This window comes from Heterodontus francisci, chromosome 6 (genome assembly GCF_036365525.1).
Source record: "Heterodontus francisci isolate sHetFra1 chromosome 6, sHetFra1.hap1, whole genome shotgun sequence".
NCBI lineage: Eukaryota > Metazoa > Chordata > Chondrichthyes > Heterodontiformes > Heterodontidae > Heterodontus > Heterodontus francisci.
Window position 1 is genome coordinate 34,078,798 of NC_090376.1, and position 144,179 is coordinate 34,222,976.

Sequence of the window (144,179 nt, forward strand, 5' to 3'; positions counted from 1 at the left end):
TAGCACTTGTCTGTGTTTGGTCATTATTTATCCAGCCACTTACATCTGTCAATAATTAACTGTAATACCGTGACTGGCTTTTTCCGAGTGTACTTCATGCACTGCCAAAAGAACAGAAGCCGTTTTCCCAGCATGCAGTTGCAAAAACCTTTTTAAGTTTGATATCTTTCTCAAAAGAATCTATATTAAGTTAAAACATACAGTATAGAGTGAAAGGCATAAATCACGGATAAATGACTCCTTTTTTGTCACAGGGTGTATCTATAATCCTTAGTCTAGAGGGATTGGTGTTGGAATTAGTGTTGGATTTTTGGATTGAAGATCATGAATACCAAAACTTTCCTCTCTACTCAAACTAAAGAGGATTCGTGGGAAAAAAGAGAATTTTCACTCCTATTAAAAACATATGTGATTTTGCAGCCGCTGCAGGAAATATTTTCCAAAGAATGTGTGAACATGTTTTTATTTTTCACATAAAGTACAAAGAAATGAAGACATGTCTCATAAAATACAATTATGTAACCACTAAAGAAACTAAGAAAGCTACTACTCTTTCCTTTAATGTTGAATTATATAATTATGCACCAGACTATGTATTGCTAATAAACAAGGAATGTAGGGGTAATTTTCTGACTAGAAAAATTTCTACACCAATTTACCACTGGTGGAAAATTGTATGATATCTGATTAGCATTACTGCCAGTTTGCAAATTCTGACATTGGTTTAAAATATTAATAAACATCAACTTAGCCAATTAGTGAACATGTATACAATTAATTTTAGTCACGTTATAAATACTGAACAGTTACTTGGTGTATCCTACTGAATTTTGGGCCAGGTCTTAATAGAAGCATAGAAAATAGGAGCAGGAGTAGCGCATTTGGCCCTTCGAGCCTGCTCCTCCATTCATTATTGATTATTTTTCTAGGGCGGCACAGTGGCACAGTGGTTAGCACCGCAGCCTCACAGCTCCAGCAACCCGGGTTCAATTCTGGGTACTGCCTGTGTGGAGTTTGCAAGTTCTCCCTGTGTCTGCGTGGGTTTCCTCCGGGTGCTCCGGTTTCCTCCCACATGCCAAAGACTTGCAGGTTGATAGGTTAATTGGCCATTATAAATTGCCCCTAGTATAGGTAGGTGGTAGGGAAATATAGGGACAGGTGGGGATGTGGTAGGGATATGGGATTAGCGTAGGATTACTATAAATGGGTGGTTGATGGTCGGCACAGACTCGGTGGGCCGAAGGGCCTGTTTCAGTGCTGTATCTCTAAACTAATTATGATCATGGCTGATCATCCAACTCAGTAGTCTGTTCCGGCTTTTGCCCCATACCCTTTGATCCCTTTAGACCCAAGAGCTATGTCTAACTCCTTTTTGAAAACATTCAATGTTTTAGCATCAACTGCTTTCTGCGGGAACGAATTCCACAGACTCACCACTCTCTGGGTGAAAAAATTTCTCCTCATCTCAGTCCTGAAAGGTTTACCCTGCATCCTTAGACTATGACCCCTGGTTCTGGACTCCCCCACCATCGGGAATATCCTTCCTGCATCTACGCTGTCAAGTCCCCCCTGTTAGAATTTTATAGGTTTCTATAAGATCCCCCCTCACTCTTTTGAACTCCAGCGAATATAATCCTAACCGACTCAATCTCTCCTCATATGTCAGTCCCGCCATCCCAGGAATCAGTCTGGTAAACCTTCGCTGTACTCCCTCCATAGCAAGAACATCCTTCCTCAGATAAGGAGACAAAAACGGCACACAATATTCCAGGTGTGGCCTCACCAAGGCTCTGTATAATTGCAGCAAGACATCCCTGCTTTTGTCCTCGAATCATCTCGCTATGAAGGCCAATATACCATTTGCCTTTTTTACCACCTGTTGCACCTGCATGCTTACCTTCAGTGACTGGTGTACAAGAACATCCAGGTCTCACTGCATATTCCCCTCTCTCAGTTTATAGCCATTCAGATAATAATCTGTCTTCCTGTTTTTGCTACCAAAGTGGATAACCTCACATTTATCCACACTATACTGCATCTGCCATGCATTAGCCCACTCACTCAACTTGTCCAAATCATCCTGAAGTCTCTCTGCATCCTCCTCACAACTCACCCTCCCACCCAGTTTTGTGTCATCTGCAAATTTGGAGATGTTACATTTATTTCCTTCATCTAAATCATAAATGTATATTGTGAATAGCTGGGGTCCTAGCACAGATCCCTGTGGTACCCCACTTGTCACTGCCTGCCATTTGGAAAAAGACCCATTTATCCCTGCTCTTTGTTTCCTGTCTGCCAACCAATTTTCTATCCATCGCAATACACTACCCCCAATCCCATGCGCTTTAATTTTACATGCTAATCTCTAATGTGGGACTTTGTCAAAAGCCTTCTGATAGTCTAAATAAACCACATCCACTGGCTCCCCATCATCAACTCTACTAGTTACATCCTGGAAGAATTCTAGTAGATTTGTCGAGCATGATTTCCCTTTCGTAAATCCATGCTAACTCTGTACGATTCTAACACTGTTCTCCAAGTGCTCTGCTATAAAATCTTTAATAATGGACTCTAGAATTTTCCCCACTACCAGGCTGACTGGTCTATAATCCCCTACTTTCTCTCTACCTCCCTTTTTAAATAGTGAGGTTACATTAGCTACCCTCCAATCTGTAGGAACTGTTCCAGAGTCTGCAGAATCTTGGAAGATGACCACCAATGCATCCACTATTTCTCGGGCCACTTCCTTAACTACTCTGGGATGCACACCATCAGGCCCTGGGGATTTCTCGGCTTTCAATCCCATCAATTTCCCCAACACCATTTCTCTACTAATACTGATTTCTTTCAGTTCCTCTCTCTCACTAAGCCTTGTGTTCCCCAACATCTCAGGTATGATATTAGTGTCCTCCTTTGTGAAGACAGAACCAAAGTATGCATTTAGTTGGTCAGCCTTTTCTTTATTCCCCATAATAAATTCCCCTGTTGCTGACTGTAAGGGACCTACATTTGTCTTCACCAATCTTTTTCTATTCACATACCTATAGAAACTTTTACAGTCAGTTTTTATGTTCGCCGCAAGCTTGCTCTCATACTCTATTTTCCCCTTCTTAATCAATCGCTTGGTCCTCCTTTGGTGAATTCTAAACTGCTCCCAATCCTCAGGTCTGTCGTTTTCCTGGCAAATTTATATGCCTCTTCCTTGGATCTAATAATCCACGTAAGAGATCAAAGTCAACACAATGCAGGGCTTTTTATTTAACAATGAGTCAGTTAAAATGTGCACGCGTGCAATATAAATGGGTCTAGAGATATGTAATAAAACTGATGAATTACATACAAGTTAATGTGAATTGCAATGAAAGTCATCATCTTTCTGCATCACATTTTATGTCAGTGCACTATTAGGAATACAAATAATGCAAGTCCATTTTCACAGAGGAAATCATTTTTCTGTGTTGTTGAAAACGTGGTCCTGATTTCCCACTTATGTGGCATCCTAGCAGGTCTTTGAAAGGGTAAGCATTCTGCCCACCGCAACAAGGCGCTCTTCATGACAACTGATTTTCAGGGTTCAGGCCCCTGAATATTTTAATTCAGGTCTCTGGTTGAGCCTTCAGCAAACCTTGGAGGACCCAACAGTGTAAGTATGGTTTGGCAGCCTCATTGTTATTTCAACAAAAATGCCATCATGTAAGCAACTGATCACCCTGCAATCAATTGCTTAGTCCTTATGGGCATTTAGCTTTTAAATTCCTCCTTCCACCACAAAGAAGCTAACAAGCGACAAGCAACAAATATATTTTTGGCATTATTGGCTGATATGACTTTTCCACCTGCATCAAGGAACGTTTGCAGCCTGATTTGAAAACCCACCATTGTGAGCTTATTTGCACTGTTTGTGTTGTCGATATTCATACAATGAAGATGTATTTGTTTTCTTTTAATTTAATTTTAAAAATTTGTTCTTGGGTTGTGGGTCTCATGGGAAAAGCTGCAGTTACTGCCCATTCCTAGAGCACTGAAAGGTCAATGCCTTTCCATGATGATGTTAGGTGATGAATTCCAGGATCTCGATCCCGTGACAATGAAGGAAGGATTACGTAAGTCCAAGTCAGAATGATGTGTAACTTGGAGATGAACTAGACTCATGCAGTCTCCAGGATCGACCATATCCTCCATCCCGGATAGACTTGGAGTGTAACTGAATGCAACAACAACCTGGATTTATATAACACTTTTAACAAAATAAAACATCTAGGGCACTTCACGGGAGTGTTACAAAGCAAAATTTGACACTGAGCCACATAAGGCAATATTAGGGCAGATGGCCAAAAACTTGGTGAAAGACTTAGGTTTTATGGAGTGTCTTAAAGGAGGAAAGAGGTAGAGAGGCGCAGAGGTTTAAGGGGGAGAATTCCAGAGCTTAAAACCCAGACAGCTGAAGGCACGACCACCTATGGTGGAGCAAATAAAATCAGGGACTCTCAAAGAGGCCAAAATTAGATGAACACAGATATTTCAGAGGGTTGTAGGACTGGAGGAGCTTACAGAGTTGGGAGGGGAGAGGCCATGGAGGGTCCTAAATACAAGAATGAGAATTTTAAAATCGAGGCATTGGTTGATATGGAGCCAATGTAGGCCAGCGAGCACAGAGGTGATAGGGGAACGGAGCTTGGTGCAAGTTACGACATGGGCAGCAAAGCTTTGAATGACCTGAAGTTTAGAAGGGTAAAATGTGGGAGGATGGCCAGGAAGGTGTTGGAATAGTGAAGTCTAGAGGTAACAGAGGCATGGATGAGGGTTTCAGCAGCAGATGATGCAAGGGAGGGGCACAGTTGAATGATTGTATGGAGGTGGAAAATTGACAGTTTTAGTGATGACACGGCTATGTGGTTGGAAGCTCATCTCAGGGTCATATATGACACCAAGGCTAGAATTCTATCAAAAGGAGGTAATCCCGCCACCAGGACCTAAAGCAGGACCCGGGGTAAGGTATGGCAGAGCAACTCAGCCGCCTGGAATGTGCCTCCATGGTATGTGGGAAGTCATGGACGCACAATGTGTCCTAGACAAACACATCTGCAGGAAGTGTCACCGACTGCAGAAGCTTGAGCTCCGGATTTCGGAACTCGAGAGGCAGCTGGAGTCATTGTGGTGTATCCACGAGGCAGAGAATTATGTTGATAGCATGTTTAGGGAGGTGGTCACACCTCAAGTTAGGAGCATGCAGGCAGATAGGGAATGGGTGACTGTCAGGCAGTCTAAGAGAAACAGGCACAGTGCAGGAGTCCTCTGAGTTGATCTTGCTTGCTAAGTGGTTTTCCATTTTGGATATTGGTGAGAGTGAAGGTTCCTCAGAGGAGTGCAGCAAGACCCAAGTCCTTGGCTCCACGGGTGGCTCAGCTGCACAGTAAGGAAGGAAGAAAAGTGCAGGGGCAATAGTTATAGGGGATTCATTATTTAGAGGAACAGATAGGTGTTTCTGTGGCCACCGGTGTGACACCAGGATGGTATGTTGCCTTCACGATGCCAGGGTCAAGGATGTTACAGAGCGGCTGCAGGACATTCTGCTGGGGGAGGGTAAACAGCCAGAGGCCATGGTCCAAATGATCCATGGTGCCAATTACATAGGTAAGAAGAGGGACAAGGTCCTGAAAGCAGAGCTTAAGGAGTTAGGAAAGAAATTAAAAAGCAGGACCTCAAAAGCAATAATCTTGGGATTACTCCCAGTGCAACATGCCAGTGAGCATAGGAATAGGAGAATTAAGCAATTTAACATGTGGCTGTAGAATTGGTGCAGGAGGGAGGGATTCAGATTTCTGAGGCTTTGGGATCTGTTCTGCGGTAGGTGAGACTTGTACAAGATGGACATGTTGTGCCTTAGCAGGACCGAACTAACATCCTCACAGGGAGATTTGCTCCTGCTGTTGGGGAGGGTGTAAACTAAATTGGCAGGGGGTTGGGAATCTCAGAGGGAGCTCAGATTGGAGGGAAGCAAAACTGGTAACAGGAAGTAGAGAAGTAGTAAGTGAAACTGGAAGGCAGATGAGGCAACGGCAAACATCAAATTGGATTAGAATACGGAATAATGTTAAGACAAAGTTAAGGGCACTCTATCTGAATGCATGCAGCATTTGCAACAAGGTAGATGATTTGAAGGCACAAATAGAAGTAAATGGGTATGACTTAATTGCCAATATGGAAATGTGGTTACAGGGTGACCAGGACTGGGAACTGAATATTCAGGGATATTCGTCATTTAGGAGGGATAGGCGGAGAGGAAAAGGAGGTGGGGTAGCACTGTTTATAAAGGAATGAGATCAGTACATTAATGAAATAGGATCTTAGGTCGAAGGAGTAAGATGTAGAATCAGGTTGGGTGGAGCTAAGGAACAGCAAGAGGCAGCAAACATTGAGCCACCAAACTGTAGTGGTAATGTTGGGCATGGTATAAATAAGGAAATTAGAGCTGCATGTAGCATGAACAATACAGTAATAATGGGCAACTTTAATTTACATATAGATTGGGCAAACCTAATTAGCACTAATGTTGTGGAGGATTAATTCCTGGAGTGTGTACCAGATGGGTTTCTGGAGCAGTACATTGAAGAACCAACTAGGGATCGGGCTATTATAGATTTAGTATTATGCAATGAGAAAGGGCAAATTAACAACCTTGCTGTAAAGGAGCATTAGGAAACAGTGACCACAAAATGATAGAATTCTACTTTAAGTTTGAAAGATATGTAGTTTATTTTGAAACCAGGGTTTTAAATCTGAACAAAGGAAACTATGAGGGTATGAGGGCAAGTTGGCTATGGTGGATTGGGAAAACTCATTAAAAGATTTGACAGTAGACAGGCAACGGCTAGTATTTAAAGAAGTATTACCTGGTTTACAACAAATATACATTCCTCTAAGACACAAAAACCCAGCAGGAAAGGTGAATCAATGTGGCTAATAAAAGAAGTTTAAGAATTGCAGTAGGTTAAAGGAAGTGGCTTACAAGGTCGCTGGAAAAAGTGGTATGTGGGAGCAATTTAGAGTCCAACAAAAGAAGACCAAGAAACTAATAAAGAAAGGTAAAGAGATTATGAATGTAAGCTAGCTAGAAACATAAAGGCAGACTGTAAAAGCTTCTTTAGGTACGTGAAAAGGAAACGATTAGAAAGGACAAATGTGGGTCCATTGCAGGTGGAGACAGGAGAGTTTGTGGTGGATAATGAGGAAATGGTGGAGAGACTAAACAATTATTTTGGGCTGCAGTTTAAAAGCCCGCCACCGAAATAGGTGGCTGGCAAAAAACATGGCAGCCCGCACACACAGGGCGCTCGTCATAGAGCCGCCACAATTTCAAACGCAGCAGTTCATTAGCATGGCCAGGGCGATTGCCCCACGACTAATGACATGGAGAGGACGGGCGAGCCGTCCCCAGCAATGGCGTCCAGTGCCACTGCGCAGGCGCCGGCGCCAGTTTTAAAGCGCTTAGAGCCTTAAATGACAGGTTGAATTTTTAATCAATTAAAAAATATTGAAAATAATTTAAAAACTCTTTCCATCCCCTCTCCCATTCCCTCTCAATGCCTTACATTTAATGCCTTGCCTACTCCCCCTCCCAAAATACTTACCTTGTCTACATGCCCTGCACCCCCTCCAAAGTTTATGAACTCTAACCCTCAACCTCTTCCCATCATCCCCCAACCAATCCAAAGCATTTGATCCCGCTCCCCCCCCCCCACCCCCACACTGAGAAAATCACCTCCTCCCCCCTCCCCACAGGTCGTGTCTCATTTCCCCGAACGGCGATTCATAGGCACGACAGTGCTGGCCGCCAGAAGGAAAATCGGTGCGGCAAATCAGGAGGCGAAGGGACCTTCATTAATTCGGGTAGATTAATTTATTTACATATGGAAATCATGGTCCCGTTGCTGAATGGCTGGGGTGGCCACCAAGAGGCCTCTCTGCCTCCGTTGAGATCGGGCCGGGCCCTGCTGGCGTCAGGGTCAGTGGCGGGCCTCATCCGCAATGATCTTCATGCGCCACCCCCGCCACCGTTCCCGACATCGAGAGCTCTATAAAATTCTGCCCTTTGTGTCTGTCTTCACAGAGGAAGACACAAAATATCTCTTAGAACACAAGTGAACCAAAAGACTTGTAATCATGAGGAACTGAAAGTAATTTGCATCAATAAAGAGGTAGTACTCGAACAATTAATTAGATTGAAAGTTGATAAATCCCCTGGACCAAATGAGCTACATCCCAGAGTAGTGCAGGAGGTGGCTATAGAGATAGTGGATGCATTGGTGGTTATCTTTCAAAATTCTATAGATTCTGGAAGGGTTCCTGCAGACTGGAAAGTAGCAAATATAACCCCACTATTTAAGAAGGGAGCGAGAGAGAAAACGGAGAACTACGGACCTGTTAGTTTGATGTCATTAGTAGGGAAAATGTTTGAATTTATTATAAAGGATGAGATAACTTGACACTTGGAAAATAATATGATTGGGCAGAGTCAACATGGATTTGTGAAAGAGAAATTATGTTTCACAAACCTGTTGGAGTTTTTTTGAGGATGTTATTTGTAGCATAGATAAAGGAGAACCAGTGGATGTAACGTATTTGGATTTTATTTAATTTTTAATTTTTATTTAGAGATACAGCACTGAAACAGGCCCTTCGGCCCACCGAGTCTATGCCAACCATCAACCACTAATCCTACATTAGTCCCATTACCCTCTCACATCCCCACCTTCCCTCAATTCCCCTACCACCTACTATACTAGGGGCAATTTATAATGGCCAATTTACCTATCAACCTGCAAGTCTTTGGCTGTGGGAGGAAACCGGAGCACCCGGACGAAACCCACACAGACACAGGGAGAACTTGCAAACTCAGCACAGGCAGTACCCAGAATCGAACCCGGGTCGCTGGAGCTGTAAGACTTTTGACAAGCTCCCAGACAGGAGGTTAGTAAACAAAATTAGAGCACATGAGATTGGGGGTAATATACTGCAACGGATTGAGAATTGGTCAACAGACAGAAAGCCGAGAGTAGGAACAATTGGGTCATTCTCAGGATGGCAGGCTGTTACTAGTGGGGTACCATAAGGATCAGCTTGGGCCACAGCTGTTTACAATCTATATAAAGGATTTGGATATGGGGACCAATTGTAATATTTCCAAATTTGCGAATGACACAAAACTAGAAGGGAATGTAAGTTGTGAGGTTGCAAGGAGGTTTCAAGAGGACTTGGACAGGCTAAGTGAGTGGGCAAGAACATGGCAGATGGAATATAATGTGAGTAAATGCGAAGTGATTCACTTTGGTAGAAAACACAAAAAGGCAGAGTATTTCTTAAATGATGAGAGGTTGGGAAGTGTTGATGTCCAAAAAGGCCAGGGTGTCCTTTTTCATGAGTCACTAAAAGCTAGTATACAGGTGCAGCAAGCAATTAAGAAGGCAAATGGTATGTTGGCCTTCATTGCAAGGGGATTTGAGTACAGGAGTAAAGATGTATTGCTTCATTTGTATAAAGCATTGGTGAGACCTGGAGTATTGTGTACAGTTTTGCTCTCCTTATTTAAGGAAGGATAACCTTGCCATAGAGGGAGTGCAACAGAAGTTCACCAGACTAATCCCTGAGATGATGGGATTGTTTTATGAAGAGAGATTGCAGAAACTGGGCCTGTATTATCTAGAGTTTTGAAAAATGAGAAGTGATCCAATTGAAGCTTAGAAAATTTATAGAGGTCGTGACAGGGTGGATGTGGATAGGATGTTTCTTCTGGCTGGTGAGTCTAGAACGAGGGGACACAGTCTCAGAATAAGGGGTAGGCCATTTAAGACTGAGATGAGAAGGTATTTCTTTAGTCCGAGGGTGGTGAGTCTGTGGAATTCTCTACCCCAGAGGACTGTGGAAGCTCAATCATTGAGCATGTTCAAGACAGAAATTGATGGATTTCTGAATACTAATGACATCAAGGGATATGGAGATAGTGGGACAAATTGCCTAGCGGTAGATGATCAGCCATGATCTGTTTGAATAGCAGAGTAGGTTCGACAGGCTGAATGGCCGACTTCTGCTCCTATTTCCTATTTTTAGACTTACAAGAATGTTGCCAGGGCTTGAAAGTTGCAGCTATGAGGAAAGATTGGATAGGCTAGGGTTGGTTTCCTTCAAACAGAGAAGGCTGAGGGGTGACTTAATAGAGGTATACAAAACTATGAGGGGCCTAGATAGAGTGGACAGGAAGGAACTGTTTCCCCTAGCAGAGAGTTCAATTACCAGGGGACACAGATTTAAGGTGATTGGTAGAAGGATTAGAGGAGACATGAGGAAAAGCGTTTTCACCCAGAGGGTGGTGGGTGTCTGGAATTCACTGCTAGGAACAGTGATGGAGGCAGAAACCCTCAATTCTTTAAAATGTACCTGGACATGCAACTAAAGTGCTGTAACTGACAAAGCTATTGACCAGGTGCTAGAAGGTGGGATTAGATTGGGCGGCTAGTTTTTTTGGCCGGCATGGACACAATGGGCTGCATGGGCTCCTTCTGTGACATAATTTTTCTTTGGTTCTATGGTTCAATTTCCTTTGAACCTTTACCCAATAACAAGATCAAGTTGCATACACCTGCGAAGCCCCAAGGTATGTCTAGGTGCTCTTCTTCATGTGCTTCTGTGAGCTTCTACAAAGTGCTCCCCCTGCGCTGGCCTGGAATGACTTTGGCAGGCATCCTCTGGCTGCCTGAGGCCTGGAGGGCCCTGGGTGGCTGAGGGGTTCCTGGACAGGTGCAGAAGCGTCCTCAGTCGTCACAACTACTGGAGCTGGGGTCATTGGCAAAGGGGCTGAGGAGCCACGGTCCACACTCAGAGTGCCCTGAGGGGAGCACCCAGATGTGGAGGTCTGCCTCTCCTCCACGCTTTCAAGGCTCACTTAAACCTCCCTGCTGACCAGAGAAGGACAAGCATTGGAGAAGAGACTTCAGTCCTCCTCTCACCTTGCCACTGCTATGTTGAGCTCATGGCCAATGCAAAGGTATGCAGGTCTTCTGCATCTCCAGGATCTGCTGCACGGATCTGCCCATGCTAACCATGCATGATGTGGTTCTCTAGAAGGGCGTTGGTTGGCATATGAACACAATGCCTCCTCACTGTCTTAGATGGACACTCCAATCTCTCCTTCTGCTATGGAATGGCCGCCCTGGGAGCCCGCTAGTTCCAGGGCCTCAGTCTCTCGACACCCCCTTTGCAACCACTCCCTCCCTCATGTCACACTCCCTCCCTCCTGGCCACATGCAAGCCCCAAAGATGGGATGCATATGAAGGACTCACCTTGGCGGAGCGAAGGAGGTTATTGACCGTTTTGTGGCACTGGACCCAGTTTTAGAGGGTGACCCCACAGCTGCTGACCTCCTCTGCAATCTCTGTCCAGGCTAGCTTGATCAGGTGGGAGGGTCTTCTCCTGTTGTCCCTTGGGAAGAGGACCTTCCGCCCTTCCTTTACAACCTGGAGGAGAATCTGCAGGGAGACATCACTAAACCATGGGGTTACCCGGTGTCTTCCGCCTGACATGGATCCTCCTGGCTCCTGGTCAGCTCCTGACCTTATGAGGCCCTGGTCAGCAACACAGGGTCTCCAGTCACCAACACAAGCAGCAATTCAAACTGGACTGGCAGTGTTTGAAATATGACACCAGCACCTGCATTCGTCTCAGCTGACAATGCATCGGCACCTTGTTGCCCATCCTCCCCGCCTCCTCCATTCAAATGGACTGGCCACTGTGTGATCGCAGTCAGCTAGCTGCACACGTGACGTGCAGCGATGCCACCCTCATCCAGTGCCAGCACCAGGACCCATGAAAGGCTGATAAAATTCAGCCCATTTTCCACATGCTGTCAGAGGTTTTAATTTAAATTAAGAAGACATCAATATCTTTTAAAATGTGATATTAATTGGAGAGAGGAAAACATTTCTGGTAAACTAGATTTAAAACTACAGTGTGAAATGTAATTCTTGCCTGGGAGGCAGTTTTAGCATAGATTTCAGCCAGTAGAGGGAGGCAGATTCAAACTTTAGAGATGGCTGTATCTTAATGTCAGGGAGTGAAGATAAAAGGTCCGTCCAAGATTGGACTGTGAAATTCCAGTAAACATACTTCAATGATTATTTAAATGAATATCTAAACTTACACTTATTTAGCATCTTTTATGTAATAACACTTGGCTTGGGCTGATAAGTGGCAAGTAACATTCGCGCCACACAAGTTCCAGGCAATGACCATCTCCAACAAGAGAGAATCTAACCATCTCCCCTTAATGTTCAATGGCATTACCATCACTGAATCCCCCACTATCAACATCCTAGGGGCTACCATTGACCAGAAACTGAACGGGAGTAGCCATATAAATACCGTGGCTACAAGAGCAGGTCAGAGGCTAGGAATCCTGCGGCGAGTAACTCACCTCCTGACTCCCCAAAGCCTCTCCACCATCTACAAGGCACAAGTCAGGAGTGTGATGGAATACTCTCCACTTGCCTGGTGGGTGCAGCTCCAACAACACTCAAGAAGCTCGACACCATCCAGGACAAAGCAGCCAGCTTGATTGGCACACCATTCACAAACACTCACTCCCTTCACAACCAATGCACAGTGGCAGCAGTATGTACCATCTACATGATGCACTGCAGCAACGCACCAAGGCTCTTTAGACAACACCTTCCAAACCCGCGACCTCTAACAACTAGAAGGACAAGGGCAGCAAATGCATGGGAACACCGCCACCTGCAAGTTCCCCTCCAAGTCACACACCATCCTGACTTCGAACTATATCGCCGTTCCTTCACTGTTGCTGGGTCAAAATCCTGGAACTCCCTTCCTAACAGCACTGTGGGTGTACTTACCCCAGATAGACTGCAGCGGCTCAAGAAGGCAGCTCACCACCACCTTCTCAAGGGAAATTAGGGATGGGCAATAAATGCTGGCCTGGCCAGTGATGCCCACATCCCATGAATGAATAAAAAGAATGCTTCACAAAGGCAATAATTCCTTTGGAAAATTCAGAATAAAATGTAATATTTGTGTAAGGAACAAAAGCATGCAGAGGAGTGCACATTTTTACTGCAATATGTGTTACTTTTGCATTCATAACACTTCTTACCCCGGGGATGCTGGATGTCGAGTCCAAAAATTGGAATTTATAGAATCATAAAATGGGTACAGAACAGAAGGAGGCCATTCGGGCCGTCGTGTCTGTGCCGGAATTATCCAAAGCTCTTACAAACTTCGCTTTTGGATTTATATTCAATTCCTTCGGTTACAAAGGGCACAAACACTTTCACACATGCCCCCCGTAATAAAGTGACTAGTTCCTGAACTTAATCAACATTCGTTAATGAAATAATATAGACGTGAAATCGGGTTTGATGCTTAAACAAGGCGTTCGTCTGCTGAAGAAAATGAGCTGGCTTCAAATTTAATAAATGGCTGTCACAGTGAACAACGGTTAGACTCAGCAGGTTAGCATTAACACACAGAAGAAACTTCAATCCTTGTAACCTGTTTCAGCCTCTCAGAAGGCAACACGTTTATGTAATTGTAGATTTGCTGAAATGCACAACTGACGAATCAATTTACACTTGGATTATGATTTATTTAAAAGAAGGCTGGGTGTGCATTCCGTGCCTGGGTTTGTTTGATTAGAATGTTTGTATTTATTTTAGTGGAAGTAGGACTTCTCCGGTAACTTTCATGATTCAGTTAAACGGCAGGAAGTTTGGTATTGTAGTCTGCATTTTATTGCTTTGAATGTGATTGACAGTCAGTTTGGCTCCGTTGTCTCGCTGTTCTCAGGGTGGGTGTAGTGGTTATGTCTGTCTGTCTGTCTGGGCAGGTCCTCCTCCGGGCTCAGCTGCTCTATAAAAGCTGCTTACTGCCTACTTCTCCTGCCCAGTCCAATTTTATTGCTAAAAAGGTGGCACAACAGCCAAGATGAAGCTCTTATTTTTAAGCACCTTCAGCCTCTTTGTTTTAACATCCTTTGACCAAGCCGAGTCATCTTACTATGACAAAATATTGTCTCACAGTCGAATTAGAGCTAAGGATAAGGGGTAAGTAAAAATTTTCATCTAAAAGTTAAAAAAAAATCCATAAAACCATGAAAATATATATTCAGAATGTTATGTACAATAAACATCTGCTTGTAGCAAGCAGAACTTCCAAACTTTAAAATGAACTTTAGAGACAATTTTAATGCCCTTTGAGGCTGATTTAGTTAGTGACAGAACAAGCCTTCTGCATACCGTCCTATTCATTCCCCAATGGTAACATTATTATACTGTTTGAATCGCTCCGTTCACTTTTGTCTCTTTTCTATTTGCAGACCTAATGTGTGCGCTCTTCAGCAAGTGGCCGGAACTAAAAAGAAATACTTCAGTACTTGCAGGAACTGGTATCGAAAATCCGTCTGCGGCAAAAAAACGTAAGTTGAAAGCAGCCTTTCAGTCGAGTAATTCAGAAGCAGGGCAAAAAAAATGATTGACTTTGCAATCCGCTATTTGAAACTTTGTAGCCAACTGCAAACTGAGTCACAGAATCCGCTGTTCCGGTTCCAAAGTGGGGAGACAGATGGGATTGATATTAATTGAATGTATTCGATCTAAATCTATTACATGAAATTTCGATTATTAGGAAGTTTATTTTCTTGATTTCAGAACAGATCGATTTCACTTTCTTAATCAAGGGGACGACAGGATTTTGGAAATTTGGAAATCTAGATGATTTCTAGGTGATGAAATCTAAATCTGTTACAGATTCGGAAACATGCGAACTGAATTTAAATGAGTCGAACTTTTCTTTCATCCAGATATGCAAATAACTTTGACATTTTGTACATTTAAATACCTCATTATCCTATAAAATGTCTTTCTTCAAATGTGGTTACAATGTCTTATTTGGTGATAGTTGCAGGAGCCCGTTTATGCTGGGAAACGAGATTTACACAGCAATTCCAGCAAAGTTACAGCGGTGAAGTGGAGCAACTCGAAAGAAATTTCCAGACTCTAGTGCCTGGTATTAAAGCATAACAAGTATCTTGCATTTACATAACACCTATAATACTGAAAAAAAAAACATTCGCACCACAGATGCTTGAGCCAAAGAAGGATATTAGGAGGGGTGACCAGGAACTTGGTAAAAGAGAGCTTCAAAGACATCCTTAAAGGAGGAGATAGGGCTGAGGGAGGGAATTCCAAAACACAGTCTAGTTGGCTGAAGGTACAGCTGCCACCCAATGGATTAAAAGGAGATGTATAAGAGGAAAGGAGAGTTTGGAAAAGGGGTGGTAAAGTTGGGGGAGGTTACAGGGATAGAGAGGGACAAAGCCATGGAACAATTTAAGAACAAGGATGAACATACGAACATATGAATTAGGAGCAGGAGTAGACCACTCAGCCTCTCAAGCCTGCTCTGTCATTCAATAAGATCATGGCTGATCTGATTGTAACTTCAACTCCACATTACCGCCTACCCCCAATAACCTGTCACCCTCCCCTTGCTTATCAAGAATCTAACTACCTCTGCTTTGAAAATATTCAAAGACTCTGCTTCCACTGCCTTTTGAGGAAGAGAGTTCCAAAGACTCACAACACTCTGAGAGATTTTTTTTTAATTCATTCATGGGATATGGGTATTGCTGGCTAGGACAGCATTTATTGACCATCCCTAATTGCCCTTGAGAAGGTGGTGGTGAGCCGCCTTCCTGAACTGCTGCAGTCCATGTGGGGTAGGTATACCCACAGTGCTGTCAGGAAGAGAGTTCCAGGATTTTCACTCAGCGACAGTGAAGCAAGGCGATATAGTTCCAAGTCAGGATGGTGTGTGACTTGGAGGGGAACTTGCAGGTGGTCATGTTCCCTTCCAACTGCTGCCCTTGTCCTTCTAGTTGAGAGAAGCCGTAGGTTTGGAAGGTGCTGCCTAAGGAGCCTAGGTGCATTGCTGCAGTGCATCTTGTAGATGGTACACACTGCTGCCACTGTGTCTCAGTGGTGGAGGGAGTGAATGTTTGTAGATGGGGTGCCAATCAAATGGGCTGCTTTGTCCTGGATGGTGTCGAGCTTCTTGAGTGTTGTTGGAGCTGTACCCATCCAGGCAAGTGAAGGGTATTGCATCACACTCCTGACTTGTGCCTTGCAGATGGTGGACAGCCTTTGGGGAGTCAGGAGGTGAGTTACTCACCACAGGATTCCTAGCCTCTGACCTGCCCTTGTAGCCACGGTATTTATATTATATGGTAATCCCTGGGATGTTGATAGTGGGGGATTCAGTGATCGTAATGCCATTGAATATCAAGGGGAGATGGTTAGATTCTGCCTTGTTGGAGATGGTCATTGCCTGGCACTTTTGTGATGAGAATGTTACTTGCCACTTATCAGCCCACGCCTGGATATTGTCCAGGTCTTGCTGTATTTCTACATGGGCTGCTTCAGTAAATGTGCAATCATCAGCCAACATCCCCACTTCGGACCTTATGATTGAAGGAAGGTCATTGATGAAACAGCTGAAGATGGTTGGGCCTAGGACACTACCCCAAGGAACTCCGCAGTGATGTCCTGGAGCTGAGATGTTTGACCTCCAACAACTACAACCATCTTCCTTTGTGCTAGGTATGACTCCGACCAGTGGAAAGTTTTCCCCCTGATTCCCATTGACTCCAGTTTTGCTAAGGCTCCTTGATGCCATACTCAGTCAAATGCTGCCTTGATGTCAAGGGCAGTCACTCCCACCTCACCTCATCTCCGTCTTAAATGTGCAACCCCTTATTTTTAAACAGTGACCCCTATTTCTAGATTCTCCCACAAGAGGAAACATCCTTTTCATATCCACCCTGTCAAGACCCCTCAGGATCCTATTTGTTTCAGGATCCTATTCTTTTCAATCAAGTCACCTCTTACTCTTCTAAACTCCAGTGGATACAAGTTGGGGGACCAAGAGAGTTGCTGACCCTCTTGGATTGCCCAGGAGTCTCCCGGAATTGACAGTCCATCTCCTGGATGCTGCTGCTGGCAAACCCGGAGAAATGTACAACTATGCTCTGGTTTATACCTGGGCACCGGTTGCATACCGGTCAGTACCAATGCTCATCCCAAGTAAGGTTTACCAAACTCATCAGACATCATTGCATATAGACAATTGTTTTTTGTGTTTTCTAACACTAGTGGATACACTACTCAACCTCTGATGTGGTTTGAAAGAAGTCCACAGCACATATCAAAGGCTTATTTTCTCATTTTACATCAGTCTATCAGATTGAACCAAAACAATTATGACCAGAAAAGCATAGTAATTTTCAATAGCATCATGCGTTATGCAACTGATTTCTAGTCCCGAAAAAGGTACAGATTATAAAATAAAAACTTTGCAAAGGAAGATGAAACTATCATAAGCTGGCAAATTATGAGAGCCGACACATATAATATTAACCTTTTTGTTATGAACTTTGAACAGTGTGAGAGTTGGTTGTGCTAAGGAAAAAAATATTTTCTCTCTTAGGCACCCAGTCAGCCTCACTCAGGTGAGGTATGAAAGTTTCAGCAACTTCTAATGATCAACACCCAAATGAGGAAAGAAATATAATGGTCATTTAAAGGTGGACCATTCATTTCTGCTGTACATTGTTCAAGTAATTAACGTCATGTGACTGGATGTCATGTGATCGAAACTCCAATAAAGATCCAACCAGAGTTGGCATCTCTAGGCATCAGTAACCAGTGTAGGTCAGCAACTAATGGACAAGCAGGATCTCATGTGGGATAAGATATGGGCAACAGAGTTTTGGATGAACTGAAGTTTACTGAGGGTACAGGATGGAAGGTTGGCAAGAAGAGTGTTGAAACAGGCGAGTATGGAAATGACAAAGGCATGGATGAGCTTTCAGTGGCAGATGGGCTAAGGTAGTAGGAGAAGTGTCCACTGTTACAGAGGTGGAATTAGCAGGCCTATGTTCTCTTTCTTTGGCCTCCTTGTCTCGAGAGACAATGGGTAAGAGCCTAGAGGTGGTCAGTGGTTCGTGGAGCAGCACCTGGAGTGGCTATAAAGACCAATTCTAAAGTGACAGACTCTTCCAGAGGCGCTGCAGACAAAATTGGTTGTTGTGGCTGTTACACAGTTGGCTCTCTCCTTACAATTCTGTCTCTTTTCCTGCCAACTGCTAAGTCTCTTTTACTCGCCTCTCTTTAGCCCCACCTTTACAGCTTTCTGCCAGCTCTGGCGATCGCTGGCAACTGACTCCCATGACTTGTGGTCAATGTCGCAGGACTTCATGTCGTGTTTGCAGACATGTTTAAAGCGGAGACATGGACAGCCGGTGGGTCTGATACCAGTGATGAGCTCGCTATAAAATGCGTCCTTGGGGATCCTGCCATCTTCCATGCGGCTTACATGGTCAAGCCATCTCAAGCGTCACTGGCTCAGTAGGGCGTATATGCTGGGATGTTGGCCGCCTCGAGGACTTCTGCATTGGAGATATGGTCCTGCTACCTGATGCCAAGGATTCTCCGGAGACAGCAAAGATGGAATGCGTTGAGACGTCGCTCTTGGCTGACATGTGTTGTCCAGGCATCGCTGCCGTAGAGCAAGGTACTGAGGACGCAGGCTTGAAACACTCGGACTTTTGTGTTCCGTGTCAGTGCGCCATTTTCCCACACCTTCTTGGCCAGTCTGGACATAGCAGCAGACGCCTTTCCCATGCACTTGTTGATTTCTGCATTGAGAGACAGGTTACTGGTGATAGTTGAGCCTAGGTAGGTGAACTCTTGAACCACTTCCAGAGCGTGGTTCCCGATATTGATGGATGGAGCATTTCTGACGTCCTGCCCCATGATGTTCATTTTCTTGAGGCTGATGGTTAGACCAAATTCATTGCAGGCAGCCACAAATCTGTCGATGAGTCTCTGCAGACACTGTTCGATGTGTTACAGAGGTGGAAGTAGCAGGGCTATGTAATGTAATGTAATATATATACAGAATCATTAAGGCTGAAAAATTACTGTTGTCAGTATTAGTGGAAGTTTACATGGCATTTCTCTGCTATTTTACACTACATTAATAGATTTCAAATGAACAGGTTACTATTATTACCAACAATACTTTCTAGACTTAATCATTCAGTGCTAATAGTAAAATTGTTGCATTAGGTCCTTGTCTTTATTATTAAGGATGTGTTAACACTTCCAGGCTAGTATCTTTGTGAAGTAATTTGGGCTTCACACCAACACTGAACTGGGAGTGCAAATCTGCTTCAGGGTCAAACCTGACTCCGGGAAGAAGTGGAATGACATTCCTCAAAGCAGATAATTTCAATTTCCTTTGGTTGAACACCACATGGAGTATAAATCCATTGCCATATCAAACCTGGTTTACAAAGGAAATGTGCAAACTCACTTAATTAGTTAAATGTTTATGGAGTGGAAATCTCCCTGTACCATTTTCTAAGTACTTAAATCTTAAAATATTAGAGTGCTCTGCCTGTGCCTGTATCCAGATATGTACACAGTTCCCTCCTGGAAAGATGGTTCCAGTTCCTGCTATGAATGCAGCTCTCTCTAGCTGGAACCCAAATATTGTGAATGGACTCTAAGAATGCCATGATAACACCAAATCTTTATTGAAGTAAAGCAGGGCTAGCTTATTGACATTAAAGTGGAAATATAACTTGGGTCAGTTGATCATCTTGATCCCTAGATGTGAACCCCATCTTCAGGAGGTAGTCTTAATGCCTGTGATTTTGCAATATTTCAGTCTATGAGAGAGGTACCTCACCTGTATCATATAGTCACAGAATTGACCCCAATAAACCCAGACTAGTGCAAAACCAAATATTAAAAGTGCCCTGAAAAGTTCTGGAAACTTACTATTGAATAATTTGCACTGTTAGGTAGCAGGCAGTGCACCCATCTGTTCCCTCATAGCTATAATTTGCGAGGATGTAAAGGCCGATTCAAGTGTCTAAGCACACGTAGGGCTGAATTTTATTAGTGCGCCGCACTTCGCGATATGGAAGCGTCACTGCTGAGCCCCCACGATATTTCATGCAGGGGCTCATTTAAATGGAGGGGGTGGAGCGGCCGCCTCGATGGCATAAAGGGGCGGCTGCTGTGTCTCCAGCATATATAAGATAGTCAGAGAGCGAGCATGGGAAAAGATTAGCCAGTAAAATAAAAAACAATCCAAAAATATTTTATAAACACATAAAAGTAAAAGGTTAAGGGAATTGTGTGGTTGATTAGGGACAAAAAAGGAAATTTTTTTGTGGACACAGACTCAGAGGGCATGAATGACTACTTTGCATATGCCTTCATAAAAGGAGAGGATGAGGTTAATGTCACAGTAAAGGACATCGGGGGGTGGGGGCGGGGGAGGGGGCGAAGTTGCAATATTCAGTGGTTCAAAATAGATAGAAAGAAGGTGTTAAATAGGTTGGCATCACTCAAAGTTAACAAATCATTCAGTCCAGATAGGATGCTGAGAGAAGATATGGTGAAGATAGCAAAAGCATTGATCACAGTATTCAATCCTCCTTGGATATGGGAGTGGTGCCAGAGGACTGGAGGATTGCAAATATTACACCCCAATTCAAAAACGGAAAGGGAGATAAACATGGTAACTATGGGCCAATCAGCCTAATGTCAGTGTGAGGAAAACTGCTCAAGACCATTTTCAAGGACGAAATTAATCCTCCCTGGGAGAAATATGGGTGAATAAAGGACAATCAGCATGGATTTGTTAAAGGTAAATTGTGTCTGAGTAACCTCATTGAGATCTTTGATGAATTAACAGAGAGTGTTGATGAAGTTGACATTAACCTCATCCTCTCCTTTTATGAAGGCAGATGCAGTAGTTTTGTTCTCTTCCAGAAAGCCAGTTGGTGAAGTATAGAACTGGACCCAATCTATATACACTTTCATAAGCATTTATTTCCAGAGTTACACATTGTAAGCATACACCTTCTAACCCCAACAGTTTTAGTTTTGTCTGTTTATAGGGGCTCAAGTGGATCCCCAGTTAATGGTCACCACATGCGTACAATTAAACACAATTAATATACAATTAACAGATGTTATGCATATGGAATTTCAAGAGGCATTTGATAAAGTATCGCAAAACAGACTTATTGGGAAAATATAGCCACATGGTTTTAAAGGGACAGTGGTAATGTGGGTACGTAATTGACTAAGGGATAGGAGGCAGACTCATAGCATCATTTACAGCATAGAAGGAGGTCATTCGGCCCATCGAGCCCATGCCAGCTCTCCACAGAGCAATCCAGACAGTCCCACTCCCCTGCTCAATTCCTGTAGCCATGCACATTTATTTCCTTCAAGTGCCTACCCAGTTTCCTTTTGAAATCATTGATTGTCTCTGCTTCCATCACCTTGTGGGCAGCAAGTTCTAGGTCATTACCACTTTCTGCATAGAAAAGTTCTTCCTCACATTCCCCCTGCATCTCTTGTCCAAAACCTTCAATCTGTGTCACCTAGTCCTTGTACCATCACTTAATGGGAACAGTTTTTCCATGTTTAACTTATCTAAACCTGTCATAATCTTGTACACCTCCCCTCGTGGTCCTAGCACACTGACCCTTAGGGAACACGACTGTCTACCATCCTCCAGTCTGAAAAACAACCAATTACCAAGCTCGCTGTTTTCTGTTCTTAAGTCAATTTTTTAATCTAATTGGACACTAACCCTCCTATTCTATGAGCCTCAATTTTGTTAATTAGCCTTTTATGTGGTATTTTATCGAATACTTTCTTGTCCATATAGACAACATCCACCGCATTCCCTTCATCAACCTTTTTTGTTACTTCATCAAAAAATTCAATTAGATTAGTCAAGCATGATCTGCCTTTTACAAATTCGTGCTGGCTCTGGAGAATGGTGGTGAATAGATGTTTTTCTGACTGAAGAGAAGTATGCAGTGGTGCTGCCCAGAGATCTGTTGTTGGACCATTGCTTTTCTTGTTTGATATATATGAGGACAATTTCAAAGTTTGCGGAGGATGCAAAACTTGGCACTGTGGTAAATAATGAGTAGTGTCATAATTTACTTCAGGAAGCCATAGACTGGTGAAAATAACAAGTACATTGCAGATGTAACTTAAGGTAGGTAAGTGTGAAGTGATGCACTTTGAGTGAAATAAGATTGAGAGGCAGTATTATTTGTAATATAAAGTGGTATTATTTTGAGGCAGGTGCAAGAGCAGAAGGACAGCGAGGGGTGACAAGGCAAGTTGATAAGGTAGTTAAGGAAGTGAATAGGACACTTGACTTTGTAAATCAGGGCACTGAATGTAAAAACAATGAAGTCATGCCATATCTTTACAAATCACTGGTTAGGCCTCAGTTCGGGCGCCGCACTTTAGCAAGGATATCAAGGCCTTGGAGTAGTTATAGATGAAATTTACCAGGATCATACCAAGGACGAGAGACCTCAGTAATGTGGAGAGATTAGAGAAGGTGGTATTGTTCTACTCAGCAGAGATGTTGAGGGGAGAGCTAATAGAGGTATTTAAAATTGTGAGGGGTTTTGGTAGAGCAAGTAGTGAGAAACTGTTTCCTCTGGCAAGTGGGTTGGTAACCAGAGGTCACAGGTTCAAAATAATTGGCAAAGGTATGAGAGGGGATATGAGGAGACATCCTTTCACACGGGGGGTTGCTAAGATCTGGAACACACTACCTGAAAGAATGGTGGAATCATTTTCCATAGCAACTTTCAAAAGGCAATTGGACATGAACTTGAAGAGGACTAATTTGCAGTGTTATGGGGAAAAACTGGAGTGTGGGACTAAATTGGATTGCTCCTTCAAAGAGTCGGCATTGACACGATGGGCTATATGACCTTCTTCTGTGCTATAAGATTCTGTGATTCTATTGAGCAATATTAGAGATGCATTAGACAACCTTTTGTCCCTAAGGCCTGCATTTTCTTCTTTATTTTTGAAAAACATTTAATTGCCCTTATTGTGATTGGGTTTGCCGTGAACAATTTCATTAAATAAAATGTTAACAACCAAGAATCAGCTATTTACGTGTATTTATAATAATGATCCTTTAACACTTCTCAAACAACAAAGTAGTCATTTAACTAGTATAAATAATGAAAATTTTGGTAATCCAGATGTAGAGTGTATATATGTAATGGCTCGATTAGATTGTTGAAAAAGCTGATTTATCCAGTCTTACAATAATTAGATAAACATCAGTGAAATAAAAAATGTAATGTGATCTTAAGGGGAATGTGTGTTCCAGCAAGCTGGAATCTAGTTCAGACATGTGGGATGACGATTTCCTCTCTTCGATGTTTACAGTGAAAAAGGTTCTGGTAATCTTAATTCTATTCCCAATGGAAGGAGCAAAAAGCACACAATTCAGCAATAATTGCCATTTTAACCAAAAGGATAGGAAATCTGGGGATATGAAATGTCTCAATGGTGTAGTAAAGTGTTCTTTTCTAAGCTTGTGGAAGAGGAAGGGGCTCAGACAAATATAGATAAACCATAGCCTTGCTTGTCATTTGATCTAAAACATCCCAGATCGTAGTGTTGGATCCAGTCACTCCTTGAAGAGCTGAAAGTTTTCCATGACTCTGAGCTATCATCTTTTTCAGAATGAACATTTAAAAAAAACTAAGAAAATAAAAAGGTAGCACATTCCCATAACATGGCTTGGAGTCACAATGTGCTGTGCCATATGTGAGTAAGATAGGGATTCACATATGTAATCTTGCTCAAAATGAGTTCTCAATCACAGCCATATGGTTGTTTCCTTTACAAGAACAGGGAAGGAGGAATAAACTAGAGGAATTTCCATCTTAAGTTACATTCCTGGATCTCCTTGCAGCAATGATAGAGGCCAGGAAGAAGCAAGGAAGGGGGAATTCCAAAAAAAGCCTAAAAATATAGAGGCTCATTCTTAAAAAGAAAAATGGGTTATATCGGTGCACTGGATTGAGGAAAGGCAAGATACAAGTTTGTATCCACATTTACAAAAACATTGCAGTCCCAATGTTGACCAGGTCAGGAAGGAGCCACAAAGATGGGGCAAAATATTTCTTCACTGAGTTGAACAATCAGCAGCCAAGTATTCCTGAGGGCAGTCTATTCATCTCAGTAGTTTCTGATTGCAAGGCAGTGTTACAGAGATTGAGGGATAGATATTAGACCTGTCTATCCTTTAGCAGTAAAATAGTGCCCATCACGAGCATAACTAAAAATGAATACAGCCAACATAAACCATTTCAAGGATTCTGAGTAGACAGCAGTGTCATTCCTTAGCACTACATATATTTAGAAAAATACCTTTTAAATTTACTTTGTGTGGAGCTTGCTATTGGGTCTCAAGATAAACAATTGCCTTTACAGGATAATGTGTCAATGAGTTATAGCTTTTGAGGAATCTGCGTTACCTTTGATGTGGTAGTGTATATTTATCTAATAAATAACATTGAAGAGATGTGTTCACTTTAAAGCTGGACTTTGTTATGCCTTTGACATTTGAATACTGCCATGACAGGAAATCAACTTCCACCAGATCCTGTTTGTGTACAAATTATCTGTAGTTAAAAAGTAAAATCACAGATCATGGAAATCTGAAACAAAAACAGATAATGCTGCAAGCAGTCAACAGGTCAAATGCTGTCTGTGGAGAAAACAGACAAGTTAACATTTCAGGTGTAACTAACTGTTCAGCAGTTCTCTCCATATTATCAGTAATGTTAGTTTCTTTGAAAACCATGGAAGTATTTTTACTGCAGGCTGCAGGCTAATCAGGGAGATAAGCTGCTTAGAAAGCAATCTTTGAAAGTCCTTTATTATTAAGCTGGCTCCCTACTTTCCGGTCTCCTGGAAATGTTGACTTGTGGTTGATAAGAAAATTTTAGCCTCGAGAGAGATACTGTGCCTACATCACAAAGATAAGATACTAATTCAGACTGGTGCATTATATTACACATTTACACTTAAGTTTCTGTAATCACTGACATTGGTTGTTATGCAATGATTCCTTCAGGAGCAGGTCTGGGCTCTTTTCTGCAATAACCTCTGCTAAGATAATGGTACGCGACCACTGCTGGAACGTATGGAACTGGCCACTCAGGCTGCAGTCTGTCGATACTTTTTCCTTTAAAAGTGGAAATGTGCTGCTTATTGAACTTGTTATATCCCAAAGGCACTGCTGTCTTGTAAACCCGGCTGGAAAGAATGTTTGCTTTTCCAGATGGCTTCCTTCCAAAATTGCAAGTGCTATTTCCAAAAGTCCCAATGTAGGAGAAGACCGTTCATGCTGGGAACAGGTACTGCAGACAATCGTTACCCGTATCGTTTTATTATTTTTTGCAGCCACGTCTGCATTAGTATTTATTACATTGACTGGTCTAGCACAAGTGAAGCTGACTAAATAATACCACCTCAATCATGTCAGCCAGGTTATACTCCTACAAACAATGTTGTTCCACTTTCCTCCAAAACTCAGAATGCTACAATGCATTCACAAGTTCTATTTCTGATGCAGTGTGTGCATGCACAGGGACACTCAAAATGTGAAGGCTGCAAATTACTCTTACCAAGCCATTGCTCAGCAATTCGAAGTCCGATATAATATGTATATAAAATGTCACTTCAGTCAGTAATTGTATTTGTTTCTTTTCTAATAACTTTCATATAGTGAGAAGAGGATTGTTTTGACCCAAGTAAGCGTGCCAATTGTTTTGCGGTTTGGTGGATGGAATTCCTGTACAGAGAGTTATTCTCTCTGGTACCAAGTACACTGAGCATAGTGGCCTAGCAGCTATGGCACTGAACTGGCAACCCAGAGGTCATAAATTGTGAAATTGAACTCAATAATTGACAATTTGCTGTTGAATTGTCATAAAAGTCCAACTAGTTTACTGTTGTCTTTCAGGGTAGGGAACCTGCTACCCTGTCAGGTTGACCAGTGACTCTTGTCTCTTTTCTCTTAAATAGCCTCTAAACTGGCACCCTTCACCTATTCAAGGTAAATAGGGATGGTTAATAATTTGTGGCCTTGTCAGCATGCTCCATCCTGGGAACATTTGTTTTGAAGCCTGCAGTTTCATGAATAGCATGGCATGTATTTCTTGGCCTACAGCTACACAAATGTATGGACCTGGTTTGAAGTAGAATCATATACATTCAGAATCAGGAGGCAAAAGGCCTTAGCTTGGGATTTTGGGGGCTTTCCAGGGTAAACAGCAGTAGGCAGATGTCAAGTGGAGCAGTGGTAATGAGGCAGGAAGAGGTATTCCTGGCTTCCAGCCTCTTGCCTTGGTCCACTTCTTGTGGGGCTCCTCGGTGCAACCACAGAAGTTGGCACCACACCCTGCCCATAGACCCAAAACAACCAGAATGTCTGTGGGGTACCAGGGTAGTCAGAAGAATCAAGGCAAGGACTCATTTGACATTGAGGGTAACTTGAAACTTGTGGGGTGCAAAACTAGCACTATCTGATCAGCCTCCTGTAATATAGCCTGTCCAATTTTCCATTCTCTTCCATTGAAACCAGTTTTACACCCTCATCAAGGATAAAAGTTACTCCCATTGTTTACTCTTCCATCTCTCCCACCTCAGCCCCATCATTTTTGTTCTGTCCATCTGGTTGCCATTAGGTTCCAATGCCTGAGACCTGAGACACAGCCATGGGCCTGAGAAGTGTGCAGTTGCATCTCATGTTTATCTGTCCCATATTCCATTCATGACCACAACTCACTTGTGAGATTGCCACTTTCAAATTACGCATTGTGCTCACAAGGCATAACTCATATCACACTGCTGGTCATCATAAAACCTCTCACCAACTTTTATTTTTAATGTAAAACATTTTTATATTAGCTGTATAAAAGTACACCATCTTCAATATCATTATATCTTGATATGAACTTCCATAAATTGTAATCCTTGGCTCAGTTGCTGGCATGCTTGCCTCTGAATTAGAAGATTGTGGTTCATCCCCACTCCGAAGCCTTGAACACAGAATATAGACAGACATTTCATTGTAGTACTGAGGGAGTGCTGCACTGTCATGCACTGTCAAGAGGTGCTGTCCTTTGGATGAGAGCACATCTATAGACTGAAAAACAAATCAACCCATCTAATAGAATTTAGGCTTAGAATGTTACATCTGTGCTTATGGATCCAATATGGCAGGTGGCATGTGTATGCTCATTCCACATTGGAAGTGTGCCACTCACCATATTGGTAAAGGCGCTTCCATAGGCATTCGGGATGAATGCTTGAAATGGGTGTTAGAAATATGCATATGTAAATATGAGGCCTAATGCCTTGTTGATACCCATTTTGCAAAATTTGATTGCAGCTGTTTGCAGAATGCTGTTGTGGTCAATTTCCTCAAGTACTTGGCAACCAAGTAAGTGATCCTGAAAGGGACTGTTGGAGACTGCCACCAAAAAGATGAGTTTGATTTTTTTTTAGCTTGCCTTATTGTTGAGACAGAAGGAAAAGGAGTGCTCCTCCTAGCTTCATGTAAAATCTGTAAGCCCTTGCTGGCCACCGCTCAACCCCTCTTCTTCCAGAATGTTTGTCTGGATTTTGGTTAGCGTAAGCTGGATGAATTTACATCTCCTCTATGACTGCGAACTCTGGGTCCACGACTGTCTCCCGCAGCTCACTAGAAATAAACAAATGAGGCCAGGGGTATCTATTTGCAACTACAAGACACATGCCGCATGTGCTGCTCGAATTCCTAGGCCCTAATATTCTTCACACAAATGGCAGATGTGGCACATTTATTTTCCTCATCTTCTAAAGCAAACACCAGTTGAAAAATAAAGCATTGAGGCACCACATTACCTCGATCTTCCCACAATAACATTCAGTTCTCTGGAATGTGACATGTTAGTGAACCTAATCAATTACTGTTAAATGGTTCCAAAGAGGTCCACTTGTTTGCACTCTTTAGCATTGATCTTTCTTTGCGTCACTTGGCTCCATAGTAAAGTTATTTGTCTCCTACCCTGGTTACCTAGCAGCTGCCTTTCTTTCTTCAGCAGGTTAGCAGCTGTTCCGCATTAGACATGTGCTCATGCATATAACAATTAAAAGTGGTCTGATTTGGCTTTGTTGTGCAGCACAAGCTCCCACCTGCAGGGTATGGGTTTCATTTTGCTTTGCAGCAATGTAACATGATTCACGGGCATGTGCAAACAGTCCAGGTGGAGCTAAAATGGACCTGTGGTCCCTGAGCTGACTTAAGTTTTTTATTGTTAATTCTGAACATGTCCAATCTGTAGACGTGCTATTTTATATCTGCTCAATGAAATCCTGTCTGGCTTTTTGCTGTAGACATAACATACAGTTCTATTTGCTGTATGACTTAAGTGGTTCAATAGAATGACTCAATTGCTCTTTCTTTGGCAGTCACTAATGCATTGGATGCTTTACTGCTAACATATGTATTGATTCTAAAAGAAACAAATCATATTGTCTAAAATTTGCACATGGATTATCAACGATGGTGAATGTTATCTCCTCACGTTCGTGGGATCATAAATGCGGTGTGAAGGTTTCCTCTATTTGCTGTTTCTAGTGAAATCCTAAACTTGTTCTTTGTTGAATGATTTTATTAGAGAGAGTAAACATGGGAAATCTTCCTGCTTTGTTTATGATTTAAGTTGCATGTGGAAACCAAGTGAAATCTTTCCTCTGTATGTATTGCTGCAGCATTAATTATTAATTTTTGGTTGAGGGCTATAATCTCAGGCAGCATCTTTTGTGAGGACTACTTCAGCAATGGTCTGGCACACTGTAGTACCTTGAGATGGAACACTGGTCCATATCCGTGATTTCTTACACAGTAATTTCCAGATTTCAAATCTACCTTGCTCAACAGTTCCAAACTGGAAACCAGGCACTTTCCTGCATAGGACTGACATAGTTCCATTAAAACTAGCCAAGTAGAGAGAGAATAATGCTGAATTCAGCTATAGAAATATCCTACAGCTCAACAGCTGTGAGCAGGAACTGACTGACTAAATCCTGACTGTGAATTTAGGAGAACTGCATGGTCTTGAGGGGCACTTTTTGTCTGCTAAGAGTCTATACTGAGAAATCGCGAGCACGTTCCAGACAATTAAGATGAATGGACAGAAAATCTTAGAAAACAATCAAAGCCAGAGCCCCCTGCATGACAAGAGAGGTATAGAGATGAAGCAGGAAAAGGATGCATATGACAGATGTGAGGTTGATAATACAAGTGAGAACCAGGCTGAATATAGAAAGTTCAGAGGAGAAGTGAAAAAAGTAATGAGACGTAAAGAGAGAGTTTGAGAAGAGACTGACAGTCAACATAAAAGGGAATTCAAAAGTCCTCTACAGGCATATAAATAGTAAAAGGGTCAGAAAAGGAGGAGAGGGGCAGATTAGGATCAAAAAGGGAATTGACACATGGAGGCAGAAGTACTAAATGATTAATTTGCCTCTGTCTTTACCAAAGAAGTAGATGCTTCCAAAGTCATAGTGTCAGAGGAGGTAGTTGAGATACCAGATGGGCTAAAAATTGATAAAAAGGAAGTATTAGAAACACTGGCTGCACTTAAAGTTGATAAGTCACGAGGATCAGTTGAGACACATCTGAGGATACTGAGGGAAGTAATGATAGAAATTGCAGAGGTACTGACCATAATCTTCCAATCGTCCTTAGATACAGGGGTGGTGCCAGAGAACTGGAGAATTGCAAATGTTACACTCTTGTTCAAAATCAGGGTTAAGGATAAGTCCGGCAATGACAGGCCAGTCAGTTTAACCTTGGTGCTGGGAAAGCTTTTAGAAATGATAATCTGGGAGAAAAATTAACAGTCACTTGGACAAATGTGGATTAATTGAGGAAAGCCAGCACAGAATGTGAAGGGAAAATCATGTTTAACTAACTTGATTGGGTTTTTTGATGAGCTAACAGAGAAGGTTGATGAGGGTAATGTGGTTGATGAGAGTAATGCAGTTGATGTGGTGTACATGGACTTCCAAAAGGTGTTTAGTAAAGCCACATAACAGGCTTGTAAGCAAAGTTAAAGCCCGTGGAATTAAAGGGACAGTGGCAGCATGGATACAAAGTTGGCTGAGTGACAAGAAACAGTAGTCATAGAGTCATAGAGTCGTACAGCATAGAAACAGGCCCTTTGGCCCACCGCGTCCATGCCGACCATAATGCCTATCTATACTAATCCCACCTGCCTGCATTAATTCCATATCCCTCTATGCCTTGCTCATTCAAGTACCTATCTAGATGCCTCTTAAATGCCGCTACTTTTCCTGCCTCCGCTCATTCCAGATACCCACTATTCTTCGTGTGAAAAATTTACCCCTTTGATCCGCTTTAAACCTCCTCCCTCTCACCTTAAATCTATGCCCTCTAGTTTTAGTCACCCCTACCATGGGAAACAGACTCTGGCTATCTACCTTATCATTGCCTCTCATAATTTTATATACCTCTATCATGTCCCCTCTCAGCCCCCTTCGCTCCAGGGAAAACAGACCCAGCCTATCCAATCTCTCTTTATAACTCAAGTCCTCCAAACCAGGCAACATCTGTGTGAATCTTTTCTGCACCCTCTATAGCTTAATCACATCTTTCCTGTAGTGCGGCGACCAGAACTGCACACAATACTCCAAATGCGGCCTAACTAACGTTATGTACAACTGTAACATGACGTCCCAACTCTTGTACTCAATGCCTCGGCCAATGAAGGCAAGCATGCCATACGCCTTCTTCACCACCCTGTCTACCTGTGTTGCCACTTTTAGGGAACTATGTACTTGCACCCCAAGGTCGCTCTGCTCTACAACATTCCCCAGGGCCCTGCCATTCACTGTATATGTCTTGCCCTGGTTTAACTTCTCAAAATGCATTGCTTCACACTTGTCTGCGTTAAATTCTATTTGCCATTCCCTTGCCCACTTTCCCAGTTGATCGATATCCTGTTGTAACCTTAGACAACCTTCTTCACTGTCCACTATACCACCATTTTGGTGTCATCTGCAAACTTACTAATCATGCCCTTCACATTCACATCCAAGTCATTAATATATATGACAAACAACAGAGGGCCCAGCACCGATCCCTGCAGCACACCACTGGTCACTGGCCTCCAATCTGAGAAACAAACCTCCACTACCACCCTCTGCCTATCACCAAGCCAATTTTGTATCCAATTTGCTAGCTCACCCTGGATCCCATGTGTTCGAACCTTCCGGACCAGCCGACCATGCGGGACCTTGTCAAAGGCCTTGCTAAAGTCCATGTAGACAACGTCCATTGCCCTGCCCTCATCAATCCTCTTGGTCACCTCTTCGAAAAACTCAAATCAAATTCGTGAGACATGATTTCCCACGCACAAAGCCATGCTGACTATCCGTAATCAGACCATGCCTTTCCAGATGCATATAAATCCTGTCTCTCAGAATCCTTCCAATAACTTTCCCACCACTGATGTAAGGCTCACCGGCCTATAGTTCCCTGGTTTATCCCTGCTGCCCTTCTTAAATAAAGGCACAACATTAGCTATCCTCCAGTCTTCCGGTACCTCACCCGTGGTTAACGATGATACAAAGATCTCTGCCAGGGCTCCAGCAATCTCCTCCCTTGCTTCCCATAGCATCCTAGGATACACCTGGTCAGGCCCTGGGGATTTATTCACCTTACTGTGCTTCAAACCTTCAACACCTCCTCCAGTCCTGCCCATCCCTCAACCATGTTTCCGTAATAGCTATAATATCACAATCCCATGTACCGATCCATGCTCTGAGTTCATCTGCCTTACCTGTAAGGCTTCTTGCATTAAAGTAAATGCAGTTTAGCCTACCAGACCTTCCACGCTCCCTGTCCCGCCCCTGCCCGGCCTGCCTACTGGACTTGCTTGCTTTAACCTCTAAATTTGCCTCAACTATCTCATCTGAGAGACTATTACTTTGGGTCCCACCCCGCTGCAAGACTAGTTTAAACCCTCCCGAGTAGTGCTAGGATATTGGTCCCCCTCCAGTTTAGATGCAACCTGTCCTTCTTGTACAGGTCACCTCTGCACCAGAAGAGATCCCAATGATCCAAGTAGTGGTGAACAGTTTTTTTTTCAGACTGGAGGAAGGTATATAGTGGGGTTCCCTAGGGGTCAGTACTAGGGCCACGGCTTTTCTTGATCTATATTAATGACCTAGACTTGATTATACAGGGCACAATTTCAAAATTTGCAGATCATGCAAAACTTGGAAGTATTGTGAACTGTGAGGAGGATAAGAATAGACTTCAAGAGAACAAAGCTAGGCTGGTGGAATGGGCAGATAAATGGAAGATGAAATTTAATGCAGAGAAGTGTGAAGTGATATATTTTTGTAGGAAGAACAAGGAGAGGCAATGAAAAAAAAAGAAACAATTCTAAAAGGGGGTGCAGCAGCAGTGAGACCTGGGAGTGTATGTGCGCAAATCGTTGAAGGTGACAGGGCAGGTTGAGAAAGTGGTTAAAAGGTATACAGGGTCCTGGGCTTTATAAATAGAAGCATAGAGTACAAAAGCAAGGAAGTTATGATGAACTTTGTAAAACACTGGTTAGGCCTTAATTGGAGTATTGTGTCAAATTCTGGGCACCACACTTTAGAAAAAATGTGACGGCATTAGAGAGGTGTAGAAAAGTTTTATGAAAATGGTTCCAGGGATGAGGGACTTCAGTTATGTGGATAGATTGGCAAAGCTGGAGTTGTTCTGCTTAGAGAAGAGAAGGTTGAGAGGAGATTTGATAGAGGTGTTCAATATCATGAGGATTCTGGACAGAGTAGATAAGGAGAAACTGTTCCCATTGCTGGAAGGGTCAAAAATCAGTGGACACCGATTTAAGGTGAATGGCAAATGAACCAAAGGTGACATGAGGAAAAACGTTTCTCTGCAGTGAGTGGCTTGGATCTGGAATGCACTGCCTGAGAGTGTGTTAGAGGCAGATTCAGCCATTGCTATCAAAAGTAAATTGGATAATTATCTAAAAAGAGAAAATTTGCAGGGTGATGGGGAAAAGACAGGGGAGTGGGACTTGCTGAGTTACTCTTGCAGAGACCCAGCATGGACACAAAGGGTCAAATGGCCTCCTTCTGTGCTGTAACGATTCTATAATTTTGTGATTCGATAATAGGCCTTCGATTTTAGGATATGCCCTATCAGTGGGCGAAGCTTTATGCTTAGAATGCACATTTGTAAAATTGGTCCCAAAAGTGACTGTGCATCTTCGCAAACATAGGATCTGCTGCGGGCCAATAGCAAAGGGAAATTGGGGCACACATGGCCACTAGATTATGTTGAGTACCATTAATCTTGGACTTGTCATATTCTGTGTTGATTCCTAAATCAATTTTGGTGTTGTTATACCTGGCGAGACTGGTAAATATTTAGTTGAATGTCAGTAGCATTTAAAGCCTGCTCTATCCAATAGATGTAGAGTTCCGAGAATTTCTTACCAGTTTATACTATGCCATGTACACCACATTCTTTCTGCATAACACTTAAACAATATATATGTGTACGATTATGGGAGTAAAATTCAACTAGCAGGAGCAGAACTGCCCAACTGTTATACAGCTCACACAATTTTTCTTCCCAATGACTTGAAAGGAATGGAAAATAAGGTGGGGTGTATAACACACAACCGATTCACTGTCAGCCATTTTGTGCCCCACCAAAGTTGAATTTTAATCCCTATATATTGATTGAGAAGAATTCCACGAACAAAAAGACACATTTTCTGCTACACACTTGCAGGCTCATTTCGTTCAAAGAAAATGGGCTGAATTTTCCCAGCCCTGTGGCAATGGGTTGGGAGGTGGGAGGTGTGGTAATAGCATGACGAAAGGTGTTGGAACAGAAGCCCGACATCTTTATGTTGCAACTAGATATTAAGAAGGGCGGCCAGCATGGCGAGAGGACCTCGGCTCAAACCCGGTGGGAAGATAATTAAGCCTGTCAAACAGATAATTAATTGCAGTTTTACTGGGGTTTTCAAATATTACAAACAGTACACAGGAACCACGTGGCTTCAGAGTCTCACCAGGTATAACAAGGCAGTGAATGAGCAGGAGGGTATTGCTGGCTCCAGATGGCAGTCTTCGTGAATGCCAGCATGGCTTGGTAGGGAGGGTGGAACAGCGTGGGCATTGGCAATGTAATTCGGGAGCAAGGACAAAGTTGTCAGCACATTGGTGGCATACTATAAAGTGCCATCTGGGAAGTGCAATTAAACCAGAGGTTTTTGTGGTGGGGGAGGGGGTTGGAGGTGGATGAGACTCTGGAAACTGAGTGCAACTGCCTTCCATTGATCTCATTCACTCAGGGTTTGGGACCTCCAGTGAGGAGGAGCTTCAGAGAGGGAGAGAGCTGCAGCCACAGGCAATATTACAGCAGCAATGTGAGGGCCAACAGCAGCACCAGCCTGGGTGGTGAGGGGGAGATCTCAGGAGGAAGGCATAGAGGAATACCCATACAGCCTCCAGTGTGTAGAAGAGCTTACCCTCCAGAAAGGGTCTACTGTCTGAGGCTCAGCTACCTTCAAATGTCCAGGCAGCAGTGTTGCCGATGACTACACCTCACTAGGGAGGCTGTCACAGAGCTGTGTGCCATGATAGAGGACGAGCGGAGACCTATGGAAAGTGATGGCCACCTAATGCCAGTGGTGCTGAAGGTCACCATAGCATTGAATTTTTACTCCTCAGGATCATTCCAGGGATCCACTGGAGATACGTGTGGAATCTCGTCGCTACATCAAGGAGGCCACAAATGCCATCTTCAAGAGGGCCAGTCAATATGTGCACTTTTGTACCGACTTGGACAGTCAAGCTGAGAAGGCCGTCGGGTTGGGGGCTATTGTTGGATTTCCCCCAGGTGCAGGGTGTCATCGACTGCACGCATGTGGCCATCAACGCTCCCACAGACCAAGCTGCAGTCTTCATCAGCAGGAAGGGCTTCCACTTGATCAATGTGCATGGCAAGTGCTTTCTGTATGCACAGTTCCTGGGAAACAGCCACACTGCCTACATACCACAGCAATCCCAGGTGCCAGAGCTTTTCAGGACTCTACATGCCTTCAAGGATGGATACTAGGTGACAAGGGCTACCTATTGAAGACATGGCTACTGATGCCTGTGAGGAACCCAAGCAGTGATGCAGAGGAGAGTTACAACACCTGCCAGGGGACAACTCAAGAGACCATCGCACAGGCCATATGGCTTCTAATCGATCAATCCGGTGGAGCCCTTCAGTAGGCCCCAACAAGGGGTCTCCAATTCTGGTGGTGTGCTGTGTTCTGCACAACCAGGCACTACAGGGTGGAGAGGCTTCGACCAATGACGATATCGTCGACCATGATACTCCTCTAACGATAAGAATGTGGTGGAAGATGATGACCAGTCATTGCATGCTGACAAACCCTAAGGACCACAGGCAAGAAGCTATAAGATACCCACAAGGGAGGCTCGGGACGTGCTAATAAGGCACGGTTCAGATGACCCTTACAAACAGATCCATCAAATCCAACAAAGCTACAGAATTCTGCAGCCCTGTTGCCATTTCCTCATTGCCCTTACTATTTAATAGCACCCAATAAGACATTAGACTGCAGTGTTATGGACAGAATTGAGAACTGAAACCTAGTTCCCTTCCCTTTACTGTCCGTAATCAGTGCTATTTTTGCAAGGAAGATGTGTGTGTTTCTTAACCCCTGAGTGTATGGCCAATTTGAATAACCAGCAGCATGCTTTTCGTGGGTTGAAATAAAGAGGATTATTTTTATTCACACGTTCGATTCAAAAATCTAACTCTACGTCACTCACTCACCGCTCACACATGCGCGCGCGCACATGCACACTCGGAGGAAAGCCATTCAAAGGGATAGTACACTTTTACCAATTACAAACAAAAGAATAGTTTGTAAGTCACGCGATTTGGCTTGCCCTGGGGAAAAGGCATGCATTGCATCCACAGTGAAGAAGGCGTTTTCACTCTTGACGTGTAGTTAGGTGGATTTGATAGCTGGAGTTGTATATCGAAATCGTTGCGGGATCCTCTTGAAGAGGTGGATTTTCAGCAGGTCACAAAGTTAGTTGCATGCAGTCTCATTACAAGGGGTCGGTTTTCTGGAGGAAGAGGCTTGGAGACCTGAGGATGTTATACTATCTGGTTATAAGGCATAGGGTGTTCTGCCTTTGTTGCTGTCGCTCCAGCAGTTGTTTTCAGACCAACAAGTTTCTCCCTGGTGCTTGGAGTAATAAGATTCATTATTTGTGAAGAGTTTCAGTCAGGTGGCCACCTGATTATTCTATTGTCTGTCCAGAAAGATTTGAAGTTCGAGGCCATTGATACACAGTGGGGATGGATCGTGGCCATTCATGCCTACTGATGCCTTAACTGTTTTCTTACAGCTGTCTTTGTTAAGTTTCGAGGTCGGAGACAGTGGCCAGAATTTTATGTTGGGTGGGAGGCTCAGGGGCAAGCCTGCCTCTGCCGGGCCTGGGGAGCAATGCTGGGATTTTATGCTCCTCAGGCCCTTATTTAGCCTTGGGTGGGACTGCCACCTCTCTGAGGCAGGAAGTCCCACTTAATGGAGCTGTTGGCCAATCAGCTGGCCGGCAGCTCTCAGTCCCAGCAGCGCCACTGGGAGTGGTGGCCACTGCTAAGACTGCACCCAGCGCAGCAACAAGAGGGACAACAGCCCCGGAAACAAGGTAAGTTTTTGGGGCCTCACCGGGGACAATCAGCAAGGCCCCAGCAAGGCAAGGGGGGGGCCCGTTGGTGGGGGGAAGACTTTACTTCAGTGGGGGAAATTGGAGCTTTGTGGGGGGGAACCCTCTGTGGGAAACAGGGTGCTGGATCAGGAGGGCCTCCCGCAGCCCGCACGTAGGCCACCAGGTTTTTACCTTGCGGCCTTCTGGGGGCCTGAGCCATCTGTCACCACTGGTACAATATCCGTGGCGGCGGGAAGAGGCCAGTTAATTGGCCACTTAAGGACCTTGATTGGCCAGGGTGGGCGGGCTGTTACTTGCCGCCGCCACCCCTCATAAAATTGCAGCGGGGACAGGAAAGGGTCGAGAACAGCACCTCGGCCTCCGCCTTCCACTCAATTTTACAGCACCCCCACTGCCACCAGCCCGCTCCTGCAGGGGAAGACTGGGGGGGGCATCAAATTCCGGCCTGTGAGTCTAGGAGTCCTTAGATAGTGAGTTTTGGGTCAGACCACAAACAATAGGAGGGGTGAATTCCACAAATGGTTTTGTCTTGGTATGAGCATTCAAGGGAGGCACTCCACCCATGTCATTCAATTAGCAACTTTCCGAAGACTTAATTGCAAAAGTCACCTGACCCTCAGAAGCCATCTTATTTCAGCATTTTAATGTTCATTGTGGCTCATTTAAAAAGAAAATTTAGTTCCAGAAGATTCTATGCTGAATACAGTCCATGTTTGAAGTTATGAATAGGACGTGCATTTACAGGGTATGACAGCAGCATGGGGAAAGCATTGAGCTCACATGGCGTGGTCCCTCCCATCATATCCTTTGAGGGAGCCACCGCTAAAGGCCCAGTAGGCCACTGAAATGGGAGGATTACTGTTGCTTTGTCAAATTCTATATTTATTGAAGATCAAATAGATAGCAAGGCAAATTGCTTTAACAAAATATTAACCTGTGAACCCCAAATGCAGCCAAAGGATGGGATGGGCAATAAATGATGGCCTAGCCAGCGATGCCCACATCCCATAAATGAATTAAAAAAAAGAGATCTTCTTAAGCGTCTTGTGTGTGCTTCTACGTGTTGCTTCCTCTGTCCTGCCAGCTGAGGTAGAGGCAAGGTGCTGAACTTGGCAGTCATCCTCTGACTACCTGAGGCCTGGAGGGCCCCGGCATATTGAGGGCCTCCTGCACTAGTGCAGAAGCCTCCTCTGTCATTGCAGCTAAATGAGGTATTTGACAGAGGGGCTGAGGAGCCACTATCTATGCCAGGAGTGCCCTGAGAGGCTGTAGACAGCTGCTCCTCTTTCCTTTCTGGGCACATTTATACCCCCCTGCTCACCAGAGGTGTCCGAGGACCTGGCAGCTTGCGCCCCCCTTGCCCAGCTATTGCTGTACAAAGCTCATGGAGGTGGCGATGGCATGTAGGTCCCTGCATAACTCTGGTATCCACTGTGTGGTCTGCTGGATATGGCTGTCCATCTCTTGATGGAGGAAACCAAGTACACACATAGCAGATACATGGTGGCACTCATGGCCTGGATGGACTCCTCCATTGGCCAGGGTGCGCACAGCCTCAGGAAGTTCTGCCAGATGCTTCTGCAGCTCACACTGCAGGTCCTGCATCTGCTGCCCTGCTGATGACTCCAGAGGCATGTCATTGGCCAGAGACTCAGCAATGTCGCGCCCTCCTCTGTGGCTTCGGCTGTCCCAGCCTCTCTCTGCTGCTCGGGTGCATCGGTACTATGCTCACCTGGTTGTGACCCCAAATTTACTCATGAACAGATACCCACCAGTGTGAGAGTATCTGCGCTGGTGGATAGTGTGGGAGAATATGTGACAGTGCACCCCATGAGTTCCCCTCCTCCTCATCAGAGGTGGACGGCTGTCCCCCAGTCACTGGAGCTGTCTGGTCTTGTCTTTGACCTGCGTGAGAAAGAAGATTACTTTGATACATATGCGCATCCATCACAACTTTCAGACTACTCCTACTGTGGAGCTCCATGTGACCAGTGGTGGACCCATGAGCTCTATGCCTCTTGTTTGCCAGAGGGTCTCTTGTGCCCAACTATAAGGCCACCCAAGCTCGTGTCTCCACTCCTGTCTCACCATTTGCTATGGAATGGCCCCTATGGTGGCCTCCAAGCACCAGAGCCTCCTCCTCCATTAGCATCAGGATGGCCAGATAAGGGACACTGCCATCAGTCTTGCCCCTTTCTTTAGCATTGTGCGCAGTCTTCTGCTGCAAGCACATGAATGTCCATTTTGCATCACCTGCCAAAGACAAACACAACACTTATGCTGGTGGCAGCCTGACTGACCATGATGGTGCCACAGGAATGCCTCCTGTATGCGGCCACTCAGTAGTGGCGGTGCAGGGGTCATCTCTCACTGACCAGGCACCCTCGCAAAGAGCTGCCGTGCCTCTGGCAGGCAATGCTGCCACCTGGCCATTGCCAATGACTAGGTGGGCATTCCATTTCTACCAGTCTTACCTGTGAGGCTGTAAGGTAAGCAATGAGTGGTACACTCACCTTGGCATATCGCATGAGCTCATTAACTCACTTGCGGCACTGCAGCCAGATTTGAGGGACAACTCCACAACTTCTGATCTCTGCGATCTCTTTTCAGTCTTGCTTGGTCTGGCAGGCTAGTCTCCTCCTCTCATCCTAGGAGAAGAAGATCTCCCTTCTTGCCCTAGCAGCCTGGAGGAGAACCTGCAAGGAGGCATCACTGAAATGTGGGGCCACCTGGGATCTTCCCTCTGCCATTTCTCCAAGAATATTCTTCCTCCGGGCAGCACCAGTTGCTTTAAATATGGCGTCAGCGCTTCCAGCGGCATGACCTCACGCCACCACCACCGCCTGAGTGGACAGCTCCTCCGCCTCCCAGGTGTTTACTGGCCGGCCGCCACTGAATCACATTCTCCAACATGTCCCACCCCCGCCTGAGTGGCAGCGGCTCCCGCTTCTGTCCCTGTGGTGATTTCCAGCAGGATTCAGTTGACGTCAGTGAGTTGTGAATAGGACTCCTGGCTGGAGGATTTAGACAACAGCAACAACAACTTATATTTATATAGCACCTTTAACATTACAAAATGTCCCATGGCACTTTACAGAAGCATTATAAAACAAAACATAACACTGTGCTACGCCAGGAGACATTTTAATAAAAGCAAAATACTGCAGATGCTGGAAATCTGAAATGAAAAGAAGAAATGCTGGAAATATTCCGCAGGCCTGGCAGCATCTGTGGAGAGAAAAGCAGAGTTAACATTTCAGGTCAGTGACCCTTCATCAGAACTGGCAAAGGTTAGAAATATAATAGGTAGCAGAAGGTCATGGAGCAAAGACAAACAGTATGTTAATGGTGTGGTGAAAGACAAAGCGTTAGTGCAGAGAGGGTGTTAATGGACAGAAAAATGAACAGCTCTGGCCCAAAGCACAAACATGAAAAAAACAGTGGGCAGGCACATGGTAAGAAAAATAAATGATGAAACAAACTAAAATAAAAAGAAAAAAGAAAAAAAAAACTGAAAATAAAAAGGGGGGGCCCGTCATGCTCTGAAATGATTGAACTCAATGTTCAGTCCAGCAGGCTGTAGTGTGCCTAATCGGTAAATGAGATGTTTATCCTCGAGCTTGTGTTGATGTTCACTAGAACACTGTAGCAAGCCCAGGACAGATATGTGGGGATGAGAGCACGGGGGTGTGTTGAAATGGCAAACAACTGGAAGCTCGGGGTCATGCTTTCGGACTGAGTGGAGGTGTTCCGCAAAGCGGTCACTCAATCTGCATTTGGTCACCCAAGGTAGAGGAGACCACATTGTGAGCAGCGAATACAGTATACTATATTGAAAGAAGTACAAGTAAATCACTGCTTCACATGAATGGAGTGTTTGCGGCCTTGGATAGTGAGGAGAGAGGAGGTAAATGTGCAGGTATTACACCTCTTGCGATTGCACGGGAAGGTGCCATGGGAAGGGGACGAGGTGTTGGGGGTCATGGAGGAGTGGACCAGGGTGGCACGGAGGGAACGATCTCTTTGGAATGCTGACAGGGGAGGGGAGGGGAAGATGCGTTTGGTAGTGGCATCACGCTGGATGTGGCGGAAATGGCAGAGGATGATCCTTCAGATGTGGAGGCTGGTGGGGTGGAAAGTGAGGACGAGGGGAACCCTGTCGTGGTTCTGGGAGGGAGGGGAAGAGGTGAGAGTAGAGGTCCGGGAAATGGTCCGAACACGATTGAGGTCCTTGTCAACCACAGTGGGGGGGAAAAAGGAAGACATTTCAAAAGTGCTGTTGTGGAAGGTTGCGTCATCAGAGCAGATGCATCGGAGATGTAGAGTCCTTACAGGAAACAAGGCATGAGGAAGTGTCGTCGAGGTAGCCGTGGGAGTCAGTAGACTTATAATGAATATTAGTGGACAGCCATCCCCAGAGATGGAGACAGAGAAGTGTTGGAGATAGACCATGTAAAGGTGAGAGAAGGGTGAAAATTGGAAGCAAAGTTGATGAAGTTTTCCAATTCGGGGCGAGAGCAGGAAGTGGCACAGATACAGTCATCAATGTACCAGAAAAGGAGGTGAGGGAAGGGACCTGAGTAGGACTGGAACAAGGAATGTTCGACCTATCCCACAAAAAGACAGTCATAATTAACTAGGATCCATGCGGGTCCATGCGGGTGATTAAAATTAAGGATGCTGAAGAGACCAGAATTAGATGAGCGCAGATATCTCAGACGATTTTGTGGCTGGAGGAGATTACAGAGTTAGGGAAGGGCGAGGCCATGGAGGGATTTGAAAACAGGAATGAGAATTTTAAAATCAAGATGTTGCTTGACCGGGAGCAAAGGTAGGTCAGCGAGCACAGGGGTAATAGGGGAACTGGACTTGATGCGAGTTAAGACACGGGCAGCAGAGCTTTGTATCGCCTCAAGTTTACAGAGGGTAGTAAGTGGGAGACTAGCCAGGATTGCATGGGAGTAGTCAAGTCTAGAGGTAACAAAGGTGCGAATGAGGGTTTCAGCAGCAGATGACCCGAGACAGGAGTGAAGTTAGGCAAAGTTATGGAGATGGAAATAGCGGTCTTAGAGATGGCACAAATATGTGGTCGGAAACTCATTTGGGGTCAAATATGACACCATATTTATTTGAATGTGCAACATTCCTGCATTTATCAACCAAGCTGGGAACAGAATTACCAGCCACAAAGAGGAGTATCAAGAGACGTGTGTGCTCTCAATTCATGTATCCAATTTCTCGGTTATTTTGTGGCATGTTTATATGTTTATTTTTATTTTTTTAACTACAGGCTGGTCCTATATGAATGCTGCCCAGGTTACATGAGGCTTGATGGAGGGCGGGGGTGCCCAGCAGGTAATTAAAATGTCCTGATTTAATAACCCTAACACTAGATTATGCTATCTTAAATTTTCAGTTTACCAAAATTGCTGAGAAATAGAGAATTGATTTTATTATAATATGTGCCAATTATATTCTCCCTTCATACAAGGGTATCTTTATCATCTGCTACCATGCAGGGGCTTGCCTGTGGATAATGGAAATTAATATGTAAACTAGAGTCCCTAAATGTTGGTTTTGTAATATATGTTACGCCAATACCCTCGGCACAGCAATGAGCACAGATGCAGTGCAAATAACATAAATTGAGTTTAATCTTCTTTGTTTTAAATATTTGATTTATTTCAGACAAGAAGAGATTGATGTTAGCAATCTGTGCAATGTGGTGACATTTTGCACAAAGCTTATACCTGCAAAAATCCTGGCAGAATATTAGGAAGGCAATTTAAATAAGACAATGGAGGTTGATTTTCAGTTGATGTACCTGTGTTGATTACCTAGTAACTAACACTCCATCATACATCAGTAACACAGACCATAGAAGAATCAGCTTTGTCTGCAATTCAAGATTACCCTCATGAACTGCATAGCCTATATAACGTGGAATGATTCCAAGGCTGGATTCTGAAGATAGTCAATATACCATACAAACCTTTTTTCCAGATCAGCCCCTTGATGAAATTATCACCTTGTAATCAATCACTCGTATTTGACTAATCTTCCTCTCTCCACCCAGAGACACTGAGGGTAATTGTAGTTCCCTTAATACTATTCCCTCTCTCCACCTCAAGATGCTGAGGGTAATTATAGAGCTGCTCACCCTCTATCCACACAGAGATGCTGAGGATAATTGCAGTACTTCTGCTGGCTGTTCTGTTCACCCAGAGGTGCTGAAAGTAATTTTAATACTCAGTTACTATTCTACTTGGGATCAGCATATTCAGCATTGGCAGCCTTCCTACTCTGCATGGTGCAGTTAATCCCTGGATAAACATGATGAGCCATTGGGGAAGCTGTGTCACGCTGTTAATCATTTAAAGAGAGCTTAGAAGTCTTGAATTGTCATGTAACTCATTGAGCATTTGTTTGCTATAGTATAGCAGTAGTTAGAGAACATATTACTCTTTATTTAATAATGTTTAACCAATCTATCAATCATAATCTAAAGATTTTGAACCAATTGGTCAGATAGCAATCTTGTTAATTCGTACATCAGTAGTAAAAGCAAAATCCTTCGTCGTAAGCTTTTACCTTCACTCTCAATGAGTGAATGTTTTGGTTCCATTTGACTTATTATATTACATCATAATTATACTTGAAATTATACCAATTGAAGGCAATTTGAAACCATGTTAATTAAGTGAGATGAAAATCAAGTTGAGAATTGCTTCCTGAATCATTTTTCTCAGATATAATTCCATACTAAAACGCTAGCTTTAATAGATGTAAATGTCTCAGTGGAAGAAGAGTCAGCTGTATTCAAAACAGCTTACTCCCAGAATAAATACCCTTGATCCAAAGAAGCAACTAATTAATCATCTGCACTTCAGTGGGTAACATTGACTCACTATAGAACTTCACATTTGGAATGGTACTTTGCAACATCACTAAGTGATGAGATTTAACTGAAGCCAATGAAAGTTTCCAGCCAATGAAATTTTGAGAGACCTTTGAAAAAGCGATCAGGTGGCCCACTTTACCATACTGATATAGTGCACTGCACGTCATACCCTGTCTCAAAAAATATATAAATGCCACGTAGTTCCAAATGAATCTTATATTATCCCATAATGGAAATGGTGATAGGATGACACTTTATATCATTAGTATAATTTAGTGCAAGCCAGCAGCCTGTTGCTAAGATTGGTTATCAGTTTCTTAACTTACAAAACTTCAAAAGCTTACATTGTGTTTGCTGGGGTACATTCCTGTGAAGATCAGTTTTGACTAAAACTCTTTCCTTGTTTATTTTTCTTTTTAGTTGCCCCAATTGATCATGTCTATGGTACTTTGGGTATTGTGGGTGCTAGAAGTACACAGAATTATGCAGACAGATCTAATCTAAGAAAAGAGATTGAAGGAGTCGGATCTTTCACCTTCTTTGCACCAAGTGATGAAGCTTGGCTGCTGCTGGATGCCGTAAGTTGCCTATAAAATATTTGCAAGAGAAAACACCCCTCTTCCATAGGCAGTAAGACCAAGAAAGTTGTGCAAAGATGGCAAATTACAAGCTAGCTGAGGAAAGTTAATTTGAAAAGCTGTTGCTATAGTTTGAATTTCACTGCTGGCTGATGGAAGTAATCAATAGGCCTGATGAGTTGTCAGCCACACTGCAATGTGCGTGCCCTACCTCAGAAAATCTCCCCTCAAATCAAAAATAGTTAGTTTTAAAAGAAAACATGAAACGTACAGCATTTTTTAAAAAGCCTGATCAGGTTGTGATTCAATCAGCTGCCAGCTCAGCTGGAGAAAAGATATGCAGAAGCAATGGTTGTGCTGGGGTCGGGGCAGGAAGAAGGACTAACCAGGGAGCAATACATCAGGATTAAATATAATGCTGAAAAAGCTGAGATCTTCAATAAAAACTTGGCATGAGCTAAAAATGTTTCTCTGTTCATGACTGTTCTCAACATTTAAATTATGAGACATTTATAAGGTCCTGGAAATAAACTGTTATTTTATGGTATTACTTCAATGGTGAAGTTCCAATCTTAGATGTAACATCATAATGTATTTCTAAATAACACTGTAAATTGTAGGCACAAAGGTCTGGTTAAGTAACTGACATTGCCTTTTATTCCCTAACAGGAGATTCGCAATGCACTGCTAAGCAATGTCAACATTGAACTCCTCAATGCTTTGCATTACCATATGGTGAACTATCGCTTATTGACAAAGGATATGAAGGATGGAATGACTGTGCCGTCTATGTATAATGACTTCAACATTCTCATCAATCATTATCCAAATGGGGTAGGTTTGGGGCCTTTACGCAGTTTTACATCTTTCAGCATTTTTGAAGCATGTCTGTATTCAGCATAAAATAAGTTAGCAGAAAAGTGCTTACTCAGTGTGAAACTTGGTTGCAATGCACACAGTTATCTTATTAGTCAGCAGGTCTGGCAGCATCTGTGGAGAGAGAAGCAGAGTTAACATTTCAGGTCAGAACTGATGAAGGGTCACTGACCTGAAACGTTAACTCTGCTTCTCTCTCCATAGATGCTGTCAGACCTATTGAGTATTTCCAGCATTTCTTGTCTTTATTTCAGATTTCCAGCTTCTGCAGTATTTTTCTTTGATGTTATCTTATTAGTGTTAGAAACTGGTACATATTCTGCAGCAACAAAAATCCAGCTCTTAAAATATTAAATTATTCTAAGACACATCTATAAATGAACAAATTGAAGATGGTGATAATCCAGAAATTGTGCTAATGCTTGATGTATGTGTAACAAAGAGTTACATTTTTCCTGCTTTTCTTCCTTCCCTGAAGGCATTGAGGGTGAAATTGGCTATTTGTTTAGGATTCAAAATGGCATGCAAAGCACATTGGATGCCATTTTGGTCAAGAGTTTAGCGCATGTGTACTTAACATCTGATGGATGTATGCAGAGCAGGAAAATCATGACTTCAGAGTGCAACATGGATTGTTAAGCCAGTGCTGCCATTTTGAAGCTCACACTCGAGCCAATGCCCTCTCTTAAGCTTGCACAGCTGAACATGCATGAAGGACCTCCCACTAGAACTACTTAAAGGGATCATTAACTACTTACAGGTTAATTGGTGGTTTATTTCTTCTGACTGTTGTTACAATTCTACGTTTTTGGTGCTTTCCATAGTTCTTTCAAGTTTGAAAAATCTGTAGGGCAGGTGCTAAGGTATGTTTTGTTGACTTTTGTTGACATCTGCACAAACCAGTTGCTCCTAGACATGGTGCACTAGTTGGCCTCCCTCTTAGAATAGAGAATGACTGGGAGAATGAGCAGAGGTCACACAGAGCAAGACAAGTTAGGAGAAGAGGAGGGGGAGAAGCGATCTCTGCAATTCTTTGAACTGAACTCCAACGACAACCAATATTTCAGATGTCAGTGCTTCACTAAGGAGGTTGTCACTGAAAACTGCTAACTATTGCAGCCACAAATCCAACCACAGAGCAGCCCAAGGACCGCATTGTCAGTGGCTGTGAAGGTGACTGCGGCTATGAGTCCATTATAAAAGATGTAATAGCAGAGCACTTGGAAAACAATGACAGGATCGCAAAAAGTCAACATGGATTTACGAAAGGGAAATCATGCTTGACAAATCTACTGGAATTTTTTGAGGATGTAACTAGTAGAATAGATAAGGGAGAACCAGTGGATGTAGTGTATTTGGACTTCCAGAAGGCTTTCGATAGGGTCCCACATAAGAGATTAGCATGCAAAATTAAACATGGGATTGGGGGTCAGGTACTGACATGGATAGAGAACTGGTTGGCAGACAGGAAACAAAGAGTAGGAATAAACGGGTCTTTTTCCGTGTGGCAGGCAATGACATGTGGGGTACCGCAGGGATCAGTGCTAGGACCCAGCTATTCACAATGTATATTAATGATATAGATGAGGGAGTTAAATGTAATATATCCAAGTTTGCAGACAACACAAAGCTGGGTGGGAGTGTGAGCGGTGAGGAGGATGCAGAGAAGCTCCAATGTGATTTGGGCAGGTTGAGTGAGTGGCAAATACATGGCAGATGCAGTATAATGTGGATAAATGTGAAGTTATCCACTTTGGTGGCAAAAACAGAAAGGCAGATTATTATCTGAACGGCGATAGATTGGGAAAGGGGGAGGTGCAGCGAGACCTTGGTGTCCTTGTGCACCAGTTGCTGAAAGTAAGCATGCAGGTGCAGCAGGCAGTTAGGAAGGCGAATGGTATGTTGGCTTTCATAGCGAGAGGATTCGAGTACAGGAGCAATGATATCTTGCTGCAATTATACAGGGCCTTGGTGAGACCACATCGGGAGTATTGTGTGCAGTCTTGGTCTCCTTATCTGAGGGAGGATGTTCTTGCTATGGAGGGAGTGCAGCAAAGGTTCACTAAACTTATTCCTGGGATAGCAAGACTGACATATGAAGAGAGATTGGGTCGATTAGGCTTGTATTCGCTAGAGTTTAGAAGAATGAGAGGGGATCTCATAGAAACCTACAAAATTCTAACAAAACTGGACAGACTAGATGCAGGAAGAATGTTCTCGATGGCGGGGTGTCCAGGACCAGGGGTCACAGTCTAAGAATAAGGGGTAAGCCATTTAGGACTGAGATGAGGAGAGATTTCTTCATCCAGAGAGTGGTGAACCGATCGAATTCTCTACCACGGCAAACAGTTGAGGCCAAATCATTAAATATATTCAAGAAAGAGTTAGATATAGTTCTTAGGGCTAATGGGATCAAGGGATACGGGGAGAAAGTGGGAACAGGATACTGAGTTTGGATGATCAGCCATGATTGTATTGAATGGCGGAGCAGGCTGGAAGGGCCGAATGGCCTATTCCTGCTCCTATTTTTTTATGTTGCCATGTTTCTGTGAAGTTTTGTACATCTGACTTCTTCCAGACTGGATCTGGAGATATTAGCAACATTTCACAATTTGGCATCCACTGTTGCATCAAGGAGGTCATTGAGACTCTCTATTCAAAGAGGGATAACTTCATTTCATTCCCTCTTACCAAAGAGAAGTAGGCAGAGTGAATACAAGGGTTTGCCAGGATTGCAGGATTCCCCTTAGTGCAGCAAAGGCGTTGACAGCAAGAGTGTTGACTCTTAATTGCCCTCTGAGATGGGTGGGTAAACTCTTTGTGATCATGGCTATCTTCTCAGTCTGTGACTGGAGGGCCTCCTGGGGGTACAGGGCATCTCTCCTTCTCACCTCTTCCACAGCAGTTGGAAAACCTTGGTGCCTGTTCTCTCCCATGGTCAGCCATATTGACCACCACTGTTCTGACTGACAGCACCATCAGCAGCTGCAATTCACCTTCCCTTAAAGAGGTGCAGGCTAACTTTAAGTAGTGCTAACTAGTAACAATATTGAGCACCCTGCTGAAGGGTGCAGTCAATGAACTGCGTAGTTAGCACTGGCTGCACGCAGCAATCATTATAATGAGCAGGTGCCATGAAGATGGCGTGCTGCCTGCATTATAGTGAATCATCCTCTTTGGCCTCCTTGTCTCGAGAGACAATGGGTAAGCGCCTGCAGGTGGTCAGTGGTTTGTGGAGCAGTGCCAGGAGTGGCTATAAAGGCCAATACTAGAGTGACAGACTCTTCCACAGATGCTGCAGATAAAATTGGTTGTCAGGGCTGTTTTGCAGTTGGCTCTCCCCTTGCACTTCTGTCTTTTTACCTGCCAACTGCTAAGTCTCTTCGACTCGCCACACTTTAGCCCCGCCTTTATGGCTGCCGCCAGCTCTGGCGATCGCTGGCAACTGACTCCCAATGATCAATGTCACAGGACTTCATGTCACGTTTGCAGACGTCTTTAAAGTGGAGACATGGACGGCTGGTGGGTCTGATACCAGTGGCGAGCTCGCTGTACAATGTGTCCTTGGGGATCCTGCCATCTTCCATGCAGATCACATGGCCATTATAGTGAATGGGCAGGGGTAATCACACATCACCATCCCTGCACCTGTTTTGGGGAGCTATCCAATCTAGTCCCTACTGACTCTTGCTGAGGTCCAGTTCCTCACACAAATGCCCATCTTTGATATGTGAGCTTTTACAGTCAATGTTGCTATCAACACCGAAGACCATCACCGTCTTTTGTTATCCTGCTTTTGTTTGACAGTCAAATGCCTGCTCTGCAGACATGGTAGTTGCTAGGATACAATGAAGAGCAGAATCCCTGGATGATTGTTCCCCTTCCAAGCCTTGGAATGCTCTGATCCATTGTAGAATACCTACCTTTTTTAATTTGTTCTTGGGATGTGAGTGTCTCGCCTTGAACTCCTGCAGTCTATCTGGTGCGGGTACGCCCACAGTGCTGTTAGGGAGGGAATTCTAGGATTTTGACCCAGCAATAGTGAAGGAACAACAATATAGTTCCAAGTCAGGATGGTGTATGGCTTGGTGTGGAATTTGTAGCTGGTGGTGTTTCTATGCATCTGCTGCCCCTGTCCTTCTAGTTTAGTTTAGTTTAGAGATACAGCACTGAAACAGGCCCTTCGGCCCACCGAGTCTGTGCCGATCATCAACCACCCATTTATACTAATCCTACACTAATCCCATATTCCTCCCACATTCCCACCTGTCCCTATATATTTCCCTACGACCTACCTATACTAGGGGCAATTTATAATGGCCAATTAACCTATCAACCTGCAAGTCTTTGGCATGTGGGAGGAAACCGGAGCACCCGGAGGAAACCCACGCAGACACAGGGAGAACTTGCAAACTCCACACAGACAGTACCCAGAATCGAACCCGGGCCCCTGGAGCTGTGAGGCTGCGGTGCTAACCACTGCACCACTGTGCCGCCCCTAGGTGGTAGAGGTCGCAGGTTTGGAAGGTGCTGTCAAAGAAGCCGTGATGCATTGCTGCAGTGCATCTTGTAGATGGTACACACTGCTGCCACTCTGTGCCAGTGGTGGAGGGAGTGAATGTTTAAGGTGGTAGATGGGGTACCAATAAAGTGGGCTGCTTTGGCCTGGATGGTGTCGAGCTTCCTGAGTGTTTTTGAAGCTGCATCCATCCAGGCAAGTGGAGCGTATTCCATCACACTTCTGACTTGCACCTTGTAGATGGTGGACAGGCTTTGGGGAGTCAGGAGGTGAGGTACTCACCGCAGGATTCCCAGCTTTTGACCTGCTGTTGTAGCCACAGTATTTATATGGCTGGTCCAGTTAGTTTCATGATCAGTGATAACTCCCAGGATGTTGATAGTGGGGGATTCGGCAATGGTAATGCTGTTGAACATCAAATGGAGATGATTAGATTCTCTCTTGTTGGAGATGGTCATTGCCTGGAACTTGTGTGGCGCAAATGTTACTTGCCACTTATCAGCCCAAGCCCGAATGTTGTCCAGGTCTTGCAACATGTGGGTACGGACTGCTTCAGTATCTGAGGAGTCTGAAATGGTGCTGAACATTGTGCAATCATCAGCGAACATCCCCACTTTTGACCTTTTGATGGAGCGAAGGTCATTGATGAAGCAGCTGAAGATGGTTGGGTCTAAGATACTACCCCTGAGGAACTCTTGCAACAATGTCCTGGGGCTGAGCTGATTGGCCTCTAACAATCACAACCATCTTCCTTTGTGCTAGGTATGACTCCAACCAGTGGAGAGTTTTCCCCTTGATTCCCATTGACTTCAATTTTGCTAAGGCTCCTTGATGCCGCACTCGGTCAGATGCTGCCTTGATGTCAAGGGCAGTCACTCTCACCTCACCGCTGGAATTCAGTTTTTTGCTTGTGTTTGGACCAAAGCTGTAATGAGGTCTGGAGCCGGGTGGTCCTGGCGGAACCCAAACTGAGCATCAGTGAGCAGGTTATTGTTAAGTGCTGCTTGATAGCACTCTCAATGACACATTCCATCACTTTGCTGATGATCGAGAGTAGACTAATGGGGTGGTAATTGACTGGATTAGATTTGTCCAGCCTTTCGTGCACAGGACACACCTGTGCGATTTTCCACATTGTTGGGGTTATGCCAGTGTTGTAGCTGTACTGGAACAGCTTGGCTAGGGATGCGGCTAGCGCTGGAGCACAAGCCTTTAGCACTGTAGCCGGGATGTTATCAGGACCCATAGCCTTTGCTGTATCCACTGCCTGCTGTATCCATTGCTGCAACAGATCAACTAACTCAATAGAAATCCATTGCGATCACAGGGCATCCTGTTTTATAAACTTGTCATAAAGAAGAGATAAACTGTAATTGTAAATTTGACCTTTTTTTGAAGACGCAGTAATGCTCTTTTGAGAATCTCTCTTGCATCCTTAGTTTGTAAAACAGCCTGCAATAAAAATCCTAGAGAAAGATTTCCTTTGTTTCTCTCAGTATTGAACTCATAAATGTGAGTATAAAGAATATGTTTTATGAGTTATTGCAAATTATAATATAAGAAATCTTCCACCTGCTGTTCCCACAACTACAGTATTGTCCACTTTGGAAGGTTTCCTTTGCAGCAGATGTAAATACTTAGTGGGATTGCATATCAGAAATTCAGGTGCAGTCTGCACAGTTTTCCATCCATTAAATTGAATGGCCTATGAGCAACCTGCCCTCTAACATTTTTTTTGGAGTGCATGGGCAATTTATGTTTTAAATGCGTGGTTAAGTGCCTGTAAAGTTTTTTGCACAGTGGTGCACGTGCGGTATCTTAAAGCAACTGATTTGTGCATGGCTGTGTGGCCACACTGCTAACAGAGAACATTGCCTGTGAACCTAAATTCTTGATGCTAACTGTATTATCCATGGCTCTGTTGATAGCACACTCACCTCTAAGTCAGAAGGCTGTGGGTTCAAGTCCTACTCCAGGACCTGAGCACAAAAATCAATGTTAACACTGCAGTGCTGAGACAGATCTGCACTGTTGGTAGTGCTGTTTTTTTGGATGAGATGTTAAACTGAGGCCCTCTCTGCCTTCTCAGATAGACCATGGCGCTATTTCGAAGAAGAGCAGATGAGTTATCCCTGGTGTCCTGGGGGCCAATATTTATCCCTCAATCAACATCACAAAAACAATTACTGGTTATATTGAGAGTTTGCTCTGTGCAAGTTGGCTGCTGCATTTCCTACATTACAACAGTGTAATAAGTACTTCATCGGCTGTAAAGTGCTTTGGGACATCCTGTGGTCATGAAAGGTGCTGTATTAGTGCAAGTCTTTCTTTCTATATGCTTTCTTATCACAGCAGAAGTGCGAATTCATAAAATCTACCCCATGATATCTGCTGCAGCACAAACTATGATGTGCAGCTTTTCAGCTGTTTTTGAAGAAACTCTTTAGAAGTTTTGCTAAATTCATCATTTACAATAGGGAGTTGTACTCTGAGGAAGCATTATGATAATAAAGTAGCAAAGTAAGAGATAGCAGGATAACATAATTAAAGATTCTGTTTATTCGTTTGAAATGTATAGATTATTTAATATAACAATTTTCAGGCTAACTTTAATTATCAGTGAATTTAAAAAGTGCTGTTAAAATCCTCTGAATTCCTAAAATTCTTCTTACAAGGCTGGAATATATTGCCCATCCCTAAATACTCTGAGAAGGTGGTGGTGCTGGGCCTTCTTGAACCACTGCACAGACTTTGTTAGCTCACTTCAGTGGGCAGTTAAAAGTCAACCATGTTGGTCTGGGACTAAAATCATATACAAGACTGACAAGGTAAAGTCAAGTAGGTTTCCTTCCTCAAAGATCATCCTACAGCTTCATTGTTGTTTGAATGATACAAGCTCCTTAATTTCCATATTTGTTCCATTGAATTCAAATTCTGAAACTGTCATAGTGGGCTTTGAACTCATGTTGAACCTGAATTATTGTCTAGGCCTCTGGATTACTAGGGCTGTTATATAGCCACTACCCTAATTCCATTGAATGGTGTTGCAATGAGGCAACATGTAGATTATCAAGAAGAATGGGGATAAAATGGCATCTTAGGGCATCTCACAGATAACTAGGTGGACATGGAAGGAGAATGCATTTGAGGAAAAGGTTTGGCTACACTGGGACAGATAGGAATGGAACTATGATAGAGATGAGCCATGGAGGGAAGGCAGTGGAAGAAGATTGAAAGTTATAACTGGAAAATATTCTCTTTATACTTCAGCTATATAAATGTAATGTTTATAATCCTCTATCAGCAAAGTCTTGAAAATGTGGAATTAAGGTTGAAATCTTTGAATACTGAGTTAAAAAATCTACCAATTGTAAAACTTGCTCGAATATATTTCTTTTTTTTTACCTTTGCAGATTGTTACAGTGAACTGTGCTAAAGTACTTTATGCAAACCAAATTGCAACCAATGGTGTTGTGCACGTACTTGACCGAGTTATCACAGCAGTCGGGAACACCGTCGAGGATGTCATTGAAGGAACTGACGAGCTTTCATCTCTCAGGGTAAATTGATGTATAACAGATAATCCACATTAAGGGTGGAATCTTACCAACTTTAAAAATAATCGCTGGTCAGGACGATTTCTGGGTTCTGACACCGCACTTGTTGACAGCACACCCACTGACATGATTTTACAGGAGGCAGCCTCCTAACTGGCCGCCTCCGCACCCACCATCCAATTAATGATGGAGGGTGGGTTCCTAAGGCTGTCCTTGGAAGAGTGGCAGCCCCACCAGCAGAGGTGGGCGCTGCTGCTGTAGGAGGGAGACTGTGAAGGCACCTCCATTTTGAGGTGCCCTCTGAAGATGTTTCCATTTTTAAAAAACTAAACTGTTGCCACAGCTGCCAGGCCACCTCTGCAGATTGGAAACCCCTCCACAGGAAGGCCTGCGGCCACAGCTGTGACCTTCTGATCCTTGCGGCTCCAATGGGGGAGGGTAAGTATAAGATGCCTCAGTGGGGGTGCCCATCTGTGGCTAGGAAGATCCTGGCGACATCCCCAATCTGCCCATAAGTGGGCACTTACATATTCAAATTACTGTCCACCGCTTCCAGGCAGGTAGTCATTGCTGCTTCCACCCCACCTCCAGCAAGATTGGCCAGAAGCAGGAACTCATTGGCCCGCTGACCCAAAGCCCTCCCATCCTACCTTCCTCCCGCACTCACTTTCAAAGCTGCCTCAGCAGAACCGGTTAATAATCTCTGATTGTCAGCACATTGAATATTGGAAATTATTGAATATGACAGTACTAACTAAATATTCAGTTTAAGGTGTAATGCACAAATACATTTTAGCACTATTAGGTTTAAAAGTTTGTATATTAAATGCTTAATGTTCTACCTGAAAACCTGAGTGAGCTGGCACAATAATCAATTAAAGTGAGTGAAAATGTGGCATTGTGAATGAATGCATTGGAGGTGATTTTTGTCTTACTGCCATTTCAATTCTGGGCAATAGGGGAATGCAAATCAGTCAGAAATCAGATTTTCATTAGGTTAGGGCCCTGCTTAATTTTCAGGTTGGGCCTGATATGGGTACCTGAAGTTCCCACCCAAAGTAGGTGGGAGCTTAATTGACATTTTCAGAGGGTGTGTGAAAGGGCTCCTTACTGTTGTCAGGCCCAAGGCATGCTTCAGCATGCCCGTGAAACCTGACATGGGACATGAAATTGGGAGAATTTGCAGGCTGCAGGACATTTCAAGGTAAGTGCATTTGACTTTTTAAAGACCCTTTTTGTGTCTTTCTTTGCTTCCAGCGAGCACTTAGACTTTCTTGAGTCTTTATGCCGGATGCAGCTATTTATTTAGTCATTTTGCCCTTTTATTGACCCCAGGGGGTTTGCCACCAGGCATTGTTTGAACTAATATATTTGCAGGAAAAGGGAACCAGTGGAAGGATGTGAGACAGCCTGCACCCACATTCTAACATTTTACAGAGAGATAGCAAATCTCACTTTGGCAGCTATAGCTGGTAGAGCTACTTCTTCCCAATGACAGCTGTGCTAGCAGACCTCCCTATGGCATCACAATGAGGTCTAGACCCGTGTCTAACCCTATACTGGAAAATTATTCAGAAGTTTGCCATAGTATACATGGTATTGCATGAAAGATGGCATGCCAAAATGATCCTCAGCCTGTCATAAATTAGCACGATGTTACCATCAGGTGAAAGCCTGTGAGGAACTAGAAATATAGCAGGCCCTCAAATTCTGCATGGCTCCACTGGTCTCCCACTATATCCCTACTAGGAAACCAGTGGAACCTCATGGAAAATGGTAGAGATCTGGTTATTGCTGGATCTCTGTTATTTCAGGGAGTTTTTTTAATACCTTGTAAAGAGTTGTACATGTGCCTTATTATTGCCAAGCAACTAACTTACAGTGGGATAGTGATTACCTTAACTGCAAGTTCCCACTGCCAATCCTCAGAGAAGACATGACATTGTCCTCATCACTGCTGGGGTCCAGGCCAGGCAAGCACCTTGGACCCCAAAAGGATCTTTTTTAAAAATGTGTGCAGATTGTCCTTTTTGCTATGGGGTTTGAGGAGAATGTTTCCAGGGTTGGGAGGTAATTAACTCCCTAATCCCATGGCTTTACAAAACCAGAGTTACTGTGGGCATTAAGAGTTCACCTCCAGTTTGATGATGGGAAAGAGATAAAGGGACCGTTGTGTTAACATATCATCTAAGTACTAGTTAGATCACATACCATGCTACTACCACTTGTAAATACATAGACCTATATTTTCTTATTGGGCTAAAGTTCAACTGGCAGTTGACCTTTAGTGAGCAGACACCACTTGTAATGAATCAGCCTCATTAACAAACTGGAGGTGAACTCTTGGCATTGCAAATGTCTGATTGGGCGATTGCTAATTGTAGTATGGATTTAAAGGCTTACAACAGCTTAAAGGGGCAGCTTTAATAGTTTGTGGCTTTTCAAAGTTCTTCAGTGTTCCTAATGCCCAAAATGGTCAATAAAATCACATTCCATTGAAAAGTAAAAACTCAGCAAGAAAGTTAAGGATAGTATTAGATTAAAAGAAGAGGCTTGTAATTTTGCAAAGAAGACTAACAAGTCTGAGGATTGGGAGTGTTTTAGAAACCAGCAAAAGGCCACCAAAAATTTGATAAAAAGGGAAAAAATACAATACGAGAGTAAATTAACTAGGAATATTAAAACAGATTGTAAGAGCTTTTACAAGTAAATATATAAAAAAGAAAAGAGTAGCTAAAGTAAATGTTGGTCCCTTAGAAGCAGACAAGAGAAATTATGGGGAATGAGAAAATGGCAGTCATTGAACAAATATTTTGTGTCTGTGTTCACAATGGAAGACACAATTTGCATACCAAAAATAAAGGGTAACTTGGGAATAAAAAGGGTGATAAAGACAGAAAGGAAATTAAGGTAATTAATATCAGTAGAAGAAAAGTGTTGGAGAAATGTAAGGGACTAAAATCCAGCAAATCCTCAGGACCTGATGGCCTACATCCTCGGGTTCTAAAAGAGATAATTACAGAGATAATAGATGCGCTGGCTATGATTTTCCAAAATTCCCTGGATTCAGGAATTTAGCAAATGTAACACTGCTATTCAAGAAAGAAGGGAGACAGAAAACAAGGACCTATAGTCCAGTTAGCCTGACATTAATCATCAGGAAAATGCTGGAATCTATTGTTAGGGAAGTCTTAACAATGTGCTAAGAAACGATTGGTTTTACAAAAGGAAAATCGTGTTTGACAAATGTATTAGAGTTTCTTGAGGATGTAACTAGTAAGGTAGGTAAAGAGGAACCAGTAGATGTAGTATACTTGGATTTCTAAAAGGCATTTGATAAGGTGCCACACAAAAGGTTAGTAGGCAAGGCTCATAAAGCGTAATAGCATGGATAGAGGATTGGTTAATGGACAGGAAGCAAAGAGTAGGCATAAATGGGGCATTTTCAAGTTGGCAGGCAGTAAATAGTAGAGTGCCACAGGTATCAGTGCTAAGGCCTCAGCTATTTGCAATCTGTATTAGTGACTTCGATGAATGGGCAGAGAGTAATGTATCCACGTTTGTTGATGATACAAAGTTAGGTGGAAATGCAAGCTGTAATGAGGATACAGAGAGGCTGCAAAGAGATATAGACAAGATAAGTGAGTGGACAGCAAGGTGGCAGATGGAGTATAATATGGGGAAGTGTGAGATTAATCACTTTGGTCATAAGAATAGAAGAGCAGAATATCTTTGAAAGGCGTAAAACTTATAAATGTTGATGTGCAGAGAGACTTTGGTGTCCTCGTACAAGGAATGCATAGCTAGCATGCAGGTACAGCAAGCAATTATAGGCAAATATCATGTTGGCCTTCATTGCAAGGGGATTGGAGTACAAGAATAAAGAATTCTTGCTACAATTGTAAAGGGCTTTGGTGAGACCACACCTGGAATACTGTCGGTAGTTTTGTTCTCCATATTTAGGGAAGATATACTTGCATTGGAGGCAGGACAGTGAAGGTTCATTGGATTGGTGCTGGGATAAGAGGGTTGTTCTATGATGAGAGGCTGAGTAAATTGCGTCTATATTCTCTGAAGAATGAGAGGTGATCTCGGTGAAACTTACAAGATTCTGAAGGGGCTTGACAGGGTAGACACTGAGAGATTGGGGAATCAAGAACACTGGGGCACAGTGTCTGGATAAGGGGACAATCATGTAGGACTGAGACAAGGAGGAATTTCTTCACTCAAAGGATTGTGAATCTTTGGAATTCTCTATCCCAGAGCGTAGTGGATGCTCCATTGTTGAATATATTTAAGGCTGGGAATCAAGGGATATAGGGAGTGCATGGGAAAATGGAATTGAAGCCCAAGATCAACAATGATCTTATTAAAAGGCAGAGCAGTCTCGATGGGCCAAACGCCTGCTCCTATTTTTTGTTATGTTCTTACACAGGTTTGTAAGAAAGAACTAATCAGCATATATATACTGTATAATGTAATGGTATCATGTGATTAAAAACACGACTATTTAACTTTAAAATTGAGCCACAACAGAGACCATTTTACCATCTATTTTTGTCAATGATTAGTTTGCAACCAAGCTATTCATTGGACTCCAATTTGGAGGTATCGTTTTTGCCATTCATTTTTCTCAATGGAATTGCCTGGAGCAGTTTGTGGAAAATTATAAATGATATTTAGCACCATTCTGATGTCTCAACTAGTTTTTATTACATAACTCCATAACTACATTTGCACCTTGGATCATTAAAACACTTGGATGAATGTTTATATGTAAGATCCTAAAATGTCAAGAATTGTAATTTATTGGTTACTATCTAACATTCTTTTCCTTTAGGCTGCTGCCACTGCCTCAGGGCTGCTTGAAGTCCTTGGCAAAGATGGACATTACACACTCTTTGCTCCCACCAATGAAGCCTTTGATAAACTTTCACGACAGGTGCTGGAACGCATCCTAACTGACACTGTGGCACTGAAAGGTACTTTGTTAACTGATGTGCAGTGCAATAAATGACTCAGGTCGGGTCAATTAGCTCAAAGCAAACATTTGGATTATCCCTTTTGTTTGAGGCTATGCCCACATTCCACAATTTGCTTTGATTTATGTCAGTATTTGCATTTCAGATGTGTTAAAACGGTCTGTTGGCCTAATAGGCACAAGGGCATAGATCTTGACTTTCTGCAGAGGTGCAAAATGAATCAGAGCAAGTCAGGTATCCACTGAGGTCAATGGAAGCAAGATTCAGGAGAAATGTAAAACAGGCTGCCAACTTGCCATCACACATTTTACCCTATCGTGCAAAGTCAAGATCTACCCCAATGTGCCTTCAAGCTTCAGTCTGCAAAAAGTTTTTAAAATAACATAGCATCCTGCTGGTCACAAATCCAGTCTTGATGCTTTGTAACCATAGCTTAAAGAATGGCAGAATAGTCTTTTGGGGCTTCTGCAAGGAAACGAATTTGCATGCGCTAGAAACTTAGAAACCACATTCAAAACAAATCCCATTTTCACAAGGGTTTAGTTGGTCATTTTGTTGAGCTTTCAATGTCCTGACATTTAACGAATATTTAATTTTATCTGGTCGTGCACTGCTGGACATCACATTAAATATGTTTTTTTTGGAAATCCAAAGGAATAAAAGTACATTTCATTCAAAAGAAACCTTAAATCTCAACAAGACAAGATTCCTCACACCTTAGCTCTCTATCTCTCTCTCAGATTTTCTTTCCCTGTCTGCCCTGCTGACTAGGGGCTGGATTTTGTGCAGCCAGCAGGCCTCTGGGCGCCAGACCAAAAAGGCAGGGCGGGGGAGCCCTGCCTCGGCATTTTCGAGCACTCTCGGCATGACCCTCCATTGTTCTGCAAGTGAATTTTCTGTTGTCAGGATCTCCATCCCTTTAAAGATGGGGATTCCTCCTCCAAGAGCTGCCAGCCAATCACAGGGCTGGAAGCTCAGCAGTACTGGCAGCACCACTGGATGCAGTGCCACTGCTGGTACCGCAGAGGCCTTGGACCTAGGCCCAGTGCTGGAATCCCGGACCTCAGCTAAGTGAGGCGGGATCGCTGGGGCCAGTCCAGAAGGCCCTGACAAGTGGGGTGGGCATGAAGTCTGGGAGAGAGGTGTCCACAGATTGCGCATGGGGAAGGAAGCCCCTCCAAGCCTAGAGGGAGAACGCCTCATATTGCAAGGCGCCCTTCCTGCTTGGCGGAGGCAACCCCCGCTGCTGGTTAAATCCCAGCAGTCAGGGGAAGAGTCCCTAAAGTGGCTGTTGATAGCCACTTAAGGGCCTCAATTGCCCTCTGGGTGGGAAGACCATCAGCCTATCCCACTACCAGCAAAATGACTTGCTGAAGGGGTGGCAACGTTCCCTCTGCCCCCCCCCACCCAATCGTCGTGATTCTATGCCCCCCCCCACCCCCCCCACCGCCTCCAACCATCAGGGGAACCCATAAAATTCAGCCCTTGTGGTGCAATAGGCTTCACGCCCGCTCAGTTGACACTCACAAAAATACTTACATAAAGTTTTTGCCAGCTCTCCATTGAATTCTTGCCTGCATTTGCCCCCCCCACCCCCGACCACTGGAGCATCAGAGGTCCCTTCTTTTGGGTGAGACGTTAAACCGAGGCTCTGTCTGCTCTTGCAGGTGGACATAAAAGATCCCTTGGCTTTATATCGAAGAAGAGCAGGAGAGATATCCCTGGTGTCCATGTCAATATTTATCTCTCAATCAATATCACTGAAACAGATTATCTGTTTGTGGGAACTTGCTGTGCCTTTTTAATCTTAGAAGAGTGACTACACTTCAAAAGTACTACATTGTCTATAAAGCACTTTGGAACATTCTGAGCTTGTGAAAGGCACTATATGAGTCATAGAATGGTTACTGCACAGAAGGAGGCTATTCGCCCCGTTGTGTCTGTGCCTGCACTCTGCAAAAGCAACTCAGCTAGTCCTGAAATTTTTTTTTGATTTAGATAATTATCCAATTCCCTTTTGAAAGCAACAATTCAATCTGCCTCCACCACACTTTCAGGCAGTGCATTTCAGATCCTAACCAATCATTACATAAAAGAGGATTTTTCCTCATGTCCCCTTTGGTTCTTTTGCTATTCACCTCTAATCAGTGTCCCCTAGTTTTTGACACTTCTACCAATGGGAACAGTTTCTCCTATCTGTCCTGTCCAGATCTCTCATGATTTTGAATACTTCTATCAAATCTTCTCTCAACCTTCTCTAAGGAAAACAACCCCAGTTTCTTCAATCTGTTCATGTAACTGAAGTCCCTCATGCCTAGAACCAGTCTCATAAATCTTTTCTGCACCCACTCTGCATTCGCATCCTTCCTAAAGTGTAGGGCCAAGAATTAGACAAAATACTCCAGTTGAGGCCGAGCCAGTGTTTTACAAATGTTCACCATAACTTCCTTTGGAGATGTTGAGTCAACCTCCTTCCTTCTATGCTTGTCAGCAATATGCTTCAAGTAAGACATTCACGACATGATTGAGTTTACAGAATAGACTTTATTCTTACAGCACAGGTGATCAATCTATATAGTTTGATGGTAGCATCGGGTTTCCCTCGCTCCTTTGAACTTCTGACATGTCTAACTCCCTCATGATTAATTACCTCCAGACTTCATGAATTCACTGTCTCCAGACCTTCCTGAGAACAGCTTAGTTACCCATATTGTAATAGATACCCATTCTAAGCTATGGTTTATTGGCCCCCTCTGCATTTATTTCTTACATTAATCTTTAAAACTATACATTAATCATTCATGGTTGATGTTGTTCCAGCCAGATATTTCCTTGCACAGGCATTCCTTGCAGATGATGAGAAGACATCTGGAGTGAACATAATTCATCCCTCCATCGCTCATAGTCAGCCTACTGTTCCATCTCTCTTGCTTTCCCTAGGAAGAATCTTGCTCCTCCTGTTATCCCTAGGAAGCCTGTTGCTCCATGACCATTACAGTTAGGCAATTCAACTTGATTGTTAACTCTTAATCCTCCAAAAGGAGATAGAAATGATTTGGCTCCAATGAATTGGGTTGGTGGATTTTGCCATTCAGCCACTCATTGGACATCCCTTCTAATTTCATTCCATTGACTTCAACTTTTATTTTTAGTTCTGTTGGTATATAGGTTTATTTTAGCCTCAAAATACTTCCTGCCATACTCTTCTTGTGTCACCAATTTGGCAACTGTACTGGATATGATTAGAAATGGGATCTGTTGCATACATGCTTGAAAAGTCCTGCTAATGAATGTTTTGCATTTATTACTTCCATTGGTTCTGGTTGAAATAGTAGGTTTGCTTGATTTTAATCATCCCTCTCGGCAGTAACAGGGCAAATTTGAGGGGTTAAGGTCCTATTCCCAACATGTTCCCACAACTGCCTGAATTCAGGCACAGAATGGCTTCCTGACTCAGAGGAACAGGGTCTTAATTTAATGGCAAAGATGTGTCCCAATGACACCATTTTATACAGGCCTGACTACACCCTGCACAGTGTCGATCCCTCCAGTAAAATGCATGATCCTGGCCACAGGAGGCCCAGCTAAGTCTCATGCTTTTCATTTTTTGAAGGCCCCAACATACAAGGATATCTTGGACTTCTTCTGTCCAGGCTTTGACCACTTCCCTCTCCCCTGGTCCTGGATTAACCCAATCCCACGTTACCCCAATCCTTCCCCCAATTCCTGACTTATATTTATCAAGGACCATTTCCTTCAATCTTTGACAGTGGTGTGACCACTCAAGAATTTCAACCTCTTCCCCGTGATGTAATTCCAGCTGTTTTCAGGCAGGAGTCAGGATTGGAGCATGTTGAATGTGATCGAGTCAGTTTGTAGACATTAATCTTCTGTTATTTTCTTGCAGCTATGCTGAACTACCACATTCTCAACTCTGTCCAGTGTTCAGAAGCCATTATGTCTGGTTCAACCTATGCTACCTTGGAAGGATCACATTTAGAGATTGGATGTGATGGTGATAGTCTTACTGTTAATGGGCAGAAGATGGTCAATCGCAAAGACATTGTGACAAGCAACGGTGTGATTCACTTAATTGATAATGTGCTGATTCCAGATGCAGGTAATTGATAGCCTGTGGGCGACAGAAATAATGAAATGAGATGTGCTTCATCTCTTCCTTGTACACATTCCAAAGAAACTCTACTGCATTTCTAGTTTTTGACAATTGAATAAGAGTTGAGCACAATAAATTTCTTCAATCTAGTTTTAAACCAATAACATTTTTATACCATTCTTACAAAAATCAGTGCTTGCTGTCCAACATATGGTCCGCGGGCCAGGATCCAGCCTGCCAAAGATTTCCATCTGGCCTGCGGATGTATTTCAGAGATGAGAAATTTTCCATTGTCTTCTTCTTTCAGACCAGCTTTTTAAAAAATTGCGCTGTCAGTTTCACAGCTGACAGGTGCTGAGAGTGGGATCAGCAGTTTCCCAACTTCAGACAGATTCAGGGTTTTCGAGCAGGTTCCAACTTTTTTTTACAAGGCTGCCAGAAAACCCTGAATCTGTCCGAAGTTGGGAAACTGCAGTTCACGCTTTCAACACCTGTCAGGTGTGAAACTGACAGCGTAATTTTTCTTTAAAAAAATGACCAACCACAAGGCAGCTTTGCTGAATGCTCCCGCTCCCTGCAGAGGGACACAGAGAGTGAGGGACAGAGAGATAGAGATGGGGGGCAGAGAGATAGAGAGGGGGGAGAACATAAAAAGCGATGGGAGGCAGAGAGAGAGAGAGGGAAGAAAGAGAGAGAGAGGGAAGAAAGAGAGAGAGAGAGAGAGGGGGGGGCAGAGAGAGAGAGCGGGGGGGCAGAGAGAGAGAGAGGGGGGCAGAGAGAGCGAGGGGGGCAGAGAGAGAGAGAGGGGCACCAGGGGAACAGAAAGAGGGGGAGAGAGAGGGGGGACAGAGAGAGAGAGAGAAAGAAAGGGGGGACAGAGAGAGAGAGTGAGGTCAGAGAGAGGGGGGACAGAGAGAGAGAGAGAGAAAGAAAGGGGGTCAGAGAGAGAGAGAGTGAGGTCAGAGAGAGGGGGGGACAGAGAGAGAGGGGGGTCAGAGAGAGAGGGGGTCAGAGAGAGAGAGGGGGACGGAGAGAGGAGAGAAAGAGGGGAGACAGAGAGAGAGAGAGGCGGATAGAGAGAAAGATGTGGGACAGAGAGAGAAAGATGGGGGGACAGAGGGGGAACACAGAAAGTGAGGACGACATGGGGGGTGGGGGGTCATAACACAGAGAGGGGGCACAACACAAAGAGGGAGGACACAGGGAGAGAGAGACAGGGAGAACAGAGAGAGAGAGAGGGAGAGAGAGTGATCAAGATCATTCCTGACAAATGGACATCTATCCGGAATACTCCGCATCACTACAACCAGTGTGCAGGCAAATGTCGACTACTTGTGGAAGCAAAAAAATGCCAGGTATCTCACTAAATCAGTGTCCAGCATAGTGATGAGAAAGTAAGCCAATAAATTAATCTCATAGAATCATAGAAAGTTTGCAACACAGAAATAGGCCACTTGGCCTCTCGTTTAAAGCTTCTTCACAAAAATTCACATTTGTTGTTGTTTTGATTAATAGGAAGATAAATTTTTAATGCCTTTATCTTTCTGAAATTGTGTCACTGGCCCCTATGTAAGACAAAGATTGTAATGTGACCCCCACGCGAAAAGGTTGGACAACCCTGCTATATAAGGAGCAAAACTGAGTTTGTACCAATTTTCATGATACCAGGAATTAATTAATGATCCAGATGATGCTGAAATCATTCGTGTTTATAAAAACACAGATATCCTTCGAATGGGAAGATAGCTTTTTCAAAAGTTAGATTTGCATCAGTTATTAAGTACACACAAGGGCAATGGTGGATCAGTTGGAGATGATAGAATATGAATTCATTCTGTAACATGGGTGTTATTTCTGCTGGCATAGTTAAGCGTGATACGACACTGGCAGGTTCACAGTCAGTTTTAGTACCTCATTTTCTTCCCTGAAGGAACTGATTTGATGGCTTTTTTGGAACTGTGGCCAAGTACAATCATAAGAGGCCATCACATCCAAGCCTGATTATATCCTCCCCCAACATTCACACAGGCTTAATTTTCCATTTAATCCTACAGCTCTTCAACGCAAGCATTCAAAGTGTGGAAAACGAAAACATTTGAAAACAGGGCAAGTGTATAGAGGAAGAACACATATACCACAAAGATTTTCAGTAGAGCAATGCATTATTCTATGTGTGGGTTACACATCCAAATAACTATTACAGCGATAGGGCACCCAGTGAAACTATTATACTAGAAAGCTATTTCATTAGGAGGATTAATGTAACCATATTTGTATAACAGTCAGTCATTCAATTACAATTTTTTTTACTTATTAGAAGAATATTCAATCATTTGAAAAATCATAATTCTTTAAATTGCGATATATGTAAATGAGCAGAGAAATATTTAATGTGTATTCACTGTATTCAAAGAATCTTGTTGGGTAGTTAGGTACTTAGATTCCTCATACTGTTATTAAACTTTGCTTGAAGCATGAGTCCTGATTCCAGAGGTGCAGTTCACTGTTTTTTGAAATATGCCTGAATTATGCTGGCCAGGTTATACTGCCTGCATCTACTTACTCTCCCCAGTATAAATGTAGCTACACTATTCTAATAAAGGAAAGTATCCTATATGTCTTCTTAACCACTTTATCTACCTGTCCTATTTTCAGGTTTCTGTAGACATGCACTCCAAACACCCTCTGTTTCTCTACACTTCTCAGTATTCTACCATTCATTGTGTATTCCCTTTCCTTGTTTGCCCTCCCAGATTGTGGTACCTCACACTTCTCCGGATTGAATTCCATTTGCCACTTTTCTGTCCACCTGACCAGTCCATTGATAGCTTCCTGCAATCTACCTCCTTCTTCCTCACTATCAACCACCTGACCACTTTTTGTATCATTTGCAAACTTCTCAATCATATACAATCCAGATAGGCTACATCAAATGCACTACCCTCATCGACCCTCCTTGTTACCTCCTCCAAAAATTCAATCAAGTTAGTCAGACATGATCTTCCCTTATCAATTCTATGCTAACTGCCCTTGATTAACTTGTGCCTTTATAAATGATGATTAATACTATTCCTCAGAATCTTTTCCGATAATTTACCCACCACCGAGATTAGGCTGACTGGCCTGTAATTACTCGGACTATCCCTTTCACCCTGTTTAAAAAAACGGTGCAATATTAGCACTCCTCCAGTCCTCCACCTGTAGCCAGAGAGGATTGGAAAATGATGGTCAGAGCCTCTGCTATTTCATCTCTTGGTTCTCTTAATATTTATAATATCATTTTAGTACCACATTTGCAATTAGAGTGATGTTAATGTGACATTACAGGTCAAAAGAAATGGGGACATCAGCCAAATATTAGGTGTGTGCAGAGGTCTGCGATTTGAAAAATAAGGACATGTATTACCATAATCATTTTCCAACTTAGAGAAACCATCCCGAATGGATATAATAGCTCCGAACTGATAACAACAAAAATGAAAGATAGAAACTTACAGTTCTGTATGATAACATGTCAATACTTAATCAATAGTCATTCATGTATTACTCAGTGATCTGAATCCCACAGCTAGATTAATACAATTGTTTAATGAGCTATATTGAGCAAGATGATTGTTTTTAATACAAGTCCATTAAAGAACATCTGATATACTACAGATAAACTGTACCATCACTGATACCATTTTCCTTATTGCATTTAAAGCTTTGCAGGTCTTGGAGCTAACAATTGGCAAACAGACCACGTTTTATGACTTGGTGAAGGAAACTGGAATTTCTGCTGCTTTCACACAAGATAATGACTACACAATATTTGCTCCTATGAATGATGCCTTCAATGGTAAACTATCACTATCAAATATTTCATGCAACATGCTGATTTTTGCTATATAAGCCTGAAAGTTACATTTTGTGATATTAATGTACAAATGCTTAACATATTCAGATGACTTTTCTCTGACTGCTCTTTTAACAGTGCCATTACTTGGTCATTCTAAATGGTTTAATGCACATTTTAGAAGAGCAGAAGATCTAAGCATATTCATCATTTGTGCAATAATATTGTGCGTTTTAATTTTCAGGCCATTGTGGTGCCTTTGTAACTTGCGTGCTAATACAATCAGTTACTTCTGAAGAGGAATCCAAATCAGGATAATAGTTTTAAACACTTTTGGCAACATTGAATTGTCCTTATTACATTTTAGATATATTGGGCTCAATTTTATCAGCACCTTGATGCAGTGGGTCGTGCCGGGGGGGGCCCATAATATTCAGCAGGGAGAGGCCCACTTTGACCCCCGACGTCAACAAGAGCCCGCCGCATATTACCGACGGCATGGGGAACCTTGGTGTGCCCACTCACCCCTCCCCTCTCCCGCTGCCCGGCAGCGGGGCCTTTATCTAAATATTTAAATGAACAATAATGAGATGTAAATTAACTTAACTGCAGGCGGCAGCTGTCGCACGCTGACTTTACTGCGGCCGAACACAGCTCGCACGACTTCGGAACTCCGTATTTCCGAGGCGAGAACTTGGTGGGGAAGGGGGAGGAATAACATTTTCAGGGCAGGGGGTGGGGGAGCGACAAAAATGAATGTGATTGGGTGAGAGGATGGTGGGAAGGGGTTGAAGGTTAAAGGAAATAAAGTTCAGGGGGGGAAGGTTGTGATGGAAACTTTAATGTTTTTGGGGGTGGGGTGCGACAAATAATACACTGATTATTCATTGAGGGGGTGGGAGAGGGGATTTGAAGTGTGCATAACATTTTATTGCAATCTGTTTCAAAACCTGCCACTTTAAACATTGAAATGTAAGTGAAGGGCTTGAAGCCCTTTAAAAATGGCGCTGGTGCCTGCGCAGTGGTGCCGGACACCATTGCTGGGGACGCAGCGGCCGCCCCCTCTATGTTATTGGGGGTGGCCACTCCGCCCCCTCTATTTAAATGAGCTCCCGTGTGTCATATCGCGGGGACTCTTCAGCAGCACTTCCGTGTTGGAAGGCCGCCGAGTTCTAATAAAATTCAGCCCATTAACTTTTTGAATAAAGCAATTTGTTCACAAGTTTTAAAATGGACAGTAACCAATCTCATGACTATTTAATTTGGAGTTAGTATAGAACTGCTAGGTGGCAGCCTCTATTAATTAATGGTAACATGCAGTGAGACTGCACAAAGCTTCTGTCACAATTTGTGTATTCTGTTGCCTGTTGATATTATCTCAGTGGATCTATGCTCAAAATGATTCCTTTTTGTTAGTTTTTCTTAGCTCGTGGCAAACCTCATTATACAATGTAAATTGGGGTCCCATAAAATGGACCCATTGGATATTTGGAGCTGGAGGTCTTTTAGATGCTGTTTGGGCAAGCAAATACAAACATAGAAAATAGGAGCAGGAGTAGGCCATTCAGCCCTTCGAGCCAGCTCCGCCATTCATTATGATCATGGCTGATCATCCAACTCAGTAACATGTTCCCGCTTTCCCCCCATATCCTTTGATCCCTTTCGCCCCAAGAGCTATATCTAACTCCTTCTTGAAAACATACAATGTTTTGGCCTCAACTGCTTTCTGTGGTAGCGAATTCCACAGGCTCACCACTCTCTGGGTGAAGAAATTTCTCCTCATCTCAGTCCTGGTAGGTTTACCGCATATCCTTAGACTATGACCTCTGGTTCTGGAGTCCCCCACCATCGGGGACATCCTTCCCACATCTATCCTGTCAAGTCCTGTTAGAATTTTATAGATTTCTATGAGATCCCCTCCCTCACTCTTCTGAACTCCAGCGAATATAATCCTAACCAACTCAATCTCTCCTCATACGTCAGTCCTGCCATCCCAGGAATCAGCCTGGTAAACCTACCTTCATGAAGGCTTCATGACCAGCAGTCATTAGTGTATTTACAGGCTTCTTCTTCCACTTTCTGCCCCTCATTCTAGTTACAGGAGGTGCCAGTGAAAGGATGGCTGTTGGGGTAAGTCAGGCTTTATTAATACCCTAAAGCCATAAATTCAGGTGGCTTTGGGCCAGGTTAGGTGTACTATACTTTGGCTGTACTGTGCTTGATTAATGCCCGGGGACAGAATGGTGAAGAATGTTGGGTCGATATGTTAAAATTCCACTAAAACAGACATACTGATTGATTCCAAGCATCTGTGTGTGCACTATCTGCATTGTCATCTGCTTCCATCATAAACCTATTTTTTCTTTGGTTAACCTGCATGGTCCATGCAAGATTAATTGAAGAAGGAGGAGTATTCATCATCAGTGCAGCTTTTAAAAATCAAACCATTAAAAAGAATCCTCTTTAACTAGTTGATAGCCTTTAGTTTCTTTTCCTGTTTTTTAATGACTTGTTCAATTTTTTAAATGGTGATAGTGATTGATCTGAACAGTTGGAATCTGACAGTTTAAGGGAATCAAGTTAGACGATAACATCACTAAGAGTCCTGGGTTGATGACTATACATACTTACATTAACGTAGTTCACTCACATGAAATGCCTGGTAACCAAATTCTTAGATATTGTTAGAAGTAATTGTTATTTAGGTAAGCATATTTGAATAAACAGGAATAAGGATGAAAGGAGTATACCATTGTAACAATTTGATTTATAAGTGTATACATGCGATGTCCTCTCCTTCAATATAGATTTCCTCATGGCCAATCAGACTATTCAGTTGTAAATGTATCTTTTCCTTTTCTATTTGACAGAGAACGTTATGGCACTTGATCAGCGATTACTGAAACTAATCCTGCAAAACCATATTCTGAAGCTGAAAGTGGTCCTCAATGAATTGTACAATGGGCAAAAGCTGGAGACATTGGGAGGAAATTTCCTCAGAGTTTTTATCTACCGCACTGTAAGTACACAAGGACGGAGTCTCCAGGTGTGTGCTCCTGGGGTAGATCCCTCATCTGCGAGGATACCGGTCTGAGGTGTAGTTGCCAGGATTTTCCATTATGATTTCCCAACACGCATACCCAGCAAGCAAAGCTCCCAAGACCGTCAAATTTAAAAAAAACCTTCTCGTTTAAATTTCACTTTTATTTCTTGTGTTTTTATGCAATATTTTTAAAATATAAAATGATGGAAGGGCAATTTTGAAGTAATACTGAATTTGGAATTTTTGAAGTTTTGTAACTCCATGGGCAGGATTTTTGGGCGCCGCCGAGGCCAGAAATAGAGGCAGACAGGGCCTGAAAAGTTTCCCGAGGCCGTTCCCAGCATCAGTCATTTTGACCAAGGCTGCTTTGGGAGCGGCAGGATTGCCCACCCCCACGAGGTTGGCAGCCAATTAGGCTCATTAAGAACCTTGTTCAAGGTAACTTAAGAAAGCTGACTGAGATTTTCCAGTCGGCCCTCAGTTCCCAACAGGACCGGGGGAGCGGGGTGCAGATCAACTGCCTGGACGTGTGCACATAGCTGCAGGATGGAATGCCAGCCCTCCAGACAGGCCCACAGGCCCTCCCTGCCTGCCTGGGTGAGGGTACAGCCAAAGGCTGTCCTGTAGAGGAATTCCCCACCCCCCCTCCTCACAGTGGTGGCCTGGCTGCTTTCTGTATTTTTTATTTAAATTTTTAAAAATATGGCTGAGAAGGTACCTTCATGTTGAAGCACCCTCTCAGTTACTTACTCTTTACCACAGCCTGCTGCTCCTGTCAAGCTGGAAGACCTCTGATTGGCCCTCCAGCTTCGAGCCCCTTGGCCACCCTTAATTAGACAGGGAACCTGTCTCCATGCCAGTTAAAGAGGGTTCAGGACCAGGAAACAGACCCGGCTCCTGTTTCCCTCCTCAAAAGTCCCCATCCCCATATTGCTCAAATAAGTTGCCAGATGTTGGGAACTAGTTACAAACAATAGAAGGCTGTTGGGAGGGGAAAAAATGAACTGGTGAAAGAATATACTGTTTTAGATCATCAAGGTGCCATTTTAGGTATAATTTCTAAAAATTGGAAAATGCTAAAAATGCACAGCAGGTTCATCAGCATCTATAACAGAAAAGACAGGCTATTATCCAGGTACAATAACCATTTTTAAGAACTGAAAACGGCAGGATAGAAGAAAAATAGGTAAGTTCTCTAAAAATCTGCTTAAGAGAAATACAGGAAATTGTAAAATAGAGTCATAGAGCGATACAGCACCGAAACAGGCCCTTCGGCCCACCGAGTCTGTTCCGACCCATTTATACTAATCCTACATTAATCCCATAATTTTCTCATTGAGAAAATGAAAAGAGAATAAAAGAATATGCAAATAGCTATGGTCTAGAAAGGGTCTGGGCAATGCCTGCAAAAAGTAAAAGGCAAGAAAATGGGGTGAAATGAAGGGATTTTTAAAAAAAATAACTTTCTGCTGATTCATGAAGTCTAAAACTTCAGTAGAAAATGCTGGGAATGCATAATAAATATTGGGTCAAAGCCATGCCACACACAGATCTGTATTCTGATGAAAAGTGTATGCCTCAAATATGAATGTACCTTCTGAGACCTCTCAACAGAGAAGAAGATGTAATTTCTCCAAGGTTTCCACCAACTTTCCATCACAGTTACGGTAGACAATTGAGGAAACACCCGTGAAAATGCAACCCTGAAATTTTTAAATATTCAGATGTAGAGAAAATAATTTGAAGCAACCAGTGCAAAATTCTGAAAGGAAGATCATGATTAACAAGTTTGATCAAGTTTTTGAGGGGACAGCAGATATGGCGGAGGGAGGAAATGCAGTAGGTATGGTGTACATGGACTTTCAGAAGTTCTTTGAGTTTTGGAGAAGATTAAGGGGAATGAAATTTAGTGGAAGGGTAGAAAATTGGATTAAAAACTGGGTAGAAGGGAGGAAACAAAGAAAAGGAGTTGACAGTAATGTCTTAAAATGGTTGGATGTGAGTAATTCTAGTTATGGTTACAGTGACTGTTAAGAGATTTAGTAAAACCATTCCATTGACCAAGTGACAGGTTTATTCTTTAAATGCCATATCAAAAAAGCCTCCAGAAACAAATCACAATAAAAATAGCAATGAATCAGAATCCATTGAATAGTATTATTTAATTATGAAAACTGTATTCCATAATATTCCAATCTTTCTTGGATATGGAGGAGGGATTAGAGAGTGGCATATATGACATCCTTATTCAAGAAAGGGTGTAAGGACAGTCTTAGCAACTACAGGAGTTTAACATCAGTGGTTGGTATGATTTTAGAAACAATTATCAGTGAAAATATCAGCAGACACTTAGTGAGGTTTGAGTTAATTAATGACAGCCAGCATGGATTTTTAAAAGGCAGATGATGCTTGACTAATCTAATTGAATTTTTTGATGAAGTAACAGAGAATCTTGATGAAGAGAATGCGGTTGGTGTTGTTTATATGGATTTTAAGAAAGTGTTTGATAAGGTACGACATAAAAGGCTGGTTGACAAAATTGAAGCTCATGGACTAGGATGATCAGTGTACAACTGGATAAAAATTTGGCTGAAGACAGAAAACAGCGAGTCGTAGTAAATGGTTATTTTTCAGACAGGAAGATGGCAGACCGTAGTGTTCCCCAAAGGTCAGTGCTGGGACCTCTTTTTTTTTACTATATATGAATGACTTGGATCTTGGAATACAGAGTAGAATCTCAAAATTTGCTGATAATACTAGATTTGGAGGTGTGACAAACAGTGAGGATGATATGAACCACCCGCAACAGGACATAGATAGGCTAGCAGAATGGGCAGAGAGGTGGCAGATGGAATTTAATACTTACAAGTATGAGGTGAAGCATTTTGGCAGAAGGAATAGGAAGAGGAAATACATACAGTTCTAAAGAGTGTACAGGAACAGAAGGACCTGGGGGTGCATGTGCATAGATCTTTGAAGGTGGCAGGACATATTGAGAGAGTGGTTAGTAAAGCATATGGGATCTTGGGCTTCATAAATAGGCGCATTGAGTACAAAAGCAGGAAAGTTACACTGAACCTTTATAAAGCTCTGGTTAGGCCCCAACTGGAGTATTGTGTCCTGGCCTGGTCACTGTACTTCAGGAAAGATGTGAAGGTCCTTGAGAGAGTACAGAGGAGATTTACTAGTATGGTTCCAGGGATGGGAGATTTTAGTTACAAGGTTAGGTTGGAAAAGCTGGGTTTGTTCTCTATAGAACAAAGGAGATTGAGGGGAGCTTTAATAGAAGTGTACAAGATTATAAGAGGCTTATTTAAGTTAGACAAGGAAAAACTGCTCCCATTAGCTAATGGTACAAGAACTAGGGGGCACAGATTGAAAGTTTTGAGCTAGAGATGCAGAGGGAACATTAGGAAGCACTTTGTCACGCAGTGGGTGGTAATGACCTGGAACTCGCTGCCCAGGAGGGTGGTGGAAGCAGAGACAATCAATGACTTCAAGAGGAAGTTGGATAGCCACTTGAGAGAAATAAACTTGCAGGTCTATTGAGATCGAGCAGGGGAGTGGGACTGATGGATAGTTCCGTGGAGAGCTAGCATGGACTTGAAGGGCCGAATGGACTCCTTCTGTGCCATAAATGATTCTATGACTCTACGGATCTAAAAAAAAGTACTTTACAGTTGTAACTTTTTTTAAAAATGGTGACATTAAGAGGCTTAAGGGCTCTAAATATATTCAAAGACTCATAATTCATGAGCCAGAAACACTTTCCTGGACGCCCATGGAACTTTTATGAATTTAGTTCTGTTGGTACGAAGGAAACATTTTTGGCAAGGTCATTTTTTACTTCATGAAAATCGTTAATAATTACTGGGAGCTGATTGAATTGTACGACTCAGAGCAGTATTGAAGTGAGGTTAATTACAACCTTTATTCCCCAGTCATATACTTTGCAGAGTCAGACTAGTTTCCGATGCTTAAAATGATTCAAGTAGGGATCTTGGCACGTTCACAATCCTTTTGATTTAAAAATGAAATGTGTGTGCTCCAATTTAGGGTAATAATGTTTTCAATTAATAAAATTGAAATAAAGCTTTTGAGAATAATGCTGTTTTCAGCCCATCAGATATGTGGCGCCTTTGCATTTGTTGCAGAGCAATGGCCTGTAAAAGGTTCACGAGAGATACATATTGTAACACTACTGATGAAACTGCCAAACATTACTGCTATTTCAACAAATTTACTTAAATATAAATCAAGTAGCAAAGTCTCAGAGCACATTGAAATAGCTTTTACTCTGTTAGTAATAATAAACCAAGGAAAATGTTAAGTCTTCCCTGATAAAAAAAAAACAATTCCTTCTAAGGTACTGAAGAATAAATAACTTTTTTTTGCAATAAGACCATGTTAACATTGTCAGGGTAATGAAATTAGTTTATATTTGCTTTCTGGCAGGCTGTTTGCATTGAGAATTCCTGCATGGTCAGAGGCAGCAAGGAGGGTAGAAACGGTGTAATTCACACGATCAGAAAGGTTATCATCCCTGCAGAGAAGTCAATGCTGCAAATTCTGAGAGATGATCCTCGCTTTAGGTAAGAATTAAGTTGTTCCAGTTGTTCCAGGGTTTGAGAAAGTCCTTTGTCACTTCATTATTTCATGGGAACCAATTGCTTCGGATGTTGCACTAACATTTGTACAAATGAACAAAGCAGAAAAACGCACACAATGTTCACGCGCACAGTGGTAGATTTTAACTTCTGGCTGGCTGACTAGCAGGGCTTGCCCGTTTCTGGCCCTCTGAGATGGCCTAACAAGCTGTTAAGATGGCAGCTCACTACCACCTTCTCAAGGACAATTGGGGATGGGCAATAAATATTGGCTTTATCAGTGATGCCCATATCCCTTGAATGAATAAAAAAAGCCTGCTGGATTTGGGTTGGTGTAATATCGGCTGGGCTGGAGTCTGCCAGTTGGCAGCAAGGGTTGGGGTTGATGATCACGGAATGGGGGAGTCCAGGGAGACAGTAGCTCAGGTGAATTTTGTGGGGCCCTGTGAAGCACTCCTACATAGAACCAGAAGAAATACCTCAGCTGGCATTACAAGGGAAGGGAAACTTGAACTATGCGACTGCACACACTCTCGTCAACTTACTGAATAGATTTCCACTTTAGTAAATTCTGACTGGGGTAATTCAGCAGGGAATAAAAGAATACAGAATTCTTGTGAATGCAGAAGAGATATGAGACTGTTCTGTTAGGGTCATCATCATGGATCTTCATATTAGAGTGAGCTAAATAGGATGAATACCCTTTTCCCATTTATATCTTCCTCATTTTTCTCCTGTCAATGAACTTGCACTAAAATTCTGATTATTTTTCTTATCAGCATATTCCTGACTCTGGCAGAATCTGCAGGTTTGACTGAACTGCTTACTGAAGGTGGAGACTGGACTTTATTTGTTCCAACAAATGATGTGTTTGAAAGCCTTTCATCAGACGAGCTAAAGGAGATGACAAGTAAGAAATCAAAGATTTAAGAATCCAATTGAAAGGTTTCAGATTTTAAAAAAAACATTGGGTTCTAAATTTAACACCGTTGCACCTATTTTATGGGCCTAGAATCGTTGCCACAATAACTAATTGAGTAATGCTGAGGTGCTGTCCTGAGAGTTCAGGCCACTGTTAATTTAGTCGGGACCTTTTTTTAGGTGGCCTAGATGGTAACCTGAAATGAGCACAGGCCTAATTTCAATATTGGAATGAGGTGCCAGCCCTCAAGCCAGACCTAGACTCCTAAGTTTGTTTACTCTAATTGGAATCTGCAATGCACCGGTCTTGAGCATCTTGACCAGTGGTCCTTTGAAGGGACAATTGGAGGCTATTCAAACAAAGGTGTTAAAAATTTAAACAAATGTTACTTTTTGTGTAGCCCGAAGAAGCAGGCGTGCTCTTCATGGCTCCATAAAACAAATATGGGCCACTACCTGCTTGCCCTTCCCCATCCCCCCTCCCCTACCCCTGCTCCCGATTACTCCCCTCAGACTTAACTCTGGGACATTATGTGGAATGAATTAATTGGCTGCTGGAGCTTGCCTGATCTGTTTTGATCATTCTTTATTTTGGTCCTTGGGTCTATCTGTCACTGCATGCCTCTGGAATTGCATACTGTTCGGGGCACAAAGGAATTTCCTCCCCATTTTCTTTTATTTTTATGGCTCTGTTAAAGTGCAGAGGCATATTGATATTTATTCCCATAGATATAGTTAACTTCCTGTATATTACTAAAATGTTACCTTGGTTTAGTTGATGGCGCTTATGGTCTGTGTTAAAATACTGTGGGTTCAAGCTTCAGTACAGATTTAAGTATGTAATGTCGGCAGTAACCTAAGTGCAGTGCTGAAGGAGAGCGACATGGTCAGAGAGATGTGAAAATGAGACTCTATCTACATTCTCGAGTCTTGAGTGCACATAAAAGATCCTGTAATACTATTTGGAAACAAAGTAGGGCAGCCTGCTGGCCAGAATTCATTCCTTGACCAAAGTCAGATTACTTCTTCATTCATCTGATGTACTGGACATTCCTTCCTCAACCAAAAACACATTATTTGCCGATTCATTTGTTCTTGGGATGTGTCACTGGCAACGCCAGCATTTATTGCCCATCCCCTAATTGCCCTTGAACTAAATGGCTTGCTAGGCCATTTCAGAGTCAACCACATTAACCACATTGCTGTGCCACTGAAGTCACCTGTAGGCGAGACCAGGTAAGGACAGCAGATTTCTTCCCCTGAAGAGCATTAGTGAACCAAATGGGCTTTTACAACAAACAAGTAGTTTCACAATTATTATTAACAAGACTAGCATTTTATTCCATCTTTATCAATTAATTGAATTTAAAGTCCTCTGGATTACTAGTCTAGTTACATCACCACTATGCTATTGTTCCCCTATAGATTCATTTGTTCTCTGCGTGGAAACTGACTTTTGCATTTGCCTACATAACAATAGTCACTGCATTGCAGAAATACTGTCTGTAAAGTGCTTCAGAACCTCTTGAGAACATGATAAGGAGCTGCTTAATATAAGTTCTTGTGGTTTCATATATTTCTCTAAAAATAATAATTTAAATACACTGGCAGTTTAAAGTCACAGAGGAGTGCTTTTTATTTCAAGAATGGAGAAAAATTAAGGACAATTTTTGTTTGACCAATTCCCCTTTCGCACTGATTAAAAGGTGGAGATGGATAAAAATTGTGAAATAACATTTTCCAGTCACTGGCCATTTTCAAGCTGGTCTCAAAATGGGCACCTATTGCTCCCATCTCCCCCACCCACTCAGTTACCCCCGCCCTCACTTCCTGGGATTGCCTCTGCTCCCCTCCAGTGACTGCACAGTTACAAGCAGAAATCAGGAAGTTGCTGTTGAAGTTGCCCTGCTCTTCCAGAAGCTTCGCTCTACTGGTATCTCGCCCAAAGACTTGGCATTGAAATATGTGGAATGTGTGAAGTTACTGTATTTACCCACTAGATGGCCACTAAACTCTCCAGAAAACGTTTAGGTCTAGTCCATTCTAGTGCAAGTGCATTTTGAACGGTGTGGTGAGACATATTTATTACCGAACATCCCCTCTGGCACGGAAAACTAACTTTTACAAGTGAGGAGTCACGTTCCTTCAGAGTTTAATTATTGTTGGAATTTTTTTTTTAAATGGGCTTTTCTTTCTTTTATCTCTTTTTTAATCCCATCTTTCTTTTTCTCTTTACTTCACTTTCTGTGTAACATTGGCCTGAATTTTACACCCTGCCCAAAGAGCAAGATGGTGGTGGCGGGGGCATAAAATGGAGCGGGAAGCTTGGGGTGCCCTTCCCAACCTGCTCCTAACTCCGCTGCCACTTTACGCAGAGCAGTGGCAGCGAAAAACGGTCTGCCCGCCCCAGGCCTATCAAGGCCCTTAAGTGGTCACTTAACGGCCACTTAAGAGCCTCTGCCCGCCGCCACAGGGATTTTACCTGTGGCCGGTCAGAGGCCCAGGCCAGAGAGCAGCTGCCTGACAAAAGCAGCCAGCTTTCTGATGGCCGGGGGGGAGGCACGATCATGATCAGGCACCCTGTGCCCAATTGAGGGCTGCCCCCACTACCCCAACTACCCCCAACACCCAACACACCCTCCCCCCATCCTCCCAATCAACTACCCTTGCCTCGCCAGGGCCCGACTGATTACCCCCGGCGAAGGCCCTAAAACTTACTGTTGTTCCGGGGCTCGCTGACATCTTCTTTCTGATGGCTGGTTTGCCGTCCCAGCACTGGCCACCGCTCTCAGTGGCACTGCTGGGACTAAAAGCTGCCGGCCCTCTGATTGGCCGGCAGCTCCATTCAGCAGGACTTCCTGCCTCAATGAGGTGGAAGTCCCACCTCAGACCAAATATGTGCTTGGGGGCCACAAAATGTGGTCTGGATCCCCAAGCAAGGCAGAGGTGGGTTCACCACCGACTTTTCAGTCAGTGGACAGAAAAATTCCAGCCATTGGCGTTGAATTACATATTCTAACTAACACTTCCTGATTTAGACTCTGCACAGCTCATTATGAATTCTTCAATCTGATTGTTTAAGGGGACAGGCAGTTGCTTGCCCTGTTCATCGAGATCCCAGATCCTGAGTCGAGAGCGTCATACTGAAGTGGATTCCTAATTGCACAACTTCCAGGGAACAGTCCTTATAAAGTTTGTGGGCAAGTGTAAGTGTGATGAACAGCTAGCACCATTCATTAGCCACTGACCACAAAATCCAGGCCATTGTCTTTTAACTGGCAAGATCAACAGAGTCTGGGCAACAACTACAATAACTTCTATTTATATAGCACCTTTAAAGTAATATAATGTTCCAATGCACATATAGGAGCCTTATCAAACACAATTTGATAATAAGCCGTGTAAGGAACTATTTGGGCAAATAACCATAAGCTTGGTCAAAGAAGTAGGTGGGGAGAGAGGTAGGAAGATTTAGAGAGGGGATTCCAGAGATTAGGACCTTGGCAGCTGAAGATACAGCAGTCAATGATAGACTGATTAAAATTGGGGATACTCAAGAGGCCAGAATTGGAGTAGTGCAGGTATCTTGGAGGGTTGTACGGCTGGAGGAGATTACAGAGATAGGAAGGGGCCAGGCCATAGCGGATTTGAAAACAAGGATGACATTTTTTTTTAATTGAGCCCTTGCCTAACTGAGAGCCAATATAGTTCAGTGAGCAAAGGGAGAATGGGTGATGAGAACTTGGTGCAAGTAGGACATGGGCAGCAGAGTTTTGAATGATCTCATGTTTATGGGCTTTCCTGCTTCGAATGAGGAAATTATCAGAAATTTATGTGAAGAGAAGATCAACCTGAAAATTGCTATTTATTTTACAGGTGATAAAAATACTCTCAGGCACATCCTCCTGTACCACCTCCTCAAAGGCGTTTATGTCGGAGGTGGTGTTGAATATGGAGTCACCAATATACTGAAATCATACCAGGGCAGTAGAGTTATGATCAAATTGGTAAGTTTCACCTCTGTCCCTTGACTAGATATACCTTTCAATCCAGTTTACTTAAAGCTGACATATTTCACAACATGCATGTTCCAATCCTTGTTATACATTGGGAAAAGATGTTATTACCCCAAATTAACACTTAAATATTCCAATTCTAGGCATCTGGATCTATTGTAAAAGTAATTAGCTGACCAAAAACTTACCTGAATTCTATCATGATGGGGAAATTTTAGCAAGGAAACATGGGCAAGTTTTTTACTGGAATAAATGATAATATACACCTTGACCGAGCATATGTCCTTAACACATGGAACATCTAACCTTTTTTGAGTCACCACATAGTGAACTGTTTCATGTCCTTCAGCAAGTTAATAACAAGCTGAAAGCATTGACTATTTACTGTACAACAATTCCATCAATGTGGAACACTCAGTATTTCACTTAAGTGGCCATTATTCACGTGTGAGCCTCGACAATGAACGCCAACATTCTTTATAACTTGGTGAGAAAGGAAAGGTGGGAATTTGCAGCCAAACGCCCCCCACTTTCCCCCTCTTTGTTTACCAGTATTTGTTGACAGGGATTACTGAGTGAGAACTCTGGGCTATTTGTCCTCCATGGTTCGGAGGTTCTGTAAACACATGCAGCACTCAACTGCTATCCTGGCGGGGATCAGCACAGACTGAGGATTAAACCTGAGACCTTTGTGGTTTGTAGGCTACTCAATGGGTAAAATCACTGAACCATTAGAGGAAACTTACTTAACTTTAAAAATGAAACCAAGAAAGATCATCATTCACAAATTAAAAGTACATGGGTCATCTATTGTAAAGAAAACAGATTATTGATTATAGGCAGAGAGTGCACTCAAGTCATCAATCCTCTTTGCTTTCAGGTGAACAACACAATGTTAGTAAATAACGTGAAGTCCAAGGAATCTGATCTCATGGCAAACAATGGTGTTATTCATGTGGTTAATTCCTTACTCTTTCCAAAAGGTAAGCTTTCTGTTTTCTCAATAATGATTGATAGCACCACTTCCAATTTTGCAATCAGTGAAACCTGAAAGGAATCATTGCGAAATGGATCCTTTGAATCTCTCTGCTGTTTGTCCATCTGTTCATGTGTGTTTCAGAACAGTCGTGGAACTGCATCAGAAGAACTCCTGAGGAAATTCCCAATCAGCCGCAGTAACCTTGGTGGTAGATTGCCACAAATCCACTTTACATGCTTTATCTGTGATTTTCTTTCTGATCACCTGTGCTACTGAGGTGGGAGGAGTGCACTGTTTGTTCTAGTTCCACTTCTCCACAGGTCACAACATATATTTAAATGTTTTTTAAACGGACAAATCCCTTGAGGAATATAAAGACAGTAGAAAGGAACTTAAGCAAGGAGTCAGGAGGGCTAAAAGGGGTCATGAAAAGTCATTGGCAAATAGAATTAAGGAAAATCCCAAGGCTTTTTATACTTATATAAAGAGCAAGAGGGTAACTAGGGAAAAGGTTGGCCCACTCAAGGACAGAGAAGGGGATCTATGTGAATCTAGGAGCCAGAGGAACTGGGTGAGGTACTAAATGAGTACTTTGCATCAGTATTCACCAAAGAGAAGGACTTGGTAGATGATAAGCCTAGGGAAGGGAATGTAGATAGTCTCAGTCATCTCATTATCGAAAAGGAGGAGGTGTTGGGTGTATTGCAAAGCATTAAGGTAGATAAGTCCCCAGGGCCTGATGGGATCTACCCCAGAATATTGAGGGAGGCAAGGGAAGAAATTGCTGGGGCCTTGACAGAAATCTTTGCATCCTCATTGGCTACAGGTGAGGTCCCAGAGGACTGGAGAATAGCCAATGTTGTTCCTTTGTTTAAGAAGGGTAGCAAGGATAATCCAGGAAATTATAGGCCGGTGAGCCTTACGTCAGTGGTAGGGAAATTATTAGATAGGATTCTTCGGGACAGGATTTACTCCCATTTGGAAACAAACAAACTTATTAGCGAGAGGCAGCATGGTTTTGTGAAGGGGAGGTCGTGTCTCGCTAATTTGATTGAGTTTTTTGAGGAAGTGACAAAGATGATTGATGAAGGAAGGGCAGTGGAAGTTATCTATATGGACTTCAGTAAAGCCTTTGACAAGGTCCCTCATGGCAGACTGGTACAAAAGGTGAAGTCACATGCGATCAGAGGTGAGCTGGCAAGATGGATACAGAACTGGCTCAGTCATAGAAGACAGAGGGTAGCAGTGGAAGGGTGCTTTTCTGAATGGAGGGATGTGACTAGTGGTGTTCCGTAGGGATCAGTGCTGGGACCTTTGCTGTTTGTAGTATATATAAATGATTTGGAGGAAAATGTAGCTGGTCTGATTAGTAAGTTTGCGGATGACACAAAGGTTGGTGGAGTTGCGGATAGTGATGAGGATTGTCAGAGGATACAGCAGGATATAGATCGGTTGGAGACTTGGGCGGAGAAATGGCAGATGGAGTTTAATCCGGACAAATGTGAGGTAATGCATTTTGGAAGGTCTAATGCAAGTGGGAAGTGTACAGTAAATGGCAGAACCCTTAGGAGTATTGACAGGCAGAGAGATCTGGGCGTACAGGTCCACAGGTCACTGAAAGTGGCAACGCAGGTGGATAAGGTAGTCAAGAAGGCATACGGCATGCTTGCCTTCATTGGTTGGAGCATAGAGTATAAAAATTGGCAAGTCATGCAGCTGTACAGAACTTTAGTTAGGCCACACTTAGAATATTGCGTGCAATTCTGGTCGCCACACTACCAGAAGGACGTGGTGGCTTTGGAGAGGGTACAGAAGAGGTTTACCAGGATGTTGCCTGGGCTGGAGGGCATTAGCTATGAGGAGAGGTTGGATAAACTCGGATTGTTTTCACTGGAACGACGGAGATGGAGGGGTGACATGATAGACGTTTACAAAGTTATGAGCGGCATGGACAGAGTGGATAGTCAGAAGCTTTTTCCCAGGGTGGAAGAGTCAGTTACTAGGGGACATAGGTTTAAGGTGAAAGGGGCAAAGTTTAGAGGGGATGTGCGAGGCAAGTTCTTTACACAGAGGGTGGTGAGTGCCTGGAACTTGCTGCCGGGAGAGGTGGTGGAAGTAGGTACGATAGCGACGTTTAAGAGGCATCTTGACAAATACATAAATAGGATGGGAATGGAGGGATACGGTCCCCGGAAGTGCAGAAGGCTTTAGTTTAGGCAGGCATCAAGATCGACGCAGGCTTGGAGGGCCGAATGGCCTGTTCCTGTGCTGCACTGTTCTTTGTTTGTTGTTTTCCCACTTACTGATATGGCCAACCGTAGACTCTATTTTTATCCCAGAATAAAACACACCAACCAGGTTTCTTTAATAAACAACAAACTTAGCAGTTTATTATAAAAACAAGTCTTAATCAGCAATGAAGCAAAGCATAAACACACGATCAAAATATAAATGTTCCCTTTTTACCTTAGTGCCTCACACATACACACACACATACGCACATACACCAGTTAACCAGAAAAAAGGGATTTTTGTTTTCAGAGCTCTATTACAGACAACAAAAACATTTGGGCTGAATACATGCTCATTCTTGAAGAAACAGCTGATGAGATATGTTGTGTTCCAAAACTGGTATACAGTCTGGCCTCCAAGTACACATAGGTGAGTCACTGGGAGCTTTTAGAACAGTTCTTTTCAGGGGGCATTGAGATTAATTTAGCAGGCTTTTCTTCAAAGACAGAAGACAAGATGAGTTGACACAGTGGACTTCTCAGGGTCTTTTGGAGAGTTGCTGGAAAGTGAGCTGCGTGTTGGTCTTCTCTCCTTCCTTGGGAATTCTCTTCTCTCCTTGGAAGTTCTCTCCTCTCCTTGGAAGTTCTCTCCCTTTTTATATATTCAACCCTAACTCAAAACAATTCAAAAGTGAAACCGACAAGAGGAGGTCAGCCTTTTGACCTACATCAGTCTTGACCTGTCACTTCTTTGTAAACAACTTCTCCAGGTATCCAAAGTTCTCTGTTGTTTATTGAGCTAGAAATCAGGTGGTTTCCCGGAAAGGCTTATTTTCCTCACAAGACCTCTCAGTGCCCCTTTTAAAAAAGTCAAGTGGCCTTTACATGATCCCCTTTGAAAGCCCCAAAAGTTAACATTTCTTCAATCTTCCAAAAATGAATCCTCATAAAATATATTGAATAAAACACCAGCAGCTGATTCGGAGAACCCCAGAGGAAATTTTCGGTTGCCTTAACATGGGTGAGGTTTCACAAACTGTTTGACTGCTATGGACACAAATCCAGTATGCCATTTCTGGCTGTTCCTATTCAACAAATATATTTTTGCAAGTTTCAATCTGTTAAAATATGTTTTTTGCCAACATGATAACAGGTACTACTCTCTCCAAAATGTGTGAAGGGTTTGAGATATTTCAATGATGGAATTTTTCATAATGCAGATTTCATAATGGTATGAATGCAAGAATTTGTTTCCTGTTCCCTTTCTCTGGACAAAGAGTCTTATGTACTTAAGCTATCTGGACAATTGTTCAGCCTGTTTATGTTCCACTTTGTGTGAGATGAGCTCATGCCACCACCACATGGATCTCACCACAATCCAGCTTCTTTCTGAATTAATATGGATTAATCCACGATTTATTACCAAAATACAAAGGGCCATTTTTGTCTAGTGAGCCTGAACAGTGAATGTTGATATTCTACTCAATCAAAAGGGGGAATCATATTCTCGCTCAACCCCGACAGCTACACATGCACACTAATAGGATGTTGATTAACAATCAGGAAAAGGAAGCATGGCTGATATTTTCCCTGCTTCAGTCAAAGGCTGCAAAGGCTAATTGTAGATCCCTACTGTCACCTGAGCTACCTCAGCCCCAAGATTGAACCTGACAGCCTCCTGCTCTGTATGGCTCTGCACAACACAAAATAGCGACTAGCAGCTGGATGAGCTTATCAAGTTTTTTAGTACTTTACTGTGGCACATGCAAACTTTGGTAAGGGTTACATGGCTGGACAGTATTGTTTGACATAATTCACCATTGTGTTTTAATAACCAATTATGAATGCTGCTTGGGTCTTAATTATTAATGTAACTGATTATTAAAGTGTCACAATATTGAATGTTTATATACATTAAGGTCATGTCGTTAAATTTTTAATCCATTTCAACAGATCTTCCTGTGGGAAATGACTATTTGTACAGAATTCTTACAAAAATAATCAAGTACATTCAGTTTAAGGTAAGTTTCTTTTAACTTAAAATTAGAATGTCAAAACATTTGAGCCAATACATGTATTACATAACATTTTGAATTATTCCTAATAAATACTGCTTAAATAAATGATATGTAACAATCAATATCATTAGAGGGAGGGTGAGCAACAAAGTCACAAGTATTTTATGGCTAGTTCCTTGGGTGGAGGTATTGATGAAATCTTTATGCTGACAAGAAAGAATTCTCTTTACAAGACACACTTAAAATATATTTTTACATTAATTTATGTTTTTAGATTTCTAGTATAAAAAAATCCCTACAATCCCCAGGATATTAGCATGGTGATACAATGAGCTGGATTTTTCCATCAGCAGCGAAGCGACGGTGCACGCTGCTGGCGTCGAATAAAGCTACCCACAAAGATCTAGCAATTTCTGTAGTTTGAATTTTCCCTCTCCTGACGTTAGTTTGAATCTGGCACCAAGTCAAGGGGCTCTCCAGGTATCCAGCAACAGTGATGGTGTGAAGCAGGTTAAACAGCCAATCACATTGAAGTATTCTAATAGGTAGCAAACCAGGATGTTAAAAGCACTAATTATTCTTCACTTATTAATATAATTTTACAGAGAATGAAATAAATATAGGGATATATACAGAGGTTTAAAGTAGAAGCTGAAATATCATAAGCAAACTTTTGTTTAAAAATGAATGTTTTAAAAATATGTGTTTTTTTTTAACATAATGGAGAAATTTAACATTTCACAAATATAAAATTAGCTTTTCAGAGCTAGTGAGGTTGTTCAGCAGTAATTATCAACTTTGTACACAGTTAAAAACTGAGTTGCACCATATTCAACAAGGTGCAACTTTCTCTAAGGTTTTTATAGCAAGCTTAATAGCATAAGAGGTCAAGTTCCCATCAATTCGGTGATTTCGAATTAATTGTATTCTGGGGTGACTTCAAATGCTCACTGTGTGGAGAAGCATAGAATCACTTGACCGCAACTTCTGGCTTTCCATGTTTTACTGCACCTGTCTCCAGAAGTTGTTGTCAGTTTTACCGTCATTAGTACTCCAAAATCCAGGCCATTATCTTGCATTTGCTCACTAGAGGCAGTTCGAAATTATGATTTTTATCCTCATCTATGATTTATTTAGGACTTTGTGACCATGAAATTGCCCTGTCACATATAACTGGAAATACTTTCCAAAACTAAAGGACAGGTACAATAGAGAGAGTCTGTACCTAAAGCAAATGGGAAGAGAAACCTGCAAATAACAGTAAGGGAGTAATTGAAAATCTTTTAAACTGCATAGATTATGAGGAGGGTGGGGTGTGGTGGGCATGGGCAGGGAGCAAACAGGATCCCTGATAAAACTTACCATAGTGGACAAAGTATTCAAAAGCTTGGTTTGGACATAACTACCCAGAGAACCATATGTGGAGCTGGAGACCAGAAATAGGTGGATAAGGGGGATCTTGAAAGTTGCCAAGACATACATAAATACTAGAAGCATTAGGACTGAAGGGATCTGTTCTGACTTTTGGGTGACTAACCGGCGGAATGATCGGCTGCCAATTCAGGTGACCAAGAGGCTTACATGATTTTAAGGCATCAGCCTCAATTAAGTCTGGCAGACAACATATGAGGTGTCAAACAGATGTTCCAGTGCAGTTTGCAGGGTTAAGGCCACAAAATTGGTTCAGTGTGGAAATTGGCCCAGTTTGGCCACCAGAGGAAAAGATGTCAAGATCACGGAGCGTGCCCATCCCAGGATGACAGCAAATCAGATTGCAGGGGCAGGGACCACAAAAATAAATCAACACTTAACCTCTTTGGTTGCATTATCCCTGGCACTGTGCAAGTTCCAACCAGTTCTGACCTATAATGAAAATCTGGGTTATATTTATGTCGTAGGACATACCAATATACATATTAGAAGAGGCCTATTGCCTGAAATAAGTGGGTACCTTGGACACATGGTGGAGGGCCCCTTTTAAAATAGAGCTGACCCCATTTTGATGCCAGTATCACCCTGTTAACATCAGGCAAAGACAATCAAAATTGACCCCACAAGCTGGAAGCTGTTGCTGCAATAGAAAACTACAACATTCCAGAAGTGTGGCTAGATACTAAAGATGGATGTGAATGCAACATTCTGAGGTATTGGTTGTTCAGAAAAGACAGAGGTGACATAAGAGGAGGTAGTGTAGCCTGCATGTAAGAGACACCCGGAAAGTAAACAAACTTGATCCTGTTCGGGGATGGTGGGAAGCTACAGATTGACCTACTATGGGGAGACATCTAAAAAGTGAAAAAAATCCAAGAAGTATTCTACAGATCCCAGGTCAGCATAAGAAGGAGGACAAATTGTTCTATGAAGAATAGAAAGAGTAGGTGAGGACAGGAAAGTTATTTCAATCAACCAAATAGAAATTGGGGTAACACAAATGTTTTAGAACCAGGGAAGAAAAATGCAATTCATGTCTATTTGATCTTCCTGGCAGCGGCGAGGCTCCATGGTGGCCCTCCCCCGGCACCCCCCCATCACTCAGCAACGGGACCCAACTTTTAATATTTAAATAAAGGAAAGGAACACATTTAAATACCATTCCGTGCGACGGACGGCACACACACGCCTTCACTTTCCTGTCCAGGGAAAGCTGGCGCCATCGAGGTGGGGATAATTCACTGGAGGAAAGTGAACATCTTTGAAAGTATAATAAAAACAGAAAATGCTGGAAATACTCAACAGGTCAGACAGCATCTGTCGAAAGAGAAATAGAAATAAAGTTTCAGGTCCATAACCTTTCATTAGAACTGGAAAAAGTTAGAAATGTAATAGGTTTTAAGCAGGTAAAATGGGGCAGGATGGAAAAACAACAAAAGGGAATGTGTGTATAGGTCAGAAGATGGGAGACATTAAATGACAAAAAGTGGGCAGTGCAGAGCCAAAGGGAGTGGTAATGGGACAAGTAAAATACAAAAGATATGTTTAGAGGAGGTGTGAATGGCAGAATGATGAACAGCTGTCATCTGAAAGGTAAAGCAAGAGTAAAACCAAAACATGCAAGAAAAGGAATCAAAATGGGGACAGTTATTACGGTCTGAAATTGTTAAACTCAGTGAGTCTGGAAGGCTGTAAATAGCCTAATTAAAAGATGAGGTGCTGTTCCTCGAGCTTGCATTGAGCTTCATTGGAACACTGCAGGAGGCCAAGGACAGAGAGGTCAGCATGAGAGCAAGGTGGAGAATTAAAATGACTGGCGACCAGAAGCTCAGGGTCATGCTTGCGGTCCGAACAGAGGTGTTCCGCAAAGCGGTCACCCAATCTGTTTGGTCTCCCCATTATACAGCAGATCACATTGTGAGCAGCGAATGTAGTATAGTAAATTGAAAGAAGCACACATAAATTGCTGTTTCACTTGGAAGGAGTGTTTGGAGGCTTGGATGGTGAGGACAGGTGAGGTAAAAGGGCAGGTATTGCATCTTCTGCATTTGCATGGAAAGGTGCCGTAGGAAAGGGCGGGGGTGTTGGGGGCGATTGAGATGTGGACCAGGGTATCATGGAGGGAAGGTCTGTTTGGAATGTTGAAAGGGACGGGAGGGGAAGATGTATTTGGTGATGGCATCATGCTGGATGTGGCGGAAATGGCAGAGGATGATCTGTTGAATATGTAGTTTGGTGGGGTGGAAGGTAAGCACTAGGGGAACCCTATCGTGGCTCTGGGGGGAGGGGAAGGGGTGAGAGCAGAAGTGCATTAAATGGGACAGACACAGTCGAGGGCTCTATCAACCATGGTTGGAAAGAGGAAGACATATCAGAAGCGCTGGTATGTTTCCTGACGTGCTGAGTATTTCCAGCATTTTCTGTTTTTATTTCCGATTTCCATTATTTGCAATATTTTGCTTTTGAAAGTATAATATTAGATATGCAGGATTAATACATTTCAAAATTTAGCAAGGTAATGAAGCAAACCTAAAATCAATTAACCAAATCAAGATAAAGAGGAAAGTTATCTCCACAGATCCTACAGAGGAAAGAGATCAAGGCAGAAACAAGTTAAGATGATGAACACAGCAGTGAAGAGAATGATATAGAAAAGGCATAGCTGCAGAGGCTAAATATAATAGCAGCATAACAGTAAGAGGGCAGTCAAGAGTCGAGTTGAAATTGATAAAAGATGCAAATAGAATTGAAACTGACAAAAACACAAAATAGAAACATAGAAAGATTTGCAGCAGAGAAAGAGGCCATTCAGCCCAGCATGTTCATGCCAGCTGAAAAAAGAGCTATCCAGTCTAATCCCACTTTCCACCTCTTGGTCCGTAGTTCTGTAGGTTACAGCACCTCAAGTGCATATCCAGGTGTGTTTTAAATTCGATGAGCGTTTCTGCCTCTACTACCCTTTTAGGCAGTGAGTTCCAGACCCCTACCACCCTCTGGGTGAAAAAGCTCTCCTCAACTCCCCTCTAATCCTGCTATCAATTACTTTAAATCTATGCTGCCTGCTAACAGAAATAGTTCCTTCCTATCCACCCTATCTATATTTTATACAGCTCAGTTAAATCTCCCTTAGCTTCCTCTGTTCCAAAGAAAATAAATCCAGCAGATCCAATCTTCCCTCATTAATAAAATTCTCCATTCCAGAATCTCTTCTGTACCCTCTCTAGTGTGATCACATCCTTCCTGTAATGCGACCAGCCAGAACTGTACACAGTACTCTAGCTGTGGTCTAAATAGTGTTTTATACAGTTCTAGTGTAATCTCCCTGTTTTTATACTCTAGCTCTTGGCCAATAAAGGAAAATGTATGTCTTCTTGACCACTTTATCTACCTGTCCTGCTACCATTAGGGATCTGTAGACATACACTCCAAATTCACTCTGTTCCTCTACACATTTCTCCAAATCCTACCATTTATTGTGTATTCCCTTGGCTTCTTTGCCCTCCCAAATGCATTACCTCACACTTTTTTTTTAGAGATACAGCACTGAAACAGGCCCTTCGGCCCAACGAGTCTGTGCCGACCATCAACCACCCATTTATACTAATCCTACACTAATCCCATATTCCTACCACATCCCCACCTGTCCCTATATTTCCCTACCACCTACCTATACTAGGGACAATTTATAATGGCCAATTAACCTATCAACCTGCAAGTCTTTGGCATGTGGGAGGAAACTGGAGCACCCAGAGGAAACCCACGCAGACACAGGGAGAACTTGCAAACTCCACACAGGCAGTACCCAGAATTGAACCCGGGTCGCTGGAGCTGTGAGGCTGCGGTGCTAACCACTGCGCCACTGTGCCGCCCCTTCTCCAGACTGAATTACATTTGCCACTTTTCTGTCCACCCGACCAGTCCATTGATATCTTCCTGCAGTCTACTGCTTCCATCCTCACGATCAACCACGCACCCAATTTTCCTATCATTTGCAAACTTCTTAATCATGTTCCTTAATTTAAGTCTAAATCAATGATTATATACACTGAAAAACAGGGAATCTAGTACTGAGCCCTACGAATCCCACTGTAGTTAGTCTTCCAGTCAGAAAAACAACTGTCGACCGCAATCCATTGCTTCCTGCACTGAGCCAATTTTGGATCCAACTTGCCACTTAACCATGGATCCCAATCAGCTTTTAATCCATGTAGACTACATCAAATCCACAACCCTCATTGACCATCCTTATTACTTCCTCAAAAAATTCAATCAAGTTCGTCAGGCATGACCTTCCCTTGACAAATCCATGCTGACTGTCCTTGATTAATCTGTGCCTCTCTAAATGATGATTCGTACTGTCTCAGAATTTTTTCCAATCATTTTCCCACCATCAACTTTACACTGACTGGCCTGTAATTACTCAGGTTATCCCTTCCTCCCTTTTTAAACAATGGTACAACATTTTAAGTCCTCTAGTCCTCCGGCACCACAGTTGTAGCCAGAAAGAATTGGAAAATAATGGTCAGAGCCTTAGCTATTTCCTGCCTTAGCAGCTTGGGATATATTTCATCCTGGCCTGGTGATTTATCTTCTTTCAAGGATGCTAAAAATCTTAATATTTCCTCCCTCATTATAATTATCCCATCCAATATTTCACAGGCCTCCTCCTTAACTACAAGGTGCTTCGTCCTTCTCCTTTGTGAAAACAGATGCAAAGTATTCATTGAGAACCATGCCTACATCTTGCACCTCTATACACGTTACCTTTTGGATCTCTAATAGGCCCTACTCTTTTCTTAATTATCCTCTTGCTCTTTATCCTCTCACTCTTTATGTATTATAAAACAAGGTTTTCCTTGATTTTACTTGCCAATTTCTTTTTCATGCCCTCTCTTTGCTTTCCTATTTCCTTTTTAATTTAACCCCTGCACTTTATAGGCTTTCTGCAGTATGAACTCTTGCCATCTGACATCAGCTTTCTTTTTTTGCTTTATCCTACACTGTATGCTCTTTGACATCCAAAATGATTCCTAATGCCTAGTGCTTATATTCAAAAAAGGGGAAGTGGAGGTATCTCTCCAGTATGGTGAATGATTGCACTATATAGGGTGCATCTCATTTTAGTTAGGCTTCGAATTGGAATCTCAGTTTGCTTAACTGTTTGTAATGTTCCACTGGAAAGTAACCAGGTAAAAAGTTAGATTGTGGAGCAAATCTTTGTGAACATGTTTGCATTGCTTTCATACTTACCGGGCCATATTGATTGGGAAACTGGGAATAACATTAACTCGCAGGAGCTGTTTAGTCAGTGACTTTGCTGGTCACTGTCGTTCATGGGACTTGCCATTTTGTTCCCCATAGTTTTTTTAATTGTTCTATGAATGAAAGTAAGTATTGTTGAAAACGAATGCTGCAAAAGAAGCAATGAAAGATATGTGTGTTGTCCCATATTACTGTGAAACATGTGCTGTTCAATCAAATTAATGATTTTAGAGTGGCATTTTATGAATTCTTTACAGGTAAATTTTTTTCTGGTAGCTTCCATTGCCTATTTTTGTAAAGTTCCTTGCTAGCCTATTTTAACCTGAATAAAATATACTTCAGAGGAATGTAAACCCTCTAGTATTTCCTCTAAGAAAGAAGATTGGGTGAGATATTATATAACATAATTAAAGAAGATCTGTTTTCTTTCATTGTTCTCTTTCTGTAGTTTACCCCCGGTTACACCTACAAAGAAATACAACTGCCAGTCATCCGTAAGTTCTTTAACTATTAGCAGTATTTCTGAAAGTTCTCAATTGTTTGTTTTGCAGTTAATGCATTTTGGTATAAAACATCTGTCTTTTATTGAAATTGATAGTTTAAGGTTTGATGCACAAAAAAGACATTATAAAACAAAAGAAAATAATGATAAAACAGGATCAGAGAATGAAGGGGTCACATGAGAGATCTGCTGTTGCAATATATATTTGTTATTGTTATCAAGACTCGCTGTCTTCAAGCTGTACTGTGTTAAATCCAGAATATTTTCAATTCCAATGAATCTGAGGCTGGACTGCCAAATTCAAGTCTTTGTCCATCACTTGGAGAATTTTTCAGGAGTTACCATTGCCAGGATTCCCCCACACGATCCGACCCAAAAATAGGCAGGATCACAGCACAGAATAAAGGAAAATGCTGACAGTGAGGCCTTCCGCTGCCTCAGATAATTTCCTCCGATTTCCTTCTGTTATCACTGCTTCCTGGGGCTGTCTGGGGAAAGTGGTGGAAAGACCCGGGAAGCAGTAGTAACAGCCCCGAATTCTCCCCGTAGAGAGAAAGGGCTTTATAGCAGCTTCCTCACTATCAAATTTCTCCCCACTTCCCTTTTCATGTAGTCCTTGGCCCACGAGGATGCCAATTTCTGGAACTTCAGGGCTCTTCTGTCCTTTTAAATTCCTGGACATTTCTCTGGATGCTGCCATGCCAGAACACTGCCACTAGGAGGAGAATCCTGGTCCATGACTCTTTATCAGAAACTTCTCATTTCTCCGATTTTTTCGAAGGGCCAAATGGCCTACTCCTGCTCCTATTTTTCTATGTTTCCCCCTGTTTTATAGTACATACCTCAAAGGTTGGTAATTACTGAGTATGTTGTCATTCAAGCATGTAACTGTAACCTGGACCATAGCCTTCAGTTTATTCTGTGAAATTCTCTTCTCCAGAAAGCAGTGGAGGCTGGATCATTGAATTTATTCAAGGCTGAGTTGGATTTTTGATAGTCGAGGGTTATTGGCGGTTTTGGGGGGGGGGCGCGGAGGGTGCGGGCGGGCAGACAGGAAAGTGGAGTTGAAACCACAACCAGATCAACCATGATCTAATCGAATGGCGGAGCAGGCTCTAAGGGCCAAATGGCCTACTCCGAAGTCCTATGTACCTATGTAACAGTAGCCCCTTTTCCTTTGGTTTTGGTTGCCCGTGTCATAGGGATGGTCTCCAAATATTGGCAATAACCTCAGAGTTAACCTAATCAAAGGGATTACTTGGAGGACAGCCAAGGTAAATGCCCTTGAGTGATTAATACATTATTAATAAAGAATGATTTGAAAATCAATTTAAAATCTATGATGTAACCTTGATGGGAATCTATATAATGATAACTTCTTCAGGCCTATGCACCAAGAGGTAGCTGAATAGATAGAAAAGGAGCAGGTTTATACCAAATTGCAAGAGATGCTAACCTGGCCATGAACAACCTCTGTTTAGGGTTGGTTTTAAATTGGGAATGCACTCCTGTGCATAAACTGCTCTTGGACTGGCATGCAATTGGTACGGAAAATTACAATGGAAGATGCTTATTAACCTTTGTAGACAGAATCAATTTTCAATTTGCATAATAGCCAGTGTGAACAGAAGCAAAGCCATAAGTTAACCTGGAGTTCACCAAATGGAATGATTGAAAGATTAATCAATTAGTGATGACAAAGGACAACCATAACTCTGCATGGAAAAAAAGAGTATGTGGAGGAGCTAATATTGGATCTGGCTATAACTTTGCTGCAGATTAAAATGACAAGAAGAGTGGTCACAATATGGACCTGAATGTGCTGAAGGGATCAGTGAAGCCTGTAAGGCAATCTCTTTAAATTCAATTGAATAATTCCTCATGATTCAGGCTCAACATATTGTCCAAATGCAAGTTTATTACTCAAGACACCAGTAGTTTAATCACTATTACGATTATACAATAGACTCATGCAACCTCATTTCCTGAAGACTCAAGGTGATCAAGCTTGGCATTTGTAGATGTTGGACTTCCAACTGTCCCATGAACTTTACTATACGATGGCTGTTACCCATTCTTATGTATCCCACTATACCCATCTGTCACTTGCCCAAAAGGCATCCAGGCATCCTTAAAGGACTTTCCCCTTTAATGTAAGTCATATCACATGATGCCCAGACATATATTGAGGTGAGGTTCCTTCTCACAAAACTGCCAGATCGTGACATAATGACCATCTTGTTTAGCTGCTAATTAATTTAGCCTGTGTCCTGCTCAACATTATAAAAGAACAGAAGATGCTTTGGGCCATTCCAGATGCTGCTAGTCTACGTGATAGCTTCAGCACCTTCATTGTTCGGGCCAATTTGATATTAACGTCTCACATGGGGTGTCGCCAACCTGTCTGATTGTTCCTGCTTTCTTATTGATCCGACTAATCACCAATATTAGCAGATCCTAATCGAACAATGACCATGAGGTTTGGTTAACTGTGATGGGACACAGGACACAAAGCAAATTCTAACATTCTCCCATAATGCAGGTTAGTTTTTAAACTCTGGTTCACTCTTTTTTGTTTCTTCCTTTCCTCTCCGATCACGTGACTCACAGCTTGATCACCTTGAGCTAACAAACTTACCAATTACACAGTGCCAACTTATTTACTGTTAATTTTGTGGATTTTGCTCATTTCAAGAGAGCTATACATACTCATGGGGACTTTCCAAAAGGCCCACATAAGTAGGCCGAGCCTGCCGGACCTGTAGCTGATCTTCCAACCGGTGACAGACCCCGCGTAAATGTATTAAAGTAATAATGACCATAATGGTCAACATAAATTGAACAATTAAGAAAGCATAAGAGACCATACGAGCCCAGACAGATTGGCCCACATTATACACCACATCCCACCATTTGTGGTCTCCTAAGGTTTTGATTCCTTTCTCAATATCTTTATTATCTTGTTGCATACGAACCAAATGTTCTTGCGAGGTAGATGTACGTTGAAGGATTGACTTTAAACTAATAGATAGCGGGGGAATCGGGTGGCCAAAATGGACCACTGACCTAAGAGCTTCCTCCTGAAGAGGCAGCTCCAACTGTATTTCTGTAACGTTGTGCAGGTGAACTGGCAATAACATTTTACCTCCAACTTTGACTGGTTCAATTGGGGAGAGACAGAACATCGGGGTATTAATTGGGCAAAAGGTTTCCCCATGATGTAGGTATGAGGCACTGGTTGTAACGCAGTACCTCCCCCTGCCCACGTAGGCAGTTCTCGCTTGCCCAGGACTCCATTGGCTTACAACTACTGTGCAGTTTGGAGAATGCTCATCTAATGTGAACCCACATGCTGGTGTAGTATGCTGGTACACATCACACCGACACACCCACTCATTTCCAACTTGTCGGCAACACTCTAAGTCTGGGGCTAACCATGTGCCCTTTTTATTAATCAACCATCGAGGATGGTCCTGAAATTCCTTAAAGATGGTATTGTCATTGGAATGTTCAATGACTCCTATGGATTCTACCTTATACAATCGCACAGGAGGGGCTGTGGAGTTCGTGACGATTGGGACTGCCAATATCACTGGGACCTGGCCGTCACTACCCTGAGAGTGGGCCCGAGGGGCAAAAAAGGCCAGGCCATGCCGCCTGATACGTTTAAATTCTTCCTCCGTCTTATTGGTCCCTAACCAGGTGGCCAAGTGGTGATTCTTGACAAAGGCAGGAATACGATTAGATTCAAGGTCAGACAATCCCTTTTGCAGTAAGGTAAGCACAAAGTTTCCATACATACTACAGGTGACTGCTTTGGAGACATTCTGCTGCGTGTACTCCTGATTGTTTTCCCCAATGATCTCATTGACCTTATCCGCGATGGACTGCATGGCTGCCACTATCTCTTGAGTGGATAACAGAGTTTTAGCTTGTTCGTGGATTAGGTCCCCACTTTGGTCATTTAATTTAGTCAAAAGCCCCTTCAGTTGCCTCCGCATGACTTCATCATGTTCCCACATGGATTCGACATCTATACGATTCAGGCCAGCCACCCCTGCAGTGGCTCCTATCCCTATCCATTCGGCTAGACCTCTTCGTCTGCGTTGGGCTTTTGGCCCTTCACCCATGTCTGGGTCAGGGCTCTGCCAATCTGTTCTTTGGTTCCTTGCTTGTGAGTCCCCTACCAATTCCTTCAACATGAGGTGAAACAAATGAAGGTAGGTACTATGGCACAATCTGTCTGGCATATGCAGAGAGGTTAAATTAAAAACAACCGGAACAATTTCAAAGCGCACATCATTATATAAAAAATCTCCTGATTCCGTCACTTCTAAGCCATTTGTTTGTGGATTAGGGAGTAAGATGGGACAAGGGGGACCTGGACTCCCAGCAGCATTTTTTCCTGGTTTGCTGATAGCCTGTAACCTCACATGAGAGCTGCCATAGGCACTGTTGTCACTTGGTTCGCAACGGACATTGCCACTGTGTCTTTTCCAGAACTGGGGCCAGTTTAATGTCTGAATTAGTACCAGGCCATTCTTTCCATTAAATTGTCGGGTTATTTTTCCTTTATATGGCACCCCGACATCCCCTATAGGAGGGGCAAACATGCCAAATTGGTCCTGAAACCACCTCCACTGGATTCCCATTGCTGTACCATTTCCATTACAGATGCATTTTACACGAACCCCTTTCCCTTCCTCCACACGTGCACCAATAGTCCGATTCCCGTACAACACTCCTTCCATGTAACCAGGGCTTGCCACCTCCCAATGGCAGTTCCACCGTCGACTCAGTCGTTCTGCGATATCTTTCCCCCTTTCTTCTTCTCTAGACTGATTATATTTATACCATTCATCTTGAGGGCCATGCTGGCACCAACCCTTAATCACCGCTGAGTGACACACTTGAAGCATGCCTAATTCAATTATCATACGCATCCACCCAACAATTCTCGCCATATCTGGGAAGTGAACAAACACAGTGTCTGGTTACTTAGCAGTTTAAGAACATAAGAAATAGGAGCCTGCGCCACCATTCAATAAGATCATAGTTTTTTTAAAATCTGAATTCCACCTTCCCACCCAGTTCCCTTGATTCCTCTGGAGTCTAAAAATACACAATGACAGAGAATCTACAGCCATCTGGGGTAGAGAATTCCAAAGATTCACAATCCTTATGATGAAGAAATTCCTGCTGATCTCTCCAACCAGGGAAACAACCTCTCAGTATCTACCCTGTCAAGGCCCCTTAGAATCGTATCTGTTTCAATGAGATCAACCCTCCTTCTGCTATACTTCAGGAGTATAGGCCCAATTTACTCAACTTTCTCCCAGGAATCAATCCAGTGAACCTTTGCTGTCCAGCATCCAAGTCAAGTATTTCCTTCCTTAGATATGGAAACCAGAACTGTGAACAGTACTCCTGTTGTGGTCTCACCAAAGCCTGGTACAATTGTAGAAAGACTTCCTTATTCTTATATTCCAGCCCCCTTGCAATAAAGGCCAACATGCCATTTACCTTCCTAATTGCTTGCTGTACCCCTGCGTGTTAATTTTCTGTGTTCCTTGTATGAACATCAACACCTAAAAGTTTCTCACCATTTAAAAAATATTCTGCTTTTCTGTTCTTCCTGCCAAAGAGTATAACCTCACATTTCCCCACATTATGTTCCATCTGCCACCTTCTTACCTACTCAATTAACCTATGTCCCTTTGCAATCTCTTTGTTCCTCCTCACACCTTACTGTCCTACCTAGCTTGTTTGAGAATTGAAATCAAAGTCAATGCGCTCTGTGATGTCACCCGTCATGTTCAGTATTGTCACGTATCACATTATGAGTGAGACAATGTGAATTGAGATACTAAAGGCAGTCGCCATGAAAAGCTAAGGGTAGGCTGGAATATACTGGATACTGGATCCTTGGTTGTCACCAATCATAATGATGATACATTATTATAATGAAAGACCTGTGCTTGTAGTACAGGGATGAAGGCAGTCTGAAAAATGTAGGCATTGATGGTGAGGTGGTGGAAATGGTGGCCTGCAAAACTGTATGCTTGATGAAGAGGCATACTACAAAATATTGAAGAATTACACTCACGTGGTAAGGAATCTTTTTGATAGTTTATGGAAGATCAGTAAGGACAAAGGAGAGTGAGCAATGCAAGTTTATAACGCTGAAAGGTGGAACCAGTGAAAAGGACAGAAACAAAGTTAGGAAGGTTTTGAAACACATGGTGCAAGGAAGATAATTATTATTATTGGTTAAGAAGTAATGAGAAGGACTTAACATATCCACAGTGATAGAGCAAGAAACTTGAGTTGACCACAGCATGTGTTCCATATGGCTAAAGAATGACGGGAAGTGGCCAGAGGTGATAGAAGTGATTATAGTTTGGTGGAAAAAAAAGTATGTAGACAAAGGGACTGAGTAATGATAAACCAGAATGGAGGGCAATGGGAGATGGCTGGGTGCAGAATGTCACCAGAATTTTTCCATCAATGATCAGCTTGGTTCTGATAACTGCTGATTGACAGTAATCTCACATAATTGCTTAAATAAGTGTCCACTGAAGTCTCACGAGGAATTACTGTGCATGGCAAAACAATAAATCCACTTAATTCAGTAACTAATACAGTAAAAGGGGGCATCCAGTATAATGACCATGCTGATAAAATATAATGCAACTGTTTACAAACTACTTTTTTTTATTCTGAATATATTTTTGACAGTGACTTCTGCATAATTAGTCAACCTTAAATTCAGTTGAATGACAGAAACATATCTGTATGAATACAAAATGTGCTGTATTTTAATCATTTCAAAGCTGTCTGTCCACAACAATGTGAGTATGACTCAGATCACAGGTTGTTGTTCAATTGGAGGAAGTGGCGATCGATTAATGTATTACAGCATGAGGGTACCTGCCTTTTAATCCTATTGTCCTTGCATTTTCAGCTCGTATTATCAAGGTAATTTCTCTGCCAAACGTTACCAGTGAATTTGGAGCAATCATTTCCCAAATGATTCCCTATGGTAGATACACATTCAAATGCACTGTATTTGCAACAGCTGTTCTTTTTTTTTACCTGACTGTTCTTTCCCTATTCTTTCCTCTTTTCTACCCTTCTCTCTTGAAGCCAAAAGGGAACAGGCTTTGTGGAGGTGTGAGCAGCTGAATTATTTTTCCTTTCTAACTAGTGTTTATAAAGCACTGTTAGATACTTGTGGTGCAAATGAATGCCAAATAATGCACTGATAAGATCTTTTAATGTGCAGTAGGTCTCATGTCTTGGCAGAGATCTGTTTTTATTAAACCTAAGGGATACGAGTTTATCTGCCTTGCCTGCCAGCAATGGAACCACGGACATTTACAGTCCCGACGGGGGATGTATGTCTGGTGTCTGTGCCTGTTATTTGATTGAGCAATCCAAAACTAATTCCACTGCCCTGCACTTTCCCCATAGCCCTGGATCTTCCTCTGCTTCAAATATTTATCCACTTTTTCCTTTAAAGGATGCCATGGTTTCTACCTCCCCATGTCATCGCATTGCATTCTCCAATAAACCCCCTGTATAAACATATTTCTTCTAATCTCTATTCTTACTCACAATAATAATTTTACAGTGATGATCCCCCAATTATTGACTCCCCAAGTATAAGGAATGATTATCAGATCTAAAATCATGAGGAGCATGTACTCGAATTTCTAATATTTGCACGCAGCAGTCATCGATTTGCGCCGGGAATGTAAACGTGTAAAATTATCAGTGCAGTGTTAATTCAGTGAGAAAAGGTACATTTTTAATGAAATGGACACCCCTCGATTTCAAAACTAAAAAAAAAAGCCGTGTATGGAAAGTATTTTTATATAAATTTGAATGACATTACAAACAAAAAGCTACTTTTGTTGCCAGCTACTAGGCTGATGGAATTGAGGCAAGGGGCAACTTGACACCCACCCATTGTAGTCAGTGCTGACCCCAATGTATTTCCTGGTGTCAGGTTAATGTCATAATTTCAGCAGCCTCCAATCAAGATTTCCATCTGCACATCGCAGCTCATCGTTAAAGTTAAGGAAATTGGCTGCTGCAGCTTCAAGGGTCAGGCAGAATTACAAAATCATCAGTTACAGACTTTTTTGTGTCTGATGGAATCATAATTGTACTGGCTGCATTGGGGTAGAATTGGCACTGCGCAACTAGCATGCGCCCGAACTAAGAGGCATGAGAATTGATAAAAAGTGATCCTCGGACCTCTTCATAACTCCAAAGGTGCTAATCCAGGTGAAGACTTCAATTTGGGGCTGGCAGCAGCCCTCAGGTAAATGCCAGGTGCAGGGGTTGGAGAGGACCTGGGATACCTTTTTTAAACAAAAAAATCCAGTAAATTTAGCAGTGGGACCATTACCTACACCAATTGGATGCAGACCATCCCACTGCTCATTTTACACCGAAATGTAACTTCCTGTTGCATGTAATTCACCTGTACTTGGGCCACCGAGATATAAATGAGGGACTAATGATGTTACATTGGTATAGTAACAAACACTGTCCTGTAGCCATCGTGAGAGGGACGTTAGGGGATGAAGTCTTACATTTCTACTACCTCATGCTTTACCTTGTGGTAATCAAAACATTAAACATTCAACTAACCTTCTGTTACTGCTCTGGACACAAACACTGTTGGCAGTAATAAGGCAGGAGACCACTAAAAACATTCCACTTTGAAGACTTATTCATTTATTGCAACTGAGCCCCATTATCATATGAACTTACATTTGGAATCCTGTTCTGTTAAGCATAGGATTGCAACCAAACTGATTTTTTTAAAAACTAAAGTGATTGAAAATAGAATGAGTTTCAATTTTCCCTTACCTCAGTTGATCTTTCAGAAATGGAAAATCAAAGAGATGTTTGTTCGACCTGCAGATCTGAGCCAAATTGCACCACTGTGCTGGAATGGATCAAGACTCACAGAAAATCTGATTTTCCTGCTGTTCAAGCTAATAAAACTTTTTAAAAAAAGGTTAACATTTCCTTATAAAATAGTGGCCCAAGGAATTTGATACAAATGCATGGATGATAATACTGTATATTGTAAGGAGGTTTCAATTTTATGTTAGGCTCAGTCTAACAAAGGAAATCCTTCATTTACTTATCATTTTCAAGATTTTCGAAGTTCACTAGACTTGAATCTGAAGGAGTGGATTCTAGTTAAATAACAGCACAAATATCTTTGCTTCTTAGAAACTAAGATCACAGAAATTACAAGAGTTGTTACAAATAAACCAACAATAAAAGTAATTGGTGGGAAGGTCATTCAAAGTGGTGAGTTCTTAATTATTTATCCTGATTATTTTTATCTAGTTATGTTATAACATATGCCATTCTCACAAGCAATTTTCATGAGTAAATATAATAGAAAACCAGACAGCACTTCTTATCATTCATTCATTTTTCTTATTCATTCATGGGATGTAGGCGTCACTGGCAAGGCCAGCATTTATTGCCCCATCCTTGGTTGCCCTTGAACTGAATGGCTTGCTAGGCCATTTCAGGCAAGCCTGAAAGAAATTGTCCCCACAAATTTAGCATTCAGATTAACACCATTACCTAGTGATCAAGAGTTTATAGCACTAAAGGTTACTTAAGGTTGAGGAAGCAAGGATCAGACAGGGCTCTAGAGGGTTACAAGGTAGCCAGGAAGGAACTGAAGAATGGACTTAGGAGAGCTAGAAGGGGACATGAAAAAGTCTTGGTGGGTAGGATTAAGGAAAATCCCAAGGCGTTCTACACTTATGTGAGGAACAAGAGGATGGCCAGAGTGAGGGTAGGGCCGATCAGGGATAGTGGAGGGAACTTGTGCCTGGAGTCGGAGGAGGTAAGGGAGGTCCTAAATGAATACTTTGCTTCAGTATTCACTAGTGAGAGGAACCTGGTCGTTTGTGAGGACAGTGTGGAACAGGCTGATATGCTCGAACAGGTTGAGGTTAAGAGGGAGGATGTGCTGGAAAGTTTGAATGATATGAGGACAGATAAGTCCCCGGGGCCAGACGGGATATACCCAAGGATATTACGGGAAGCGAGGGAAGAGATTGCCGCGCCTTTGGCAATGATCTTTGCGTCTTCACTGTCCACTGGAGTAGTACCAGATGATTGGAGGGTGGCAAATGTTGTTCCCTTGTTCAAGAAAGGGAATAGGGATAACCCTGGGAATTATAGACCAGTCAGTCTTACGTCGGTAGTGGGCAAATTATTGGAGAGGATTCTGAGAGACAGGATTTATGATTACTTGGAAAAGCATGGTTTGATTAGAGACAGTCAGCATGGCTTTGTGAGGGGCAGGTCATGCCTCACAAGCCTTATTGAATTCTTTGAAGATGTGACAAAACACATTGATGAAGGAAGAGCAGTGGATGTGGTGTATATGGATTTTAGCAAGGCGTTTGATAAGGTTCCCCATGGTAGGCTCATTCAGAAAGTAAGGAGGCATGGGATACAGGGAATGTTGGCTGTCTGGATACAAAATTGGCTGGCCCATAGAAGTCAGAGGGTGGTAGTAGATGGAAAGTATTCAGCATGGAGCTCGGTGACCAGTGTGTTCCACAAGGATCTGTTCTGGGACCTCTGCTCTTTGTGATTTTTATAAATGACTTGGATGAGGAAGTGGAAGGCTGGGTTAGCAAGTTTGCCGATGACACGAAGGTTGCTGGAGTTGTGGATAGTGTGGAAGGCTGTTGTAGGTTGCAATGGCACATTGACAGGATGCAGAGCTGGGCTGAGAAATGGCAGATGGAGGTCAACCTGGAAAAGTGTGAAGTGATTCATTTTGGAAGGTCGAATTTGAACGCGGAATACAGGCTTAAAGACAGGATTCTTGGTAGTGTGGAGGAACAGAGGGATCTTGGGGTCCATGTCCATAGATCGCTCAAAGTTGCCACCCAAGTTGATAGGGTTGTTAAGAAGGCGTATGGTGTGTTGGCTTTCATTAACAGGGGGATTGAGTTTAAGGGCCGCGAGGTTATGCTGCAGCTCTATAAGGCCCTGCTTTGACCACACTTGAAATATTGTGTTCAGTTCTGGTCGCCTCATTATAGGAAGGATGTGGAAGCTTTAGAGAGGGTGCAGAGGAGATTTATCAGGATGCTGCCTGGACTGGTGGGCATGTCCTACGAAGAAAGATTGAGGGAGCTGGGGCTTTTCTCATTGGAGCGAAGAAGGATGAGAGGTGACTTGATAGAGGGGTACAAGATGATGAGAGGCATAGATAGAGTGGATAGTCAGAGACTTTTTCCCAGGGTGGAAAGGGCTATCTCCAGGGGGCATAATTTTAGGGTGATTGGAGGAAGGTTTCGGGGAGATGTCAGAGGTAGGTTCTTTACACAGAGAGTGGTGGGTGCATGGAATGCACTGCCAGCGGTGGTAGTAGAAGCAGATACATTAGGGACATTTAAGCGACTCTTGGATAGGTACATGGATGATAGTAGAATGAAGGGTAGGTAGTTACTTAGATCTTGAGTAGGTTAAAGGTTCGGCACAACATCGTGGGCCGAAGGGCTTGTACTGTGCTGTACTGTTCTATGTTCTTAAACTGTTCAAAATTTGCCACTTCATTGACCATCAAACAATCTGAAAGGCTACCGGATTCAGTGTACTACTGAATCTGAGGTTAGGAGAATGGTTCATTGGAATGGTTTATTGATTGGCAAAATAGAGAGAACTTCGCCTGCCCACCCCCGACCCCCACCCATCTATCCATCTGATCCAAAGCATACTGATCTGAGAGTGCAAAAAGTGGAAAAAAGTTCCATCCATCACATACCTTGATGAGAATAGAAGAAAACCTAAGCGGTAGTGATAAGATCAGCTTCTACAGAACATGAATACATTTAAACTTTTAAAAAGTATTCAGCCACTTTATTTGAAGGCTTAATATTAGTTTTACCAAGCTAATTGTAATTTAGGCAACATTAAACAGGTATCAGGATTTATATTATCAGGCATTTATCTGGCGTGCAACAAAACAATCTCCTGGTATTATACATGGATAATGTACATCTTGGCGATCAATTATGCTGTTCTATCACTAGGCATCTTCACCCTTTGGCCTACAAATTCGATGATGCTGCACCTACTTTACAGGCATAGGACTGCTGTAAAAAAACTCCAATGTTGTGGGTGGTACAGGCACACATATTTTGTGCCACCTTCCATATTGTTATAGACATCAAAAAAGGTGATCGAGACAACTGCCTGAAGTAGACATGAGGCCCTTTGCATATTTGCATAAGCAAATAAGGGGCCTAATGTCTGTTTGATGCCCACTTTACCAAAGCAATTTGCCCCAAATGGAGCTTGTTCCAGGTTTCAGGAAAACCAAGTCTACATGCAGCCTAACTATCAGTCTTCAAAGAGACCACTGCGCCTGCCGCCAAAAAGGTGCTTTCTTCAAAATATTTGGCTGATTATGGAAGGTGCAGGAGTACTCCTCTTGGCCCCACATTAGAACCATGGGCCGTTGTTAGCCACTGCCCATCTCCAGACCCCTAAAATGCTAGTTGCCTCCCTTCCTGTGTTGGTTGCTGTCTCTCCCCTCTCCCCATTGCCTCTTTGCCTCCCGAACTCTTACGAGAACCACCTGAGGGCCGCTGCTGGTAACACAAAGGCCCGACAGTCAAATCATCAGGCAAGCTGCCTGGAGACACCCAGCAGATGTCTGCAGTTCACTGGTATGTAAATGAGGCCTGTTGCCCAATATTGGGTAGGCCTTAGACTTAGCGTTTCGGTGCAGGGATCATTCAACGTGAACCTATTTCCAGTCACTAATGTTTAAATCTAAATAATCAATGAGTGTAGTTTTAAAGCTATAATGATAGATGTACCAAGAGAACGTGTGTGAAATTGGGAATGAATTTCCCAATTGTGTGCACGACTTGATTTATAATACCAAAAGTGCTGTGGATGTTATTTCCGCAGAGACTTACTGTAATGTAATTATTCTCTCTCTCTCTCTCTCTCTCTCTCTCTCGATTGTGATTCAGGGACAATTGGAAGTGATGGTGAGACCCTTACCAAACTTATTGAAGGAGGATATTTGTAGTTTATTCTTTTAAGAATACTCAAGAAATTTTACAATTTATAACTGATAGTCAGTGGCATCCTGGACTAGTATTGATTTCTTAAGGGAGTCAGAGATAATTTTTTTTCTGTTTCCCCTTCTTCCCACTACCCCCACCTCCAACCCTCCCCCACCACCAAAATTGGCCTGGGTATTTTGCCTCTCCCAGGAGATCCCCTCCCCTCTATAATCTGAGACCACCAACTCCTGGCAATGCTTCGAAACTCTTTATGGTAGTTTTTAATGAAGAGAAGTTTATTTCTGTAGATTTGTATAGATGGACAGCGATGTTACATTTTTACATATTTGCAGAGCAGCATGTCAAAATGACATTCAAAAAGTGATCCGATTTTGACATCTGTGCCTCATTTCCGCACAAGGCAAGTAGATTATTCTGTGAGTAGAACACTGAGCTAGCTGTTTGTACAAGAATACTGCAGTAAATATAATTCAGATGGTACAAATGGAATGCCCCCTACTACTCAATGTCAGCGTTTTAACATTGAAGTGACAAATATAAAATGTGAATATGGAAATGTCTGCCTATCCAAGTTTATGATTTGCCTTTATTACCAACTACCAGTGGAGTGCGATTTGAATAAGTTGGTTGTTTGATTAATTCTAAATAACAAAAAGCAGCAATGTCAGGCTACAGTGCTCTTAAACAAATGAAAGGAGGTAAAGGAAATGATTTCGACTAACTTGGTAAGCTTACAACTGGTCTTACCTTTGCTGATGCTAGTAATAAAACTCTGTATAGTAGCAATGATGTGCCCCCATTTACACCACCGAATTCTGTTGCCAAGGGTAGCTTTAATGATGACACTAGAAAGGGTGAAGAAAAAGAACCATAAACTGGCAGTGGCCTGTTTTTATCAAAGGTTGTGGTACAGTTAGTAACACTGTTCCCAGTTACTGTCAGTCGCAGAATGTAGTCTTCTGAATCCAAAGACACTTCAGAGAAAAAGCTGCCAGTAATCTAAAATAACATTTTGTGAGCTAAATAAGTAAGGATTAATCCGATAGCAAGCACTTATTGCTTGTTTTAAAAGTATCAATTGCACAAATCCTGCAAGCTGATACTGGTTCAGTGAGGGGTGCATGTGAGGATTAATTTTCTGGCCTCCAACCCTGCCCCCTCTCCCACTCCCACAAATGTTGGGCAGGAGTAAAGCACCTTGGGCAACACTTTCCCAGGCCCAGGAGCGACTTCAGGCTGAAGGAGGTACCAGGTGTAAACGCGACACCAGCTTTTTCAGTGCCCCTTTAACTAAGCAACAAAGGCCACAATTGCAGGAAACAGGCAGGAAGCCAGGAACGTTCCTCCTGTCTCATTACCTGCTCTCTCTTGAACCTGCCCATTTCATAGTTGCACTATGCTGCAGAATATCAACAACGCTCAACCTACATAAAGTGGGAAGAGGGCTGGCTTAATATCATCGATTTTAACTCCCCCTGCCTGGTGCAAACCAGGTAGAGAAGCAGTTAAAATGGAGCAGAGGACTTATTACCCCTTCCCAAACGTACTCTGACTGACTGCAACTTTTAATTTAAGGAGGCTTGGAAAAAGTGTGCTTATGGCAGATGCCAGGAAGAAAATACTGTTGAGAACCAGGCTGAATATAGAAGGTCCAGAGGGGAAGTGAAGAAGCAAATAAGAGAAGCAAAGAGAGAGCATGAAAAGAGACTGGCAGCTAGTGTTAAAGGAAATCCCAAAGTTTTATCTAGACATATAAATAGTAAAAAGGTGGTAAAAGGAGGAGTGGGGCTGATGAGGGACCAGAAAAGGGATTTACACATGGAGGCAGAGGGCATAGCTGAGGTATTAAATGAATACTTCGCATCAGTCTTTACCAAGGAAGAAGATGCAACCCAGGCAATGTTGAAAGAGGAGGTAATTCAGACACTAGACAGGTTTACAATTGATAAAGATGAAGTATTAGATAGGCTGTCTGTACTTGAAGTGGATAAAGTACCAGGACCAGATGAGATGCATCCAAGGATATGAGGGTAGAAATTGTGGAGGCACTGGCCATGATTTTCAGTCTTCCTTAGACTTGGGGGTGATGCCAAAGGACTGGAAAACTGCAAACATTACACCTTTGTTCAAAAAAGAGTGTAAGGATAAGCCAGCAACTACAGACCAGTCAATTTAACTTCGGCAGTGGGGAAACCTCTAGAAAAAATAACTCGGGACAAAATTGATAGTCACATGGACAAATGTGGGTTAATTAAGGAAAGCCAGCATGGATTTCTTAAAGGAAAATCATGTTTAACAAACTTGCTGGAGTTTTTTGAGGAGGTAACAGAGAGGGTTGATGAGGGCAATGCTGTTGATGTGGTGTACATGGACTTTCAAAAGGCATTTAATACATTGCCACACAACAGACTTGTGAGCAAACTTATAGCTCATGGAATAAAAGGGACGGTAGCAACATGAACACAGAATTGGCTGAGTGACAGGAAACAAAGAGTAGTGGTTAATGGATGTTTTTCGAGCTGGAGGAAGGTTTGTAATGGAGTTCCCCAGGGATCAGTGCTTTTCCTAATGTATATTAATGACTTAGACCTTGGTGTACAGGGCACAATTTCAAAGATTGTAGATGATACAAAACTTGAAAGCATTGTGAACTGTGTGGAGGATAATGTAGAACTTCAAAAGGCCATAGACAAGTTGGTGGAATGGGCAGACAGGTGGCAGATGAAGTTCAATGAAGAGAAATGTGAAGTGATTCATTTTGGTAGGAAGGACATGGAGAGACAATATAAAATAAAGGGTACACTCTAAAGAGGGTGCAGGAGCAGAGGGACCTTGGTGTATATGTGTATAAGTCATTGAAGGTGGCAGGACAGGTTGAGAGAGCAGTTAATAAAGCATACAGTATCCTGGGCTTTATTAATAGGGGCATAGAGTACAAGAGCAAGGAAGTTATGTTGAACTTGTATAAGACACTAGTTCAGCCTCAGCGGGACAATTACGTCTAGTTCTGGGCGCCGGACTTGAGGGAAAACATGAGGGCATTGGAGAAAGTACAGAAAAGATTCACGAGAATGGTTCCAGGGATGAGGAATTTCAGTTATGAAGATAGATTGGAGAAGTTAGGACTGTTTTCCTTGGAGATGAGAATGCTGAGATTTGATTTGATAGAGGTATTCAAAATCATGAGGGTTCTGGACAGAGTTGATAGAGAGAAATGGTTCCCACTCATGAAAGGATCGAGAACGAGATGGCACAGATTTAAAGTATTTGGTAAGAGAAGCAAAAGTGACATGAGGAAAAAATTTTTCACGCAGCAAGTCTGGAATGCACTGCCTGAGAGTGTGATGGAGGCAGGTTCAATTGAAGCATTCAAAAGGGAATTAGACAGTTATATGAAAAGGAAGAATGTGCAGGGTTAAGAGGAGAAGGCGGGGGGTAATGGAACTGAGCGAATTTCTCTTTCGGAGAGCCGGTGTGGACACGATGGGCTGAATGGCCTCCTCCTGCACTGTAACGATTCTGTGACTCTGTGATCCACTCTAGGCTGGCAGGGTGTTCTTTAAATATGTTGATCGCACTCTTGAGGCTGGATCTGTGATTTCAACCTGAGGCCTGAGCAGAGGAGGAATGGTGGCTTTGCTGCTCGGCCAAACCTCCCAGGAGCTGGATTAATGGCCAGATGAGGTCCAGCATTTTAAATGCATTTTTTTTTAAAGTTTCCTTGTGGGCCTTGAGAAACAGGAGTGCTTGGGCCTCCTTTGGCCTCGGCTTACCATCCCCTGTCCCCATCTCCCAGTTGTTATCACTGCTGGACCCCCACCCCCTCACCACTTAACTGTTCCTGCAGATCCTCGACATTCGCCTGTCAACTTGAGTTCCTCTAGTGCCCGCCGACAAGGCATATAGTACTGGGAGTTGAAACCCACCTGATTTTCAGATGGTGAAGACAAAAATCTACCCAAAAGTTACTTCAACAAATTAGTAAAATATTATTTTCTTTTAAGTATTTCCTGAGGTTTGTTCAGAAACAGTGGAACTCTACTGATGTACATCACTGTCTTGCAGCCCCACTATAGTGTTATGAAAATGATGGGGAAATGGCACATTATAGTAAAAGAAAAGTATTGCGGTTGTTGGACTTGTGCCTCTGTAAATACATCAGGGCTGTGCCTTACATGGAGTAAGATCAGAAATAATCATTGAACAATGCAGTTTTGGATTGTGGATTTTTATTTGACCCAGAATGACGGAATAAATCCTTTTTGCTCTGACAGCTGTTAAGAGTCTAAGTTAAATAATTTTGTTTCTGTTTGATGTAAGTTCAGAGGACAAATCTAAATCTACTCCCCTTTCACTACTGAAGTGCATTAAGAAGATGGAATGCTTCCATCAGTTTTTAACTTGAGATTAGATAAATATCACAGAAGGAACCGGATATTTTGAAAATTGTTCCATTTCCTCTACCAAAGTGATTACCCAGAAATTATCCCGTGAGATATTATCGTATAAACACTTCATGCAGTTCCCTCAAAGTCCACTGTTCACTACTTTAATGGAGGCATTAACCTATTAAAATAAATGGGTTAACATAGCTGTCAAAATATGCTGCAGGAGCTTAATATGAATGTATTAAGCATTTAAATTATAATATCGCATAACTTAATACTTACTTTATGTCTTGGCCATGCAGTAATATTAATAAAATGCATGAGACTGATTTTAAAAAATTAGGCTAGAAAAAGTGGTTTTCAGCAGGCACAGTTAAACATCTTGGTATTTACAATCAGAGAATCCAATAATCTTTCTGTATTTTCCATATATTATACATGTCTTCCTGTGGTGGAAGTCGTGAAAATATTTAAGATTCACCATTGACATGTATCTTGTCAGAAACACAGTACACCAACGTTATTAGGATTATTGAGGGTGATCCCAAATTACTTGAGGATGAAGAAATCCAAAAACTCCTTCATGGAGGTTAGTGAGCTGGTGGATCTGGCCTTTGCCTCCTGAGGCATCGACTCATAGGCTCTTCATTCCATATTTACCACTCCGACCAACTAATTGTCTGTGTTTCCCATCTGTATATCACAACTACATGTGGAATTCACATAGTATTTTGTATCCACTGTCAAAATTATTTTTCTTTGGACATTTGATACTCAAACACAGCATTTGAAGACCTCCTCTTCATTAACAATCTAAGGAAACACTTCTTTATGTTTATTTGTAAAGTTCTTTGGTGCCAGATATCAAAACCCAGCCTGAAAAAAGTCTGCCTAACCTTAATTAACAATCCAAGGTTGCATTTGTTTATGTCCACTTCACACTTGTGGAAACTTCCTTTTATCAATATTGTCCTTTTAATTAATAATACAGGGGAATATTTCTCTGTTTACTATCAAGGTTACCTTGGACACAGATAAAAATCAAACTCAACCTGTGAAGGCCACTATTTCCCTTTGTTGAAGACCTAGGGGGGGCATTTATTTGTATTCATTAGCAAAGGTGTTTTATAATTGATTCTGGATATTCACCTCAAATGCAACTTGTAGAAAGCTCCTTCCCATTCTTATCAATAGGCACAATCTTTTATGTTACCTATTATGGTTGTTTTCCATGGTCATCAGGATACTCAAACGCAGCCAGCGGAAATCTCCTCCCCTTCCTCTCCCATTAACAATCTAAGTGCACTTTCATTTGTATTCGAGATATCATGATGCCAAACATAGTCAACTTAGAGAGTACGTAGCTAAAAGTGGTGGTACATGTTTTTTATGCCACATTATGAGTTGGCTATATTGGTCAAGTTGACAAGTGGTGTAGCAAGTCATCTACCACAGTGAGCAACACAGCGCTCCATTTAAAAAGGGAACGTGTTGCAGATTGCCAACCCCAACCAATGTCTCTCATCATCATACTGCACTTCTTTCAATCATAATAATTTGCTCATCTGTGATTGTAACATCATTTACCAAGACGTTATTCACAGATTTCGAATATCGACAAATTTATGCACTCTTCAAATGGCTGAAGTGTTCATCAAAAATAATTGTGTGTTTTATATCTCAGGTGCACATAAAAAAGTTCTCTTTACAAATGTCTTGTGTTAAACATATCTGGTTCAAGAAAACTATCATCTTTCCTGTAGCACTGGCAGTGGAAAGCAGAAAGTGTAGTTTTTTCATTCTTAATAATTATAAGACTGGCACAATGCTTCATTGAATAAATGCAGGCTTTTTCCACATTCAGCCAAGCATGACTAAGTTCCACATTCTTCGTAAAGGAAGTGGTACTTTCCTGTATTGATACTTCCTGTGTACCGAATACTAATGCTGTGTCATTAACTGGTACTTCAGCAGGCTCTTCTTCCACTATCACTAAAATTACGATTGAGGGTGCACCATTGAGCGAGCACGAAGAAGAAGTCACCAGAATTATTCATGCAGGTAAGAGCATCCACTGAATATCACACCATATTTGCAATTGTATTTGCTCATTCAACAGACTGAGGAAGGCATAGGAAACAAAATCGTAGTGATAGTGGCAACTGTAATCTATTTGCATAATGACTTTTTATTGAGGTCTTGTTGTAATTTGTTGAAGCTTTCATGAAAGCTTATTTCTTAGAATTGGCTAGCTCCAAAAGCTGCACGTTAGAACCGCCAAAGTGACTGCGGGCAAGAGTTCACACTGAAGCAAGTGCCATATCTGTCACAGTATAAAATGCTGTGATTTTTTTTTTACATGTGGTTAACTTCATTTATATATAAACCTTCTGTAAAGAGGAACAAATATATTTATACCCTGAAGCTTTTCAATCTACCCATCAGGTAAAACAAAATTAAACATACCAGAAGTAAATTTGATGATGGATATGCAATTGTTTGCCTTTTCTCTTTACAACTCGTGACTGACTGACCATATATTTCTCACATTTCAGTTTTTATTTCTGATTAACTATATATTTTTTTTAAAGATTCTACGCGTAGAATTAATCAAGGTTACGGAAGAATGGCAGGTATGTTAGATTTAATTATTTATTATAAGGATGCTGGATATTCTGTTAATTGCCATCTGAATAATATTTCAGTATTGGACATGGTTTCTAGGTTCTCCAATTGTAATGGAGCCATCAGCTTTATGGTTGGAAATTTGAGGCCAGTGAATCAAGGCAGTTTATGTTATTTAGAAAATGTGGGAATGCTAAGGTTAGTGGTTTAGAGGTTTTTCTGCACATTCCTAGGAGCCCTCCCCACACTCACTTCCATAAGACAGTAAGGTAGAAATTCACACTGGGCAGTCATGTCACTGGACTAATAATCCAGAGCCCAGGCTAATGCTCTGGGGACATGGGTTTGAAACCTGCCATGGCAGATGGTGAAATTTGAATTCAATTAATAAATCTGGAATTAAAAGTGAGTCTAATGATGACCATGAAAGCATTGTTGATTGTTGTAAAAACCCATCTGGTTCATTAATGTCTTTTAGGGAAGGAAATATGCTGTCCTTACCTGGTCTGGCCTCCATGTGACTCCAGACCCACAGCAATGTGGTTGACTCTTAAAATGCCCTCTGAAATGACCCAGTTCAAGGACAGTTAGGGATGGGCAAAAAATGCTGGCCTAGCCAGCGATGCCCGCATCCCACAAACAAATAAAAAAAAAAGTGAAATAACAGAAACAAAAGCAGTTTATACAACTATCTACACAGCATTGTACTTTCACTCTTCTCAGCTTCACATTCAAGGAATTACCTTTTTGTGGCGGCCTCAGTGATTGCTTTAAGGATTGGCACTAGTTGCATTCAGGGCAGCCCAATTTTGCATAGGGGTCTCAAACAGATGTTAGATCCCCTATTTGAATATGCAAAGGTTCTGACATCTGTTTCATGTGTGGGCTCTGGGACACCTCTTTTTCTGCCTTCATCAATATGGTCAGTGGAGCACTTCTTGCGAGTAATGAGCTAGGGGCCTGCTCGCCAAATTGGACGCTTATGCACTTGCTTTGCATCTGAAAAATAAAATAGATCCAGACCATTGTTACCTATTCTCAAGCACAAAATGGCAGAGTTAGGACTAAATTTATATCTAAGTCATTCTGCCTGCAGTTTGTACTTAGTTTCTGACTGATAGTAAGGTCAGAACATAAGAATGTTTGGCAAATAAAAACCTGTACAACTCATCATGTCCGCTCCATCCAATATGGTGCATGAACATCCAATATTGGTGTATGATCATTCTTCTCCCTCCTCCTACATGCCACAGTTGACCGCTGCTTGTCCTCCCCCCCCCCCCCCCCACTTCATATGGCAGGGGCGGCCTTGGCGATGCCAGGAATAGTGTCAACTGTCTGCACAGGCGCTGGCGCCATTTTTAAAGGGCTATCAGCCCTGCGTAGAGAATGCAGAGTTTCCCCCATTCCCCCCCCCACTAGACAGAAAATAAATGTTTTTCCCATTTCCCCCCATTACACTAAAATTGCAGAGTTCATCCCTTCTCCCACCAACTGCACTAAGAGCAGAGTTGTCCCCTTCCCTCACCCACAAATACACAAAGTGCGGAGTTCACCCCTTCCCCCCACTACCCCCCCCCACTACATTAAAAATGCAGAGTTGACCCCGCTCCTCCCCCACTACATTAAAAATGCTGGGTTCCCCCCTTCTCCACCTCAGTGGTGCCAGCTTTCCCTGAACAGGAAAGTTAAGGCTTTCGCACTGAAGATCCAGAACTGACGGTAAAATCGCTGTGGGGTAGGTTTTGATGTGTGCAAACAGCCCATATAAATATTTAATTTTGGGTCTCGTCACTGAGCGGCGGAGGGACAACCACGGAGCCTCGCCACTGCCTGGTAGATCGGGCCTGTAATCCTGGCTTCGGGCTCCATGGCGGGCCGCTGCTGCTCCAATCTTCCGCCAACCCTGCCCCCCGCCCCCTACCACAGAGCCCAAGGTCAGGAGCTCAACAAAATTCAGCCCAATATATTCAGGGAATATATTATCACAATAAATGTAAAATTCTGACATTAGCTTAACAGCTATAACAGTTAAATTGTTCATGAAGGTTCTCAAATTTTGCATTAAGGCTTTTCAATGTACGGCTCTTCGAATAACATTATTGGATCTGGCTAAAGAATAGCAAAACAGCCCTATTGCATAGCTGGCACGCACTTAACTGTATTTTCAAATATATATTTAAGCTCAAGTATTTAAAAGCACTTACTTATTTTTATAATTTCTGCATTCAGCTGGAGCAAGAAGGGCAAGACAAACGTTGAAGAGATTCCCAAGAAGAAGAAAAGTAGTTCGATCTTAAGGAGGATTTGAACATTTTTGCTATCTGAAAATGCAGGACATCCAACTAAATATGAATGGTTTAATTTAAAATTGAGACCTGGCCAACAGCTATCACAAATGATGAGGATCTAAGGAAGGCAGTTTTGCACATGTCACAAAGTCCTGTCAGGTTACATGATTGTTAAACAGGAAATGTCAAAACATTCTCATTTTCGATTTCCCTATGTTTCGCATTGAATCTTAGTAAACTTTAAAATCAAAATTGGATGGATTCTGGAGGCATTTCATTGGTATTATTGGAAAATTAAGTCAGGGACCTTTTAGAATGTAAAATGAATACTTTACTAAATAGCCATTTATTGTTCCATTTATTCCCTGGAACAGCAGTTTGTTTTATTAGGTTAAAATTATGGCATATCTGGGAAAAAAACAATGAATGAATATGGATCTTTTGATTTTCTCAGTAGTGAGATTGTCATAAGCACACCAGGAATCTGTTCAGGGACATATCAATTAGAATTGTTTCAAAATAAATGGTTTAAATAGATTAAAAATTGCTTTATGTTTTGTGTTTGTTTCCATTTTTTGAAGCTGGGCTTAATAAAATACGAATGGGGATTTGGCTAATGCTTGGAAACTTGATTTGTCTGCGTGGTTAAGAAGATAAAAAAGATTAAAGTCAGTGCTTGCTCTAGTGAGTCTATGGACTATTTCTAATGTGCATTTTGTATTAAGACATAAAAAGCTTTGCAGTCCACAAACACAAATTCAAGTTGTTAGTACGTTTGTAAATTGAGTCGTATTAACTTTTTCTGAACACTTTTTTATAACTCAAGTTTTGTATTGTTGAAAGACTTATTCTTTATTCTTGCTATTGCATTTTAAATCCTACCTTGTTGCTATTTTGGGGAAATCAACCTTTACCATGCCTAAAAGTCTGTGGAAAATATGCTGAACTTGGTGCTTTTTTCGTATTCTCTTTGAGAAACAATTAATTCATTAAAGAATATTTCCTCATACGTGGTTGTAGTTTTAATTAACTCTGTTTTCTCATGTTTGTCCACTTGAATTAGTAATCAGTCAATAGCTCTAAGACATTTAAGAACTGATTCCTTGATTGGGTGCTTTCTGGGAAGAGCAGCATTTGCAGGGAGAGCTGCTTTGGAAATTGTGGGATCACAGCCCTAATTTTTTTGTCTGTCATTTAAATGGACTGAAAATCTGAGTCTGGCAATGGATTGGTTGTCTCTGTTCCTCTTCTCATCTCCCTCCAGATTCTAAGTTCACTTGTGAATAAAGCCCTTGTCATCCATGATCTTATTGTGGATAGTCACTTTGATTACAATGGCCTTGATGGAGATATGGCTGAAGCATAATGACATCTTTCCCCTTAATGAAGCTTCACTGCCTGGTTATACCTTCCATCCCTTGTCCCCCTCAAACAGTCAAGGTGGTGGTGTAGCCTTTTCACTAAATCACACCTTGGTCTGTTTCCCAATTCCTCTGGTAGCTCTGCCTCCTTTTGAGCATCTCATCTTGTTCCACCCTTCAGATCTCTCATTTAAAATGCTTGTTCTGTACCACCTACACAAATATCAATCCAAATTTCTTACCGATATTGGGCGAATCTTAGCCATGCAGAGGCGACTTTGGAGGCGGGAGGGCGTGGAATTTTCAAAATGTGCACCTGACGTGTTCACACCTCCGAGTGATCTTGCTGCAGGCGGGGTGAAACTGGCATCAGCTACCTCCCTGCCAATGGCAGGTAGCTAAATATCAGCAATTAAGTGCCCACTTAGGGGCAAATTGGTGACGCCGCCGGGATCTTGCCAGCTGTGAATGCGCTCCTCACTGAGGCCGAAGCCTGGCAAGTGCTCGGAGATGGCCTTACAGTGGCAGCGGAGGGCCAGTAAGGCCTCCTTTAATTTTCCTCCTCTTCATCCCGGAGACTGGGATGCCAGAGTGCCACAGCTCCATTCTGTGGGGCTCCCTCTCCACAATGATGGTCTGGCAGCTGTGGCCAGAGTTTATTTAACCTTTTTTTGAAGACTTCAGTGGGCACTTTAATCTTGAGGTGCCATCGCAGTCCCCCACCTACTTCAGGAGTGCCCACCTCTCCCGGTGGGGCTGCCAGCCACTCAGATTCAGGACCTCCCATTGACTTTCCCACCTGTACAGACTGCCCACCATTCTTAATTGGACAGGGTACTCGGAGGTGGTCTGTTAATTGACTGCACCTGGGACGATCGCGCGGGCAGGCAGACCTCATGACCGATCGGGGTCAGGACCCATAAATGGTCCTATCCCTCATTTAAAAACGAAGGCAATAAGATTCTGCCCATCTTTTCAACTTTCCTCCCTCAGCCTCTGCACAGAATGACTTCTCGTACTTAGTAATTTCAATCTCAATCTCAATTCCTCTTGTTCTCTCCCAGCTAGAGTTTACTGCCCTTTTTTCCTCCCTTAATATCTCCCTCCCTCCTCCCTTTGCTTTCCAAAGGCATTGAAACTGTTGTCGCTTCCCATATCAGTGCCCATCTTTCCCATAATTCTATGTTTGTATCCCTCAAATCAGAATTTTGTCCGGCCGCATTGCTGAAATGACCCTTGTTGAAGTCACAAGTGACATTATTTGTGACTGTGACCATGATAAACTATCCCTTCTCAACCTTCTTGACCTATCAGCAGCTTCTGAGACAGTTAATTGCACCAGCCTCCTCCAAAGGCTCTCCTCCGTCATCTAGCTAGGTGGAACTACCCTAGCTTGGTTCCATTCTTATCTATCTAATCATAACCAGAGAATCACCTGCACTGGCTTCTCTTCCCACTCTCACTCTGTTACCTCTGGAGTTTCCGAAGGATTTCTCATTTACATGCTACCCATGGCAATATCATCCGTAAACACATATGTGTACAATGATACTCAGCTCTCTCAACAACTCCTCCTTGGACGCCTTCACTGCCTCTGCTTTGTTACACTGCTTGTTTGACATCCAATACTGGATGAGCAGAAATTTCCTCGAAGTAAATATTGGGAACACTGATGCCATCGTCTATGGTTCCCTCCACAAACTCTTCACTGTCCACCATTTCTACTCCTGATAACTGCCTGAAACTGAGCAAAACCATTTGCAACTTTGGCATTGTGGTTGACCCTGAGACAAATTTACGATCATGTATCCACACCATCACCAAGACTGTCTACTTCCACTTCTGTAACATCGCTTGACTCCAACCCTGTCTCAGCTCATGTTGCTGAAGCCCACATCCATGACTTTAGAGTCGTAGTGTCATAGAGTCGTACAGCACAGAAACATGCCCTTCAGCCCACCGCATCCATGCCGACCATAATGCCTATCTATACTAATCCCACCTGCCTGCATTAATTCCATATCCCTCTATGCCTTGCTCAGTCAAGTACCTGTCCAGATGCCTCTTAAATGTCACTACTGTTCCTGCCTCCACCACCTCCTCAGGCAGCTCATTCAAGATACCCACTATTCTTTGTGTAAAACATTTACCCCTTTGATCCCCTTGAAACCTCCTCCCTCTATGTCCTCTAGTTTTAGTCACCCCTACCATTGGAAACAGACTCTGGCTATCCACCCTATCTATGCCTCTCATAATTTTATATACCTCTACCATGTCCCCTCTTAGTCTCCTTCGCTCCAGAGAAAACAGACCCAGCCTATCCAATCACTCTTTATAACTGATGCCCTCCAAACCAGGCAACATCCTTGTGACTCTCTTCTGCACCCTCTCTAGCTTAATATCTTTCCTGTAGTGCGGCGACCAGAACTGCACACAGTACTCTAAATGCAGCCTGACCAACATTATGTATAACTGTAACATGACATCCCAACTCTTGTACTCAGTGCCTTGGCCAATGAAGGCAGGCATACCATACGCCTTCTTCACTACCCTGTCTACCTATGTTGCCACTTTCAGGGAACTATGTACTTGCACCTCAAGGTCTCTCTACTCAAGAAATCTCCCCAGGGCCCTGCCATTCACTGTATATGTCCTGCCCTGGTTTAACTTCCCAAAATGCATCACTTCACACCTGTCTGCGTTAAATTCCATTTGCCACTCCCTTGCCCACTTTCCCAGTTGATCGATATCCTGTTGTAACCTGAGACAACCTTCTTCACTGTCCACTATACCACCAATTTTGGCATCATCTGCAAACTTAGTAATCATGCCCCCGACATTCACATCCAAGTCATTAATATATATGACAAACAACAGAGGGCCCAGCACCGGTCCCTGCGGCACACCACTGGTCACCGACCTCCAATCTGAAAAACAACCCTCCACTACCACTCCTCACCAAGCCAATTTTGTATTCAATTTGCTAGCTCATCCTGGATCCCATGTGTTCGAATATTCTGGACCAGCCTACCATGCGGGACCTTGTCAAAGGCCTTGCTAAAGTCCATGTAGACAACATCCATCACCCTGCTCTCATCAATTCTCTTGGTCACCTCCTCGAAAAACTCAAACAAATTCGTGAAACATGATTTCCCACGCACAAAGCCATGCTGACTATCCCTAATCAGACCATGCCTTTCCAGATGCATATAAATCCTGTCTCTCAGAATCCCTTCCAATAACTTTCCCACCACTGATGTAAGGCTCACAGGCCTGGCTTATCCCTGCTGTCCTTCTTAAATAAAGGCACAACATTAGCTATCCTCCAGTCTTCCGGTACCTCACCCGTGGCTAACGATGATACAAAAATCTCTGCCAGGGCCTCAGCAATCTCCTCCCTTGCTTCCCATAGCATCCTAAAATACACCTGGTCAGGCCCTGGGGATTTATCCACCTTAATGCGCTTCAAAACCTCCAACACCTCTTCCTTTGTAATGTTGATATGCTCCAGGATATCGGTGTTCCCTCCCTTGAACTCACTAGTTTCCATGACCTTCACGGTAAATACAAACGAGAAATATTCATTTAAGACCTCGCCCATTTCCCGTTGCTCCACACATAGATTACCACACTGATCCTTAAGGGAACCTACTCTCTCCCTAGCTACCCTTTTACTCTTAATATACTTATAGAATCTTTTAGGATTCTCCTTTATCTTACCTGCCAGGAAAATCTCATGGCCCCTTTTTGCCCTCTTAACTTCCTTTTTAAGTGTAGTCCTACATCCCCTATACTCCTCGAGGGACTTGCTCGATCCCAGCTGCCTATACCTGACATATGCCTCCTTCTTTGTCCTGACCAGAACCGTAATATCCCTCGTCAACCAAGGTTTCCTAAACTTGCAAGTCTTGCCCTTCCATCTAACAGGAACATGCCGGCCCTGAACTCTTCCTATCTCACTTTTAAAAGCCTCTTACTTGCCAGACGTCCATTTACCTGTAAACAGCCTCTCCCATTCAACTTTTGAGAGTTCCTGTCTGATGCCATCGAAATTAGCCTTCCCCCAATTTAGGACTTCAACCTGAGGACCAGCCCTATCTTTTTCCATAACTATCTTGAAGCTAATAGAGTTATGGTCACTGGTCCCAAAGTGCTCCCCCACTGACACATCAACCACCTGCCCACCCTCATTTCCTAAGAGGAGGTCGAGTGTAGCCCCTTCTCTAGTCGGGCCATCCACATACTACTTCAGAAAACTATCCTGGACACACTTAACAAATTCTTCCCCATCTGATCCCTTAGCATTAATGCAGTCCCAGTCAATATTAGGGAAGTTAAAATCACCTACTATTACAACCCTATAATTCCTACACCTATCTGTGATTTCCCTACATATATGCTCCTCCACTTCCCTCTGACTATTGGGAGGCCTATAGTATAATCCCATCAAAGTGATCACCCCTTTCTTATTTCTAAGTTCTACCCATATGGCCTCACTGGACATTCCCCCCAGGATATCCTCTCTAAGTACTGCCATGATGTCCTCCCTAATCAACATTGCAACTCCCCCTCCTCTCTTACCTCAACCTCTGTCACACCGGAAGCATCGGTACCCCGGAACATTGAGCTGTCAGTCCTGCCTATCCCTCAACCACATTTCCGTAATAGCTATAATATCACAATCCCATGTACCAATCCATGCTGTGAGTTCATCTGCCTTACCTGTAAGGCTTCTTGCATTAAAGTAAATGCAGTTTAGCCTACCAGACCTTCCACGCTCCCTGTTCTGCCCCTGCCCGGCCTGCCTACTGGACTTGCTTACTTTAACCTCTAAATTTGCCTCAACTATCTCATTGGAGAGACTACTACTTTGGGTCCCACCCCCCTGCAAGACTAGTTTAAACCTCCCAGCAAGGATATTGGTCCCCCTCCAGTTTAGATGCAACCGGTCCTTCTTGTACAGGTCACCTCTGCACCAGAAGAGATCCCAATGATCCAAATAGCTGAAGCCCTCCTCCCTGCACCAGCTCTTCAGCCACGCATTAATTTGCCTAATCCTCCTATTTCTACCCTCACTAGCACGTGGCACAGGGAGTAATCCTGAGATTACAACCTTCGAGGTCCTGCTTTTTAACCTTCTGCCTAACTCCCTATATTCACTTTGCAGGACCTCATCTCTCTTCCTGCCTATGTCGTTAGTACAAATATGGACCATGACGTCCAGCTGCTCACCCTCCCCTTTCAGAATGTCCTAAGCCACTCCGAGACATTCTTGACCCTAGCACCAGGGAGGCAACATACCATCCTGGAGTCTCGTTTGTGGCCACAGAAATGCCTATCTGCACCCCTTATGATAGAATCCCCTATCTCTATAGCTCTTCCACCCTTTTTCCTCCCCTGCTGTGCAGCAGAGCCTTCCGTTGTGCCACAAACTTGGTTGTTGCTGCTTTCCCCTGGGAGATCATCCCCCCCCAACAGTACCCAAAGCGGTATATCTGTTTGAGAGGGGGATGGCCACAGGGGACTCCTGCACTACCTGCCTGCGCCTACTACTCTGTCTGGTGGTCACCCATCTCTTTCCTGCCTGTGCAGCCATTACCTGCAGTGTGACCACCTCACTAAACGTGCTATCCACGACGTCCTCAGCATCGCAGATGCTCCACAGTGAATCCATCCACAGCTCCAGCTCCGTAATGCAAGTAGCCAGTAGCTGCAGATGGATACACTTCCTGCACGGATGGTCATCAGGGACACTGGAAGCATCCCTGATTTCCCACATAGCGCAGGAGGTGCATATGACAGGGCTGAGCTCTGCTGCCATGACTTACCCTTAGGTTAATTAGTTACTCCCTTAATTAAAAAATACTAATTATACTAGGGGCCTTGTTCTACCACTTCAATCTAAAGTCCTTGAAAAAAACATACTTTAGTAGTACTCACCTTATCACCAGAGATTTTTTTTTCCAACAAAAAAAAACAACTTCCCCTTATTTATTTCAGATATTCTAACAGCTGTTACTCACCAACCAATCACCTTGCAGCTCTCCTCTGATGTCACTGTTTGCCTTTTTTTTTCAAAACTCCGGCGCGCTGGAAGAGCTCCTCTCCTGGTAAGTAAGAGACTAGGCCTCGATCCTCGGGTTCGATTTATAGGCTCCGCTCCCGGCGTTCTCCCCACAGGTCCACTCCTGTCCTCTCCGCTCAGCTCCCGGAAGGTAAGAGTCTAACTTTGTTAGACTTGACTATTCCAGTGCTCTCCTGGCTGGCCTCTCACTTTCCACCCTACATAAACTTGTACTCATCCAAAACCCTGTTGCCCATATCTTAACTCGTTCCAAATCTTAGTCACCCATCATCCCTGTGCTTGATGGCCTTCACCAACTCCCTGTCCGACAATGCCTCAATTTTAAAAACCTCATCCTTGTTTTCAAATCTCTCTCTGGCCTCATCCCTCCCTATCTGTGTAACCTCTTCTTACAAGCTTCAAAACCTCGTGCTTCTCCAATTCTGACCTCTTCCACATTCCTGATTTGAATCATTCCACCATTGGCAACCATGCCATCAGCTGCCTCGGCCCTAAGCTCAGAAATCTGGATCGGGGGCAGGGGGAGAATTTCTGGCTACAATCAAGAGGAAGGGGGAGTCACTGGCTATGATCAGGGTTGCAGGGGGCGTTTCTGTCAATGAATAGGAAAGTGGGAGTCCCTGGCCATTATTGAGGGGGTTTGGGGAAGCCCTGTCTATGATCAAAGCAGGAGGTCTAAAGTGGTCATGCAATTGAGAAACACCTTTGGCTATCAATATAGATGGTCTTTGTTTACAACCAGTCTTGATGGAATATTTATTGTGGGCTAATTAAATCAGAAAAGACATTGGGGAAATTTTAACCCCAGAAAAAAATTGGGTTTGGATTGGGTGGGGGTGGGTTTAAAGTGTTAAAAGTATGAATCCCAACCCCAAACTACCTCCAACACGGCGACTTCTTTAAAGGAGGCGGGACAGAGAGTTTCGGATGACCGACTCACTCATTTGTATTGTGTGCCTCATTTGTATTCAACATTTGAAATTTAACTCTGGCTGCCTGGACTTCACTCTCTCCTTGCCAACACTTTCCATCTTCCTCGACCTTCCCCGACACACTTGCACCACCTCCAATCTCCCTCTGAGGCCTCTGCCCTCCCCCTGACGCATCCAATCCTCCCGGCATTGAAGTCTTTGCTTACCTCTCAGGCCTCCGACCTCCCATTGAGGCCTCAGAGACCCACCCCCATCCCCCCCTACTGCTGGCTTCCAATCTTGCCCCCCCCCCCCCCCAACAAGGCCATCTGCCCCCAGCAGAGGCCTCTGCCCCCCCCCCCCACTTTACTGGGACCCCAGAACACCGGGATCAATCTTTAACCCTGGCATTAGCCATGTCATTGCCCCCCCCCCCCCACCCACCCTGGGTCAGGGTGTGGACCTAGCTACCTCTGTGGCCTCCTCCAGATTGTTCCCAGCCTTTCTGGAAGCGATGTCTGTTAATCAGGCTGGCCTCCAGGCGCGGAACCTGTCGGTGATGTCACATTCACGTTGTGAAGTCAAACTCTACACCCTGCAGGGTAATTCCGAATTCTGAGTTTTCCATGCTCTACAGGACTCCTGCTCCCGGCCAGTCAAGAAAGTTAAATCTCCCTCCATTGACTCTGCATTTCCACAGCGGTTATCCCAATCTCATGCCATAACTGCTGCAGGTCGGCAGAATCCCCAGAGGGACAGCGTAACCAGCTGTAAATGGCCATTACCTGTCAGGGAGCTGGATACAGCTGCAGAAATGGCCTACAATGTCAACCATGCCACCAAGAGAAACATCATCAAACAGGAAAACAGCATGCTTAAATAATGCTCCGGTTGCTTGGATCATTCCAGAGGAGATTTACAGTCAGCTCCATCAACAAAAGAGGTGCCCAGTGGTAACTTGCTATTTGCCTGAAAATCTTCAGCCAGATTCCTCAAAATCACTTGTGACTGAGAGAGCATTGAGAAGAAATAAGTGGTGAGAATTGAAAGGCTGCATAATTATAGGCACCAAATGAAACACAGTAAAAATAGATGGCAGAAAGCACACAGATCTGTTTTTATCACTGATAAGATAAGTCAGAATGAGTTTAGAAAGGTGGTGTAATGCCTGTTGGAAAAAGTAACAGAATGTTTTCCAAAAGAGACTCTCGGCAGTAATGGAGAAGTACATGTCAGAAGTTGAATGAAGTGATGTAATTGTCAAAGGGAGATCATGATGGAATGATTGGTTTTATAGTGGGCATGAATCTTATTTAGCTGAAGCTGGCCCCTTTGAATTCTGTCTGCAATTGTTGACCAAGGGTAACTTGGTTCCTGTCAGGAGTCATGAACCAGGTCCAGAGGCAATATCCTTTGTTGGCAAACAGCAACTTGCATTTATGTGGGGCCTTTAACATAGAAAAATATCCCACCTTCCTACTAATAAAAAGGCTAGACTGGTGATGGGAACATGTGGGTAAAGTCTATGGTACCTGCACCCTGGGGAAGCCTGCCTTACAGGCGAAGCTTGGGTCTTCATCATCTTGCTTTGCTCCCTATGGGGAAGGAGATATTGAAGCTCCTCTTCATGTACAGTCCTCCTCAACCAAGGCTTCAGCAGCTTCCTGACACTTTAGGCTTTGGTCATCTTCCACATTGTCCTCCCAGACATTAATCAGCAGTTCTTTGCAAATGACAACATTGTAGCAGACTGCAGCAAGGCAGGGCATCCTAGTAGGTCTGTAATGGAGCACACCCACAAATTGATCCAGGCACCTAAACTAAAGTGATTTCCAAATCTCTACAGTCTGTTGGATGACAATCCTGATGTCATCATGAGCCTCATTGTATTGATGTTCGGAAGGGTTTTCAAGTTCCAAGCCAGTGTCGTCATTTGGGGCTGCAGAGATTAGCTTTGGTCACCAGTCAGCCATTCAAACATCTGCCTTTGATCTGTGAACAGTGGCGGCATTGTGCATTGACTTAAAACAAACGAATTATGGTAGCATCCAGACCACCATGCAGTCACATGCATAATGAGGTGCTTCATGTTGCAGACCAGCTGCACATTGAGGGAATGATATCTATTCTTGTTGAAAAAAATGATAATGCTGTCAAAAAGAGGACTGGTACAAGTTTGGGATCCTGCCTTAGACATTCTCTTAAGTACAGCAGTGCTGGTCAGTCCTATGAGTGATCTGAATATGTTATGTTTAAGCTGTGCCACTATGCCCAATATCTCACAATACAATAATATAATCCGAGAGTGCAACTGTAGTTTTAATTGGATATTAAAGTCTCTTGCAAGTGTGCTTCTTTAATCTTTTTGAAGTCAAGCTAAAAAAACACTTGGTGAGATGAGATATGAATAGTTAAGCTTCTGTTTGCATGTAAGTAAACATACAAAGCAATATCTATGATCAGACTCACATCATTGAATCAGTACAATATGTCTTTGCATAATAATGAAGCAAATAATGAACATGTCGCATTTCCTGTCATCAGTGGGTTCTCTTACTTGACTTGAACAATAATAACTAATCTCGAGCATTCTACGCGAAGCCAGATCAATGCTTCAACTCGCAATTTTTACGAGTGCTTTCATTTTTGTGTTCAATTTTGAAGATTTGTGTTTTAAAACTGAAAAAGATTCCATGTTTTTTTTTTTACAAGGGTCACTGAGAGGTCTGGAATGTAAACAGTTACTGGAAGGCACCTGTTTTTAAATAATTACCCAGCAGGGATTGTTTTTGACTCGGGGAAAGATGTTTACAAAGGAGTGACAGGTCAAGATTTATAGGGGTCATGAGGCTTGATTTGTGACATTGTTTTTGGTTTTGCTTTGGACAGTGAGTTGGCATATGGACAATGGTTTGAAAAGACAGTTGGAGAAAACTTGCCAAGGAAACAAAACCCCAGCTCAGTCTGTGCCAGCTCTTTGAAAAAGCCTGCCAGTTTTCCACCTCCTGGGAAGCTGAGAAGCAAATGTAAGAAACTGCCTGAAACCCCTGTTACTGTGGTTTCTCTGGAAAGCCTGCCCAAACTGATCTTCAATGCGTCTGATAAGAGCTGTTCTAGGAAGACCATGGTGACAGCCGTCTGTACATATTTGGGACGCCAAACCAAAAAGGACTTCTGACATCTTTTCCTATCTTGTCTGTTTTCTTCAAGAATTAGCAAGTATTTTTGGATAACATATTATTTTTGGGATTTTTTTTGTACTAGAGCTCTAAAGAGTAAATCACTTTTTTTTGGTTAACCGGTGTATGTATGTGTGTATGTGAGGGGCTAAGGTAAAAAATAAATTTTAATGTTACGATCTGTGTGTTTATGCTTTGCTTCATCACCAGTTAATACTTGTTTTATAATAAGCTGATAATTTTGTTGTTTATTAAAGAAACTTGGTTGGTGCGTTTTATTCTGGGATAAAAATTGAGTCTACGATTGACTGTATTGGTAAGTGGGAAAAAAATGTAAATACATGTTGGAGAAGTGGAACAAGAATAAACAGTGCATTCCTCCTGCCTCGGTTGTAACACTAGAGAATTCCTAATGAAAACACCATTACATCCTGCCTGTAAGTCCAAATAAACCCTTCACAGGACCAACAAAAATGTCAAAGCAATTAGTAGACTAGAAATACTATAAGTCCCAAAATATCAGCAAGAAAACAATTCTTTGGCAGCAAAGTTTGACCAAATATTCTAATCAAAAAACCTTTAATAGTATTTCCATCCATCTAACACCGTCTATCAAACATGAATGTCTCTTTTATCCAGGCTTTGTTTTTTTGAGGTGGGCTACAGGTAGTAGAGGCGGGAAATCCAACATCAGTTTAAATCTGACTTGCACGTGGCAGGCAGATTTGTAATCAATCCTAAGGGCTGTCCGCAGTCCAAGCAGAGCAAAATCAGTTAAGGTGTTTTTACAGGCGTTTATAAATGGCTTTTACATGTATGTATGTACTCCTTTTCTGGAACCTGATTTAGTTTAATGTCATGTGATATGCAAGCAACTAACTTGGGTTGCCAGCTTTCCATTGTATTTCATGTGAAAATTTCAGTTCATATTATTTTCATTGATTGTTTCACTTTCTTGAATGACTCCCACTTTCTTTCTCTGCTTTGTTCTGTGGGTTTAATCCTCTTCTCATGCATTTTTTAGGTCACTGGGATAGTATTCCGTCTCCACACTCTTACATGAGAAATGAAAATCTCCCACATGGTGTTTTGAGCCAACAAAAATTAATTAAGTTTCATGATTTGACTTTTTTTAGTCTTGAGAAGAGCTGATGCTAGTTTCGAGATTCAGTGGCTCTTCACTGACTCATGCTAAATGGGAAAATATATTATTATCTCGTAGCAATCTAGTGGACACCAAGTTAGTAGACACGATTTTCCTCAGCTTTAATCCCAGAGTTTGGGCAGTGCTGAGGCAAACAGAAGAGATCGATCTGTCTGGAAATGCACTAGGTTTGTATCCCAGAGCATTTTCCAGTGGATGGGACCTGCAGCATTTGAAACGCCTGCCCCAAATGGGCAGGGAGCTCTTCTTCAATGTGTATTTATGTCAGGACTGCATGCAGTTTCAGTTGCTCTGGCATACAGGTCTGCTGCTGTTGAGTCCCTATTTTAAAAGGGCATCCAGGATTGCAGACAGAATTAAATGTAAACAACTTTTAATGTTTATACAGTGCAGCCAGAAGTTACATACTGCCTTCTAAATTCCCAGGCTAGATTTACGGAATGAAAGGAAGCAACCAACCCTAGCTGAAGGTAGCTGCTGTGTACTTCACATTAAGTGGAAAAGAGTTACAGCAACAGGAATTGGGTTGGAGAATTCAAACATGCCCGTGCTGTTTTGTTTGCTTAAACAAATTGCATGTTCACAAAGCAAACCTTGTAAACTCTGCAGTGTTTACTGGAACTGTGTGGGAGGAAAAATACAGCAAAAGGGTGTGCTGCAGCAGAATTCATCTATGACAATCAGCTCAGGGCACTTATCACATTCAGTAAACATAATAAATTACAACGGTAGTAAGCTGCCCTTGAATGGATTACTGTGTCAGTTAAATGCACAGAAAGTTAGCAAGTAATTTAGAAGTATCTGAAATTAAAATGTAAGCATTAATTAAAATGTAATTCAATTGTGCTGGTAATGCACATAGGTTCTGGTGGAATGAGGACTTTTTTTGTTACCAATACAGCACCCACCGCTGTCAGACTCGGAACAAATGTAGGTCAGGGAGCACAGGGGTGATGGGTGACTGGTGTGAGTTAGGATTCAGGCAGGAGAGCTCTGGATGACACTTCCCGTGTCCCCACTGGGAATAATAGATACGCAGAGTGTTATTAATGTTACATTAATAAGCTACTTTAAAAACTTCACTAGGAAACACGCCTGTCCTGCAATTGTAAGAATAAAGGATCACACCCAGCATAGTAATGCTCAATAGCAATAAAACATAAACTAAGCATTGATCCTGTAGTCACTTTTAAATCTAAACTTGAGTGGAATTTACAAAATATATCTCCAGAGTACTAACGGCTTTCAACAAATCAGTGTCAGAAATGACACGGACCCACGCCGTGTTCCCCATCACCTCCAGGATCACAGTCGCCAGGTTACTCCGACCTTCTTCTTCTTAGGCAGTCCCTCGGCACCAAGCATGACTTGCCTCCACTCTGGTTCAGTGCATTCTAATACGGTTAATGAGTCCAATGAGCGAACCACAGACTCTACCTCAGGTGGGGCAGGTGGTGCTGGAACAGTTGGATAGGGGAGCTGTGCGCTCCTTCGCTGCCTGGACTTGACCTCTGTGTGCTCCCACCAAAATCTCACGAGGTGCTCGGTAGCTTCCCGAATGTGCCGTCTCCACTCTGAGCAGTCAAGGGACAGGGGCTCCCATGAGTTGGTGGGTATGTTGGATTTCTTCAGGGATGCCTTGAGAAAGTCCCTAAGGCAGTTCCTCTGTCCTCCTGGGAGTTTTGTGCCACGGAGAAGCTCAGAGTAGAGCAGTTGCTTCTGGAGCCTGGTATCAGGCATGCGAGTGACATGGCCCACCCAGCAATGCTGGTTTCAGGAATTAGCACCTTGATGCTGGGAATGTTGGCTTGGTGGAGGATGCTGAAATTAGACTGCCTATCCTGCAAATGAATGTGAATGATTTTGCAGAGAAAGTGTTGGTGATATTTCTCCAATGCCTTGAGGTACCTACTGTAGATTTGGGGAGATGGTGGTGTAGTGGTAATGTCACAGAACTAATAATCCAGAGGCCTAGGCTGACACCCTGGGTACACAGGTTCAAATCCCACCTTGGCAGTTCATGGAATTTAAATTCAATTGATGCAAAAAATCTGGGATTGAAAGCTAATTTCACTAATGGTGCCATTAAACTATCATCGATTGTTGTAAAAACCCATCTGGTTCACTAATGTCCTTTTGGGAAGGAAATAGGCTGTCCTTACCTGGTCTGGCCTACATGTGAGTCCAGACCCACAGCAATGTGCTTGACTCTTAACTGCCCTCTGAAATGTCCTAGCAAGCCACTCAGATCAGATGGGCAACAAATGTTGGCCTTGCCACTAACACCCACATCCCATGAAACAATAAAAAAAAAGATTGTCCCAAGTCTCTGAAGCATATAACAGCACAGGGTTCACTGCTGCCTGGTACACCATGACCTTAGTTCTGGGTTTGAAGTCCTGGTCCTTGAATGCTCTCTTCCTCAGCCAGCTGAAGGCAGAGCCGGCATATTAAAGCTGGTGGTGAATTTTGTCATCTGTATTTGCCTTCTTTTACTCCCAGTACTGCGTTTTGCAGGCACCATGGGGTGGATTTTAATCTGCAGGACTGCGTGGGTTTAGGAGCAGGTAGGTGGGAGGTTAAAAGCATGGAAATTGACAACGTGTCAGGAAGCTGGCTCCAACCCACCGACTTCTGTATTTAAATGCAGTGAGTGCGAGCAACCCCCTCGTGAGAGGCAAGTCATCAATTTCAATATATTAATTATTCAGTAACTGCTTTTGGAATTTAACAGTGGGTCCATAGGTTTCCCACTTTTCCTGGAAATCACCATGAAAAGCAAGGCAAGAACACAACAACAATTAAGGGGGTTAAAGACATGACAGGGAAATCTATCAATAAAAGCGGAAATCTCACAGCTGCTTTCTTGCCTGTTTGCTTGAAAGGCTTTGTTCACAGTACTTGTCCTGAGAGGTAACTTTCATACCGTTAGAGGTGACTGTGACAACTCTAACCTTCACTTTGGAAATCTGATCTATCAGATAAGCATGCATGCCATTTGTGCTGGTTTATTTTGGGCCTCAGAGAGGTGTAGCTCACAGGAGACCAGACCTGCAACACAGGGCATACATACGTAGGATAAGCTTCCTCCTCATGTCAGAACATCAGTGACTCAGGTGCCTCACTGTCTCATGTCAGTTGATGGCAGATATTTGCAGTCTGCCTAACAAGACCTGCTGCCAAGTGGACCTGGTCAAGCTTTACTAGTGGCTGTCATGGCCACACAGCCCTCAGCCTCTTTGCCTCTGGCTCCTTCCAGGGCTCTGCTGTAGATATTTTCAGGATCTCACTGTCAGCAGCCCAGTAATGCATAGGACAGATGACTGACTGCTTTTTTGTCAGGGCCGGCAACTATGTCAATTTTTTCCCCCGATGATGCCAGTCAGAATGAGTGGGTGCTCAGCTCTGCAGCTCAGCCTGGCTTCCTACAAGTGCAGGGCATCATCGACTGCACGCATATGGCAACAAAGGCATCCCCAGATCATCCAGGAGTATTCATCAACTGCAAGGATTTCCACTCCATCAAAGTGCAGCCGGTGTGCAACCACAAAAAGAAGTTTATACAGGTGTGCACAAGACCCCCAGGCTGCTGCCATGATGCTTTCATCCTGCGGCTGCCCTCCCTCCCTAATCTTTTTGCATGTCGAAGCAGAATTACCGGCTGGCTAATTGGCAACAAGGGATACCCACTTCAAACATGACTGATGGCACCCGTGAGGAACCCAGTCAATGAAGCCCAGAAGCCATACAATGAAAGTCATATGACAACCACATGTGTCATTCAGCAAGGCATCAGCATGCTGAAGATGTGCTTCAGGCGCCTCGATAGATTTGGAGGCTCACCAGCCAGGGTCTATAGAATGGTCATGGTGTACTATGCTCTTCACAATGTTGCACAGTAGAAAAGTTTGGATCTGCAGGAGAAACACGATGCACAGCATACTGACTCTTCAGGTGACTCAAAGGAGGAAGAGAAGGAGGAGGCAGAATGTGATGCAGCCAAGGCACGAGCAGCGGTGCACAATGCTGCCCAGAAAACCGTCATTATTGTGAGGTCCATTTGGTTCCACTAGTCACTAATCTGACAACCACAAGCAAAAGCCACTTCCCCACCCCACCTCCTTCCCCCAACACAAAGCTGTCCTGCAACCAACCAAGCATCCCTTTCATGGTCGTCCATTGCTTGACATCAATTCTTATTTTCCAATTCACCTTTGTTATCATCATTAACTCTAGACTTCAGTATTGCAATGCACTCCTGGCTGGTCTCCTTTCGACGCTCCATAAATTCGAGGTCACCCAAAACTCTGCTGTCTGTGTCTTAACTCGCACCAAGTCTCATTTCCATATCACCTCAGTGCCCATTAACCTACATTGGCTCCCGGTCAAGCCATGTCTTAATTTTAAAATTCTCTTCCTTGTTTTCAAATCCCTCCATGGCCTTGCCTGTCCCTATCTCGGTAATCTCCTCCAGCCCCACAACCTTCCAAGATCTTTGTGCTCCTCTAATTCTGGCCTCTTGGGCATCCCTGATTTTAATTGCTGCACCATTGGTGGGCAGGTCTTCAGCTGCTTAGGCCCCAAGCTCTAGAATTCCCTCCCTATGCCTCTCCACCTCGCTTTTCTCCTTTAAGACTCCTTGAAACCTACCTCTTTGACCAAGCTTTTGATCATCTGATCCAATATCTCCTTTTGTGGTTTGTTGTCATACTTTGTTTTATAGTGGTCCTGTAAAATGCCTTGGGATGTTTCGTTATGTTAAAGGTCCTATATAAATATAAATTGTTGTTGTTGCTTGTCACTAGTGAAAAAACCACTTGCCATGTGTGAATTGTATATTAACTGTGTTTAATTGTATGCAAGTAGTGAGCATTAACTAAGGATTCTCTTGAGCCCTAGAAATAGACACAGACTAACACTGTTTTTTGGTTAGGAGGTATGCAACGATAATGTGTATCTCTGTAAATAAATGCTTACAAAAGTGTGTAAAGATTGGCTCTAGTTCTGTCCTTCACCAACTGGCTTTCTGGAAGAGAACACCAGGCAGCGAATAAAAATAGGCAGCATGGGAAAGTGGCAGAAATGTTTATGTGGCTCAAAAATGAAGGCAGAAACTTACATTCTAACATTGTGTAATACACCCATGTGCATACACTTGTGCATACTTTACTCTTCCTCTTCCGAGCACTTCTACATGGTGCAACCGCTTGTGGCTTCAGCAGGGGCAGTGCAGACTGCTCAGATCCCTGCTGTGACTGCTGAGATACTTTTGTCTGGTGTCATCTGGGTTTTGGAGACTGTGAGGGCCCTGCTAAAGACTGCTCCACAGACACCTGCTCAGGGGCTGACATGGCCATTGGGGCACTGGGACGCTTTGGGATACGGACTGGTGGAGGTGGGTGGGGTGGGAGGCAACAGGTGAGAAGTGGAAGTGCTTTGAGCTGAATCCCCATTTTCATTTCCCCTTTCGCCATCATCTTTCCCATGGCCCAGCCACTCTTCCCTGCTGGCAATGAGCTGGAGAACCTTCGCTGCCGATCAGTTGGTGAAGAATGGCTGAGGCTAGAGTTTCATGAGTCCTGTTTAAGGTGGCATTCATAGGACTGAATTTATTCAGCCTGGCACGGGCCCTGGCAGTGCCACCGGAAGCAGGGACCGTCTCTCCTTGTCACATGTGGGGCCAAGCGACCTCGATCATACGGTGGCCGGCCAATTAACAAAATGAAAGCGGAGGATGCAAACTATTGCAGGGCAGGTGCTGTCTACAAGGCACTGATGACGGTGTCAGCTGGCGAAAATGCAGATGCTGGCGCCATCTTTAAAGTGCTGCCATCTCTGGTTGTACTGCTGCCTTTCACCGATGCTGGGGCTCTGCAATGCTGCTGTACACCACTTCCACTGCTGCTGTTGTGGCTGCACCACCCTCTACTGCTGCTGTTACTGCTGCACCGGCGAATGCTGCTGTTACTGCTGCACCACCCTCTACTGCTGCTGTTACTGCTGCACCCTCTAATGCTGCTGTTACTGCTGCACCACCCTCTATTGCTGCTGTTACTGCTGCGCCACCCTCTACTGCTGCTGTTACTGCTGCACCCTCTAATGCTGCTGTTACAGCTGCACCACCGTCTACTGCTGCTGTTACTGCTGCACCCTCTAATGCTGCTGTTACTGCTGCACCACCCTCTACTGCTGCTGCTACTGCTGTACCACCCTCTACTGCTGCTGTTACTGCTGCACCCTCTAATGCTGCTGTTACTGCTGCACCACCCTCTACTGCTGCTGTTACTGCTGCACTCTCTAATGCTGCTGTTACTGCTGCACCACATCTACTGCTGCTGTTACTGCTGCACCACCCTCTACTGCTGCTGTTACTGCTGCACCCTCTAATGCTGCTGTTACTGCTGCACCACCCTCTATTGCTGCTGTTACTGCTGCGCCACCCTCTACTGCTGCTGTTACTGCTGCACCCTCTAATGCTGCTGTTACAGCTGCACCACCGTCTACTGCTGCTGTTACTGCTGCACCCTCTAATGCTGCTGTTACTGCTGCACCACCCTCTACTGCTGCTGCTACTGCTGTACCACCCTCTACTGCTGCTGTTACTGCTGCACCCTCTAATGCTGCTGTTACTGCTGCACCACCCTCTACTGCTGCTGTTACTGCTGCACTCTCTAATGCTGCTGTTACTGCTGCACCACCCTCTACTGCTGCTGTTACTGCTGCACTCTCTAATGCTGCTGTTACTGCTGCACCACATCTACTGCTGCTGTTACTGCTGCACCACCGTCTACTGCTGCTGTTACAGCTGCTCCACCATCTAATGCTACTGTTACTGCTGCACCCTCTAATGCTGCTGTCACTGCTGCACCACCCTCTACTGCTGCTGTTACTGCTGCACCCTCTAATGCTGCTGTTACTGCTGCACCCTCTAATGCTGCTGTTACTGCTGCACCACTCTCTACTGCTGTGCTCCACCCTCTACTGCTGCTGTTACTGCTGCACCGTTTACTGCTGCTGTTACTGCTGCACCACTCTCTACTGCTGCGGTTACTGCTCCACCCTCTACTGCTGCTGTTACTGCTGCACCACTCTCTACTGCTGCGGTTACTGCTCCACCCTCTACTGCTGCTGTTACTGCTGCACCGTTTACTGCTGCTGTTACTGCTGCACCACCCTCTACTGCTGCTGTTACTACTGCACCACTCTCTACTGCTGCGGTTACTGCTCCACCCTCTACTGCTGCTGTTACCGCTGTACCACCCTCTACTGCTGCTGTTACTGCTGCACCCTCCACTGCTGCTGTTACTGCTCCACCTTCTACTGTTGCTGTTACTGCTGCACCCTCTACTGCTGCTGTTACTGCTGCACCCTCTACTGCTGCTGTTACTGCTGCACCATCTACTGCTGCTGTTACGGCTGCACCCTCTACTGCTGCTGTTACTGCTGCACCATCTACTGCTGCGGTTACTGCTGCACCCTCTACTGCTGCACCCTCTACTGCTGCTGTTACCGCTGTACCACCCTCTACTGCTGCTGTTACTGCTCCACCCTCTACTGCTGCTGTTATTGCTGCACCACCCTCTACTGCTGCTGTTACTGCACCACCCTCTACGGCTGCTGTTACTGCTCCACCCTCTACTGCTGCTGTTACTGCTCCACCCTCTACTGCTGCTGTTACCGCTGTACCACCGTCTACTGCTGCTGTTACTGCTCCACCTTCTACTGTTGCTGTTACTGCTGCACCCTCTATTGCTGCTATTACTGCTGCAAGCTCTACTGCTGCTGTTACTACTGCACCACTCTCTACTGCTGCTGTTACTGCTCCACCTTCTACTGTTGCTGTTACTGCTGCACCCTCTTCTGCTGCTGTTACTGCTGCATTCTCTACTGCTGCTGTTACCGCTGTACCCTCTTCTGCTGCTGTTACTGCTGCACCCTCTTCTGCTGCTGTTACTGCTGCACCCTCGACTGTTGCTGTTACTGCTGCACCCTCTACTGCTGCTGTTACTGCTGCACCCTCTTCTGCTGCTGTTACTGCTGCACCCTCTATTGCTGCTGTTACTGCTCCACCCTCTACTGCTGCTGTTACTGCTCCACCCTCTACTGCTGCTGTTACTGCTGCACCCTCTACTGCTGCTGTTACTGCTGCTCCACCCTCTACTGCTGCTGTTACTGCTCCAGCCTCTACTGCTGCTGTTACCGCTGTACCACCCTCTACTGCTGCTGTTACTGCACCACCCTCTACTGCTGCTGTTACTGCTCCAGCCTCTACTGCTGCTGTTACTGCTGCACCCTCTACTGCTGCTGTTACTGCACCACCCTCTACTGCTGCTGTTACTGCTCCAGCCTCTACTGCTGCTGTTACTGCTGCACCCTCTACTGTTGCTGTTACTGCTCCACCATCTACTGCTGCTGTTACTGCTGCACCCTCTACTGCTGCTGTTACTGCTGCACCGTTTACTGCTGCTGTTACCGCTGTACCACCCTCTACTGCTGCTGTTACTGCTGTACCCTCTACTGCTGCTGTTACGGCTGCACCCTCTACTGCTGCTGTTACTGCTGCACCGTTTACTGCTGCTGTTACTGCTGTACCACCCTCTACTGCTGCTGTTACTGCTGCACCACTCTCTACTGCTGCGGTTACTGCTCCACCCTCTTCTTTTGGGCCTCCTTATCTCGAGAGACAATGGATACGCGCCTGGAGGTGGTCAGTGGTTTGTGAAGCAGCGCCTGGAGTGGCTATAAAGGCCAATTCTGGAGTGACAGGCTCTTCCACAGGTGCTGCAGAGAAATGTGTTTGTCGGGGCTGTTGCACAGTTGGCTCTCCCCTTGCGCCTCTGTCTTTTTTCCTGCCAACTACTAAGTCTCTTCGACTCGCCACAATTTAGCCCTGTCTTTATGGCTGCCCGCCAGCTCTGGCGAATGCTGGCAACTGGCTCCCACGACTTGTGATCAATGTCACACGATTTCATGTCGCGTTTGCAGACGTCTTTATAACGGAGACATGGACGGCCGGTGGGTCTGATACCAGTGGCGAGCTCGCTGTACAATGTGTCTTTGGGGATCCTGCCATCTTCCATGCGGCTCACATGGCCAAGCCATCTCAAGCGCCGCTGACTCAGTAGTGTGTATAAGCTGGGGATGTTGGCCGCTTCAAGGACTTCTGTGTTGGAGATATAGTCCTGCCACCTGATGCCAAGTATTCTCCGAAGGCAGCGCTGTACCACTCTCTACTGCTGCGGTTACTGCTGCACCCTCTACTGCTGCTGTTACTGCTGCACCGTTTACTGCTGCTGTTACCGCTGTACCACCCTCTACTGCTGCTGTTACTGCTGCACCACTCTCTACTGCTGCGGTTACTGCTGCACCCTCTACTGCTGCTGTTACCGCTGTACCACCCTCTACTGCTGCTGTTACTGCTGCACCCTCTACTGCTGCTGTTACCGCTGTACCACTCTCTACTGCTGCGGTTACTGCTGCACCCTCTACTGCTGCTGTTACCGCTGTACCACCCTCTACTGCTGCTGTTACTGCTGCACCCTCTACTGCTGCTGTTACCGCTGTACCACTCTCTACTGCTGCGGTTACTGCTGCACCCTCTACTGCTGCTGTTACCGCTGTACCACCCTCTACTGCTGCTGTTACTGCTGCACCCTCTACTGCTGCTGTTACCGCTGTACCACTCTCTACTGCTGCGGTTACTGCTCCACCCTCCACTGCTGCTGTTACTGCTGTACCACCCTCTACTGCTGCTGTTACTGCTGCACCCTCTTCTGCTGCTGTTACCGCTGTACCACCCTCTACTGCTGCTCTTACTGCTGCACCATCTACTGCTGCTGTTACGGCTGCACCCTCTACTGCTGCTGTTACTGCTGCACCATCTACTGCTGCAGTTACTGCTGCACCACCGTCTACTGCTGCCGTTACTGCTCCACCTTCTACTGTTGCTGTTACTGCTGCACCCTCTACTGCTGCTGTTACTGCTGCACCCTCTACTGCTGCTGTTACTGCTGCAAGCTCTACTGCTGCTGTTACTGCTGCACCACTCTCTGCTGCTGCTGTTACTGCTCCACCTTCTACTGCTGCTGTTACTGCTGCACCCTCTACTGCTGCTGTTACTGCTGCAAGCTCTACTGCTGCTGTTACTGCTGCACCACTCTCTGCTGCTGCTGTTACTGCTGCACCCTCTACTGCTGCTGTTACTGCTGCACCCTCTTCTGCTGCTGTTACTGCTCCACCCTCTACTGCTGCTGTTACTGCTGCACCCTCTACTGCTGCTGTTACTGCTGCACCACCGTCTACTGCTGCTGTTACTGCTGCACCCTCGACTGTTGCTGCTGCACCCTCTACTGCTGCTGTTACGGCTGCACCCTCTACTGTTGCTGTTACTGCTGCACCCTCTACTGCTGCTGTTACTGCTGCACCCTCTATTGCTGCTGTTACTGCTGCAAGCTCTACTGCTGCTGTTACTGCTGCACCACTCTCTGCTGCTGCTGTTACTGCTCCACCTTCTACTGTTGCTGTTACTGCTGCACCCTCTACTGCTGCTGTTACTGCTGCACCCTCTTCTGCTGCTGTTACTGCTCCACCCTCTACTGCTGCTGTTACTGCTGCACCCTCTACTGCTGCTGTTACTGCTGCATTCTCTATTGCTGCTGTTACCGCTGTACCCTCTTCTGCTGCTGTTACTGCTGCACCCTCGACTGTTGCTGCTGCACCCTCTACTGCTGCTGTTACTGCTGCACCCTCTTCTGCTGCTGTTACTGCTGCACCCTCTACTGCTGCTGTTACTGCACCACCCTCTACTGCTGCTGTTACTGCTGCTCCACCCTCTACTGCTGCTGTTACTGCTCCAGCCTCTACTGCTGCTGTTACTGCTGCACCCTCGACTGTTGCTGCTGCACCCTCTACTGCTGCTGTTACTGCTCCACCTTCTACTGTTGCTGTTACTGCTGCACCCTCTTCTGCTGCTGTTACTGCTGCATTCTCTACTGCTGCTGTTACCGCTGTACCCTCTTCTGCTGCTGTTACTGCTGCACCCTCTTCTGCTGCTGTTACTGCTGCACCCTCGACTGTTGCTGTTACTGCTGCACCCTCTACTGCTGCTGTTACTGCTGCACCCTCTTCTGCTGCTGTTACTGCTGCACCCTCTATTGCTGCTGTTACTGCTGCACCCTCTTCTGCTGCTGTTACTGCACCACCCTCTACTGCTGCTGTTACTGCACCACCCTCTACTGCTGCTGTTACTGCTCCAGCCTCTACTGCTGCTGTTACTGCTGCACCCTCTACTGCTGCTGTTACTGCTCCACCCTCTAGTGCTGCTGTTACTGCACCACCCTCTACTGCTGCTGTTACTGCTCCACCCTCTGCTGCTGCTGTTACTGCTCCACCCTCTAGTGCTGCTGTTACTGCACCACCCTCTACTGCTGCTGTTACTGCTCTAGCCTCTACTGCTGCTGTTACTGCTGCACCCTCTACTGCTGCTGTTACTGCTCCACCCTCTACTGCTGCTGTTACTGCACCACCCTCTACTGCTGCTGTTACTGCTCCACCCTCTACTGCTGCTGTTACTGCTGCACCCTCTAGTGCTGGTGTTACTGCTCCACCCTCTACTGCTGCTGTTACTGCTCCACCCTCTACTGCTGCTGTTACTGCTGCACCCTCTAGTGCTGGTGTTACTGCTCCACCCTCCACTGTTGCTGTTACTGCGGCAATGGAAAGAGGCCCTTAATGGTTTGTAAATAGTCTGTTTACGGGCCTCAAAGGGCCTCTGGCTGGCCTATCCCACCCCTGGAAGATTGCATGGTGAAGTGAAGGCAACAGGCCCTCTGCCCTCCCACCCCTCCCTCGCCACCTGTCTTGATACAGTGTGCCCCCAACCCCACCTCTGACCTTGCCTCAGGGGCTGCACAAAAAACCATCCAATATAGCAAGAATGCTGTGAACACTATTTACATAAAAGTTAGTTTTCCATCCATCATTTAAGAGTCCCTGAAGCATATAGTTGGTTTACTAATATGCCCAGACCTCGTAATAGTAAAACCTTTCTGAGGTCTAGAATCATCACTATGTTGTTCTTGATTTGTTGACGTAGAAATCTGTGTATGCTGCATCTTTCAATCGCTTTGTATTTCCTGCCACCTTCCTGCAGTGCTTCAATGCTGCGACCTTTCTTTTTCCTCATAAGATCCTTCTGAGATGCTTCAATGGATGTTCAAACAATCATCAGCTCCATTATTCACTCTGACAGCTCAGCTTCTGAAAATTTGCATTCAATGCCTGTGCTATGGCATTTACGGACAGACTTGTCTATTGATTCCTGTGGCTGTTGCCAATAGGACATCAATTCCAGGCAGTGAATTCTAAAAGTCACTCTTAATCTGATCTGATCTTCGAGCCCTTTCCATATCTTTGTGGGTTCTTTCTGATCCTCTTCAGAAATGCCTGTGGTATTGATTCTGCGCAATCCCTCATTTCCAATTGCTATCATTATTTTCACAGCCTGTTTTTATGCTTCTAGAATTACTTGTCTGTAAAGCATAACTGCATTCTTTGTTTGAGCAGTTGGAACTCAGATAGGATATCCATGGCTTTCCAGTTTATACTGGGAAATTTGGTATCCATTTTCCTTCTTTTCTGCTGCTTAAAGTTTGCTTTAAGACTTGATTCTGTGACTGTACTGTTTTCCACTAAAAATACTCTGTTGCTTTGATTGACAGGAGCAGGTATTTAGCAGTGCCAGTGTGCTTATCTAGCTTCCAGCACTCTAATCTGTCTGTTTATACAGTTGTGCAATAGGCATTTTAAGTGCTTTTTTTCTCTGCTGGAGTTTGTTTATACAGCCATTCAATAGGCCATTCTTCACACTTAAGTGGTTTTATGGTTTTTAAAAAACTTTGGCTGAGTGATTGAAGGCTCTGCAGTTTTCAAGTGTTTTAATGGTTTCTTTTTATAACCTTAGCTGCAAGCTGCGTGAATGGAGGACTGCCGCACTTTTCACTATCGGACACCTCCTGTAATGGCACCGACTACAATCAGCCTGAGGAAGGAGTCGGATTTTCCCCTTTTTTTCTACCATGGAGCTTTTCTTTAAAAAATCAATTTTCTAAGCACTTCAGAGCTTCTTTTTATCAACTGGGACTCCTTTACCAACAGCACACTGACTCACCCGATCAGAGTGATTGATTTGCAGCCTGTTGTTCAGTGCTTCTACAGCTTGAGTTAAGTGTTTTCTTCTTTCCCTGTTTGAGCCAGTAATTTTTTTTTAAACATTCTCTTTTTTAGCTGTAGGAAGCTGTTTTACCTGTGGTCTTTTTAGATTCTGTCTTCTCACCACACCTGTCACCATGTAATGAGAAGCTCACTACCATATCATAAGTTCTTTTTATGTTTGATGCAATATAAATGAGATGTGTGGAGTCCAGTTGGTTGAAGATCTCAAACAGGTTTATTACAGCTAACTATTATATACAGTGCAGAGTTAACTATTTACAGAACCTTACTCTGGGTGTTACAGTCACAGAGTGACTCTAGTTCCAAGTCACATGACTACATCCTGGCACTTAGTTCATTAGCATACTAAGATATTAAAGGGGCATCACTCTTAAAGGCAATCACACAACAGCTATAGATGTGCTCGATGTATCGCTCAACTGTCTGATGATTGGGAATTTTGAGAAGTAATCTGTGATTAAGAGGAAATCGTCACTATGAATGGTGAACAGATCCATTGCAATCCTTGACCAGGGATGCGATGGGGCCTTGTGAGGGTGTAGTGGTTCCCTATGCTCATTTGGCTGATGCAATTGGCATGCCTTGCATATCCTCATGGCTCTCTCGGTATCGCAATTGATCCCAGGCCAGTACACAGTTTCCCTCACCAGTCGTCTTGTTTGCTCGATACCCATGTGGCCCTGGTGTAATTGTGACAATATATCCTGATGAAGAGATTCAGGAATTAGCACCTGTCTTTCTTTAAATATTAATCCTCCTGAGATACCTAACTTGTCCCTATACGGCCAAAAGAATCTTAGGTTATCTCAAAACACCTGTATCCTATCAGGCCAACCCCCCACCAAGAGCTTTGGAATCCACTAAGTTTGTTAATAAAGCAAGTCACATGACTAACCTGCTGGTCCAGGTCTGGTTTTGAACTGCCCACAGGACAGCTTGGGTCAGACTGCAGATTGCAACTGAACTTGGAAGAAGAGAGCCTATCTCCCTCGCTCTCTCTCACTAATCTCCAGATCCATTGAAGTCACTTAAACCTCAAGAGGGAAAAGACTCTAACATCGAAACAAGTTTTAAAGAGTGCACTGGGCTTCAACAAAATGGCAAGACTTACCAACAACCAAAGACTCTACATCGAACTCAAAGGAGCATAAATAGAAACCCAGCTATTGCCTCAAACTTCCCCCCTCTATTCTTTCTGCTTTTTCTGTCTCTATCTGCATGTGTGTTTATCACATATGCATGCTAGCATGATCGCGTCGCGTATTTGTAGTTGTTAACTGAATTAGAGTTTAAGATTAATAAACTTCCACCTTTCTTGTTTAAATCTAAGAAAACCTGTCTGATTGATTTCTTTGCCTTACAATTGGAAAGCAGTGAAAGCTAAAACACTGTGTTTTTAAAATTAAACGTTGTTACGGTTAAGCCAGGCAAAGGCTGAGAGGGAACCCCTAGACCCCTTTCTCACTTGGTCGTAACATACATCTTCGACCTCTATATCCATACCATCAACTTGTAGGTCTAATGAAATAGCCGCTGTTTTTCTCAGGTTTGGCGATCGGCTTAAAGTGTCAGATGTAACCATCCTATTCCCTGGTTTATGATGAACTTTGCAGTCATTTTATTCCATGTCATCTAATTCAGCATTCAGCTTTTCCTGGAAATGTACACTGCACTTCCTTGGTGAGTCAATTGAAGGAATTGCATCTTCTCTTAAATGCAAAACATTATAACCTTTGAAACTCCCCACAGCATCGAACCTGTCCAGGCTTCAGCTTTAAGTCATGAACTGACTCAATAGGGTCATTTTTAACATTTTCTTGCACCAATGGTGCATTGTTGATTTCATGTATGTTCATAATTTTGAGCCGTCTGCATGCTGGTAATCTTGCTACTGCTGGACTATTTGTGTCTACCAAGTAGAGAACTTGCGATGGCCATGCAGACTTGCCGTAGCTGCATGTTAATGTCAGGTGTAATCTCCCAAGGCTGAAAGCGAAGACAAAAACACATAATGTCCTGATCAGAGAAGTCCTCTATACTGATGATGCTGCACTAGTCATTCAAACAGACACTCAGCTACTGGACTGTCTCTCCCATGCCAGTACATTGTTCTCCTTGACTATTAAGGGTTAAGAAAACTGTGGTCATGGGGCAAGGTATTGCATCTCTGCCTCTGATCACACTAAATAACACCCACTGGAAGTGATTAGCAAATTGGGTCCATGGTGACAGGTAATACGTCCCTTGATGCAGAGCTCGATACATGCAGAGGGAAAGCAGTTACCACCTTTGGCTGACTTGCGAAACGTACATGGAATAACACCAAGCTGACCCTTAGGACCAAGCTGATGGTTTATAAGGCCTGTGGTCTCGGCATCTTGCTGTATGGTTATGAAACATGGGCAAGTTACAGCTACCAGGAAAAGAAGATCAACATCTTTGCTGTCTGCAGTGCATTATGGGTATATCCTGGCAGGACAAAATCACAAATGCAGCAGTCCTCTCAAAGGCAGAGCTCCCAAGTGTGTTGGCGGTAATCAAACAGAGGCGGCTTCGGTGGATTGGACACGTCCGCAGGACAGAAAACAGTCACATACCCACGGGCCTTCCATATGGTGAAGTAGCCGGGGCCAGATGACCAATGGGACACCCAAAGCTCCACTTCAAGGAAGCTTGCAAGTGTGACATGAAGGCCCTAAATGTCGACTATTGCACCTGGGAGTCACGAACTTGTGAAAGAGGGAAATGGCGACACATCCTGTGGACTGGTGTGCACTACCATGATGAACAGTGGCTACAGCAGCTTGGCAACAGAAGCCAATGCCAAAAACAGTGTCACTTGGCAGCTTCACGTGCGGCACTTGTTGACAGAACCTACCTCTCAAGGACTGGCCTTCACAGCATCAGCAAAAGTGCACCGAGAGAAGACACCCGACTTGCGTGGATTGTTTGCTGCGTTCCCATCATCTTTCATAGATGGAAGAATGTCAATTAAACAACGTCAATGCACTGATACAATGGGTTGGTGACCCATTGTAAGCTGTCAACCTTGCTGTCGTAGTTTGTATCATTGACTCTCATATGTCAAGATACGTGTCTTTTAAGATTCTTAATGACAGAATGTTGGCACTAGCTCCAGTGTCTATCTTGGCTTGGAGCATGTGTTTGCCATTCTTGTTTAGACATATAATGTTGATTGTTGCAAAATCCTCTAGCTGGGTGATCACATCCACACATCGTGTCCCATTAACGATGTGGAAAGCCTGTTTGCTTTTAAGTTGATGAGCTTTCTTCACGGCATCTTTCACCTGGTCTGTCCTGTTACCAACTTCATGTATGTGTCTGTGCTTGCATTGATTCCAGGCACACTCCTTGTTGCTGCTGTCAGTATGCTGCACACAGGTTTTATTTGAATGTGGTTGATTATAGCCTCTGAGCTCACTTTCATAGATAGATTTCCTGCACTGACCTGCCCCATGCCTTTTCAAACCACATGCCTTGAAACACCAGACAATTCCATGGCTGGTGTAGGAGACCACATCGCCCACAGGATGTATTTTATTTTGACACCTTGGCCACTTCACCGATAGCTGTAGCCTCACCCAACACTTGCAATCATTGCCTTTCTGCCACAATAGCTTCATACTTTACCAGGTCTTTGGGATCCTTGTTGAATGGACCTGATGTATTAATTCGATGGAGTCCCTCATTTCCAATGGTTATTTTAATCTTCACTGCCTATCTGTCAGATTCAGCGACAGATACATAATTCCATTCTTTGGTGAAAATGTTTTAATTCGGACAGGACATCTGTGGCCTTCCAATTCATGATGGGAAACTTAGTTGTCATCGTTCTGATGCTCCTTGCTTCTCAAGGATCCTTCTGGTTTATTGTGGATTTGGTTTCCTTCAATGGAAATACTGAACAGTACTGCAGTAAAAACAAGAAATGCTGGAAATACTCAGTGGGTCTGGCAGCATCTGTGGAGAGAGAAGCAGAGTTAATGTTTCAGAACAAGGGTCACTGACCTGAAACGTTAACTCTACTTCTCTCTCCACAGATGCTGCCAGACCTGCTGAGTATTTCCAGCATTTCTTGTTTTTATTTCAGATTTCCAGCATCCGCAGTATTTTGCTTTTATATTAGAACAGTACTGCAGAACTGCTGTGCCTGAAGCTGGAGTGTTTAGCATGCCCAACCCCTGGCTCTGTATCGCTGTAGCTCTGTGGAGATTTGGTCTGTATCATGCAGTTTTTTTTTGGCCCTGCCCACGAAGCTGTATACGTTGGGAACCACACCATGACGCCCGAATGGCTTTGCAAAATTTCAACCTGACTTTCGCAGCAGGATCCTGAATTGACTTAATATTGTTACAGATCACTGATCCGGTTATCCTCCTTGTCAGTTACTCACTGGTTTTTTGAGCACTGATCTTCGAGGGTACTTCTACCTCCCAGTGTCTCACTGTATTGCTTCTGCTTTTGTTGCAAGCCGCTTCTGTAGATCTTTGGATTAGCTCTACTCCATTACAGGGGAGATGGTGGTGTGGTGGTAATGTCACTAGACGAGTAATCCAGTGGCCCATGCTAATGCATGGATTTGTTAAGGTAAGGTCATGCCTTACTAACCTAATTGATTTTTTTGAGGAAGTAACAAGGAGGATT

At 43.4% G+C, this 144,179-nt stretch overlaps 2 protein-coding genes across 5 annotated transcripts; one reads left to right on the plus strand and one right to left on the minus strand.

Annotated features, from left to right (window-relative positions):
• The first annotated feature begins 13,882 nt into the window (after positions 1-13,882).
• On the plus strand, positions 13,883-114,589 carry LOC137371237 (periostin-like). Of its 4 annotated transcripts, none has more exons than XM_068033451.1 (20): positions 13,883-14,112; positions 14,385-14,483; positions 42,089-42,153; positions 44,120-44,277; positions 44,947-45,111; positions 53,086-53,232; positions 58,070-58,211; positions 62,119-62,331; positions 66,029-66,163; positions 69,031-69,179; positions 73,659-73,795; positions 74,590-74,720; positions 78,608-78,738; positions 79,628-79,730; positions 83,911-83,978; positions 91,117-91,162; positions 100,426-100,506; positions 110,636-110,725; positions 111,256-111,297; positions 113,522-114,589. In XM_068033451.1, exons 1-20 carry the CDS (start codon positions 13,994-13,996, stop codon positions 113,587-113,589), a joined length of 2,289 nt encoding a protein of 762 aa, XP_067889552.1. In that variant the 5' UTR covers positions 13,883-13,993; the 3' UTR covers positions 113,590-114,589. The 4 variants fall into 4 exon arrangements, with proteins under 4 accessions (XP_067889552.1, XP_067889553.1, XP_067889555.1 ...); XM_068033452.1 differs by having other exon boundaries at positions 110,639-110,725; XM_068033454.1 differs by lacking the exon at positions 100,426-100,506 and having other exon boundaries at positions 110,639-110,725.
• Positions 93,870-100,131, minus strand: LOC137371054 (uncharacterized). The gene is made up of 2 exons (XM_068032953.1): positions 100,054-100,131; positions 93,870-96,136 (listed from the first exon to the last, which is right to left on the minus strand). Exon 2 carries the CDS (start codon positions 96,132-96,134, stop codon positions 93,870-93,872), a length of 2,265 nt encoding a protein of 754 aa, XP_067889054.1. The 5' UTR covers positions 96,135-96,136; positions 100,054-100,131.
• Positions 114,590-144,179: the final 29,590 nt, after the last annotated feature.

Coding starts and splice junctions, on each gene's coding strand:
- LOC137371237 (XM_068033451.1), top strand. CDS start 13,994: ATGAAGCTCTTATTTTTAAGCACCTTCAGCCTCTTTGTTTTAACATCC. Junction 74,721..78,607: donor CGAGCTAAAGGAGATGACAA/GTAAGAAATCAA, acceptor TTTATTTTACAG/GTGATAAAAATACTCTCAGG. Junction 79,731..83,910: donor TTCCTTACTCTTTCCAAAAG/GTAAGCTTTCTG, acceptor CCATTTCAACAG/ATCTTCCTGTGGGAAATGAC.
- LOC137371054 (XM_068032953.1), bottom strand. CDS start 96,134: ATGGCGAGAATTGTTGGGTGGATGCGTATGATAATTGAATTAGGCATG.